This window comes from Camellia sinensis, chromosome 7, assembly GCF_055761805.1.
Source record: "Camellia sinensis isolate YWXY chromosome 7, ASM5576180v1, whole genome shotgun sequence".
NCBI lineage: Eukaryota > Viridiplantae > Streptophyta > Magnoliopsida > Ericales > Theaceae > Camellia > Camellia sinensis.
The window spans coordinates 103,608,161-103,752,339 of record NC_138967.1 but is presented as its reverse complement, the minus strand read 5'-3'; the positions used below and the strand labels follow the sequence as shown (position 1 = coordinate 103,752,339).

At 36.9% G+C, this 144,179-nt stretch overlaps 3 protein-coding genes across 5 annotated transcripts; 1 reads left to right on the top strand and 2 right to left on the bottom strand.

Moving 5' to 3' along the window:
- Positions 1-14,262: 14,262 nt before the first annotated feature.
- On the top strand, positions 14,263-24,583 carry LOC114308389 (putative serine/threonine-protein kinase At1g54610). 2 transcript variants are annotated; one of them, XM_082878936.1, is made up of 8 exons: positions 14,263-15,410; positions 16,109-16,393; positions 16,525-16,842; positions 18,316-18,543; positions 20,343-20,440; positions 20,981-21,047; positions 23,494-23,964; positions 24,219-24,583. In XM_082878936.1, exons 1-8 carry the CDS (start codon positions 14,997-14,999, stop codon positions 24,372-24,374), a joined length of 2,037 nt encoding a protein of 678 aa, XP_082735062.1. In that variant the 5' UTR covers positions 14,263-14,996; the 3' UTR covers positions 24,375-24,583. The 2 variants fall into 2 exon arrangements, with proteins under 2 accessions (XP_082735062.1, XP_082735061.1); XM_082878935.1 differs by having other exon boundaries at positions 20,981-21,095.
- Positions 24,584-34,919: 10,336 nt separating this feature from the next.
- LOC114316506 (uncharacterized) lies at positions 34,920-35,582 on the bottom strand. Its single transcript, XM_028263158.2, has one exon. The coding sequence runs from the start codon at positions 35,580-35,582 to the stop codon at positions 34,920-34,922; it is 663 nt and encodes a 220-aa protein (XP_028118959.2).
- Positions 35,583-52,876: 17,294 nt separating this feature from the next.
- Positions 52,877-110,611, bottom strand: LOC114316525 (uncharacterized). 2 transcript variants are annotated; one of them, XM_082878933.1, is made up of 6 exons: positions 110,040-110,609; positions 101,374-101,562; positions 88,761-88,883; positions 84,411-84,431; positions 62,179-62,636; positions 52,877-53,675 (listed from the first exon to the last, which is right to left on the bottom strand). In XM_082878933.1, exons 1-6 carry the CDS (start codon positions 110,527-110,529, stop codon positions 53,055-53,057), a joined length of 1,902 nt encoding a protein of 633 aa, XP_082735059.1. In that variant the 5' UTR covers positions 110,530-110,609; the 3' UTR covers positions 52,877-53,054. The 2 variants fall into 2 exon arrangements, with proteins under 2 accessions (XP_082735059.1, XP_082735060.1); XM_082878934.1 differs by lacking the exon at positions 101,374-101,562 and having other exon boundaries at positions 110,040-110,611.
- Positions 110,612-144,179: the final 33,568 nt, after the last annotated feature.

Genomic DNA, 144,179 nt, shown 5'->3' with positions numbered 1-144,179 from the left:
CTAATCCAAAACATGTCGGCAATGCACCCAAAACACATCGGCAATCACGTCTAGGCCTCAATGCCTTCTTGTTCATCACCTACATATATATAGAGAGGGTGAGCTTGGATACTCAGTGAATGATATTAGAAATAAAGGTTTTGCATGATTGATATCCAAGATTTCTTTCAAAACAATACATAGCATACTTTACAGTCAAGGGGAAAATCAAGTTCATTGCCGGCCTTTCAAGTTCTTTGGATGTTATTACATCTACTTAATACAAGAGGGTGATGACAATACCAAGACAAGAGTGCAGTTGCATTATAGTCCCCTGCAGCTAAGGACTTTCAAAACAAGAGTGCAGTTGCATTATAGTCCCCTGCAGCTAAGGACTTTCAAAACAAGAGTGCAGTTGCATTATAGTCCCCTGCAACTAAGGACTTTCAAAACAAGAGTGCAGTTGCATTATAGTCCCCTGCAACTAAGGACTTTCAAGACAAGAGTGCAGTTGCATTATAGTCCCCTGCAACTAAGGACTTTCAAGACATGTCATCAAAACAAGATAGCGTTTAATATACAAGTAGGGATAGTCATTCATGCTAGATCAAATACTTTTCAAAACAAGGCAAGACGAGGTTTATGAAAGCAAGTGTAACATAGCTTTATTAGAAATACCACTCACATAGTTTCTTCACACATCGGGGTCGAGACAAGCCCAAGTCCTACAAACACATGGCAAAGCCTATTGAATGCACTTTCAACAAGTTTCGTATGTTCACAAATGGTTTTGGAAAACATGCTGGGCACCAACCAGGTCTAGGCCGAGGTTCCACACCTCCTCGCCGAGGTGTGTTCCCGAGGGCCACATGCAAGGAAAAGAGGTCGGGAACCCTGGGTTTCCCTCTGCTCTTGAGAAACATGAGTGTGAAAACATGAAAAATGTGAATGCTCAATCATAATCTGCCATCACAAATCTGGGATCTTCGTGCTATGAGTTCGAAAACATGGACCTGGGTACCCATAGTTGAAAATCATGCAAGGACAAACACAAAACATGAGTCTAGGCAAAAAGCTTTCGGATCAAAACATGACTTTTCTTAAAGAACACATGAATGTCATTTTCTCTTTCTAAAATCGAGCTTCAAAACGATGCATGGCTTACAAATCATATCCGATCATGCAATGCAATAACATGAATATAGAGAACATCATGAGCAGATCAAGAATCTAACCTTAGAACACGGATCCAACGGTTCGATCTCTAGGAATCAAGCTTGAAGATCTACTTCCTCACTCTAAAACTCCTTCTTCCTCCTAGAGCTTCTCTCTCTACAAGGCAAGTTTATGATACCAAAATAATAGTTTTCTATACCCGGTTCTGGGGTTAACCCTCTGCTGAGACACGTGGCGGCGACTGGCTGGGTTCTACCTGAAAAGGTGGCTGACAGGCCAGACAAAGCATGGTGGAAGGGTGTTCAACAAGCAAAGCGGTATGGGCTCTCTGACGGGCTATGACATCGGCTAACAGCAAGGCGTATCTAACAAGCTACACGGAATGGCACTCCGGCAAGGGATGACATCGGCTAGCAAAGGACTTCGGCAACTAAGGTGACAATGACCTCGGCTAGGAAGGACAACACTTGACTAAGCTGTGCCACATCTTGGCCTAGATGCGCCACACCTCGGCCTAGGTCATGCCACTTCCAGGACGAGATCACTTGGGTGCAAGGTAACATCTCGGCTAATGTGTCAAGACGAGAACGGAAGTCAACAAGGGGTTCCAAGATACTACTACTAGACTAAGGATGACCTCGGCTCGGAATAACGTCGGCTAGTATAACTCAGGCAAGGCGTGACCTAAGTTTCACATCAAGGGAGGAACAAGACAAGCATACTACACTTAGACAAATCACAAGGCTTCAAATCAAGACATGGATCACATAAGCTCAAACGAAACAAATCACAACATACACATGCAAGCTAAACAAGTCATAATCATACCGATGCTCGTGAACATGATGAGGACATAAAATGTGGGTTCCTACAGTTTTAATATGAGTTGTTATCTCATGAGAATTGTGAAGTATGGAAGTGTTTTATTATGAGTTATAATCTCATTTAAATTGTTGATATTGGAAAGGATCATGGACATACTTGTCATGGATTTGGATTGTGCTGTATGTTGGTTTATATGAGTTAAACATTTATCAAAATGCCAATATTTTAGTTATTGCTCATATTATGTTTAGCATATCTCTACGGGCGTTGGCTCACCCTATATGGGATTCAAGCATATAAGCAGAAGAAGAAGCTTTCTCATTAATCTTAGGGATAAGTGTCGTTACATTCAATTTAAACATACCACCTGACATATATCCCTTCCCCACATAGACCCCGCCCTTGGTCAACACGACCTTGTCTGATTCAAATACCATGCGGAAGCCATGCTTGCTTAGGAGAGACCCCGAGACAAGGTTCTTACGAATGTCCGGCACAAAAAGGACATCGTTCAAAGTCAGTTCTTTTCCTAAAGTCATCTTCAGGATCACCTTGCCTTTACCCTCAACAGCTGAGGTTGCAGAGTTTCCCATAAACAACTTCTCCTCGTTTGAAACCGGTTCGAAAGTTGTGAACATTCTCTTCTCTGCACAAATATAGCGAGTGGCCCCAGTGTCCACCCACCACTCCCTCGGGTTTGACCCCACCATGTTCACTTCTGACACGACGGCTGACAGATGCATGTCGTCCACATCATGTGACAATTCCTCCATTTTAGCCATATGTGCCCGATTTTTGTGTTGGGCAGGGTTTTTCCTGTAGGGCTTCTTCTTCAGACAATCAACTGCCCGATGCTCGTCACTTCCACAGTTGAAGCATTTGCCATCGAACCTAAAAGTAGGCTCCTTTGGCTTGTAGGCTGGCTTTTTGGAGATTCCTCTTGTAGCCCCCAACTTTGAGCTTTTGCCTGTCGGTGGTTTTTTCCTCGTCCCCGAGGACTCGCCATGCTCAACCATGTTGGCTTTGACAGTGGAGGTACTCTCTCCTTTCTTCTTGTTGTCCTCTTCAATCCGGAGCCTGACAATGAGCTCTTCGACTGTCATCTCCATTCGTTTGTGCTTCAAGTAGTTGTTAAAGTCTTTCTAGCGTTAGGCAGCTTCTCAATCAAAGCAGCTGCTTGGAATGACTCACTTAGGACTATCCCTTCTGCATGTATCTCGTGCAGAATCACTTGGAACTCTTGGACTTGACTCAGGACAGTTTTAGAGTCCACCATCTTGAAGTCCAGGAACCGGCCGATGATAAATTTCTTTACCCCAGCATCCTCGGTCTTGTACTTTTTGTCCAAGGCATCCCACAACTCCTTAGCCAATTTCTTGGCATAGAACACGTTGAAAAGCGGATCTGCCAAGCCATTCAGAATGTAATTCTGGCATAAGAAGTCTGTTTGTTTCCAAGCGTCCAGAGCCATGAGCTTTTGTTTATCTTGCTCATTCTCCTCTACGGCTGGTACATCTTCACTCAGAAAACCTCGCAAGGCTTAAAGTAGTCAAATAAAACAGCATCTTCTGCTACCATCTCTTGAAATTCACTCCCGTGAACTTCTCCGGGCGCTCGTGATGATTGAGCGGTCCTCCTGGAACAGTCGGAGTAACAACAGGAGGATTGACCACAGAGGTCACAGCAGGGGTTGGCAAGCCAGTCGCCCCGAGGTTTGGATCCCCACCAACATTAGCAGCAACAGTAGCAGCATCAAAGACAGTTGCCATTTCTGAAAAATTACAGCAGAATTTTCACTATTCTGTATTTCCATAAATCAAACTTAACACTAGAAAATCCCACAATTGGAAATTTAATTCAAAACTAGTCTCACCACGCAACCTAGAATCGAACATGGTCAGGAAAGTTTCCAAGAAGACTGGAGGGGTCACACTGGTCCCACTTAAAACCCAGTTAACCTTAGACAAAACTTTCAAGAGCATGTTGACTCCTAGTCCATGGGAAACAACTTTAAGAATTGAATTTTCCAAGGGATGAACTAGGTTAAACACATCAAGTTCCAAACTGTACAAGCAATTACAACAAAATTGCTACAATAATTACAAGCAAATAAAACGTGCTTTACATATTGGTGAATAACCACAAATGAACACTCAAGCAAACAATTGCTTCAAATATTTAGTCCAAATTAATCCTTTTTCCCATTTCCATAGGTATTCTTGCAATAAAGAGTTAGCAGCAAAATACAACAAAACCTCCATCAGCTTTTCTTTGCTTTTGGCAAAGAAGTGATTGAAGGGGAGGGTACTAGCAAACAAACTAATAAATAACTGTAAGTAAAGATTAAAACAAACCCTTAAGTTACACATCTAGAATTTAAACTAAAAAAAACTGTAAAAAATTAATTACATAATAAACATGTAATTAACTATATAAGTTACAAACCTAAATTAAATATAATTAAACCATATTTTAAATTGGTAAAGGTTACATATGAACTTATGGTACACTAAACATGTAATTAATTGAGGCAAGTTACAAACATTTTATAACTCCTAAATACTTAAATCACATTACTAGGCAAGAATTGCAAATGACATGATTAACATGCAAATAATTCTAGAGAAATTAATATGAATTTAAATATAGGCAAGTTATAAACTTTACAACTCCACACTTAAATTAAAGATTAATAGGTACAAGTCACATGAAAATTTACTACCTAATAAACATGCTAGAAATGTAAATTACACTAAAAATTAAACCCGAATGAACATGTAATTTATATTGTAAACTAGAAGCATGTGAACTAGAAGTATGTAAATCTAGAAATACAAGGCATGAACCGGTACACCATAAATTAATAAATTAATTAGAAAATACAGTGAATTAACGTTGCACCAATGAAACTCTTCTTCCCTATTGATAACAGTGGCCTATTCCATGCCATGGGAAGACCAAACAGTAGCATACACAAAATGGCAAAATCAAAAGCTTAACCCTGTGTACATGCATCTAATAAACCAATTAACTCGCTAATACTACCAGTGGCCAATTACATGCAAAATTATTACACACACCTATGAATCTATTAATCTAATTCTATGATAAACGTCGAATCTATTTTAAGCTTGTTGGGAAAAACTACTCACATTACATAATTTCACATTGCATATCGCAAAATTATGAGATGAACAAAACAAACCTTCAATCCTAGGAAAAATAACATGCTGAATAAAATATAGATAAAATATAAAATGGTTAAAGGAAGCAAACCGAAACCTGTGTGATACCACAGTCTCCTTAAAATAGATTCGCCGCCTCACCGTTGGGTGCTGGAGGCACGCCGGCGTCTACTTCCCAGGATACGACGGTTTTTACCAGCTACAACAGAAGCACCTTTTGATTAGCTTAGCAAACGGACAACGGCAGCACTATCTCTCAGAAAGAAAATTATAGGAGAAGTAGACTGACAGTGTATGGATGTCAAGGAAAAATTATATATATCTTTTCAAGGAATAGGGCCTCCTTTTATACACCATGGGGGAGAGGGGAGGAGCCTCTAGCCATCAAGGCTGGCAACTAATGCTAGCAAAACTGCACAATCAATTTTGTAAAACTGATGAGCCTTAAATGTGTGAGTTATATACACATTTATGAGGCAATTTCTTATTCAACCATTTTTCTCCAACAGAAAATATCTCTTTCATTCTATGGAGAAAATCTCTCCTTTATTCCACAAAAAAAAAAAAAAAAAAAACTCTCACATTCTTAAAACCCTAAACATCTATCATTTGAAAATCTCTAACTAAATGTTAATGTGAACTTTCATATTACAAATGCATGTTGGTAAATAATATTCTCTCATAGAACCATACACTACAAACATTTATATTGTTTGTGTCATTGTGTGACTATTTTTTAATGTGAAATTAACATTAATGTGATTTTTTGTGAGTAATGCATGGTTAATGTTGTCATGTTATTTTGGTATTATAGAGACACTGTATTTAACCATTCACTTAGTGTGCATTGTGGTATGTAATGTTGATGTGAATATTCACATCTCTATGTTATATTATTAAGATGCACATTATATTGTGACCAAAATATCACATTGTTATTTACGCTTGTATAACTATTTCTAAATGTGAATATTAACATTGATTAAAGATATGATAATCACAACACCAATGCAAACTTTCACACCATGTAATAATCATGTAAAAATCATGAAAATTCGTACTATAATTAGTGATAAAACATTCACATTATGCAACAATCATGCAATTATCAGTATACATTACACATCATCCAATCATCACATGTTTCTCATGTTGAAGTTCACATCACCAAATGGGAAACATTAAAATTTGATAATCCACAACAACAATGACTTTAGTAGATGTGCACATTCACATTCACAAAAATACCCAATCAATAAGCATACATATACACAAATATATAATATCATATCAATCCATCTCGAAACAAAAGATCGAATCCAATTTTAATAAATTATTGAACAATTCTAAACGTTCATCCCTACCAACACATACCTATATGTAGTTGCAAAACAAAAACGGTGCTAACCTTACCCTTACAATATCTGAATAGAAGAAAATAGAGTTTCGAACTGCAACAATGGAAAAATACAAATTTTGGAACCATAACAATGGAAGAACATAAAGTTTCGAACGACAACAATGGAAGAATGATAATAATGATGATGATGAGCTCATTTTTGGGTTTCTTCTATTTGATTTCTATCTGTAATGATCATCAGCCAATTCATCTTTTTGAATTTTTATTATTTTCTGATTTTCCCCAATTCTTAAACGGGCAAGTTAGAGAGAGAGAGAGAGAGAAAGAGAGAGAGGGGGAAGTTTCTTTGTGCTTCAAGATTATTTTTTAACCATATTTTCTTGTCAATATTATAATTTAATAATATATATTTAGTTTTCAAAGAAACTTATCCCACTAATTTTAATACTGTGAAAATAAAAAAAGGAAACAAAAAGATTATAATTGTCTATAATACTTACTATCAAAAATAGAACAAATGGTACATTAGTCTTAAAAATGTTATAAATAAAGAAAAAAAAGAATCTCTTCTTGGATACAAATCTAAATATATGAGATTAAATGAAATATAAGAAAATTTTATAAATTTATTAGGCTATAAATCCTCTAAATATGATTTATAAAAAAAAAATTATTTATATTTGAAATTTAAAATCAAATATATTATAATTAAAAAATCAAAAAGGGAAAATTATTGGAAACTCTCATTTTGGAGAGTTGTAGTCTACCAAGTCCCATTTTAAAATTAATAGACGTCCAACTCCTATTTTTTTGGTAATGTGATCCGAAGGATCCCATTATGTAATTATGGAATGGTTTTTCTGACTAATGTACCTTTTTTTTTGTGGTTGAAACGTGTGGGCACCCACATCATAAATGTGTTTTTCCCAAACGTTACATACACCCACATCATAAAAAAGCTAGGCGAAATTACCAGGAAGTCTTGTTTGAAAAACGTGTAGTCTATTTAGTCCCATAACTTTTTGCTTATACCCAAAAGTCCTATAACGTTATTATTCTTCTTCTCTGCCTCTTTTCTTCTTTGTCTCTTTTACTCTTTGTGTTTTCCGGCGATCGTTGACGGGTAACCATATCTTGCTTCTTCTCTTTCTCTTTCTGATATATAGTCACCGGCGACCGACGACTACCATCGATTGGGATTCACTGACAACCACCGACCGCCGACTACTTACTTCACTCTCACCGACAATAAAGAAGATGAGTAGATTTACATCAAATCTGATGTAGAACTACATCAGATCTGAATAGATCTACATTAGATCCGGCTAAATCTAAACAAAAAATAGTTGCAAAAGTATAATCCTCTCTATATTCGCCTCTTTCCTTCGATCTCTTATTTTTTTTACATTTTCTCTATTATGTACTTCTCTTTTTTCTATTCTAATGGAGACATTTTTTAAGTTTTGAACAAATTGTTTTCGAGTTTTAGTTACAGGCGATGAAAATTGTAAAATTTTGTAGTTTCAAATTTTGTTGGTGCTATGTAGATTTACATCAGATCCAGCTAGATCTAAACAAAAAATAGTTGCCGGAGTACAATCATCTCTCTATATTCACCTCTCTCCTTCGATCTCATTTTTTTTTTGTTTTACATTTTTTTTGTTATACACTTCTGTTTTTCTGTTCTAATGGAGAAATTTTTTAAGTTCTGAACAAATTATTTTCGAGTTTTAGTTACAGGCGGTGAAAACCGTAAAATTTTACAGTTTCAAATTTTTTTGGTGCTGGAATGAATCATGGTATAAAACTATAAAATTTTACAGTTTCATAACAGTCTTGAGAACTGTAAAATTTTACAGTTTCATAACATATTTTTCAGTTTGTTAATAAGAATAAATACTTAATAGATTTTTATTTTGAAACTGTAATATTTTACAGTTTCAAAACTTACTTTTCAGTGTGATCAATATTAGAGATTATTTGCTTAAACCATACAAAAATTAAAAAATAGCATATGTTTTTCCTATTGTTGCTGTTTTTTGTTGCTCTATTTTTTTTCTTTTAGTTTATCAATATTTAGCACATTTTGCTATATTTTTTCATTCTAATTTCTCCATTTATTATTATTTTTTTTCCGGTGATATTCTGGATATTCCGGTGAGTCTCCAATGACGTTCTTAACGTTCCGTGAACGTTCTGAACATTCCGGTGACTTCCATTAACGTTCTTAACACTTCGGTAAAACTTCCAGTGATACTCTGGCGACTTTCCGATGATGTTGAATATTCCGACGAGTCTCCGGTGACCATTTGATGGAAGTTTGACGGTAGTAGAATGTAACAGCATCTGTAAATTGAAAAAAAAAAAAGAATGAATTTTTGGTAACAATTAAAAATATATAGGACTAATTGGTGTAAGTGTTTTGTTTGGGGATTAGATAGATCTTGAACTTTGTATATGGGACTTATTGGTAACTTCCCCCAAAAAGCTATAGTAAGCTTTTCCCAAACATTACATACACCCACATCATAAATGTTTTTCCAAACATTAACCTTTTCCCAAACGTTACAAACACCCACATCATAAATGTGCTTTTCCTAAACGTTACATACACCCACATCATAAAAAAGTTATAGCAAGCTTTTCCCAAACGTTACATACACCCACATCATAATACCAAACGTTACATACACCCACATCATAATCCCAAACGTTACATACACCCACATCATAAAAAAGCTATAGTAAGCTTTTCTCAAACGTTACATACACCCACATCATAAAAAAGCTATAGTAAGCTTTTCCCAAACGTTACATACACCCACATCATAAATGTAGACTTTAGTAAGCTTTTCCCAAACGTTACTGTAGACACCCCATTTTTGACCGACCTTAAGACTTAGACGTCATCGATTGAGCACTCGGTGATGGTGCATGTTGTGCTCGTTCTGAGGTTTTGAAATTTTGGCTGAGAGCCTTACCCCTAGACCTTGGGACCCTTTTGTGCTTTGCCTCGGTTTGCGAACCAGGTCTTGTTTTCTCTTCCCGAAGGGAGGGAGAGGTCTCGTAGACCATCTCTCAGTGGCCCGTAGGCTAATTTTCGTGGTCACAGGCCACTGTTCCCGTTTGGAGACCAGTTTTCGATTTTCAGAGCCGTCGGCTGCGCGCCTCGATTCGGGACCGCTTAACCTTCTCCGTTTGGCATGGTTTTTGGCACACACCTTGTTTCCTCTCTCTAGAGGGACACTGTGGCCCGGGAGACCACCTTTGTGGTCGCACGCCACTTTCGATGCTTAACAGTCTGTTTTCGGGGCACCCAGCTGCGCGTTTTGACCCCCGAACCCTCGTTTTGCATCCGTCTTGGTTCATTTTTGGCATGGACCTTGTTTTCATTTTTTAGGAGGTGGTACAAGGGTGGGAGACCACCTTTTCTCCTTGGAGACCACGTTTCTCCTGCCAGCCAATTTTCTTGTCAAGAAGTTGGTCTCCTTGGTCTTTGAGCCACATTTATTGGTCTCCCACCATACCACTACCTTGCATTCAGTTGGGAGACCATCAAATGGGCTGACCGACCAAATTTTTTTGTGTTGAACCTTTTGAACTGGTCGGCCGACCAGGGGAAGTGGTCGGCCGACCACCTGAACTGGTCGGCCTACTCCTTCCTGTTTTGTCTGTGTGAGTGTGTGCCAGCTGTGCCAGCTGGAAGACCCAGTTTGTATCCTCCATACACGTGTATGGAGGATCTTGAGCCTTGGTTTTTAGCTTCTTGAGGAAGCTTTGGCCTTGTATCTCTATAAGAGAGGCCCTTCTCTTCCTTGGCACAAGTTAAGAGCTTCTTGGAAGGCAAAATATACATCTCTATCTATATCTCTATATTTTGGGTTCAAAAGGGTCTTGTTCTTGACCTATTACACCACACCTCGTAGCCACACATCTCCACCATTGTTCTAAGGTTCTTGGAGGGTCTTGAGAGGTCTCAAAGAGTTGGTTTTGGGCTCCAGAAGTTGCTGTCTTGCTAAGCTTCAAGGGTAACACACTTTTTCCCTCTTTTAAGCTTTATTTTGATCCATCTCTTAGCCTTATTTTCATGCATATTTGAGCTTTGTTGTCAACTGAAAAAAGTCTTATTTTGAGGTCCTTTTGATGTTTGTTTAAAGTCATTTTGTTGTTGGGGGTCATCTACCCCCTTGCATGCTTCATTTTGCCTTGTTTTGAGCCATGCCCTAAGGCCTTTGTGTTGACCTTTGCTTGGCCTTTTAACCACTGAAATTCAGCGGATTTTCAGTGGTTAACATGTGTTTTTGAGAGCCAAAATCAGAGAGGGATGACCCTCTCCCTCCTTATCTTGTTCACTAGCATTTTTGGCCTTACAAAGGAACCTTCATTTGCGCACCTCCAAGCCTTGTTTCAGGCCCTTTTTAGTGACTTTTAGGGCCTACCTAGGCTCTGTCCAAAGTTGTTTTTGTCACCTTGGGTGTGTCTCTTGCATGTGTAAAATAACCCCTCTTATAGCCTATCAAAGGAGCATGACATTCTTGCATGCATTGATCATGTTTCAGTAGGTTTTTGGGCTTTATTTGGCATGTCATGTCTCTGACTTTTGCTGGTTTAGTGGCCTCTTGAATGCTTCATATGCTTGTAGTGTAATCCATGTTCACTAGCTCACATTGCATTTTGTTTTGGCCCTTGATTCTAGCATATTTTGGCCATGTTCTAAACTGATTTTATTCATGATTTGGGCTGCCTTAGCTCTGTTTTGAGGTCCCATGGTCGAATGATGCTTGCCATGCATGCTTTGTAGTGTAATACCCTTGCCTAGCTTCGAGTTTTGAAGCCTCTTGCATGCTTAACTTGAGTTGTTTTCATGTTTTGGCATCATTGAACATGTTATTTCAGAGCTTATACTTGTGCCATATTCCCATGTTTTCCACTCTTTAAATGCGTTTGAGAGTTGTGCTTGTATGCCTCATTTTTGGGCTATTGCATGAGCTTCATTTTTGTGCATTGCAAGCCATCATTTTAGTTCATTTTGCCACTGTTTTGGGTCTGCATAGGGACTGTTTGGGGTTGGTTTAGTGTTTTGGACATCGCTTTGCATACCTCTAGTGTAATGCACTTCACTAGTTTCGGTAATTATGCCATCCAACATGCATCGGGTGAGTTGTTTGCATGATTCGGGACCATCTTGTATGTCATTTCAGAGCTGGAACATGTGTCATTGTATGCCATATTTCATCCTTGTCATGTTTTGGTAGAGTTGCACTTTGTTCCTTAGGCTTGGTCCCTTGCAATTGTGTATGTTTGCATGTACCTTGTTGCCTCATTCTCATCATATTAGCCACTGATTTGGGTGTGGCCAAGACCCATCCATCTTAGTTTAAGTCCATCTTGCATTGTGTATGCCCTATAGTCCATGTTATCGCATGTTTGATCATTGCATTGCGTATGCCTTGTTAATAACATTGCGTATGTTAGTGCATTGTATATGCATGAGTATGCCATTGATTAGTTCATAGCATTGTGTATGCCATTTTCATGCTTGCATGTCATTCCGTGCATCTTCGCATCACTTAGTTGCATTGCATTTACATTGTTTGTTGCATTGTGTTTGGAGTAGGGTTTAGTCTAAACACGGGAAACAAGGGGCGTTTCGTATTCAAAGTGACGAAAAATGTCTCGATTCTTGATCACCGACACTCTTGACTATCCATGATAGAGTTGTTGGCTTTAGGTGTTTACATGTGCATTCATTTCACATTGAGTCATGCTATTCGACTTCTCGGCCATCATGCATCGAGATGCGTGATTGATGGCACGAGGATCGAGGACTACACTCCCTAGAGCTTATGCAATGACAAGGGAGAGTGGTCGGGCACACATATGTTGAAAATACCTTGCCTTCTCTCTCTCTTGCCTTTGTTGCAGAAAAATCAGAAACCAGGGGCAAAAACTGGTCGGCCGACCACCCTTTTGGGTTTCTCCCACAAAAGGTGGTCGGTAAGGGGTCTCCAAGGCCATGAGCTGGTCGGCAGCCTTCCCATGGGTTCCCAGGGTGTAGTTTCAGCCTTCTGGAGCTTTGTGCAAGTTTCTGTAATCAATTGCAAATAAAGGCGAGCCGGGGCATCGCGATGGATTTCCTGACAAGGCGACTCGAGCATGCATGCATCCTTTATCATTCAAAACAGAGTTGAGGCAGCCCATTTTACATAGTTTGCATACTAGTTTAGTTAATTTGTTAATTAGCTAGTGTTGTGTAATAACTAGTTAATTCGATTCTGTATTATTTATTCGGACCCTCCGCAAGAGGGCGAACTTTGTAATAAGTGTGCGTGTGTGTGATGTATGTCTTCCAACTCTACGTATTTCTCCCTTTTATTTACCAGCTTATGATGGTTAGTTTTAGCGCACGTTTCAATTAGCATCCTTATGCTCGTATGTTTGTATCCATTCATCTGTTTTGCATGCACCGGGCTCAGCGCATCATGCTAACTGCATCGTATTTCAATTTCAAGTTGAATACATGTTACCTGTAGCATCTCATATACCATCTTAGAATAGCCGAGCCTATCTTAGTTGCATTCTCGCATGTGTTGCATTAGGTATCTCAGCATAGTAAGGATTCATGCATGTTTTCTAATTAGCTTCTTTCTTTGGTTCGGAGTACTTGGTAAGTGTTTATGCTTTAGCATCCTTGCATGCGTGTGAGTGACTGCCATAATAACATGCTTGCCATGAGGCTAACTACTTATGTGATATAACTGCCTAAATGCCTGTGAGTGAAGGTTGAGTTGCTTGAATTGGAATAATTCGTCAAAACCCGTGTTTTAGCCTACTTGCGAGTAGCAAACTTCAATCCATTTTCAAAACAAACGGATATGTGATGCTTTGTTCCAACTTAGGCAATCTAGTTTATACTTGTATGCTGTGCGCATCACATAGTAATTCTAGGTTAATAACCGGAATAAGTGCACATGTGTTTTCCAAAACAAGATATCATGCTTAGTAGTGGTCGATCTTCGATGGGGCGAGCGGGGGTGCTCATGAAATGACCTTCCCCAATCGTACCCAAGTTCCCGAGCCGAAGGAACTTTGGTGATGACGGACACGTGGCCTTAGGCACGAGTCAGGGTTTCCTAAATTCCCCCAAAATAAAATATTTAGGTGGCGACTCTGTAATTGGCAAAGCAGTCCATGTTTGACACTTCTTTCTAAAAATTTATTTTTCAAAACGATTTGCCGGATTTGGACTCTTTGGTGATTTATCAGTCTCGCATTGCACTTTGCGAGATTAGATTCAGAACCGTGACATTGAGTTCGAGCTGTAGTGAGCCCGATGAACAAAACGGGATTTCTTCCGGGACGTTCGAGCGCGTCTACAGTTACATACACCCACATAATAAAAAAGGTATAGTAAGTTTTTCCCAAACGTTACATACAAACGTTACATACACTCACATCATAAAAAAACTATAGTAAGCTTTTCCCAAACGTTACATACACTCACATCATAAAAAATTATAATAAATTTTTCTCAAACGTTACATACACCCATATCATTCAAACATAATGTCACTAAATTCAAAATAGTAAGTTAATGGGTAAAACTATCCATCCCAAATAATAAGACCTTTAAATGTATAAAATTAAATATAAAATTAATTAAATTATAATTAACCTTTTAAGATTTATGAGTCAATTCTCCGAATCAAAAACCCAACTGACGTGAGACAGACATTCGCCCTTATACTTTTGAGACCGGTCTTCCAATGAAAAGATGAAGGGCAAAAAGTGAACTATACCTGAACAACTGCTCCAGTCAGAGAGAGGAAAGCGAAAAGCAGAGAGAGAGAGAGAGAGAGAGAGAGAGAGAGTGAGAGTTGTTTTTCAATTTCTTGACTGAGCCCTGCCGGCAAAAAGCCGTTTATATATAGATATTTATACTATTATATTTATGTGAATGCATACCCATATATGAGCGCGTTGAACAGTCAAAAAATCAACAAACCAATTCTTTCTTCAAAACCAAGTTCCTCAATTCTCTCGCTTTTCCCGGAAACTGCACTGAAGATCAAAGCCCAAAGTCTTCAATCAAAGAATATTTTTTTAGTTGATCTCATTCAATTTCAATTTGATTCAGCTTCGAGGTATTTACGTATCGATTGCTCTCCGTGTTTGAAAGTTTGGAGTCTTTTTGGTCGTACAACCCGTGTATTTATCATTGAGGAAAGATTGAATTCTGGGTTATTGTTTGTATAACATTAAGCCCTAAGGTTCTGCGTGAGAGTATATAGTGGTTGGTTCATGAATAGTTTATACAGTGAGTTTGAATTCTCAACTTGGGTTTTTTTTAGTTGATTGTTTTCTTCAATGGAATTTGATATGGTGGGTTTGTTTTTGGATAAGATTAGTTAGTATTGGTTATTTGTATTTGTAAAGGAGGGTTGTTTTTGTTGGGTGTTTGTTTGAAATTCATGGGTTGCATTTGTGGTAAGGCTTCTGCTATAGAAGATAGCAGAGAGAGCCCAAGAGAGAGACAGTTGAATAAAGGGTCATCATCGGAGTTACACGTGCCTCGAATTACTTCTTCGAAGAGAGAGGAGAGTTTCCGGGTGAAAGAAAGGCTGGATGGTGGTGAAATTAGAGGTGGGTTGAGTCATAAGAAATTGAATGGCTCAAAGAAGGTGAGGGATGAGCATTTTGAGAAGAAGAGAGAGAATTGTGAAGTTGTTGTTCCTAATTATCATCCAGCTAGAGGAAGCATTCCAAAAGCTACAGAAGGGGAGCAAGTTGTGGCAGGTTGGCCCTCTTGGCTTGCTGCGGTGGCTGGTGAAGCTATCAAGGGATGGGTACCACGACGAGCAGATAGTTTCGAGAAGTTAGATAAAGTATGCTCCTTTTTCTCTGAATTATTGTTTGGATTACATTCATTTTGTAGTATAGTGTGGAGACAATGATATCACTTGGTGATTGCTTCCTATAATCTTCTGAAAATTGAATGCCTTTAATAATTAACTTAATGATTCTGAGATCAAAATGGTTTTAAGATCTTTTTGATAGTGAACTTTCTGGCAATACAATTTCCGTGTGCATATATTTTCTCTTGCATTTTTTAATAGGAGAGGTTAAGATATATATATATATATATATATTTCACATATATGTTAATAATGAGCTCTTGAATAGGCAATTTGGTCATCAAATTGGTATGTGCAACTCACATAGATTTTTGCATCCTCTGTTAGATTAGAATGTTAACATAGGGTTAAAATTGAAGCAAATTAGAAGATCAAGGGGTAAAATGTTGCAATTTTTCGTTAAGGAGGGTAAAGTGACATAGTTGAAGGAGGTAAAATGTAATTTGCTCTAATTTCTTTTTCTTATTGATAATTTGATGACTTTTCAAATTCGTTTTAGAAGAGAAATTAGTTTATTTTGTTTGAAACGCATGTTATGCTTTGTACCAATAAATGTGTACCTATTATTTGATGACTTGTTTGTCTGCTTTGATTTTTGTTCTCCATGATTGTTGATATTCTCATATGCCTGGTTTTTGTTCTTGTGTGATGGCATTTTGTTCTTGCAGATTGGCCAAGGAACTTATAGCAGTGTATACAAGGCTCGTGATCGAACTCAGAAGAAAATTGTTGCTCTGAAAAAAGTGAGGTTTGATAGTATGGATCCTGAGAGCATCAAGTTTATGGCAAGGGAAATTGTTATTTTGCGGAGACTTGATCATCCAAATATAATTAAATTGGAAGGCTTGGTCACATCACATAATTCTTGCAGCTTGTACCTTGTTTTTGAGTATATGGAACATGATCTTACGGGACTTGCATCACTACCCAGTTTCAAATTCTCTGAACCACAGGTTGGTAGTTAATTATTATTATTTTTTTAGCTTATAATGTTGTTTAATGTGGTATTCTGGTTTTGATATTCTGTCACATAGTATGATAATTGGATGCACTAATTCTATTTCCAATTTTTTTGTTATTTCAGGTTAAATGTTATATGCAGCAACTGCTAAGTGGACTTGATCATTGTCACTGTCGTGGTGTTCTGCATCGTGACATAAAGGGTTCAAACCTTCTAATAGACAATCATGGCATCTTGAAGATTGCAGATTTTGGGTTAGCAAGCTTTTATGATCATCATCAGAGTATGCCATTGACGAGCCGTGTTGTGACTCTCTGGTATCGTCCGCCAGAACTTTTACTTGGAGCAACTCATTATGGAGTTTCAGTGGATTTATGGAGTTCTGGTTGCATACTTGGAGAACTATATGCTGGCAAGCCTATCATGCCTGGAAGAACAGAGGTACAGTTCGAATCTAATTTTTGCAAAGGCATGCAAGATGATTTATGTCCACTACTGCCTGTCTATTAATATTTTCCTTTTCATTTGTGTAAAATTCTTGAAGGAGTATCAGTGTCTGCTGTAATTCATAATATAGCATGGAAAGATCAAGAAAAACAGAATTTTTTTTTTTTTGAAAAAGCGGGTCTTGTCCAAATGATTGATTTCTGTATTGACGTGGAAGGTGTGTGACAAATATGAGAGTTTGAACATCCCAGGGCACTTTCAATGTGTCTGCTTTGTTTATTATATACATAACAAAATGGGACAATTAGGGCTTGTTTGGTATTATTTTTGTAGACAGTTTCCAATGGCTGTAAACATAGAAAGTAAGGACGATGCAGAAAATGCCTTGGGCTGGCCCTTCCTGAAAACTATGTTTGAAGAAATTTCATGAAAATAGGCTGTTTTCCATAAGTTAATTTAAATAGTTTCTTTGGTTTTTAAGAAGTAACGTAATTTAAAAACAATGTTGAAAAAGCTGTTGGTTGACCCTTTTTGGAATTTTTTTTGAAGATATTTCCTAAAAATCGGCTGTTTCCAGGAAATTATTTTTGTCAATACTTTTCTTTGTTTTCAAGAAGTTGGGTAATTCGATATTGAAAACAACCCAAGTTTGGAACATTTCATTCTTTTTTGAAATTGTCAGAAAAGATAACCTAAATGAATTCAAACCTAAATGAATTTGAATTTGAATTTGAAGGTGATGTGCAACCTCCTCATTATGTTTTGGTGGAAGTTTAGATCTGCACTAAGCGAACTTCTTGTCATTATTAACTAATGGGTTCCGTTGATCTTACTCCAGTACCAGATATCAGAGTAAACCAGAGTATGTGAAGTCATGTGTTCTCTGCCAGTGCTAGAGTTGGTGGTTGGGTCCACTGATAATGTTTTTTCCTCAAAAAAAACTCTCTTGATGATAATCCTGTCTCGATATGTGCCAATAACTGGATTTCTTGTGTTAATCTTGTAAATAGTCCTGTCCTTTTTAGAGTGCTACCAACTTACCATGTATATATATATATATATAGTAGTGAACATTACAATATATAGCTGCTCTGACATTGCCAACGGGCAATCTTTTGGAAATTGACATACCACAACAGACCAAACAGATCAAGAGGAGTTCTATATAATAGTGTGGATGGCATCTTTGTAGGTCGATGTGTAGGCAACACTGACAATTTTTCATGGTCAGAGGTGCACCTCTCTCTGTGGTACAATGAGAAGTTTAAGTGAACAGTTTTATCCCTTTCTTGTCGTGATTAGCCACTGTTACACAAAGCATATTGCATTTTCCCCATTGTACTCACATACATACATATATTCCAAAACTTCTTTTAATAAATATGTACATTTTCTAAAAAGTATTTATCCATATATTGCCTCTCTCTTAACATGACCCTGAATAAATTATATGCTTGTATATTCTAGGTTGAGCAACTGCATAAGATTTTCAAGCTTTGTGGCTCACCATCTGAGGACTATTGGAGAAAATCAAAGTTACCTTGTTCTACGGTGTTCAAACCTGTACAACCTTATAAACGACGTCTTGTAGAGACATTTAAAGCTTTTCCTCCCACTGCTGTGGGGCTTATAGAGCTCTTACTATCAATAGATCCTGCACATCGAGGAACAGCAGCTAGTGCTCTAAAAAATGAGGTAATTTAATTTTTTCTATTGAGCACTGTGGAAACTTATGTTTGTGCTTTTGATGCTGAGTTTGTGGCCTTAAAACATAAAATACATTCTTTTCAAAGATTAAAATTTTTATTTGTTGAAGGGCGGGCCTGGCGTAGCGGTAAAGCTACCCCTTGGTGACCTAGTGGTCACGGGTTCGAGTTGCGGAAACAGCCTCTCCGCTTGCGGGGGTAAGGCTGCGTACATCAACTCTTCCTCAGATTCCGCTTAAGCGGGAGTTTCATGCACTGGTATGCCCTTTAGAATTTTTATTTGTTCTAATTGGTAAAGAACTCTGGTAATAGAGGTCTCTGGAAGAGACTTCCCAATAGGAGTTTCTTCATGCATTAGTGAGGTAGGTGTTTCTTGGGCTCTATTTGTTTCACTGGATAATAAAATTCTGGATTTTTTTTTCTCACCCTTCTAGGAAAGTTTTCAACACTAAAAATAATAATTTTATTTTCCCTGATTTGCCACTTGTTTGATACTGATTGCAAACAGAACTATAATTTTATGCCTAGATGTTGTTTGGATAAGCACAAAGTGTAAAGAATAAAGATCACATGTAACACGAAAGAATAGTCCTTCCATTATTTGTGGGTGGGTTTAATATTGTGCGGGAGTATTTAAAACAGAAAAGAATAGAAGGAAAAGAAAAATAAATAAATAAATAAAAAATTAAAGAAAAGTTTGATAATTATATTTATCATTATTCAATATCCGTGTTATTCATCATTGATCATTCATTCAAACAACCCGTAAGAAAAAATACAGAGGGTTCAATGTGTGTGTGTGTGTGTGAGAGAGAGAGAGAGAGAGATTCTTTTTAGGTAAAACAACTTTGGGGTCAAAATCTGGGATGTTGTTTTTTGATATTTTTCTGCTTTCCTGGAATTTTTTACCCCGTTAAATTTTTGGAACTTATGCTCTATTGCGTTGATTGGAATGAGATGGAATGATTACTCTGTAGGCTCTCTTATAGAATGATCATTCTCTTACAATGGTGAATGACAATTCTATTTATAATGTATTTTTCATTATTTTTTAGTGACCCAAACATAGGAATGGACAATTTGATGGAATGATCATGCCATTCAACTTCATTTCATTGAACCAAACATTACCTAGGAGAAAAACAATCAACCAAAATTTAGCTTTTTCTTGGAATTTATTTTCCCCAATCTACTGAATCAAACGGAAGCATAAGGAAAGCCTATTTACAACCGGCTTGATGTTCCTTTTATGTAATCCCCATTTGCAAATATGCATGTGTTCACAAAATTATACAAATGTGCAATGGAGGCAATTCAACTATCCTTAACATCCAAATATGTTCTCAAACTACCATTACATGGTCGAGGTAGCCTGAGAGTTTCTCTTTTATATTTTTTTGAACTTCTTGAACTTTTTTTTTTGTTTGGGTATGGGATAAAGGGGATGCAGAGCCTATCACACACAAAAAGGAAAATAATAATAATAATACACATAAAAATTGAAAAGTTTATAAAGGAGTGAAAAATTATACCATCTCTGGACTTACGACCCTTGTCCTACGAATTTTCCCATTTATTTTTTTTTCTGTGTTTACCTTCAGTTGTCATTTTACGTCATCCAGAATGGATTTACTGCTATGATAATGTCTTATGTTTATTGGAAGGTGATTTCTTTATTATCTTCACACTACTAAACTCTGATGTGTTTGAATACTTGTTTCATATTAATTTTTTTTCGTTGTCGTATGATTTTTCTGAGATTTTTTGATTGAATTTTTTCTGTAACAGTATTTTACCACAAAACCACTTGCTTGTGATCCTTCATGTCTGCCAAAATATCCTCCCAGCAAAGAGATTGATGCGAAATTGCGGGAAGAAGCCAGAAGGTGCGTTTTTAGTTAAATTGTCATTTTGTATGATAAGCCAACATGGATGAAAATATAGTACCTTGATTCATGATATAACACAATTCATTTATAGAAGAAAATTTGGTTTTCTTGATGAAGTTCTATAATTTGGGGCATAAAAGGAATTAAAGTCGAGCAGACTGTCAAATGGTCCAATGTATTGGTAGAATATGTACGCATATATTTGGAGTGGCTGTGATATTAATGTTGACAATATGCATGAATAATGGGGGAACATCTGTTTAACAAACAAGTTGGATGTATAAATCATGCGAACTAACATTGTGCTTAATTTGTTGATGATGTTGACTGAAGGATCTTTTGCTTGTTGGCCTTTTGATATTTTGGTTAGTTAATGTTTCTTTGGTTTCACACGAGTGATTTTTATTTTTATTTTTTTATTGAGCATTTTATAACAATATGCAATTATTCTTCCATGTTTAGATGCATGAAAAGAGTCTTACTTGCTATTTAGGGTGGTGTTTCTTAACGTTAACCTGTTTTCATTGAATTTCACAGGCGAGAAGCAGGAGGAGCCAGGAGCCAGAGGGTTAACCTGGAAACTGGAGGACAAAAACTTCCTCAGGTAATTCCAGTGCATAATGCTAACACTGAGTTAGTCACATCAGTGCAGGTACCTTAAACAAGTTTTCTTTGCATCCCCTCTTTTCTTCGGCATTGATTTTCTTCCTGGTTGAATTCAAAGCAAAACTACTTACACATCAACATTTCTTGGAAATTGTATTGCATTGATGGATTTATGTAAAACACATAAGAATTTCAACCTGGTCTTTTTGAGGATCACTGCACAGAAAACAGAAATACTACAATCACTTGGCACATATACTTGTATGGATCACGACTCATGAGGCAAACATGCTTGTGAAAGAGTCATTAAGAATTGCTTCAAAACCTTTTGATTAGAAAGAAAGAAATTTAAAAGGTAAGAAGGCCTATAACCCTAAAATAATTGAACATGGTAAAAGAAGAGGTGGTTTAGATTAAAGGCAAGGTTTTGATGTTTAGTACCACGTATGGTATGCTGAAGGAACGGCTACCTTTGACTTGATATGTTCATCAAGCAAGTTTATGCTGTGATTGAACTCATGAGTTAAGCTTCTCAACAAACCATCAAGCTTTGTTATCAGAATCTTACGATTCGCGATTCAATTTATGATTCGATTCGCAATTTTTGCAAAATCGATATGAATCTATGGGTGAATCTATTTTAGAAGTGAATCTTTAGTGAATCGCACGATTCACAATCGATTCACGATTAGATTCACTTTTTACGATTTATGCAATTCTTCAAACTATTGTGTTTGACATACTTTCAACTATTTTTTGCTTCATCTTTGTCATGAAAATGACTTAATACAACCTCTAATAGTGTTTAGTACCAAAATAACCAATACACACACACACACACACACATATATATATATGATTTGTTGTCATTTTAGTGATCATGTAGTTTTTAATAAGATCCAATCAGATTCAGTCGAATCTAACATGTTTTTAACCTTTCTTCTCATTTTTTTTTTCCCTTAAAAAATCAGAATATATTTGCTTTAAGATTAAAGTAACTTACGCCATGAATTACCTATTTACTATTTTATTAAATTGAGTATAGTTGAATATTATATGTGTGATGTTAATTATACTTTTTAAAATGTTTTAAGCTTTTAAAATAAAAGATCCTAAATAATTATGATATTTGGTCATTGTTACTTGAAAAAGTATATATGCTTATTGTTTAAATATCAACATTGTTGTTAAATATTTCTGATATTTGGTCACGATTCGAATTCCAATTTGACAACTATGCCATGAAGGCTTTGTTTTCTCTTCGGAGGATTTGTCTAGCAGGCTTATTCCCCTTAGCTTATTGCTTTTCTGTTGTCAATAATTTATTGACCAGTTGTTGAAGAGATTCAATTTCATTAGAAGAAGTTAGCATTTTGGAGCGACTTTGTTAATTAGTACATGACTGGGAAAGCCAACTTGACACCATAATATGTGTGTCATTATGAATATGAGTGTAGTTGTAGCATTCCCTTGACGTGTATGGCCATGATATTTTTTCCATTAAATTGACCTCAATTAATTTTAGAAACTTGAATGGTTGTATCCCCAATTTTTTGGATATGTCTATCGTTTATGATAGGGGGTGACCATTGGTTCAATGGTAAAACTTTAGCCTAATAGCCTTGAGGTTATAAGTTCAAGTCATGGAGCAATAACTCTGTGCACTATGCCAAAGGTTAGGTGTGTACTCAATTTTTCTCCTCCCAAATACACATTAATGTGTACTAATTGGGCATTGTTTTTTTGTTTTTTTTTTTTTAATGATTCATGTGTTTATTCACGATCATGAGTTTGATCCTCTCATTTACTTTCTTTTGATGTATGGTATGTTCTAGAGCTTATTATACCTTGTTGAAAGTTGCCCCCATTGACCAAAGCCACTTGAACTTGTAGATCTTGTTCATTCATCAAATGCAACTGATTTTAGGTATTCTGAGTGTTGTGACTTGTTCCATGATTTAAAGAAATTGAATTACTAACACCTGTTCCAAACTGGGTATTGCCCTCAACTATTACTGTTTCTGATACTATTACTTCTTGCATTGGTAATTGTTTCGGCAATGTTGATGTTCCTTTATGGATCAGCAGTTTTGAACATGTGTTATCTTTTTGAGCTGTGGGACAATGTTTGGAATTTCAAGTTGCTCAGTTGTGATGCCGCAGGAAAAATGTTGGACAATGTTGTCCTGTATTTAATTTTTTTATGTATACATATAACTTAATATTTGGCTACATAGATACTCATTATATTTGACACCACTAGTTTGTTGTTAAACTTATGAGATTATCACTCTTTAGGTATTTTAGCATTCTTATCAGTGACTCGTCTCTTCCTTTTCCTTCATGACAAGTTATTATCACTTCAACGTCTATTTCCTAGTTCTTTATTTTTTAAATTTTTTGTATTTCATGAAAATAAAATATTTTTGTATCGAAAACTATAGGGAAGACGAGGCAACTCCCATTCAAAGAGCCGTAGTGAACTTTTGAACCATTATCAGGAGGAAGCTGCTTCTGGTTTTCCTATTGATCCACCTAGACATTCACAAGCTGCAAAAGAAGTGGTGGGTAAAGATCGAATGGATCATAATACTAAGAGGGTTTCACATTCGGGGCCCTTGGCTCCAGGGGTTGGATGGACAAAAGCTGGGAAGAAATACGATGATATGAATGTTATTTCAACTAGAGCTGACTTGTCAACATTATCCGGTTTAGTAGCATCTAGGACGTCGTTGTCCGATGATAGCCGAGATAAACTTGGTCCTTCACAACCAAAAGCAACAGATCAAGTGGCTAAGTCTTCAGAATCACATGAAGTATCGGGATCCGCTAGAAGGACTTATCGGAAGCAACACACACACAGCATCACTGGTTCCCATCAGTTAGAAAAAGGAAGAGCCAAAGAGCCCGTTCTGGTGAGTTCCCTGACTAAACTTTCTATTTCAAGGTCTCTCGAATTCTAAGCTGATATTTTTTTTGTGTTCAGCATGATACTATTTGTGGTTGCATTTCATTTACCACCGACTTTATGATAAATAAGGACCACTTCAGTAGCTCTCAAATTTATATGTACAAATTGTGCATATTTGTGTGCTTTTTCCTTGTATGCTTTGCTTTGACATCTAAATGTAATATGCCTTGTGATGTTTGTTTTTTTTTTTTTTTTTAGCATGGTCACGGGTTCAATGGTAACAAGATTCATTTTTCGGGTCCGTTACTTGTTCCATCAAACAACATGGAGCAAATGCTTAAAGAGCACGATCGGCGGATTCAAGAAGCGGCTCGACGAGCACGGCTTGAGAAGGCAAGGCTTGGGCAAAGTTGAGGCTCACGGAATGCCAAAAACCAGTAATCCAATATATGTCTCTACTGGCAGAGCTGGCTAAATTAGCTGTGAACCAAAGAGTCAGTTCATCTCTCCAACGTAAAATTAGTAGTTTTGTGTACAGTGTTTGTGCAAGGGATGGATAAATCAACTTTTATTCCACTCTTTTACACGAAATCTGAGAATAAATAAATTTACCAATTTTTGAAGGAGTTGATTCTTGGGTTGAACCTTTAAACATGTGATAATTCTAGAGCATTTGGAAATGATTCGTGATCTTATGGATAAGGGGTTTTTAAATACAAATACTTGTTTGGGGTGTCCTAAATAAGTACACTTTTTGTCCTTTTGGATTAAAAAGTTGAGGAAAAAAATATGGATGTTTGGGTTAACTTGTTGACTTTTTATGAAAAAATATGTATTAAAAAATTGTATAAATAAGTGTGTAGGAGAAGATAGGGTAGGAGGTAGAGGAGCGGCTGGGTGAGTAGATGAGGAAATATTGTCTCCTTCTCGGGCTTTGATTGGATGGTGTTGTTTGGCCCATGGGGGCTCATCACGGGTCCCGTTTTTCTAATCGGAACCGTTCAATGTGTAGAACTCGTCGAGTACTATATGTTTGTAAAAAATCACATTGATTGGATATCGATAGCTATCTGATCGTGTTAGTTTTTTTTGTTAACTGTTAACTATAATGCCATTCATTTTTGATCATGTAGTTAGCGATATCCAATATACGTGATTTTTTTTAGGCATATAGCACTAGACGAGTTATACATATTAAACGGTTCAGATTATCAAAACGAGACCCATGGTGGCCCCCCATGGGCCCAACTTTACTATTAAGATTTAGTGGATATTCTACTATAATTTTTTTTCTCTGTCACTGACTGAACTCATCACGTCAGTATCATCATTTGGGCCAACTTCTTGATTTGTATTAATATTTGTATATTAATTTTTTTATATTTTTTTTTTGTGAATAGTGATAACTTTTTAATTTTTTGTATAATTTTTTAACTTTTTAACTTTTTCTAAAGTTGCCAAACCAACCCTTAATTTCTCTTTACACTTTGCTACATGCATCGTAAGTTTTATACTCTTATTTTTGGAGGAAACACTTACACATGTGGGTATAGAAAGAAATTTAATAGATGTATTTAGAATTCCTTTATGAACGCAATAATCAATTGAAATAAGTCATTAATCGCGTGAGAGATCAAGAATTCAGATGAAGAAAAAGTGTACTAAATTTTTTTTTGAAAATCGAGTTTTTTTTTTTTAATTCATTTTTGGTAATATTGGTAATTTAGAGATTTTTTTTTTTGGTTGAAATTTATCAAATAAAATTTCTAATAAATATGGAATTAAGTGAAACAAAATTGGTGAATCAATCTATGAGATGAATTTCATTATTGCCAGATATTTTTAATGATTTTAATAATTCTTTGACTTTTAAGTTAAAATTGAATGTTGTCAAATGAGATCTTAATAAATTTTTTTTGAAAGAGTTCAACTAGGGTTTGGGATGGTTGTTATGTGTTAATTATTGTTGTGTGGCTTATTGGACGCATTTTGATAATTCGAATTATTCACTTTTTACAATATATTGAGTAAAATATACTATAAAATATAAAGTTAATCAAACATCAATAATCTTTTCATTAAATCATATTTGTATATAAAAAAATGAATGCTAAGTATAATTTGAAGTATAAAATTTAATATCAAAGTAATTTGATAAAAGGACTATCGATATTTGATTAATTTGATTTTTTATAAATATATTTTACTTGATATATTCTAAAAATTGATTATTTAAATTATCAAAATAAATCTCAAAATAGACCTAACAAACCACACAACAACAACAATTGTGCGCTATGAATAGAAGCAACCCAACTCCGTCTAGCAATCACCACCAATCACTAGTATGACCACAACTAGGGTCATCAATAAGACAAGTCAAATTTATTTAAAAAATGAGAACTGCATCCCACCTATCAACCAAATAACAACTATTGTGTTTAAATCCCATATATTAATTGAGTTTTTCAGTTAATGGGTTGGTACGTGTCAAACTTATTTAAAAAACAAAAACTACATCCTACCCATAAGCCAAATCTTACGGGCCAAAATTAAATCGAACCGGATTACACAATTTTCATTCGACTTATATTGTTAAGTTCTACACATTTTTCATTCATATATTTTTACTATTTTCATTAGTTTTTTTTCTTTTTTTCTTTTTTTTCCAAGATAATTCAAGTATTTTCATTTTATTTTTACCTTTTTATATCTCATATAATCAAAAAATAATCAAGTAACATAATATAATTTTATTTCAAGAAGAATTTTAGAGAGAGAGGAGAGAGAGAGAATAGGCGTGGGTTTGTTTGATTGAATTGAATGGAATTCATGGTTCAATCGCTTCATATTCTATATATATATATATAGTTTTTTTGAATCCAGCACACATTAATCACTAAATAGGATTTTAAAAGTATTGATTGTGTAGGGGAGGGCAACACATTAAATATATACACATGTATATAATCGTTAATGTATTTTAATAGATTAAATTTGAATTGAACAGTATTTATTTTTTTTGGATACATATCCAAAAAAAAAAAAAAAAAAAAAGGTATATCTAATGGCTAGTCTTACCATTTGATCTTATTACCTATTAAGTTCGGACTTAGAATCTTATGTACACATAAGTCCTGTTCCATTTATTGTTTTCCATTACCCTTGAGTGTTTTGTGTTGCCCTCAATAATATTTTGTTCTCTCTTTTCCTTTTTGTGCGCGCGCGCGCGCGCGCACACACACACACACTCTCTCTCTCTCACTCTCACACACACACACACATACACACACAACTCCTCTCTCTCTCTCTACCATTTCTCTACAGAGTTTCATACCACCACTGCCACCATTGCCACATTACCACTGTCGCCATGGTTATTCACCTGTTATGGCCACTATCATCGACCACCGTCACCACCATTGCTCACCAACCATCTCCACTGTCCTCGTCTGTTGCCATCAATGTCACTTGCTAGAATCACCATCCTCATTCTCCTTCCTCGTCGCGGTCATCGTCTTCGCTCGCCTCACACAATCATCCACCTCTTCGACCCCGTTTTGCCTCTATACTTCTCCTTCATCACCGATCTATTATCTTCAACGCTCTTCACTAGAAACTTTAGATCTGGCCATTTTCAATGCTAATCTACTATCTTTGATGTCGATCTAATATCACATATCTCGTCGACATCGAGATGTAATACTTACATGGTTGTTGGAGCTCCTATCTGTTTATACTAGTGATAAGTTTATTAGTAAATTTGTTGAATATGTTTGTTTTTATATTAAACTTGATAAATTAACATTGCTAAATTTATCATTTGTAATAGTGATGGCTAGATTTTCCTTCTGTAATTTTTTTACAAACAATCAATGATAAATTTACCACTGAATGTCTCTTTGACTCATATTGATTTGTAATGGTAATGACTAGATTTTTCTTCTATAACTATTTTTTACAAACAGTCAGTGATAAATTTATCACTGAATGTGTTAATGATAAATCTATCATTGAATCTGACTTTTGATTCTGTCTTGATCTATGAATGTGAAAAATAATGAGAACTATTTTCTGGTAATGGCTCTTCGTCTTTCTCTTTCATTCTCTTCACCATTTTTCTTCTCATTTTTTTTTTTGTGTGTTGCCACTAGATCTGAAGACGTGGTGGTGGTAGTGACGTAATAGAGATGAAAAATGGCCAAAAAAAATATTGTCGGAGGTTGAAGGATAGTGGCAATGGTGGAGGTTGCTGGAGGTGATTACAATGGTTGGGTGATTGTGGGTCATGGTAGTGACGTGTATTGAATGTAAGAGTCAAATGTTTGGGTTATCAAGGGTAAATGGGAAGATGGGCTAAATTATTTTGGGTCAAGACCAATGGGTATTAAGTCTAGTCCAAAAGATCGGCCTGTAATTTACCCAAAAAGTTTTTTGGACGAGATAGTTTGAGTTAGGCTGATGGGATGGTTGCGCGAGGCTTACCCATGTGGACTTTTATGAGCTGGGTTTATGGGTGAGCTCGGGTTACAAACCTTTGTCCAAAATCCAAAATCATCTTTATGAGTTGGGATGGAATGGGGACTCAAGTGGGTTGGAACGAATCATGGGATGGATGGGATAGGTTGAAACAAATAAAAATAATGCACCCAACATCTAGATGTGAAAAGTAAAAATACAGATCAATTCAAACAGAGGGAAGAGTGCACAAAATAACTATTTTGAAGTAAGACTACACAATCCATTCTTCTAAAATCACTCACGTGAAGTTTTTTTTTTCCTTAAGTATTCCTCACTTGCAATTGATTTATAAATTTGGGATATGGATCTCCTTCGGTTCATAATCTAAACTGAAGGGCACTATTTGAGCATGTAGGGTTTGCAACATATTCCATTTTGATGATTCAAATTATTTATTTTGTTTGGCATTGCATGTATATCATTCCCAAAAAATATTAGGTCGATTTGATAATTATATCCTATTCAATTTACTAAGTTTTTCATAAAAAAATAGACGACAATTGCATTTCTAAAAATAAACATTCATTTTTTTGGTAATAAATTCAATAAATTGAATATGTTATGATTATCATATTGGCCTAATTTTTTGTGTGGAAAAAATGCACAAAATATCCGATACAATAAATAACTTGGATCATCAAAATAGGATACGTGGTAAACCCCACGGGCCCAAACAATATCTTCCAATCCAAATTATGGATTGAAGGTAATTTATCTTTGGGGCACTAACTTGCAGGTCCTATTTCAACAATTCAAGACCCATTTTGTCTCAAAACAAAACATTTGCACCAATTAGTTATACATATTTTCAATTATTACAAAAAAGATTTTTTTTTAAAAAAAAAAAAAATTTAAGGACGCTGCACATCTCACTACTGTCAGACCTCTGCCAGACTTTCGTCACCGGATGCTCACCGGAATATTCAACATTGTCAGGAAGTCAAAAAAGTATTGTTGGACATCGAGAACATCACTACAAACTCATTTGAATGTCCAGAACATCACCGCGGGGGAAGGGGGGGAGAGAGAAGAAAGGGAGAAATTAGAGTGAAAACATAGTAAAAAATAACATCCTCCTCTCAACCACCACAAAACACGAAAACAATACTCTTTATCATACAGAGCACAAAATTTTCAGTTCACAAAATAGTAAGAATTTAGAGTATGAATTTATTGCTCATCAAATTGTATAATTTTTAGTTTTAAAACTACAAAAACTATCAGTTTGCTCATTTGCAATTTATCAAAATACAATTTCATGTCGCAAAGATGGTGGAGATCTCATATAGGTAATTTCTAAGGGTTTGTAGTTTTTCAATTTGTCAATATTTGTTAAATTTTCTTATTGTTTTAATAAAGAGGGGGGGGGGAGGGGGGAAAAAAGGGCTAAAGTCATAGAGAAAAGCACAAATGTATCTTCCAATTATAAAATTTTACAATTTTCACTACCTGTAACTAAAACTCCAAAAATATTTGTTCAAGATTTGAAAATTTTCTCCATTAAAACAAGAAAATAGAAGAGTGTAGTATAAAAAAAAGAAGAAAAACTAAGAGATTGAATGAGAGAGACAGACATAGAGAGAGGATTGTAATCCGACAACCATTTTTAGTTTAGATTTAGCCAGATCTGGTATAGATCTACTTAGATCTACTCTAAATCTGAACATTCGGTGAGTCTTATCTTGTAATCTTGGCCAAATCTGAGCAGATCTATATCAAAAATATCACCGAAAACTCATCTCTTTCACCATTAGTGAGGACGAAGCAAAGAGTCGGTAGTTGCCAGTGAATCCCAATCGATGGTGGTTGTCGATGAGTGTATATTAGAAAGAGAAAGAAAAGAAGGAAGGAGCTTTAGGTTGTGATTGTCGGTGATGTATATCATAAAGAGAAAAAGAGGAAAGAAGGAGACTTAAAATTTTTGGGTCTACACAAAAGGTTATGAGATTAAATGGGGAGCAAGTCTTTATATCAAGATTTCTAAGTAATTCTCCCTTTATCTTTATCTTTATCTTTTTCATTTTGTAAGTACATAGAAGGGCTTTCACTTCGTAGCTGGATAGAGTCTTGTAAAAGAGAAGGTTTTTATTATTATTTTTATTTTTTGAAGCAACTCGTCTCCAACTCGTGACTAGTTTATCTTTAAAATCATACAATTGTTTATTTTTCTTAGATAAATGCGATCTAATCAAGTGATTACTGACATCCAATCAATTTATTTGTTTATTTATTTTTTGTAGGAATCTTGGTAACCAACCTCTGATATGTTGCTCTTACATTCTTCAACCCAGAGGGCATCACCCTATATAGTAAAGTCCTTTTGGGGTGATGAATGTTGTATTCTCTTCATCTGGGGCATACATTGTTATTTGGTGGTACCCTTTGTCTGCATCTAGAAAGCTCATTCTTCCATACCCTGATGTGGCATCAACAAGCTGATCAATCTTGGACAGGGGTGTAATAACCCTCACCACTGCTTACCGTTAAACATTGATTACTGTTAAACTGAACTGATTGTGACTGATAATGGAACTGATTAAAGTACTGAACTGACTGACTGAAAACTGGAACTGGATTGAATGAGTACATCTGTTTGAATTGCACTTTATCTGTTGATTGATTATTTGATCTGTTTGTGTTTTGTGTTTAAACTGCTAATTGAAGGCCTTATCGGCGGCCGAATCGGGAATTGATTGGTGTTTTATGATCCTCATAATTAATGTGATTTTATAGTGTATTTATTTGAAAGCTGATTAGGTATGATTAAATTAGATTAAAACAAGTTAATTGCAAAGTTTGCCGTAATTACCAAATTGCCACCCTTAGTGGCCCACTCAATATAACATGTGAGCCTTGTATACACTTGAAACAAACATTTCCTCAGCCCTTTCTTGAGCCTTGCCGACCTAGAGAGTAGAGAGGGAGAGAAATTGGTTTTTCACCTTGAATTGCTCGGAAACTTGAAGAATTGCTTGGTAATTGAAGTGTAGATTGCTAAATTGGACCTCTAGACTTGCATTCAAGGAACCTAGGTAAGGATTTCATCTTCTCATTCTTGTGTCTGAACTAATTCTTGCATGGTCCATGTTAAATTGTAGAGCTAAGTCATGTTTTAGTTCATACATGTTGATATAGAGCATAATTCTTGCATGCATGTTTGAATTGTAGATGTTTGAGTTGTTTTCATGGCAAAAGGTTACATGCATGTTCATAATTATGTTTAAGTCCAAGATTTCATCATGTTTTGAAATGGATTGGCTCCTTATAGCATCAAGTTGGAGCTTCAAAATGATTTGAATTCATGCATGTTTGCATGTTCATCTTGTTCTTGAAAAATGGTTTGAAATTGAGTTTGAATTAAACACCCTTGGGCTTGATTTCTCAAAATTGAGCTTTGAACTAGGATATTCTATGTGTTTATAAATGTTTTCCAGAAAATGGGCCCAAGAGGATTGGTTTTGATGCATTTGAATGTGAGTTTGAGCTTGGAGGTGCAATCTGGGATTTCCAGATTTTACACTCCCGCTCGAGCGGGGTAAGTGCCGCTCGAGCGTGGAATCCGAGCATCCAGTATCTCTGCACTGTTTTACAGTCCGCTCGAGCGGAGGATTAGGCGCTCGAGCGGAGTCATGTCTCAAGCTCGAGCGGGCGTCGAGCGGAGATTTCACTCATCCAGTACTTTTACAGTACGCTCGAGCGGGAAAGTTGACGCTCGAGCGTGTACCTTTGTTGCATGACCGCTCGAGCGGGGAAACCTGCGCTCGAGCGGGACTCTGTTTTTCTGAAAATCTTGAAACGGTCTTCTGATCACATCTCTGCATCCTCATTCCATTCTAGGCATTCTTAGGCCTAGTTTAAGACATGGGGATAGATGTAGAACACACCGAGGCATTAGGGGTTAAATTATGTTATCTCCCAACGGTGTAGCTTAGTGTGTGTTCAATCTGTTAACTGTGTAGGGTTGGCGACTGGGGAGGCGCGCTCTAGCATACTGTAGCCCAAACTCTGTGAGTAACAATTGTGTGAAGATATGTTCAAATGATTATCTTCTGAATACTAAACTGAACTGTTTACTGAACTGATATTGTTTACTAAATGAATGTATGTCCTCTATTCTGAACTGTATTGTGGCATCCTTAGCAACTACTGTTACTGACTGTTACTGTTACAGAGATCTCTGTCGGTTCCCTCGTGGAACCACTACTGTTACTGATTGATGTCCATCATTACTGTTCGGTCTTTAAGACCTACTGTTTACTGCTATGCTAATGGATGTACCACATATGACTGAATAACTGTTCTGACTGAAAGACTGAAGTATTGTTTAATGAACTGATTTCATTACTGTAAGGACATTTCATTCTTAACCTCCTTACACATTATGTTATTCACTGGGCTTTAGCTCACTGTTTATATATATATGTAGGTGCTCAGCCACCAGATCGAAGCTAGGAGCGCGGGTTAGACTCCAGTTTTGTCAAGCCAGCCTTTGTGCCTTACTGCGAGGTTCCGAGTTGCCATGTTATGGCTTTGGGGTGTCTTGTTTTTCCCCCGTCTGTCTCCGTACTGTTTGGTTTACTGTATAGACTGTCAGCTACTAACTGTACTGTTATCAAGGGATTTGGTCCCTGTACTGTGTGACTGTAAATTTTGTATAGACTGTACTGTTTGTATATGTGAATGCTTGAAAAATCTTTTTGGCATACAGACTGTCACAGCTCAATGGGCATTATTTAGTTACTGTTTTGGCTTCTGCCAGGCCCTGTACTCTGTTTTGCTATACTACTGTTCTGCAGGCCTTCGGTAATCTCGGATTACTGGCCGGTTACGGTGCTAAACCCATAGGGCCGGGTTTGGGTCGTGACAAGGGGGAAACAGTCCTTTGGGCATGCTTTGTTCAGACTAGTGAAGTCTACACTGACACTCCACTTGCCATTCTTCTTCTTTACCACCACCGTATTGGACAGCCAGATGGGGTAGTTCACTTCTCGAATTGCTTGTGCTTTTAACAGTTTCTCCACCTCTTCCTCTACTGCCTGTACATGGACTAAAGTTGGTCTTCTTACTCTCTGAATCACTAGCTTGGCCGACCTATCCATGATACGTTTGTGGTAGGTGACCTCGGGACTAATCCTCAGCATCTCATAGGTTGTCCAAGCAAACACTTCTATGTTTTGTCTAAAAAAAAAGTCTCTATTTTTTTTTCTTCCTCGGCTAAGCCAAAGCCAAGAAAGAAGAATCGCTCCTCATCACCTTCCTGTACAAGAACCTTTTTCAAGGGTTCTTCGCTCTTGTTGGAAAGTTCTTTGCTGACATCATCTAAGACCTCCCGATCTTCACTTTCAATCTCTGCTACCTTTGCATCCCTCACATTGCAGGTGTACTTCATTGCTACCATAGAGCAATTTTTCACTTTTACTTGGTCTTCCCTCACTTCTTTAATCCCCTATTCAGCTAGAAATCGCAACAGTTGGTGCAGCGTTGAAGGAACAACCCTCATTGCATGCAGCCAACATTTTCCCAGAATGATGTTGTATGAGGAGAGGGTATCTATCATGGTGAATTTTGTAATTACCTTCTTGGTCCCTACCTATACCTCTAGACTCGTGGCCCTTAGAGGCCATGTCGGTGTCCATTGAATCCGACCATCGGGTTGTCGGATTACTCTAGATCATCCTTGTAGAGGCTAAGCTCCTTGAAACGTCTAACGTACATGATGTCACAAGAGTTTTCTAGATCAACTAGGATGTGCCTCACTTAGCAATCTCTTACTTTCAATGTCACTACCAGAGCATCGTTATGTGGATGTCGTACCAAATTAAGGTCCTCTCCAGTGAAGGATATCATAGACACCTGATGTCCACTTGACTTGGGTTTCTTCTGCTGGACCTGGTAGATATGCTGCAGATGCCTTACCATCTGAGTCTTCCTTCGAACTTCATTCTCATTGACCTTCAAGTGAATCACATTGATTACCTATGGTCCCTCTGTTTATAGCGATGGTGTTGGCGGTGGTGCTATAGATGCCTGGGCCAGCTTCGCTTGTTCCTCTCTTATTTTTGCTTCGTCGATTAGGTCTCTCAGGTGTCCCTATTTGACCAAATCTTCCATATGCAACTTCAGAGCTCGACACCCCTGGGTTATGTGCCCGTCTTCCTCATGGTAGGCACAGTGCTTACTAGGGTTCTTGTCTATGAACTCCCTTGGGGCTTTTTGTGGAGCCTTGTAGTATGGCTGGTTTTTAATTCTCTCCAAGACCTTATAGACGGGGATCTTGAAAATAGTACTTACTGCCTACATGGATCTTAACCCTAACTTCGGCCTGTCAGCGCTGGTATTTCCTTGGCCTCGCTTTGGCGAGCTATATCTCTTTTTTTGTTTTGATGTACTTGTCTTCTTTGCCTTCTTGTCTTCCTTTTCCCTGGCGTACTCTTCAATTTATGCCATTAATTCTTCCATGCTCTTCGGGAGTGTCTTCGTGAGTGATTGCCGAAGTGGGCAATCATCATCCAAGCCGTTCTTAAAGGACACAACTGTGAGTTCCTGGTTACATGCTCGAATCCAATTATGAACCTTATAGTATCTCTTGGCATAGGCCCTAAGACCTTCACCATCGCTGATCTTCAATGTCAGTAGGGAGTCTACCCTTAGTGGCAGTAACTTGTTTGTAACAAAACAAGCTACAAACATCTCAGCCAAGCCTGCCCAACTCTTCACGTATCCTTTCAAGTGTTCGTGAAACCAATCTGATGTTATTTCTCCGAATGACGATGGGAATACTTTGCACAATAGCTGCTCATTCCCACTCCGCAAAGCCATTGAATTCAAATATAAACTAACATGAAAGTTTGGGTTAGACTTACTATCATAAACCTGAAACCTTGGCATGCTAAATTTCTTCGGTGCTTCGAACACATCTAACTCCACCGAGAATGGCGTCTTCGGCTGGACATTTGATGTGATCTCAACATTGTGTCTCTTCCTCTGGAGGTAATCTCTCAGGCCCTCATTCGTTCGTTCAAGAGCTTGACTATCAATCGACTTCAGCCTTTTCGGCGCCCTGCTTCCGGTGTTAGGATGCATTCTCTTGGACTTCTCCATGTCCACTGCATCATCAAAACAGAGGCATTGCCCTTGGATCTACCAAGATCCCTTGACATAGGTCCCCTTGGTTTGTGGTGTTCTCTGTGACTCTTCTCGTACAAACTCTGTCCTTCTAGCATCTTGTTATTGCCGATGTGAAGTTTTCTATCCCTTACCATGCTGCAAGATAACAGGCATTGTCTTCTGTCCTTCCTTCTAGACACCGGCCTTGGTTGCTGGTGCCGGTGTATCTTGTAAGGGAAACGCTGGTTGTATCACGTTGTTTTATATCATGAAGTTGATGACTGTCTGCAAGTCTGTCAAGTTGTTCGCCATATCCTTTAGTTCCTTATCCCTTCTTAGGCATCTATCTTTCCACACTTGGAGATTGCCTTCGTGGTAGTACTCATCTCAACTATCCTTCATGTTTCCATTTCGGCCCCGAGCGACATTAGTCACCTCAGGGTCAACCTCTTGTACTTCTTCGTTATTGTTCCCTCCTTCAGTGTTAGGACTCATATGTTCCTCCTCCTCACTGTAAATGTCATCCATAATCCTTACTTCCTGTCTATTGTTGGTCATCTATTTTATACTAGTTTCCACAGACGATGCCAAATTGTGAGTGTTGATTTTCGACCACACAACTAAATAGGGAACTTAGCTGGAGAGCACACCGCAAAATAGATTATGCCAACCATCTGCCAACAAGAAAATGAGAATACCGTGGTGGTTCGTCCATCCAGGGGCACTTTGACGATCAAGTCAGTCAAACAATTTCTCAAAGATCTCGCATAAGTACTTAACGCACAAATTAAAGCATACCTTAGACCCATGGGGGTGTGTCACTTTTATAGCCAATAGTGCCCTCGTCCCCTAGAAGTCTCATTTCATAGGATTTAAGCACTATACTTATCTTGGACTCTTAGTTAAATATGGATGAACTCCTCAAAAGTCTCATCCTTATTCGAACTAAGTGCATCGCTTATCTAGGACTCTTGTCCCCTATCCTGATATCTCATAATCCCAGTATTACCACACTGTACCTTGGCAATATCGCAATCATCTCGGCAACTATGACTCGCCCATGTGACACCTTAGCTGACATCCTAGAGCCACCTCAATCACATGGCGTCTTCCCCAAAATACTTCCCGACAACATGGGCTAGAAGAAAGATTATATCTTTAATAAATTCTCTTCGTATGATGTATAGATAATTTGTAAGCTCTCTCGCTCTCAGCATCTTTTTCAAAAATAGTTATTTTATTGTTCGATTAGCTTATTTTGTGGCTTTAGATATAGAAAAGGGCCACTTGACAAGCTCGAGTAGAGAGTCAATGAACTGCTTTTGGAATAAATTATGGTCCCTCAAGGTTTCAAACAGGAGCGGATTTATGAAGAGGCCAGTGCCCCTCCCCCCTTAATTTTGCATTTTTTTTTGTGTCTGTGTGCATATAAAGAAAATAATTAACAAATAAAAAATTTGTATAAAAATAACATTTAAAATGATTTCTTAATGGCATTTTTTAAATTACGAAGATAAGAGTGGTTGTTTTAATTGAAAATTAAGAAACCACAATAATCCATATTATTATGTATGAAAATTTTATAAAAAAAAAATTCAGTACAACAATGATAGCACATCATTATTTACATGAAAATATAGTTAATCCTACTACGAAAATTTAGAATTATTGAATTGTTAATTGCATTTGACAAGTGAGATTAACTCTCCATGCGCTATTTTTCTACTCATTAGTAATACCATATATCGATGATGATATGTTATCACTATTATTTGTATATTATTATATAATCTATTATAAGATATATAATACTCTTTTGCATTACTTATAATATACTAGTTGTATGTCATATTGGCCCTGTTTGGTAGAGCTGTGGGAAAGTGCTTATAGCTTATGCCTTAACAGCTTATAGCTTATAACTATGAACATAAACTAATTTCTGACTTATAAATTAAGCATCTCCTGCCCCACTCAAAGAATAAGCTGATTTTTGACTTACAAAAAGCTATAAACTGCATTGTTAAGCTAAACCAAACACATCAAAATAGCTTAAATTAAGCAAAAAGCTGAAATAAGCAGCTTTTAAGCTGCACCAAACAAACACATTGTATTTCCAATTATGATCTTTCACAAGGCCAATTATGATCTTTTGTATTAAATATTTAAGATTTTCTACTTAATATTAATTTAAAAAATTATTATCTATTGTTATTAATTATGAAAAAAAATTTGAAGCTAAAATTAATAAGTGTCCCCTCTGAACAATTTTTCTGGCTCCGCCACTGGTTCCAAATAAGGTTAAACTATTTGTATAAAAAGTTTGCTGTAATATTCTCCCAGTTGAAGAGAGACTCTTCTAAAATAAGGTCACGTTACATGCAATGTGTGTCTGTAATGAAACTAGTTTGATGAAACTAATTATTTAGACTTTTGGAGGTTGTGAAACTGTAGTGCCTTCAACGTTCAAGATTTGTAAAAATGCAGACTGCTAAAAGTAACAAAATTTGATGAAAACAGCTGAAGGATTTTGATTCTGAAACAATTAGAATCATATTGTATACTAGTGAGAAAAGAAAATTTTGGAAACATTGGATGTAATTGTTAAAATAGAGTTTACTAGGCAGGCATGAGGTTCAATTTGGAGGTTGTATAAATTTTCAACAAAACAAAAACATTAAAATTATCTTGATGGGATTATATGCAGAGTATAATATATCTAAATTATTAATTTTAATTTTACAATTGTTATAATTTGCAGAGTATAATTTATCTAAATTATTAATTTTATAATTGTTATAATTTAAAACGTTAATTATATTGAATATGTGCTAATGGTTAATTTTTTTTTTCTTTTTTTACAGATTGTTTTTGCGTGAGCTATTGTGGATGTGTACGAAGAGCATTTGTTTTGTATATGGAAGACATTTATTTTGGAACAATCCTCTGTATGTGTGTCAATTTCCGACCACACTGCCAAACAAGTACTCAGCTGGAGAATACCGGCAGAATAGATTAAGCCTGAACGACCTGTCACAGAAAGATAAGATTCCGGTGGTGGTTCGTCCACCCGGGGGCACTCCAACGATCAAGTCAGTTATCTCTCAAAGATAGCAAAAGTGCTTAACTCACTATTCAGAATACAAAAAGCGTACCTTAGACCCACGAGGGTGCGTCTCTTTTATAGCCAACACTGACCTAATCCCAATAGAAGCCTAGCTTCAATGGACTCTGACTCAATGCTAATCCTGGACTCTCAGTTTGATTGGGATAAACTCTCTAAGAGTTTTATCTTTATCCAAACTGAAGTCCTCTCTCATTCTAGGACTCTTGTCCCTTATCTGCTTATCCCAGATTCCGGTATCCTCGCTGATAACCTCGGCCTATCCGAGATTATCTCGGCGTCATGACCAGAACACGTGGTACCTCGGCTGGCACTTCGGTGCCACCTCGGCCACGTGTTGTAATTCAAAAATTATGTCCCCGCAACTGCCCCCTAGGTTTTATTACCTTGGCATCCTGAGATGATGGAACCTATATCGTTTCTCCCATTTAGCACATCGGCTAAGCTAGCTTTGTCCTTCATTACCGAGGTCATCATTCGTCGGCTAAATACGACCAAGACTTGGTCTGTTTTCATCAATGCTTCAAAACCAATAACCAAGTTTGTTTAAGTTTCTCAGCCGAGATTGTCCCTCTAGCCGAGGTCCTGCTCCATTAAATCAAGAACTCCAAGAGTTTCAACACGCGTATAAGCTGTCACGCACAGTATTTCAACCGTTTTTGCCACGCGTCCTTCCACTACTGAGTCATACCTGACACGCGCCACTAAGTCGCATTGCATTTGCGTGCGCCGTCTGACAAGCACGTCATCCTAGGCACACTAATTGCCATTTTGCCGCCATTCTGCGTGTTTGATCAAAATCATCCCTCTCTCTCCGTCTTTTCACTTTTGCATCTTCGCTTTCGTTCAAACTTTCTCTTTACTCCCAAATCGTCAATTGCTAATTTCGTGACGCTTTCTGGAACCACTTTCACTCTCCCCCTCCAGTGAGGCTTTTGCTGCACTTCTTTGCTCACTACCACCGTCTGACACCGACGTACTTCACACCGGCCTTTTTTTTTTTTTTCCTCAGTAAGCGACTGTTCCTTTTTACTTCAATTTCTTGTTTCGCTTTAAACAACTATGCTTGTACACTGCCATGGTGTTTTTATTCATGCTCTTAATTTGTTACTTTTGTGTTGATTTCCACCACTCATAATCTGTTTCGTGATTCTACTCTTGCACAATCTGTTGCTGGTATACATAAGTGGCACCTACATACTATTCATATACTTGACATTCTTGATAGTTTAATATTGTTCTTGACTGGTGCACCTTTATTTTTTATACGATGTTCTTGAACCCCTTCTGGTTTTCTTGAGTCTGAATCTCTATTCTTCTCTGTTTCCTTCTTGTGTTCTCCAGATTCTTGCATTCAATCCTTGTTTCCGTAGCCTTAGGTTTGGGACTAGTTCTAGAACTTACAAACTTTAGAAAAAATTAAAACAATTTCCCTTTAGATCCTCAAAAACCCTTGCCCCAGCATTCGTTTAGGTTTTGCCGAGGTCCTTTAAACCCTAACAAACCACTTCCTTTTTCAATCCAACACTTTCCGCTTAAGCCGACGTCATGGGTATGTGGAGGTGGAAGGTAGACACCCCACTTAAGCTAGAATATTTCAGGCAGGAGTTCGCCATCCCTGCCGACGTTCACCTTAAGTTGGATGGGAAGGAGGACTCCATTATGCCCAAGGACGATTCTATGCCTTTTCCAGTCGTAGCTTTCGTAGAGTGTGGACATAGGCTCCCTCTCGATATTCTTTTCTGAGAAGTCCTTCACTATTATAAACTTAACCCAATTCAATTAGCCATTAACTCTTACAGAGTCATCAACGACATTATAGCCTTAGCTAGCTGAGAAAATGCTAAGGTAACTCTAGCCAACATCTAGTACTGCTACACCATGTGTGGCCTTAAGTCAGAAAAAGGCTACATTTACTACCTTAAACCGAGGTCAACGGAATACAAACTCGTCGCAAATCTCCCTGATTCCAATAAGGGCGCCAGGGACGATTATTTCATCGTCTCGGGAAACTGGGAGTTTCTTCCAGATGACGACCTTCACCTCTACCCTTTAAGCCGTACACTATTCAGAGAGGGAGATAGTAAGATCCAAGTGTTTACTTCTACTTGCTTCTCAAGTCTTTTTTACTTTGATATTTTTATATGTTCTAACGTCTGTATGTTTTATTTTGCAGTTCTTCCTCAGCCTCCAAAGGACTTCCGAAAAAACTTCTATCCCAGCAAGGATTTTAAGAAGCTACTAAACTTGCCCATCAATCAACGCAAGGCTCCTCTGCTCCTAAATTATATCCCGACTTACAAATCCGTCTTGCTCGACGTCCCGAAGAAGAGCAAGTCTCCTCCTTCCGCCACAACTCCTCCTACAACTTCATCACCTCGGCCGGATCAGGGATCAACCTCTGATCCCATAGAATAGCCATCAACCTCGGCTCCACAACTAATCCTGCATTCTCAATGCAAGCACCGACGTCAAATTGTAGCCATCGTCGAGATGGGTCGTAAGAAGGCTATAGCAGACGACCTTCTAGCCGATATCCCCAACTCTGAATGAACAAGTCTTGGACTTGACTCAGGATGAGGAAGATGAAGTCTCAAAGGGTGCCTCCTCCCAAAAGATAACCTCCGAGGTGCCAATCGCCGAGAGAAGCATCGATCAAACTCTACAAGAGATCGACACCGAGCTCGAGGCTGAGAAGGCTACTGAGGAGATTCCCCAGTTGTCTTCTGGGATCGAGACCCAGCTTGCCGAGTAGTCTTGTTATAATCTTTTCCTTTGTTTCTTGTACCTTGTACTTTTTTTTTCACTTTTGAAACAATGTTAGCTTTAATTTGGCTGACGTGCCACTTTTGTAATCTGAACAAGTAATCCCTTTGTAAGCCGAAGTGCCCTTTCTCATCTTTGATTGCAAGACAACTTCTTTTTTCAAGTGTTTGCATGTTTGTTTTTTTTTTTTACTGTCTTGTATGATTCTATACTTAGAATGATTTGCATGTCTTCAATTGATGTCTTTCTTGTATAGTCTCCTCAGATTAACATACCTCGGGCAAAACTTCCAATCTTGCTTATCTCGGCCTTGGCTTAACACTTGAAAACATTGTAAAAAATATTTTTCACAACTACTATACAAAAACCTGCCACTTTACTTTACTTAGCAAGACTTCTATCTTCAAGTATCTTCTAAGTCTTGGGAACATGGTAATCTCGGCAAGTACGTAGAATCTTCTTTCAACATAATATCTGCATAATTTCAATTTGTAAATTTTTTCGTAAATTTTCAACAAGCGTTAAACCAGTCTTTAGCTTGTAAATTTCAACTCTCAAGCATCATTCTTCCAGCCCTCTGCCCCCTAATGTGAACTTAAGTTCCACTTGGATTCTCATTAAGCATGTGGCTTTGACCTCGTCGCTGAGGTGAGATTTAAACAAAGACTGGCCGAGGTTACCAACCTTGGTCTCTTTGTTAATCTATATACTTAGTTTCAATCTGTGTTTGTTTTTCCAATATGGCAAGTCCAAGTTAATTTCAACTTAGTTCAACTCTATTATATGCAAGTATAATTCAACTTTGCTATATAATAAGTCTAAGTTATTCGTCATGTTTGAATCAGAAACATCGCCAACTTAGTTCAACTCTATTATATGCAAGTATAATTCAACTCTACCATATAATAAGTCTAAGTTATTCATCATGTTTCAATCAGAAACATCGCCAACTTAGTTCAACTCTATTATATGCAAGTATAATTCAACTCTGCCATATAATAAGTCTAAGTTATTCGTCATGTTTCAATTGGAAACATCGCCAGCTTAGTTCAACTCTATTATATGTAAGTATAATTCAACTCTGCCATATAATAAGTCTAAGTTATTCGTCATGTTTCAATTGGAAACATCGCCAACTTAGTTCAACTCTATTATATGCAAGTATAATTCAACTCTGCCATATAATAAGTCTAAGTTATTCGTCATGTTTCAATTGGAAACATCGCCAACTTAGTTCAACTCTATTATATGCAAGTATAATTCAACTCTGCCATATAATAAGTCTAAGTTATTCGTCATGTTTCAATTAGAAACATCGCCAAGTGACTGGTCAGTCATACTGCACAAGTTTTAAAAATCAAGCTAAGACTTTATTATTACTTTGGCTAATACCAAGAAACAAAAAATCTAATGATAGAAAAACTTCAGATTGCAAGTATTCCAGGGTCTTGGCAACTCTTTACCTTCAATGTCTTCAAGCCGGTATGAACCATTGCCCAGGACCAAGATGATTCTATACGGTCCCTCCCAATTTGGGCCAAGCTTGCCCTCTCTGGAATCCTTCTTGTTGCCGACAACCTTTCTGAGGATGAGGTCCCCAACTTGGAACTCTCGTGGGTTAACCTTCTTATTATAGGCCTTGGCAAGCTGTTGCTGGTATGCTCCTAACTGAATTGCTGCTTTCTCCCTTCTTTCTTCTAGCAGATCTAGATCTCGGGCCAAGTATGCCTCATTGGTCCTGTTTTCTACTCCCTGGGTTCTGATCCCTGGGATGCCTTCCTCCAATGGAATAACTGCTTCTGTGCCATAAGCCATGGCAAATGGGGATTCCCAGTTGATCTTCTCGGCGTAGTCCGATATGCCCAGAGTACACTGAGCAACTCATCCACCCACTTTCCCTTTGCTGCTTCCAGCCTCTTCTTGATCCTATCCAAGATAACCTTATTGGATGCTTCTGCTTGACCATTACTTTGAGAAAAACTTGGAGTAGAGTAATAATTCTTGATCTTGTACTTTGCACAGAAGCTTTTAATTAGCTAACTGTCAAATTGTGTTCCATTATCTGCTATTATTGCTCTTGGCATCCTAAACCTGGTGATGATGTTTTTCTATATGAAGTTTTTTACATCAATGTCCTGAATCTTTGTAAGGGGTTCAACTTCAACCCACTTGGTGAAGTAATCTGTTGCCACTAGCAGGAACTTCCCTTGTTCACTCGCTTGAGGCAGTGGTCCAACAAGGTCCATGCCCCATTGGGCGAATGGCCAAGGGCTGGACACTGGGTTCAGATCTGCTGCTGGTTGGTGTATCAAAGGTGCAAACCTCTGTCACTTCTCACATTTTCTGACATAGGCTTCAGCATCTTTCTGTATATAGGGCCACCAGTATTCCTGAGTAATGGCCTTATGAGCAAGTGACCTACCCCCAGTGTGGCTTCCACATACTCCTTCATGTATCTCATACAAGAAGTCTTCAACTTGTGAAGGATGCACACACCTCAAAAGGGGACCAGTAAAAGATCTTCTGTAGAGATAACCCTCTGTTGTCAGACTGAATCTTGCCGACTTCAGTCTGATCTTGTGTGCTTCTTTATGATCATCTAGCAGTTTTCCCTCTTTAGGGAATACTATTACTGCATCTATCCAGCTTGGTCCCATATCCACACATATTGCTTCATACTCCGTGTTCAGTGGTTCTACACTTGGACCTGAGAAGTATTCAATCATTATTGTCCTTGCCTCACCTGGTTTCATTGCACTAACCAGGTTGGCCAAGGCATTAGCATGGTTGTTCTCATCTCGGTCGACTTGCTATAGTCGGCAATTTTGGAACAATGCCATCAGTTTGCCTACCTCCTTTTCATAGGCCACCATCCTTTCATCTCGGGCAGCGTATTTACCTGTTGCTTGGTTGACGATAAGTTGGGAGTCACAGAAGACCATCAGCTCATCGGTTTCCATTGCTGTTGCCAACTTCAACCCTACGATCAGGACTTCATACTCTGCCTCGTTGTTTGAGGCCTTAAACCCCAAATGAATGGACTATTCTAGTATCTGCCCATCTGGCGATATTAGCACTACTCCTGCTCCCACTCCTTATCGGTTTGAACTCCCATCAATAAACAGGTGGAAGGAGTCGCCGATGTAAATACTGCATGGCCTGAGTTTCTCTTTCTTCTTTTGTTTTGCTATCTCTAGCTGGGTTTTTCCTCTTTCATTCGGACATCGTATACCTCGGCTCAACGGAGCCCGATGTATGATGGCGCCTGGTGTGAACTCGGCCATGAAGTCGGCCACAACTTGGCCTTTGATTGCTATTCTGGGTCTGAATTCCAGGTCATATTGGCCTAACACCACTACCTATCTGGCTATTTTGCCTGTCAGATCTCCCTGCTGCAACAGGGACTTCAAGGGATGCTCAGTTAACAGCACAATTTTGTGGGCTTGAAAGTAATGATTTAGCTTTTTGGAAGTCATTACTAAAGCTAGTGTTAGCATCTCCAAGGATAGGTATCTGGTCTCTGCATCAGCTAGGGTTTTACTCATGTAGTGAACTGTCCTTTGCTCTCCTTTTTCTTCTCTGATTACTACTGTACTCGCTACATGCTCTGAAACTGTCAAGTATAAGAACAGCTCCTCTCCAGGTACTAGATTCGAGAGATCTGGAGCTGTGGTCAAATATTTCTTCAAGTCGGCCAAGGCGACTTCGCACTCTTCTGTCCATAAAAAGTCTGTGGCTTTCTTCACTAAGCTGAAGAAAGGTTTACATTTGTCAGAGCTTCTGCTTATGAATCTATTCAGGGTTGCAGCCCTTCTAGTCAACATCTGCACTTGTTTTGCTGATGTTGGGATTTTAATTCTAAGATGGCCTTGATCTGATCCGAGCTAGCCTCAATGCCCCTTATGGTAACCAAGTATCCTAAGAACTTACCAGACCTAACTCTAAATGCGCACTTCGATGCATTGAATTGGAGCCGATATGTTCTAAGGATGTCAAAAACTACCTTTAAGTCTTCCAGATGATCCTCAGGTTCCTTGGTCTTTACGGCCATGTTATCTATGTATACCTCCACTGTTCTGCCTATTAGATGCCTGAACATCTTGGTCACCAGTCTTCGGTAAGTTGCTCCTGTATTTTTTGACTCGAAAGGCATCACTCTATAGTAATACAACCATTTTGGGGTGATAAATGTAGTCATCTCTTTATCTGGGGGGTACATAGCTATCTGATGGTATCCCTTGTAAGCATCTAGGAAGCTCATCTTTCCATGTCCTGAGGTGGCATCCACCAATTGGTCAATTTTGGGGAGTGGAAAACTGTCTTTAGGACAAGCCTTGTTCAGGTTGATGAAGTCCACACAGACCCTCCACTTCCTATTCTTTTTCTTCACGATGACCGTGTTTGATAGCCATGTTGGGTAGTTTACCTCTCGTATGGCTCTGGCCTCCAGAAGTTTATCCACTTCCTCTTCTATTGCCTTAACATGCATCAACATCGGCCTTCTTGCTCGCTAGATGACAGATTTAGCTGACCTGTCCACATTCAACTTATGGCAAGTGACCTCGGGGTCAATGCCAGGCATCTTGTACGGCGTCTAGGCAAACACTTCAATGTTTGCTCTCAAGAACGCCTCTAGCTCTTTTTTCTCTTCCTCAGCCAAGCCCGAGCTGAGAAGGAAGAAGCGCTCTTCATCCCCTTGCTGGACAAGGATTTTCATCAGGGCTTCTTCACTCTTCTTAGCTTGCTCTTTGCTGACGTCCTCCAGGACTTTCATGTCCTCATCCTCGATCTCTGCTGTTTCTGCTTCTTATATGTTGCAGGTGGATTTCATTACTGCCATGGAGCAATTCTTTGCCTGCACTTGATCCCCTCTGATCTCCTCAATTCCATGCTTTGTTGGGAACCGCAATAACCGGTGCAATGTTGAGGGAACAACCCCTATTGCATGCAGCCATGGCCTTCCCAGGATATCATTGTAAGGGGAGGGAGTGGTAATTACTGTGAACTCAGTTTTTACTTTCTTGGTGCCAGCCTGTATCTCCAAACTTACTGTTTCCAAGGGCCACGACGGTGTTCCATTGAACCCGACCATTGGACCATTGGATTGTTCCAGATCATTTTGGTGAAGGCCAAGCTCTTTGTAACACCTAACATACATGATGTCACAAGAGCTGCCCTGGTCAATTAAGATGCACTTCACTTAGTATTCTTCAATCTGGAGGGATATTACCAAGGCATCGTTGTGTGGATGCTGCACCATCTCTTGGTCGTCTTCAGTAAAGGACACCACTGGTCCCTGGCACTCGTCTGTCCTATGTCTTTTCTGCCGGACCTGGTACATATGCTGCAAGTGTTTTACCTTCTGAGTCTCCCCGCATATTTTGTTCTCATTGACCTTCGAGTGAATCATATTGATCACTCGAGGTCCGCCTGCTTGCGGTTAAGGTGTTGGAGGAGGTGGTGCTGCCGGTGCCTGAGGCAGTCTTGCTTGCTCTTCCCTTGTCCTGGCCTCGTCTACAAGGTCCCTTAAATGACATTGTCTTACCAGGTCTTCCAGATGTGCCTTTAGGGCTCTACACTCCTGAGTTAGATGCCCATCTTCATTGTGATAAGCACAGTGCTTGCCAAGGCTTCTTCCCATAAATTCGCCTAGAACCCTTCCTAGTGCTCTGTAATAGGGCTAATTTCGGATTTTCTCCAAGACTTTGTAAATTGGGATTCAAAATACGGTTGTGACTGCCTGCGCAACCCTTAATCCTATTTCTTTGTAACAACCCCGACCTCTGATTATTGTTAATCCGTACTTAATTATGCCTAACAGTAATTTAGAAGGGATTTGGAATTAATTTGCATGTGCCTTGCATTATTTTGTATCTCTATCTGTCTGGTGTAGAAAGATCTGTTCAGGTTGTAGTTTCGATTTGTGAATTGAAAGCCTTATCGGCGTCTGAATCTAACATTGACTTGATTTATGTGCTAATTAGGATTTATAGAATTTTATGGTAGGTTTAATTAAAATTATGTTCGGAACGATTAAATTTGATTAAAATAATGCCATTTGCTTATTTTGAACAATTACCACTTCTTAGGCTAATTGAACCCCACTCACCTCTTTTATTCACTTTTTGATCACACTTGAGCTTTGAGAGGGAGAAAACGAGAGGGAGAGTGAGAGAAGGGGGAATTGGTGTAGAGCTTGAAGATTGGATTCACAAGGAGGGTAATTGCTAGGAAAACTTGGAAAATCACTCAAGACCATCTCTAGCATAAGGAGTTGAGATCCCTAGGTAAGAATGTTAACCTCTAACCTTGAAGTTTGGTTGATTAGAACATGAAATTAATGGTGTTAGGTGGATTAACATGTGAATTGAACTAAAGGATGGGAACTAAGAGTGAATTCATGCATGCATGCATGCATGCATGTTCCATGGCATTTTGGAGATTTATTTTCAAGAATTTCTTCATGCATGTGTTGAGTCCATTCTAATTTTGGAAACACAATGAGTTTCATGTGATTTAGTAGCATTTGATCATGTTTTGGAGAGCCTTAGCTCAAAAATGTACTTGCATGTGAGGTTCATAAATTGATTTTGAATTTAAGTTGAGTTTGTGCATAATTGATATTCTTTTGGGCCTTGATTTCTTGACATGATCCTTTAGACATGATGTTCTATGAGTTATTGGGTGTTTTCTAAAGTTTTGGGCCCAGAAAATTGAGTTTGATGCTTCAAAAGTCGAATTTGAGCTTGGATATCAAATATGGAATTTCCAGAAATTTGATCCACGCTCAAGTGTGGAACTCTACGCTTGAGCGTGCACTCTGAGTACGTGCACTCCACTCGAGCGATGATGTTTACGCTCGAGCGTGAAATGTATATACCAAGAAGTTCTTGTGTTTTGCAGTCCGCTCGAGCGAGGGTCTGAGTCTCACACTCGAGCGTGAAAATCATGCATCCAACATTTTTTCATGAGTTTACAGTCCGCTCGAGCAAGGAAATTCACGCTCGAGCGGAGCTTCATTGTCTGCATGTCCGCTCGAGCGAGGAAAGCCACGCTCGAGCGTAGACCTTATTTTCAACAAATTTTGAGAAATGTTTTCCAATGCATTCTTGCATCGTCATTCCATCCTAGGCATTTCTAGGCCATGTTTAAGACTCCATAATGAAGATTAAGGGTTAGAAACACACTAAGAGCAAACGACATAAGTTATGTACAATTCGAACGTGTGTTTCAAGTGTATGTTTGTATGTGTGTTCATGTAGGTCACGCGCCTCAGAACAAGTGAAGGGCCGCCTTACCATCTAGTTAGGCTATCAATCATCTGTGAGTAATGACTTTGTAAAGTTATGTTCTATGTTAAGTATTTTCTGAATATTACAATAAGAAGTGATTAATTTTCTGAAATGAGATGCTGTGTTTGAAATGATTGAATGATCATCCAAGATTCTGAAAGTTATCCGTGGCATCTTTAGCATTACAAGATATGTGTCCCTTTATGGGCCATTTGGTCCCTTTATGGGTCATTAGGTTCCTTTATAGGTCATCAAAAACGTCTCTATACACATGAGTCATCAGAATGCCTTCAAGGTTGTCCCTTTATGGGTCATCGGATTTGTTAACGCTAAAGGATGTACCACGTATGATTATATGCAAAATTTGAATATGGAAATGATTATGAAAATGATTATGAATCTGTTTCTGTTTTGGGATCTGAATATGCGTAAGACTCTGTTTCTGTTAAGAATCTGATTTCTAACTCTGTGATGGATATCATTCATTAAATCCTTTACTCTGTTATTATTCACTGGGCTTTAGCTCACAGTTTATATTATGTATGTAGGTGAGCCGGCATGTGACGAAGGCCAGAGTTGACGGCTTTCATTTATGTTTTTGTGAGCCAACCGTTGTGCCTCCCGAGGGGGTTCCGATCGAAATCTAGTTGCATGGCTGTTTTTGTACTTATGCTAGTTTCTGAATGTTTGTAAAGTCAGGTCTTGGGAACTCCACTTATGTAAATGTTTTGTAAATATTGAGGTCCTCTGACCGACACGCTTGTGCATATATATATAAGTTTCGAAATCTTTTGTCCCATGTATGTCATCACAGCTCATTGGACCCTATATATTTTGTATAATTACTTCCGCAGCCCCTTGTCTTGTGCTTATCTGTTCAGAGGCCTTTGGTAATCCATAGATTGCTGGCCGGTTATGATGCTAAACCTACAGGGGTGGGTTTGAGTCTTGACACTCTTGCTTGTTGTACCCAGTGTTACCTCGGCCTTGCTTCGGCGAGCCGTTTGTTTTCTCTTGTTTTGACGCCTTTGTCCTTGGCGTGTCCTCCTCGGCCCTGGCATACTTTTCTATTCTTGCCATAAGTTCCTCCATACTTTTTGGCAATGTCTTTGCCAGTGATTTTCGAAGTAGGCAATTATTCTTTAGGCCGTTCTTAAAAGACACGACCGCCACCTCCTGGTTGCACCCTGGTATTCGGTTGAACACCTCATAGTACCTCTTGGCATAGGCCCTAAGGCTTTCATCCTCACTAATTCTCAGACCCATCAGGGAGTCCACCCTTAATGGTTGTAGTTTGTTTGTCACAAACCTGGCCACGAACATCTCGGCCAGGCCTTTCCAAGTCTTCACAGTTCCTTTCGGCAACTTGTGAAACTAGTCCGACGCAATTTCCCCGAAGGATGAGGGGAACACCTTGCAAAGCAACGGCTCGTTCCCGGTGTATAGTGCCATTGAGTTTAGGTACAAGCCGATGTAAAAGTTGGGGTCTGACTTATCGTCGTATATCTGGAATCTCGGCATATTGAACCATTTTGGGGCTTCGAATTTATCCAATTCTACCGAAAACGGCGTTCTCGGTTTGATCGGAGAAGTTACCTCGTCATCTTGTCGTTTTCTCTGGAGGTAATCCTTTAGATCCTCCTTGGTCCGTCCAGGAGCTCGGCTATCTCCGGATTTCATCATTTTTGGTGCACTACTTCTAGTGTCCTTATGAGTTCTTTTGGACCTCCCTTCATTGGTCGTGTCAAAACAGAGTTCCTTCCCTTGAACATCCCGATGTTCTTTGGTGCAGGCTTCTTTGGTTCGACATGTCTTCTGGGATTCTCTTCTCGTTGATTCTCCATGCCCGTCCTCCCATGAAGGCCGGTGAGAATGTCCCTTGGGCCTGTCGTGCTGAGGAACTGAAAGAATTATTTTTTGCCACCCTTTTCGGGCATCTTTCTTGGCTACTGGAATCGACGTATTTTGTAATGGGAATGGTGGCTACATGATGTTGTTCTGCATCATGAAATTGACGACCGTTTGCAGGTCCGCCAATTTGTCCGCCTTTCCATTCATCCCTCCGTCCCTCTGCAAGTATCTATCTTTCCATACCTGGAGGTCGTTCTCGTTGTAATACCCGCCTCGGTCTGCCTTCTTTGGTACGTCGCCCTCCTCGCCGACGTCATTCTCTTTGGGATTCTGATCCCGAGATTCTTCATTGCAGTCATCCTCCTCCACGTTAAGGTCAATGTGCTTACCACTCCCAGTAGGTATGTCGTCCCTAACCTTTTTTTCTGTTCGTCGTTGGCCACCTATTCTTCTTTCTTTCCCACAGACGGTGCCAAATTGTATGTGTCAATTTCTGACCACACTGCCAAATAGGTATTCAGCTAGAGAACACCGGCATAATATATTAAGCCCGAGCGACCTGTCACATAAAGATAAGATTTCGACGGTGGTTCGTCCACCCGGGGACACTCCGACGATTAAATTAGTTATCTCTCAAAGATAGCAAAAGTGCTTAACTCACTATTCAGAATACAAAAAGCGTACCTTAGACCCACGAGGGTGCCTCTCTTTTATAGCCAACACTGACCTAATCCCAATAGAAGCCTAACTTCAATGGACTCTAGCTCAATGCTAATCTTGGACTCCTAGTTAGATTGGGACAAATTCTTTAAGAGTCTTATCTTTATCCAAACTGAAGTCCTCTCTCATTCTAGGACTCTTGTCCCTTATTCGCTTATCCCGGATTCCGGCATCCTCGCAGATAACCTCAGTCTATCCGAGATTATCTCGACGTCACGACTAGAACACGTGGCACCTCGGCTGGCACTTCGGTGCCACCTCGGCCACGTGTTGTCATTAAAAAATTATGTCCCCACACTCTGTTTAGGAAATCCAGTGTTTTTATATGTAATATTTAATTTAGATGGATTACACTTGGTTTGTATAGATTTATATGATATTTGGAATGTGATGTTACAAGTTAGAGTTTTTGAATAATTGATAATGGAATAGGTATTATTGATAATGGATTTAGATTATAATTGATATATGTATTATTCTGTATACGTACAGGTTACAAGTTGCATTGATAATGAAATGTATATAATTTATAAATGATTGAAAAATATTCAATTTGTGCATTTTAAAAAAATTAATAAATAGAGCTTGAGCTTTTGGCGATTAAACATTTAGTAGCCAAAAAATAAAAAAAGGAACTTATTGGCGACTAAACAGTTAGTAGTAAAAAAAAAAATGAAAATTTTTGGCAACTAAAAAATTGGTAGCTTAAAAAAAAAATGAAAGTTTTTGGCGACTAAAAAATTGGTAGCCAAAAAAGAGTCACATTTTTAGCGATTAAAAAATTGATAGCCAAAAAGGAGTCACGTTTTTAGCGACTAAAAAATTGAATATGAAAAATATTTTCTTTTTGGCGACTAAATATTTTCTTTTGAGCAACTAAATTTTTAGTCGCCAATTTGTGACTTTCGGCGACTAAAAAAAAATTAGTCGCCAATGCTTTTCCCTACAATCATCTAGCGACAAAGCTGGCGACAAAAAAATTTAGTTGGCAAAAATGTTCGGCGACTAAAAAATGACTTTTGGTGACTAAAAATTTAGTCGCCAAAAGTGTATTTTGTACTTAATATTAATTTTAAAAATTATTATCTATTGTTATTAATTATGAAAAAAAAAAATTTGAAGCTAAAATTAATAAGTGCTCCCTCTGAACAATTTTTTTGGGTCCGCCACTGGTTCCAAATAAGGTTAAAGTGTTTGTTTGAAAAGTTTGCTGTAATATTCTCCCACTTGAAGAGAGACTCTTCTAAAAGAAGGTCACGTTACATGCAATGTGTGTCTGTAATGAGTGCCCTGAGTCGATTGTTCACTATCTGAGAGTTTGTGTGTTCGCACAGATGTCTGGATATCTATGAGATTCGAAGATTAGGATAAGATCAAGAATAGAGGAGACATTCTCGATTGGCCGATGGAGGACTATGTCCGAGGTGGCCTTTCAATTATGTTAATATTACATAATAACTATCTTAATGCTACAAAAATGGCTATCATAATACTAAAAAATAACTATCTAAAAACATAATAAATACTACAAAATAGAATAAGACAAATAAGTTGTGTCCTTCAATTTATTTTGATAATAATACTTGATAACTCCTTTGTTGGATGGTACTCCTCACTCGATACATGAAACCATAGTTTAGATAATTGAATATAAGACAAATACAAACATTGAGTCACAATAATAAATATCAAACAGACAACAACATTAAGACCCTACTACATTTCATGGCCTTTATAAACGAGGGAATACCGGGCTACGAAGCACAAGTAATTGACAGACATATATACTATGTCTACGTAAACTAGGGTCGCCGGAAAACATGCGCAGAAGAAAAATATGATATACGGCGTTGTAATCTGCTCTTCCTCAAGAATATAAGCTTGGAAACATGTGGTGACGGTCATGGTACTGGAATAGAACAAGGCACTCATTGCAAGGAAATATTTGAGTGGCAACACGACGTAGAAATCATAGCTTCGAAACCGTGACAATTGAATTGAAAGTTGAGTCCCCAAGGCAAGCAAAGAAGCAATGAGACTTCCTCCTACATATATTAGGAAATAGTGCAACTCTTCAAACTTTTCAGACTTTCGGTTCTTGAAGAAAGCAGGTTTGCCAGTTTCTCCATTGAAACCACCAGGGATAGTAAAGATTGCTGCGAAATTGATGGTGCTGATGAGAATAGAGAGGACCATTAGGCCATTGTTCATGTCTTTGGCTTCTTTCTCAGCTTTTTCTATGACCTCTTTGTGATTCTCTTCAAATAGCTCTTTGGCTGTCAAGTTCTCAGAGTTTTGATGAGGTAATAACTCTGGACAAAAATCGTCTTTTACATGCTGCAAAAAATAAATATATGGAGAAAGAAGACAACCACATTTGTAAGTAATAAGTAACAATTTGTTTGATTTTTGATGTGCCCTTCAATATAAACATTTTACTTTACTTTAAAACAATTTAAACACTAATGAGCATTTCTTTCAGTTCAAAATCTACTTTACCCCACGGAGGTATGACTCGGTAAGACAAATTACATTATCACCTTTTTGTTCATGTAGTGTTAATGATGCGAACACAAATTGATGGAGCAAGATGGGATTTTAATCAAAGTTAATGTGCCACACAACATTTTTCTAATTACAAAATTTACAGTACATGGAGCAAATTGAGATTTTGATCAAAACCAAAATGGAGTTTTGATAAAATTATAGGGGTGCTAATGTGGGACTTCCATGTACACTTCAAAATTATGTCTTTACACTCACTTGTATAAAACTTTCTTCTCAAGTGTAAGTGTAACAATGCATAAGGTGGGTGTAATTTAAAGGGTGTAACTAGAAGCTCTTGTGCTAATAATAAGACAAAGAAGATTGCAATTTTGAAAATAGCAATAATTAAAAATAAAAGTGACTAATATAAAATTACAGCGTACTATATCATTATTAGCCCAAACATTTTATGTATAAGATTTTTTTGGGGTTAAAGTTTTATTCCAAAACAAAGCAACTAATAGGACTCAATGGCCAATTGTTTATTTAGGAGGAAATCCTTAAGACTCCGGCAACATCACTTTCAAAATAATTTTTAGGGAAATTTTATACATATCTTTTTGAGGTGCATACCATGTTCTCTAATCTTTGTGATATTTAATTGTAAACTATTGTGAAGTCAGTTATGACCTGTCATAATTTTTATTTTTGTTATTGCTGAAGAAGTTTTTGGTTATATTTCAAGTGGTGTTTAGATTCATTATAAAGTTAGTTATGTCTCAAGTGGTTTTTGCTTTTGACTTATTGTGTTTTTTTTAAAGTTATGACTTAAAAGTGATTTAGCTCACAAATTTCATAACTTGTATTATTGTATATGATACACACTCCCAAAAAAATGTATATTATAGAATGAACCTAATTTTTAATTATATGAGTTGTTGCATGTGAGTGTGAAATGTTTATTTATTTAAGAATTAATTGTGGGAAAATAATGGGACCCAACCCTCGGTTGAGATGGGTTTAAGTGAGCTTTGTATTCTTTTAGTTGAGGGGGTTACACTACCAAAAGAATAAGCTAAAACCATTAAGAATTAAATGGGAAATTATCTCATAAAGTGAGTATCATGAAAGAGTTTTCGGAGAAGGTAGAATATCATCTATCATACATTGATTAGAGAGGAAAGTATTAATGAGTATTTATAACCCTTGTTTTCCAAAAGGTATGAGACTTTAGGCATCCAAATTTTTCGAAGGAATGAAGTTATGGATGTGTGAAGGATGGGCTTAGGCTGAAACTGTGGACCAAGTGTGTTATATAAAAATTACCACACGCGCGCGCACGAGCCGCTATTGCTGCTCACCCGGTCTACGTCCGGGTCTGTGGATCTTGGGCTTGGATCAGGTGGGTGGCCCAAAAACCTATATCCATTCAGTAGACCTAGAAATTTTGAATTAACCTCTGTAACTCCAGCAAAGATTACCTAGTTAATGACATGTTGAGAGGCTCCCTACCTCTATAAATAAAGGCTTTCCACTATAGTCTTGAGACACAAAATTCTTTGAAAACTTCTTCAGTGTTCTTTGTGTTTGTCATTCCTTCTAGTAAGAGAAAGTATTTCCATTTGTTAAGTTCGATCATTTTTCAGTGTTCTTCGTGTTAGTCATTCCTTCTAGCAAGAGAGAATACTGCCACTTGTTCAGTTCTCTAGAGCAACTCAAGTAAGTGTTATTGATCTAACCATTATATCCTAGGAGATAGACGCTAACAGAACTCTAGCACTCTATAATGAGCCGCCAAGCCTATTAATTTTAAAGGACTCGATGTGAAACACGTGCCTTAATTTGCCTATTTTTTTTATGCCCTTTAATTTTCAAATTCAATCTCATTTATGTTTGTGAATTTTTTTTTTTTCCCTTTTATGAATTTGTTTCAGTTCTGTATTTTCTAGATTTCTAGATTCGTAATTCAATTTGGTAATTTTCTTTCCCAAAATATGTAATTTTTTAAATTAACAAAACAAGACTGTTAAATATAATTTAATAAAAAATACTAATAATAAAAAATAAAAAAAACAACAACAACAATCTTAAAACATATTTTTGTATAAATAGTTTCATAAATCAGTTTCGTCTTGGACAAGCTATTTTAGTTTTATAAATAGTTGAATTTCCTAGAAAAATAAAATTTATAGTTTCAATTCCAAACTTTTTAAACTGATTGAATTATGGAAATTTAACAATTTTGAAGTCTGGAAATTTTAATAAATACAAATTCTGGATAGTTTAAGTTTAGTTTTTTGGAGAAGAAAAAAAAAAAAAAACAGTCTTGGTTTTTTTGGAAAAAAGGAAATAAAAGATTATTGTTCCAATAAAGTGATTTTGGGTTTAATTTTATTACTCCCAAAAGTGTTTGGTTCTTTGGAATAGAAACCAAACTTGTAATCTGTCTAATTATTTCTGGTTTGATTTTCAAAAAGGCCAATTGAAACATCAACTGCTGTTGCGAATCCAACCTAACAAGTACCAATTGTGACTACACCACTCCCCGTGGTGACCCCTATCTCGATTCTGGGAGTACCGGTTAATGATCATGAGCAACTGGAGAAATTTACCGGTCTGAATTTCAAGAGGTGGCAATAGAAGATATTGTTCCACCTGACAACCTTAAACCTTGCAAGGTTTTTGAAAAAAAGATCCTTTTGCCATATATGAGAATGAGCAGGACAGGAAGATGTTTATGGCCAAGGACACTTGGAAGCAATATGACTTTTTGTGCCAGAATTATGTGCTCAACAACTTGATTGATACACTGTACAATGTGCATAGCGTCAAGAAGTCAGCAAAGGAGTTATAGACTCTTTGGACAAGAAGTAAAAGACCAAGGATGTTGGAGCTAAGAAATTTGTGTTGGGCCAGTTCTTGGGCTTTAAAATGGTGAACTCCAAGACCGTGATCAATCAAATCCAAGACCTCATAGTAATTTTGCACGAGATCCATCCAGAGGGAATGATCATAAATGAATCATTCCAGGTAGCAACCATGATTAAGAAGTTGTCCCTCGGTTGGAAGGGCTTTTAGAACTAGTTGAAGCACAAGCAAAAGAAGATGACAATTGAGGAACTCATTGTTAGGCTCCGGATCGAGGAAGACAACATGGGTGCTAACAAGGGAGTAGGGAGTACCCACGTAGTCAAGGCCAATATGGTGGAGCATGGTCAGTCATTTGAAGCAAAGAAGCAGCAAATGAGAAGAGAGTCAAAACTAAGACCCAAGAGAGGCATATCCAAGAAATCAGTGCACAAAGTTCAAGAACCAGTATACAAGTTCCTCAGTAGCTGCTGCAATTGTGGCAACATAGGTTACCAAGCTGAGCCGATGTACTAGATTGGAGGATCTCTCTCAGGATGTCTCTAGCATACACCTTTCTATGGTGGTTTCGGAGGTGAAACTGATGGGTTCTAACCCAAGGAAATGGTGGGTGGACACTATATGATGAGACAAGAAAATGTTCACTTTCTTCGAGCTGGTTATAAACTACAAGAAGTTGTTCATGAAAAACTCAACAACCTTTGACATTGAGGGTCAAGGCAAGGTGATCTTGAAGATGACTTCAGGAAAATAACTGACTCTAAACAATGTCCTATATGTGCCAAACATTGCAGGAACCTTGTGTCTGGATCTCTCTTAAGAAAACATGTATTCCACATGATTTTTTAAGTAGACAAGGTCGTGTTGACCAACAATGAGGTTTGTGTGGGTAAGGGATATTTGTCTAATGAGCTATTTAAGCTTAGTGTTATGACCATTTTCCCAAGAGCAATAAAACTGCTTCTATTTCTGTTTACTTGCTTGAGTCATCTAACATGTGGCATGGTAGATTAGGACATATTAGTTATAATACATTGCTTAGATTAATTGACTTATGTGTTCTATTTCTGTTTACTTGCTTGAGTCATCTAACATGTGGCATGGTAGATTAGGACATATTAGTTATAATACATTGCTTAGATTAATTGACTTAGATCACATACCTACTGTTAAAATTGAACGAAGTCACAAGTGTGAAACATGTGTTAAAGCAACATTAACAAGGACTTCTTATCAAGCAATTGAAAGAAGCTCTGAGCCACTAGATCTAGTTTATAGTGATGTGTGTGATTTGAAATACATACAAACATGGGGAGGAAATAAGTATTTTATTACTTTTGTTGATGATAGCACAAAATATTGTTAATGTTTATTTACTTAAGAGCAAAGATAATGCTATTAATAAGTTTAGTATTTATAAGAATGAAGTTGAAAATCAATTTAGCCAAAAGATTAAGGCATTGGAAAAGTGATCATGGTGGTGAGTATGAATTGCCATTTGTAGAGCTTTGTGCCCATAATGGAATCATTCACCAAACCATAGCGCCATACTCTCTTCAGTAAATTGGAGTTGCTAAATGAAAAAAATCATACCTTAAAGGAAATGATGAATGCGATGTTGGGAAGTTTTGGGTTGCCATAGAACTTGGGGGATGAAGCATTTCTCTCTATGAATTACATCCTAAACAATACCACGTAAGAAAGTGGATAAGATCCCTTATGAATTATAAAAAGGCCGAAAGTCTTTATTTAAATTCTTTCAAATGTGGGGGTGTCTTGCAAAAGTGACAACACTTATACCCAGGTGGGTTAGGATAGGCCCAAAATTCGTTGTTCATTGATTATGCACAAAATAGTAGTGCATATCAATTTCTTGTGCACAAATTTGAAATATCAAATATACAGAAGAGTACGATTATGAAATCTAGAAATATGTCTTTCTTTGAAAATGTATTTTCGTACCGAACCCAAAAAGGGGAGTCAAATTTCGTTAAGCAAACAGATAACACGGTCAATAACAGTGATCTAGATGAGGAACCAGATAAGCCTAGAAGAAGTAAAAAGGCTAGGACATCCAAGTCTTTTGGTCCAGACTTCTCAACATACATGATGAAAAATGATCCTCAAAGCTTCCAAGAAGTTGTGATTTCTTTAGAGAAGCCTCTACGGAAAGAGGCTAGTAAGAGTGAGATTGACTCCATCTTGCAGAATCATAACTAGGAGTTAGTAGATCTACCTCCACGTAGTAAGCCTTTGGGCTACAAGTGGATCTACAAGAGGAAGATGAAAGCCAATGGGTCAATTGATAAATACAAAGCTAGGCTTGTTATCAAATGCTATAGGCAAAGAGAAGGCATGGACTACTTTGATATGTATTCACCTGTTACCAGGATAACATCCATTTGATTGGTGATTGCAATCGCATCTTTGCGAAATCTAGAGATATATCAAATGGATGTTAAGACAGCTTTCCTAAATAGAGATTTAGATGGAAAACTGCATGGAACAACCTGAAGGGTTCTCCTTTCTAGGAGAAGGAAGGAAAATTTGTAATCTTGTAAAATCATTATATGGTTTGAAGCAAGCACCAAAACAATGAAATGAGAAATTTGACAACAATACGTTGTTAAGTGGGTATAAAACAAATGAGTGCGACAAACATGTTTATGTTAAAGACACTGACAAAGGTTCTATCATTTTGTGTTTGTACGTTGATGACATACTCATTGTTGGTAGTAATAAAGAAATTATCAAAATTACGAAGACGATGTGAAACTCTAAGTTTGATATGAAAGACACGAGTCTTGCAAATGTCATTCTAGGAATTAAAACGTCTAGAACATTTAATAGAATTATTTCATCTCGGTGTCATTATATGGATCAGATTCTTGAGAAATATAATAAATCAAATACAAATGTATCTAGGACTTCAGTGGACTCAAGTCTCTGTTTGGCCAAGAATAATGGTGAGAGTGTGTCTCAACTATAATATTCTCGGATCATAGAAAGTGTAATGTATTTGATGAGTTGTACAAGGCTGAATATATCCTACTTGATTAGAAGGCTTAGTAGATACATAAGTAATCCTAATGCCAACCACCGGAAGGCGATTATATAGGTACTAAGGTATTTACGATATACCCGAGATTATCGGTTGCATTACACTAGATATCCAGCGGTACTAGAAGGGTACATTGATGCAAACTGAATATCTAATGTAAAAGATTCAATGTCCACTAGTGAATATAATTTTACTCATAGAGGAGCAGTTGATTCCTGGATATCTTCCAAACAGACGTGTATTGCGATATCAACGATGGAATAATAGTTTATTACTTTAGATAAAGCAACTGAAGAAGCTGAATGGCTCTGCCATTTCATTAAGGATATTCTATGTTGGTCGAAACCTGTGCCAACAATTTGTATACATTTTGATAGTCACGTAGAGTAATATGTATAATGAAAAATCTAAAGATATTCGTTGAATACATATATCCATTCGACAACTACTCTCTAGTAGGATTGTCACAATAGACTATGTAAAGTCTAAAGACAATATTACGGATCCGCTAACCAAAGGATTAAACAAATGGTTGGTAGAGAAATCATCAAGGGGAATGGGGTTGACTCCTTTAGCAAGAATAGTTACTAGAATAGAAAGGTAACATTAATGACTAGAGATCCCAAGATATAGGTTCAAGGGACAACCTAATTGCGTATAACTTAGATGAATCACTAAGGAGGTAAATCCTCCTGCCCATTCCTATATTCAATAATGCTTGAGGAGTAAAAGGTTAAGCAAGGCTTTTAATGACCCGTTTTCATTGAATAGTTAAGTAGGGTATAACAGGATACCCTAAGAGATCACCTATGTGAGTGTGAAGTAGGGTCGCTTCTAAAAGAATTGACGAGGCCTAATTTTTTAAATCACTCATTGAACCTGGCAAATGTTCAGGGCCAAAATGAACATAATAGTAAGAAATGAAATGTGTAAGGAGAAGTTCATGTATGAGGTATGTTGTCTTGGTTTACACCAAAAGAAGAATAGTTCAAGACTTCATGTTCACTAGTTAACCAATAAATCCGATAGACCTTCACAATGAGGAGGTTAGAAGCCAAAAGCTGCATTTTTCCTATGCAGAAATCTGTTGCACTCTCTCTTCAAGTCTTTGTTGTCTCTCATTCTTTCTTTATTTGGCCAATTTTATTCGTGTGGTGGATTGTTCAAAAGTAATGGTTTTTCGACTACTTTAATGTGCAATTAAAGTAGGACCCAACCGCCGGTTGAGATGAGTCTAAGTGGGTTTGCATTCTCTTAATGAAGAAGATTATATTGCAAAAAGAATGAGCCAAAACCATTAAGAATGAATGAGAAATTGTCTCATAAAGTGGGCATCATGAAAGTGGTTTTGAAAAATGTGGAAAACCACATATCCCTTGTTTTCCAAAAGGGTGTGAGCCTTTTGGGCATCCAAAATTTTTGAAGGAAGGGAGCTATGAACCAACTTTTTTATGCAAAAATTGCCACATGTGCGCACCACGGCCTCAGCCCACCCACCCGTCCAGACCGAATCAGGTTGGGTCTAGGTTCGTGGTCTGAGGTCTGAGGTCTAAGAGATCTTGAATCTTGAACTTGGAGTTGTGCTTGGGCTTGTGCTTGAGCTTAGGTTTGGCTGAGTTATGATGTGCCTAGACCTGGGCCTGGACCTGTACTTGTGCTTGTACTAGGTTTGGACTTGGATCGGGTTGGTGGCCCAACAACCTGTATCCGTTTTACAGACCTAGAACTTTTGAAATCTTCAACTGCTGCATTATATAAAATGATATAAGTTGGAAATCTTTGTAACTCCAACCAATTGATTGTTGGAGTTGATGATCTAGTTAATGATTGCCTTCATGACTGGAAGGCCACCTTATCTATATAAATAAAAGTTTTCCTCTACAGTCTCAAGACACAAAATTCTTTGAGAGCTCTTTCTTCAGTGTTCTTCATTTTCATCATTCCTTCCAATAACAGAGAGTACTGCCACTTGTTCAATTCACCATAGCAGCTCCAGTAAGTGATACTATAACAACATCCAACCGTTGTATCGTGGGAGATAGATGCTGGCAAACCTCTAGCACTCTTTAGTAAGGCAGTGAATCTGTTTTAAGGACATGATGTCAAACACAGGCCTCGATTTGCCTATTTGTTTTATGTCCTTCAATTTTCAAATTCAATTTCATTTCTATCTTTGAATTTTATTTTCTTCCTTTTACTAATCTATTTCTTGTAATTTTGTATTTTCTAGATTTCCAGATTTATAATTTTCAGTTTTGTAATTTTCTTTCCCCATATGTGTAATTTTTTAAATTAACAAACCAAGACTGTTTAATTTAATTTATTTTAACCAACATTAACCAACTAATAATTGTCTGGCATTAAACTTATAGCTAGCTAAGATACAAGGTTAGATATTATTGCCTGAAGAGCTATAATTAGTACCTTAAACCAGAAGAGATCCCATGCCATGGACAAGACTTGGCCAAAAAGAAATTTAGGAACATTTTCTGAGGTGGCTGCAATATGCAAAATGGTGTTCCCATCAGAATCAACATCGTTCATCTTTTCCTTGTGATCAACATGCTTCTTCAAGTGCTCATAGATGAGTATGTGTTTGTATTCCACTGCCATGTGTATTATGTTCCTTCCATTCTTATCAAAGCTGTTTGATGCCTCTGGGAATTTTTTCAGGATTATCTTCACCAACTCCAAGATACCATGTTTTATGGCTTCTCTAAGTGGGTTAGGTTCTTTATTCACTTTCACTTCTGAAGCTAGTAAATCTTCCCAATAAAAGGGTTGATTCCATGTTTTCTGTTCTTCTAGAAGACCTTTTCCCAACTCTAATGCATACATGTGCTTTTGCTTCACATCATCAAGTGCTCTAAGCCAAGGAAACACTTCATGTAAAAAAATGACAAAGAAGAAGCATCAGGGGAATTAGAAGAAAGAAAGAAAAGTATAGTTAATAATAACAATATCAATAATCAATTGACATATATTATGTTATCTTTTAAGATAACAATGCAAAAACGTAATGTTTTTATACTTGCTCCAAAAGCACAAAATAATTACTCACAAGCAACTCCTTATGCGTAGAAGTCTTATGTCAATGATATCATGCGTTGTTTTTAACTATACTAGAAAAGGAGGCAGATCCCCTCTGGTCCAAAATTTGGACTAGAGAGCATTGCTTGGGTCCTTGGTCAAATTCAATGATCTGAACCGTCCGTTTTGTTGATCACTTCGTGTATTTCATTCACACAAAAAAAAATTAGATTGATTCGATAACCGTAACCTATTCAAATTACCGCATTTGTCACCAAAAAAATGAACAACAATTGTGTCTTTAAAAATAATAATAAAAATAAAAAAATACATTTTTTGGTGACAAACATTATAACTTGAATAAGTTACGATTATCGGATCGATCTAATTTTTTGTGTGAATAAAATACATGACGTGTCTGACAAAATAAACAGTTTGGATCATCAAAGATGGTCCCATGGTAGGCCCACGAGCCAAACAGAGCTCTCAAATCTAGATTTTGGACTGGAAGGGTTCCTCCCCTCTAAAAGAAAACCTATACTATTCGTCGTGTTGAGTAAATACTTAAAATAAATTATAGGATTTATTAGTGATGAGTCTATTTCAATTGGATATAGTATTAGGTCTAAAGATTGATCATTTTTGGTGATAAGGACTATTAATAAAATTATTTGGTAAGGACAAATTATTGTTCTGAATGAATTATTTTTCTATTTTTACCCCATAGCAACCAAATCGCCGTCAACCAATCACCCAAAAAGTTGTCGACACTGAAAAAGTCACTGGAGGTGAGAAGCAGCTGCAATTGGTAGCGGTAGTGATATGGATAGATAGGCAAATTAGGTGAATCGATAGGTGACACTTAAACAATTAAAGGATGACATGTAAGTGAATAAGTGACATAGATAAATAGATAAATAAATAGGTGTAGGAAATATGATCATTCAAATTATTTTGTTCTTTTAACCCCAAAACAAAAGAGCTTAGGGTTATATTACCCCAAAAGTTTTGAACTTAGAATTATGCTTGAGCCCCTAATAAATTGTGATAAAATTTAGAAGTTTTAATAAAAAAGTACAAAGCAATCTTATTATATTGGGTAAATTACATCGACAGTTCTTATATTTTGGCGCTTATGTTATTTTGGTCCCTGAATTTCAATTTGCTCAATTTTGACCTTGAAATTGTGATTTTGTCACAATTTAGTTCAATTGATTATAATTCATAGTGTTTTATGGAAAATATGCACATAAGTGATATGTGTTATGCTTTTCTAAGCAAAACTAAGAACTTGTTCAACTTAGTAAGTTAACTTTAACCAACTTAGAAGCCATTTTTCTTCAAAAACCTTAATCGACGTTATCAATTGGGCTAAATTGACAAAAAATCTAAAATTAAGAGCCAAAACTGAGCTAATTAAAATTACATGGATAAAAAATAACACAAAAGGCAAAATACAGGGGCTACATATATAATTTATCCTATTATGTATATACAAAATTATAAAAAGACATTATCAAAAAGGGTGCTTGGGCGAAAAATCCAATTTTGAATTTTTCTCACCCAAATGTCCTGGCTCTAATTTATTATTCCCATAAGGACAAACTATCATACAATGACCAAATACCCCCTCCACTTCCGCCTCTCGCTTTTATTGCCTCATATCTTTCTAAAACTAAACCCTAAAGAACCGCCACTTCCTCTCTCTCTTTCTCACTCACATCTCGCTTTCTCTCTCCCTCTCTCTCTAAAACCCTCATATCTCTCTCTCTCTATCTATCTATCATTTTCTCTCTCGTTATCCTCTCTCTCTCACTCATACAAAACATCATCATCCTTAAGAACGATCTATCATCATCATCATCATCATCATCATCATCATCATCACCATCATCATTTTCATCTTCATCTTCTTCTTGATTAAAACAGTCAATGGAGTCTTCGTCTTCACGAAGATCACTACTACACACACATACATCTTCAATCCAACATCAACTTTCCTCATCATCCACACTCACTCCCAGTCCCACCACCTCGCTCAGCCTCACCCGCCGTTGCGGGAGCTTTAGCGGCCATCGCTTTGCCATGCTCTTCACGTGCCATCAGCACCGTTCGTCTCTTCGGCGTTAAGATCAAAACCATAAAAAAATGTTCGTTTCTCTTTTAAAAAACCCTAGTGGTGGAGAGGTGGTGGTGGTAGATTGACACCGCCGATCTGGCTCCCACAGACACCGTCACTGTTCTTGTTGTTTATCGGCATAGAGAGGTGAGTCAATCTAATAGTTGAGTCGATCCACTATTCTTGTTGATCAAACTTGTTTTTTTCTCTATATATACAGAGCAGTACGTATATATATAGGTGTGTATATAAGCTTTCTCTCTATATATATACAGAATAGTGTGTATCTATTTGGTGCTCTATTCATCTAAAAGAAATAGAGAAACAAGAAGACAAAATCATGTTTTTACTTGCTCTGTGGTCAGCGATGAGGACCTATAGTGACCCGGGTCAGAAAACCTGACCCATTTTATTTTGTGGTTCGGACACGTGGTTGTCTGAGTGTTTATAGCCTTATTTGGGTGAGTTTAGGTCCGTTATGTGCTTTAGGTTGGCTGTAGAGCAGCAGCCAAGTTTGCTGGGGTAAGATTGGTCATGTTCACAATCATGGTAGTCGCGTTCGCGTTGTGAAGAAGGGGATGTTGCACTTACGAGGGGGTCACGACCAATTGTAGCCTTCAGGTTTGTTGGTTGAGGAGGAGGTACGTGGCCCGCGATGGATTGTGTGGCCCATGATAGTGGCTCGAGACCTTCATCATTGCGGTTGTGGAGTCTTGGTTGCACCCACAGCCTAGTGGGTTGTCTCGGTCGCACCCGCGATTCTCTTGATCATGCCTAAGACTTGCTTAACTGTTTGAGCCATACTTGCAATGTTTGGTTTGTGCTCGCAATCTATCGTCTATATAAGACAGTGCTAAGGCTGAAAATAGCTATTTTTTTTCCTTTTCTTTTCTCTTTCTCTCTTCTGTGCGATTTTGGCCCTAAATTCTTGGGCTTAAATCTTGATTTTGAGGCCTTTAGGCTTGGGTTTGATCTCCAACCAAGTTGTGTACCGTTTGGTTTGCAACCCCTACTATGACCATTCGATGACTTTTACAATTGCCCTTTCGTGAGTAGGACGACCTCTTTCATACAAGGGAAGGATGTGATCGATACCAATCACCATTGTTGGAGAGCTTGGCAAGGGCTTTGGTTTAATCTCGGCCAAATCTTGTTTCGAGTGACAAATATCTTCTTATCTTCTCTTCAAGAGGTAGGCTTCTATTTCATTAACTTAATGTGAGTTCTTTAGTGTATTTGTGGTATTTTTGGTACAAAGATTCGTGTTGTGGTTGTGTTGTATTGTTATTGTAATTGGATTGGAAAAATCATGAGTTATGGGCTAAGGGTTTAACTAAATTGGGGGTTGATTTTCATTATTCTATCTATTCAATTTATTTTTGCTATATAAAGTTGCATTCGGGTGTTTCTAATTGTGAAAGCCCCAAATTTTGTGAAGAAAAGGCCATGAGTGTTATTGTTTTAGGAATTGAGTAACCGATGTGCATGTGCTGGAATTAAAAGGGAATTGAGTAATTAATGTGCATCTGTTGGAATTGATAAAACCATAATGAATATTATGTAGTGAGGATGCAATTGATGAAAGGTGAATGGGCTAGGAAAATTATGAGATTATATTGTGAATCAGTAGGGAGTAACCAGTAAAAATGAAATGGCTTGATGTTTGTTAATAACTCATGTAGTATTATGAGGTGTTTTAGATAGAATGAAAACCCGTTGCGGAACAGAAATGCAAAGCGCACCTTTTATGAGAACTAGATAGTGCTTTAATTCCTTGTATGTAATTAAGAAAACCACTCGATCTTAATTGAATGGTGAAATGAAATGGTGATGGTAGGATGTGGTGCTTAGCGATGGCCAAAGTTTGTGAAGTGTAATTCATATTGTACACTAATGTATATGGTGCTCTGCGATGATCACAGTATTAGGTGACACTTAGCGATGGTCACTAGCAGAGTGTTACTATTGGTAGTGCAATGGTTTGAGTGGTGCTCAGCTATGACCACGGTTAGATTGTGTAGATGCATGCATGTATAGGGATTCAATAAGTATTAGAGTTGATCAATGGAAACTAGTTAAATTGAACAAGAGAGGTTAATGAATAGTGAATGGAGTAGTTAAAACAAAACCTATCTTACGAAAGAAAAACATTTTGAGTATATTATATACGTATAGCATTATTATCATCTATACTTGTAGGTTTCTATTAGTTCTTGAAATGTTCCCTACTGGGCTATATGCTCACCCTACATGGCTGAAATTTTTTCAGGTATTATTGTCATGCGAGATGTGGAGATGAAGCGCTGGACTATGTGTTAGTGTGGAGTAAGGCTGCTCTATTTATTTGTAGGCCTTGGGCCATTTATTTGTTGGTCGAGTGCCTTTCATGTAAGGGTTATACCCTTGTAAATGATGTAAGCCTTTGGGTATTTCAATTGATGTATGAGATTACAGTTTGTTTTATATAAATCATGTTCATATCACTTAGATCTTAAAAGTAAGATGTATGTAATTGAACAACCCATGCAATGTTTTCCATTATTATATCTATTTGCATGAGAGACATAATGTTTATTTAACTTATTATTATCTTTTATTTGTTATTTGATTGTTTATTCACATAGATCAGATCTTGGAAATCTAGGGTGTGACAAGTTGGTAATAGAGCTAGCCAGGTTTGAAAATCTTAAGCTCGTGGGAAGTGGTAGTGTCGCCACAGTGGGTTTATCATGCTGGGTGACGACATTTGTATGTTGTGTGCTAAGTGATAACATATTTATGTGTTGCATTTTATGTGAGTATGGTGTTGAGACCCATTGATATTATTTCGTGTCTAGTTAACGAACTTGGAGGTCTTATTGGAGAGACGTTGTTTCTAGTGGGAATTCTAAGTGAGTGCTGGAATGAATAATTATCTTTGTGGACTTAGCTTGATTATATGCTAAGTGTTATGTAGTAGACGTTATGTAGATTGACATGGGTCTTTATGTGATTAACTTGTGTAAGTGATTGAGCAGGATGGAATGTGTAAGAATTTGGTGAGAGATGTGGATGTTGTGTATTTTGAATTATATGTTTATATCTGTATAGAGACATTTTGAATTGAGTAAAAGTTTTGAGAGAGTACTTTAGTGTATGATATGTGTTGAGTGTTTGCCATGCGTATGTTGTTGTTGTTGACTAGTCGTAGGTTCCTGGGGTTATTGGTGTAGCTGTGTTTGAGGGTTGAGCATCTACACTCATTTGAGTGAGGTTGTATGGGTTTTGTGTGGTTGTCGTCCTAGATGTGACCTTGTCGGTCGAAAGTGGGTAGTGTGGTGTAGACTTCAAATGTCGGTGTTGGTAACTTAGAAGTGGATGTTTGGGAATATTGTTAATTGGGATAGGGGTTGTGGATTTGGATTTCCTCAGGGTTGGTGGAGTTAGTTGTGTCGGTTAAGGCCTAGTATTATCATAGTAAACGATGTGTGGTTGGTTAAAATAGGTGACATGGTCTCCCTATAGTTAAGTAAAGCAGTAATTTAAACCCTTTGTAGGGTTTATAGTGGTTAGTGAGGATTTCAGTGAGGCATGGGATGCACTAGGACATTATGGATAAGGTGGTTGGATTTAGAATTGGGGTTTTTGAGATGAATTTGTCACAATGGGACTTTCTAGATTTAGGATTGGGGTTCTTGTGATGAATTTGTCGCAATAGGACTTTCTAGAACTAACTAAGGTGGTGGTGAGGTGTGGGTGTTAAGATGTATTTATTTATATTGACTTTTAGTTCCACCCTAGGTATAAGGGGACTTAAGGTTATTTAAAAAAAAAATTATTTAAACAAAAAATAAAAAAATGATTTATTTAAAAACACAATTAATTTAGTTTAGGCATAGGCGTGTACCCTAGTTGTAGAAGATAGATAGCAGAACGTAGTAATTTGTGTTTGGTTTTCTTTTGAGAATGCGGGGTAACATGGAGAATTTTTTACCATAGATTGTGAGATTCTATACCTTGTGTTCGGGTAGTTGCAACATAGGTGTCTTACTTTTTGTTGAGATAGAAGATGTTCCCGGAACAATTGATTAGGTATATAACCTATGGCTGGAGTTGTGACTTGTGATTATCGGCATAGTAGTTTGGTGTGTATGTTCGAAAGGGGTTATGGGATGGTATTTGGGACGTGATTGTGCCTTGAGGTGAGCCGTTGACCTTGGGTCATGGGATTCAGTGGATGGGTTAGAAAGGTAGTCAATGGTGTTGGGTTGTGGCTTGGATGGTTGTGGGAGTTTGATGTCCATTTTCTTTACTTTGTGGAGTTAAGATTGTATGACTTTTGGAACTCTCCAGGCGGTGTGAGTATTTCTTGGTGGTCAGTTTAGGGCACTTGTTTGTTGGAATGTTAGAAAATTGGTGAGTAGACCATGGAGATGGTGTCCTTGTTAGTTATGCTTTATAACGCGTACTAGTGTAGTCATGTTGAGCCAACGTTCGACCTTATCGGTCAGTTCAAAAGTGAGGTGAGGTGTTTGACTGTTACAAGGTTAGAGAGCAAGGGCTACTGTGTAGCATTTGTTTCAAGAAAAGGTAACCCTTCGTGAGTTTGCTATTGGCAATGAGGTTCAGGGGAAATAATCTGGTATGTTAGTGAGTGCATGTTTATTGATTGATGTATAGAGGGGGATTAGTCATGAGACTATCTCGGGAAATTGCCTTGGCGTTAGGCAATAGCGTGTTTGGTTTATTGATATGTGGTACTATGTCTAATCGTGTTGAGTTGTGTCTGATGTATGTGTTTATTTCTGTTTGGTTTAGTGTGGAATCCCTGGTATTGGGATGATTTCTTTTGGCAGCTTTGGTTTGGGTGTGTAACTCTAGGGCATATGGAAATATCGTGTGGAGCGAGTTGTGTTTTTGATAATGGTGGGATGTTATAATGGCTTTTTATTTCATGTCTTGTTTTATTGATTATCATTTTGCTCTTTGTTATTTCGATAATACTATTGAGGTTGGTGATGACATGGTATTGTTTGGGGTGATGGTTGATAGTCACCAGATGAATGCTTGGCAGTGCTTCTAAGGAGAGCCTTTCTTATTGTCATGGGGTCTAGCTTTATTGTTTTGATTTGACTTAAACATTGTGTGGTGACCTTGGATGGTATTATTAAATTGAAAATATTGTGGATTCTAATCAAAATGGCAATGAGGGATTTTAATAAATAGTTTTGTTAACCATTATGAGCATGTGAATGATTTTGTTTTATCTATAACACTTCTTGTTTGCGGAAAATGTTCATAGAACCTTTGAAATTGCGAGGAAAATTAAAGACATATTTTGTTTGGGAGCGGTGCAAGGTTGTGGACCTTTTGAGAAAAGGAATTTATTTTTTAGGAAAAAAAAGAATTATTTTAACCTGAGTGTGTTGTGAAATGTTTCATTTTGTATGGTTGGGTGGTGTTGTGACCTAGTTTGAGTTGCTAGTTACATGTTACGGGTTTGTTTTAAGCAAGGTTAGAAGTTGTCGGGGTTTATTATGTCAGGGCATTCTCTTCTGAGTCGCATTTTGTGTTGAATCCTCTTTCTTGTGAGAGTTGAAACGTAGTTGATGTCATTTGGAGCGAGTGATTGTTATTGTTGATTGTGTCTCATTGATCCCAACAAGTTTTGTGGGTTAAAGAGACGTATGTGATCTATTCATTAGGTTTTGTTGTTCGGGTGTCTTTGGGGCCCCGAGGTGTTGAACTGAGATTTGAGAATGTATCCCAAAATAGATCTAATCTTAAGTTGGAGGTTACATCGTCTCTTGTGGTTAGTTGGCCTTTTTGTTTCAGCATTTTCATAATTTCGGGGATGAAATTTCCTAAGTGGGGGATATTATAGTGGCCCAGGTCATAAAACTAGACCCACTTTATTTTTTGGTTGGGACACGTGGTTGTTCGAGTGTTTTGGCCTTGTTTGGATGGGTTTGGGTCCGTTGTGTGCTTGGTTGTAGAGCAACAACCAGGTTTGTTATGGTGAGCTTGGTCTCGCCCACGATCGTGGTGGTCGTGCTCGCAATGTGAAGAAGGGGATGTCGCACCCTTGAGGGGGTCGCGACCAATTATGACCATCAGATCTGTTGGCTGGGGAGGAGGTACGTGGCCCACGATGGATTGCGTGGCCCGTGATGGTGGCTTGCAACCTTCATGGTCGCAGCCGCGGTGTCTTGGTTGCGTCCGCGACCTAGTGGGTTGTCTTTTTCGCACCCATAGTTCTCTTGATCGTGCTCGCGACTTACTTAACTGTCTAAGTCACGCCGCAGTCTATCATCGATATAACACTGTGGTGAGGCCGAAAATATCTATTCTTTTTCCCTTTCTCTTCTCTCTCTCTCTCTCTCTCTCTCTCTCTCTCTCTCTTTCTCTCTCTCTCTCCTTTGTGCGATTTTGGCCCTAAATTCTTAGGCTTAAATCTTGGTTTTGAGTCCTTTAGGCTTGGGTTTGACCGCCAACTCCTTCTTAGTTGTTGGAGAGCTTGGCGAGGGCTTTGGTTTAATCTCAGTCAAATATTGTTTCGGGCGACGGATGGTGATTCTATCTTCTCTTCTTCTCTTCAAGAAGTAGGATTTTATTTCATTGACTTAATACAAGTTCTTTAGTACATTTGTGGTATTTTTGGTACAAAGATTATGTTGTGGTTGTGTTGTGTTGTTATTGTAATTGGATTTGGAAAACCACGAGTTATGGGTTGAGGGTTTAGTTCAATTGGGGGTTGATTTTCATTATTCTATCTGTTCAATTTATTTTTGTTGTATAAAGTTGCATGTGGGTGTTTCTAATTGTGAAAGCCCCAAATTTTGTGAAAAAAAGGCCATAAGGAATTGGGAAAACCATAATGAGTATTATGTAGTGAGGATCTAATTGATAAAACGTGAATGAGTTGGGAAAATTATGAGACTACATTGTGAATGAGTAATTGAGTAATTGATATGCATGTGTTGGAATTGATAAGGAACTGAGTAATTGATGTGCATGTGTTGGAATTGATAAAACCATAATGAGTATTATGCAGTGATTACGTAATTAATGAAAGGTAAATGAGTTGGGAAGATTATGAGATTATATTGTGAATGAGTAATTAAGTAATTGATATGCATGTGTTGAAATTGATAAGAAACTGAATAATTGATATACATGTGTTGGAATTGATAAAACGATAATGAGTATTATGTAGTGAGGATGTAATTGATGGAAGGTGATTGAGTTGGGAAAATTATGAGATTATGTTGTGAATGAGTAGGAGTAACCAGCAAAAATGAAATGGCTTGATGTTTGTTAATAACTCACATAATATTATGGAGGTGTTTTGGATAGAACGAAAACCCGTTGTAGAACGGAAGTGCAAAGCGCACCTCTTATGAGAACTGGATAGTACTTTGATGCCTTGTATGTAAACAAGAATACCACTCGATCTTAATTGTATAGTTGAAATGGAATGGTGATGGTAGGATGTGGTGCTTAGCGATGGCCATAGTTTGTGAAGTGTAACTCATATTGTATAGGGATTCAATAAGTATTAGAGTTGATCATTAGAAACCGGTTAAATCGAACAATGGAGGTTGATGAATAGAGAATGGAGTAGTTAAATGAAAACATGTCTTACAAAAGAAACACATTTTGAGTTTATTAGAGACATATAGCATCATGATCATCTATAGGTTTGTGTTAGTTCCTGAAATGTTCCCTACTGGTCAATATATTCACCCTACATGACTGAAATCTTTTCAGGTATTACTGTCATGTGAGATGTGGAGATGAATCGTTGGACTGTGTGTTAGTGTGGAGTAAGGCTGCTATATTTATTTATAGGCCTTGGGCCATTTATTTGTAGGCCGAGTGCCTTTTATGTAAGGGTTATATCCTTGTAAATGATGTAAGCCTTTTGGCATTTCAATTAATGTATGAGATTACTATTTGTTTTTATATAAATCATGTTCATATCACTTAGATCTTAAAAGTAAGATGTATGTAATTGAACAACCCATGTAATATTTGCCGTTATTATTAGGAATGGCAACGGGCTGGGGCTGGGGCTGGGGCTGGGGCTGGGGCTGGGGCCCGGGTGGGGGCGGGGATTATACTCCCCGTCTCCGATCCCCGTAGATATGAAATTCCCCGTCCCCGCCCTCGATCCCCGATGGGGAACCCGCCTCCGCCCCTGCCCCCTAACGGGGATCGGATTTTCCTGACCTCGAAAAATCCCCGACGACGTCCAGATCTGAGCCAGATCTGTTCAACAACAAAATAATAATAATAATAATAATAACAGATAAAAAAAATGTTAACAATAACAACATTTTTATTTTCAGATCTGAGCCTTGAACACAGACAACAACAACATTTTCATTTTCATCAACATCAACGTCATAATAATAGTTTTATTATTAATACTAATAAAATCACATTTGCATGAAGATATATATAGAAGCTGAACGAAAATAATTTAACAAGAAGCTTACTATACACAATATATAAATAAAGATCTGCTGCACTTCATAACCTTTGCTATCATGAAAATCGGTTCATAAATCTGTGTTATCAATTCTGAAAATCTCTTATAAGAAGCATTTCATATTCTAATTTAAACATAAGCTTCTCATTTCAGTGAATTTCCCCAAGGAAACTAAAGTTCAGCAATACAATACGATTATATGTATATGGTTATAGAAAGTGAAATCACACACACACACACACAGAATCAGAGGTCGAAAAGGATGGGGATGAGGACGACGTCCCTGATCTCTGATCGTCATAACCAGATCTTCCAGATTTGAGCTCAACTCTAGTCGTCAAATGACAGAGGCGGTGGTGGAGCAGTGGTGAGAGAGAGAGGGGCGAGGAGCTACGATTGACTCTCATCGTTGAATAGCGGAGGCGGTGGTGGAATGGCAAAGGCAATGGTGGACCAGCAGGTGAGAGAAACAAGAAATTACGATTCTGCGAAGAGAGAGAGAGAGAGAGAGAGAGAGAGAGAGAGAGAGAGAGCAACTGAGAGAGATGAGATGAGAGGCAGACTGGCAAGAGGTTGTATGTGTTTTAGGGATAGGTTTATATATATATATATATATATATGTGTGTGTGTGGGGTATAATAGTAATTTCATATCAGGGAAACGGGGACGGACACGGGCACGGGGCTGGGACACTTATCCCCGTCCCTGGCCCGAAATTGATTGAGGATTGATTTTTGAATACCATCCCCGCTTTGTTTTTTTTTTGATCGGAAAAAAAAATCTTTATTGGTGAAAGCATGTAAAAGAGATACAGAACATCAATAAAGAGGAACTTGGAGCTAATTGAAGCTCCAAGCTCCAGTTGGTGAGAAACCAACAAAACAAAACAAGAAGAAAAGCATAACAGAATTCAAGCCATGACTGGAAGCCCAGTCTTCACCCTGGTTAGCACACATTTCTGTACCAAAACTGAACATAACTGACCAAACCCAATCCAAACCAACACTCAATCAAAACAACTTCAGTCCAGCAGCATAGTAAACCAGCAAACTAACTCAAGCAGACAACAGAGGGGCAAGCTAACTCAAGCACCAAACATCCTTGCAGCATAGCAGCCTACAGCTAAACACCCAACAGCCAGCAAATACCAGCCAGAATTGGTCATTCAACCTACACCATAAGCATGGTGACCTGGAGCAATCTGATCAAAAAGAGAAACACCAGCTGGGCTTGAAGCTCCATGCCACTCTACCACTTTTGAGAAACTGTACCAAACCCCACACAAGCTCAAAGAACAAACCAGAATTGCAGTCCTTCACCCAGCTAGACACCACAAACTAGACTGCAGACCCAGCCAAAATACTACTAGCACTAGCATTACATCTCCTTCCGACTAACCACATAGCAGACCACAGATATGCATAACACTCCAGAGCAGACCCCAGCATGTCATATTTGCAGCAAACTCTACACTGAAGCTAGCAGAACAAAACAACAACCTGCAGATTAATTCGGACTGAGCCAGTTGCTGATGAACTGCCAACCTACAGCAACCCACCACAGAGATACAACACCTAAGCTGATGAACTACCAACCTGCAGCCTAATGTGATGAACCAGCCAAGTCCTCTGTTCTTCCTGAGCCTATCGCTGAGAAGACTTCACACAAGCAACCTGATCTGGTATAGGTTAGAAACTATGTCATGGACTGAGTAATCAACCTTGAAAGACCACTTCACCCACAGAGCAATCTGTAGTTTCATCCAGTCACATAATCCTGCAAAATCTGGAGTTTCTCCCTTAAATAAACACTCGTTTCTTGTCTTCTAAATTGACCACAACACTAATGCTAGGACTGCCTGCCATGCTCTATCTGTCCAAGACTTTGCTATACCCCCTGACCACCAATGGAGTAGGCCCTCAACTGTACTAGGGATGACCAGATTCTGATCCCACCAGCTAGCCATGGCTGCCCAGCACTTCCAAACCTGAGGACAAAATAGTAACACATGCTCCATTGACTCCTCCCCAGATTGACAGAATACACACTGGATCTGAGCATTGGGAGGTAGAACCCCTATCCTTTGGAGGAAGGAAGATGTCTTAATTCGACCTCTCCAAGCAAGCCAGCAGATAAACTGCATCTTTGGAGGAGCCAAACTTGCCCAGACCCCAGCTGGCACCTTCAAACCAGGGCCTTTATTTACCACCCACAAACTCCACAGAGATGAAACAGAGAACCTCCCAGACTTTGAGATGAGCCAAGAACAAGAGTCTTCCACTTCCTCTCTGAGCACAGGGGATGATTCCAATGCTGTATATAATCTCTGCAGCTCCTCTTCCTCCCATGCCAGCAGCCTTCTTCTAAATTGAAGCTGCTACATCCCAAGGCTCTTCTTGGCACTAATTTGCTGCAAGGATTCCTCCTTCTCAGTGGATAGACTATATAATCTGGGGAACTCCTCTTTCAGACCTCTCTCATTCATCCAAGTGTCTAACCAAAACTGGATCCTCCTCCCATTACCCACTACTAGCCTAAAATTCTGATTATAAAACCCACCCAAAGACTGATTAAGTGAGAAAAGCTGCACTATATCCTTCCATATGGTAGATGCCCCATCTATGTTGTGCAAAGAGGTAACCAACCCCCACTGACACGACCATACCTTGAGCAAACAACTGATTTCCACAAAGCTTTATCCTCTGCACCGAATCTCCACCACCATTTTAACAACATACAATCATTCACCTCACCCAAATCTTTCACACCCAAACCCCCTTGATTTTTATTCTTAGTAACCTCCCCCCAATTAACCAAGTGAACACTCCTCACATCTTTAGATCCACCCCACAAGAACTTGGCTTGGATTTTCACTAGAGCCTTATCAACCCCTTTAGGCATCTTGAACAAAGATAAAAAGTACAAAGGCAGGTTAGAAAGGACTGATTTTATTAATGTCAAACGCCCAGCGAAAGACAGGAGTTTCCTCTTCTAAGAAGACAGCCTCTTACTCACCTTGTCCAGAATTGGGTTCCAAGTACTCTTTCTCCTCGGGTTGGCCCCAAGAGGCAATCCTAAGAAGTTAAAAGGTAATTTCTTCGATAGACAATTCAATCTATGGGCTAAACCCTCAATTTTATCAACTTGGAAGCCCACCCCACAAACAACGCTCTTGTGGTAATTTATTTTTAAACCCGACATCACTGCAAAACACCTCAACACCCTTTTGATATTAATCACCTCCTCCTGACCTCCTTCACAAAACACTATGGTGTCATCTGTGAATTGGAGATGAGAGATGCGCAAATCATTACTACCAACCGAGGCTCCTCTGAACAAACCCTTCTCCACTGCCCTTGCTAATAATAGGTTAAGAGCTTCCGCTGCGATTATGAACAGAAAAGGAGAGAGGGGGTCACCCTGCCTTAGCTCCTTCTGTGGCTGGAATTCCTCTGTCGGTGAGCCGTTAACCAACACGGAAACCCTGGCTGAAGAAATGCAATTTCTCATCCAAGCTAACCACTTCTCACCAAAACCCAAGTTTTTCATCATCGACCACAGAAATTCCCAGTTAAGTGAGTCATAAGCTTTTTCAAAATCCAATTTCAGAATTATACCTCTCTTTCTAGATTTCTTCCATGCATCTACAACTTCATTTGCTATGAGCACACCATCCTCGCCTCGTTGAATATATTTTTTGGGAAAAAACCGCTCAAATCGAGTCGGAAGATCGGGTCCCCGTCGGGCCGAGTTTAAATTGTTTTCCCTAATTATTATATCCATTTGCATAAGAGACATAACATTTATTTAACTTATTATTATCTTTTATTCATTATTTTATTGTTTATTTATGTGGGACGGATCTTGGAAATCCGAGGTGTGACAAGAGTTATGGCTTTGATTCGTTTCTGGCGAAGACAGTAAAACCGGCTCCAACAGTGATGCATGGCTATCGGAGGCTTCAAAGGCGCTAGAGATGAGCTAAGATTCTTGCGATGTGTTGATTCACTCAAACATTGTTGTTTGGAAAGAAATATGATCTAAAAAAACAGATCAGATCTGAAAACAACACTCAAATAATTTTTTTTCCCTTATAGATTCCAACAGGAAAAGAGAGTTGTGGATTAGATTCCTTAGAGTTGTTCATTGTAAAGCCTTCGTAATTTATCTTCTTTTTTTTTATTATCAAACCTTATATCATTGTGGATTAGAGATATTTTAGTTTTTTTTTTTTTTTCCTCCTTGTTCTTGTTGTTGTTGAACAGATAATGATGATAATGATATAGAGATAAAGATTTGTTTGGTGTGTTGTTGTTGCTACAGTGAATAATTTCAACAGATAGAAAAGAAGAAAAACAAGTTTAAAATTTTTTGAACAGATAGATTATACTTTTGTATTTTTTAAACAGATAGAGAAAGAAATCCACTGATTTTAAACATATAGAGAGAGAGAAATCCATTTTAAACAAATAAGGAAATCTACATATTTTAAACACACACACACACACACACACATACACACACACACATATATATATATATAGAGAGAGGGAGAAAAAAAGAGAGCGAGAGAGAGAGAGAGTGAGTGAGAGAGAGAAACCCATAGATTTTGAACAGATAGAAAAAAAAAATGCAATTGATAGATATAAATTTGAGCAGATAGTCAAAAAAATTTAAATAGATAGACATAAATTTGAACAGATAGTTATTGAAAAAGGTCAACAGATAAATAAAGGGATAAAATTAAAAAAAAAATGTCCTCCAAGATTAAAAAAATAACTTCTCACCAAATTATTTCATAATGGATGGATTTCTTATCAACAAAAAATATCTATTATACCTATTGTCTTACACCCTCTTTGCCTTAAATTTTTCAACAATTTACTCTATAAAAAAAAATTATTAATGCTTGGACTATTTTATCTTTGGTAGAGTTAAAAAAAAAGAAAGAGTAAGGATAAATATAAAACTAATAACTTATTTTATTGATATCAATTTAAAAAGGTGTCATTGTATTTTTAAATTAAGGGTAATATTACATCTATTTAAAATCATACTAACAATCTTACTAAAGATAAACATGTCCAAACAACATTGCGTATTTAAATATATATATATATATATATAACTAATCACATTTGACCTTTTATATTTTTAAGTATAATTATTAGTACGTATATAATTATTCTAAAACAAAAGTATAATAATTGTATTATACATGTGATTTACTTGACGGGTACTTGACCGCTAATTTTGTTTTTATCTATTTTTAGAATTTTTTTCTTCAACATATATTTTTAATGCCATTATTACAAATTTATATTTTTTATGTAAACAAAATAAATAAATTACTAAATAATTGGGATAGACTATTCAAATTACACTAAGAGTAGAGTATAAAAATTTGTCCATTTAAGTTTGGAAATTTTAATTTGTTTTGTATCATAACTCTTTGAGTAAGAATGAGCATCGATAGGTTTGAGTGGTTAGAGTTGGATCAGATACTACAAGTGGCTTCCGATATATAATAATAAAAATTAAAAAAAAAAGAAAAAAAAACCAACAACAACAACCATAAAGATAATATTTCTGGGCCCTAGACCAAACATTAAAGAATTATCTTGGCCTATGCCTAATCTCACCCGTTGATTTATTTATTTATTTTTTTTAAATTAGAAAATAAATATTGTTATATTAAAAATAAGATATATGTACATATTTATTACAAAATTTAATCTTGGGTAAGAAATAATAAATTTTTATTTTAAACAATTACATCAATTTATGATATATTTATGTATGAGAAAACTATTAGTTGGGCTTACGAACCAAGTTCTAGCCTAGACTTTTCCCCAAAAAAATAAATAAATAAATAAAAAATAAAAAATAATAATAATTGATTGGTTTGGAAAAAATCAATTTAAACTTTACCTTTAAATTATATTATAATTTCTCAAGTTGATATGAATATAAATATATATATATATATATATATTTGAAAGATGGGAACATGATCTAACTTGAGGGTGTTAAAACAGTGTTAGATGCTAAAAAAAGTTGATATTTCTAGCTCAGCTTCAAACCATAAGCCTCTTGACCTACTTTTCTATTTAGTTTTAAAATGGTAAAGTATATTTTTTTAATATATTTTATAATAAAAAATATATATTTCATATCTATAGAAGATATAGATATAGATATGGAACGTGTTTATCTACTTTTATTTGAATTCTTCAGCTAAATATTTTCGTATGGTGTATGATTAATAAGCATTGTGCTTGTTTCTTTAGATGTGAATAAATTAAATTAGTTTTAGTATATGATTTAGATTAGTTTTATTTCAAGTCTAGGGAACTTTTGTTAGGCGTGGAGTCAGTTAGTAGGGTGGGGGATTGAAGGGTGTGGGAGATTCAAAATATTTGGTTGTATTGCAGTTAAGATTTATGGTTTGATCGGCAAAAGAAAGAAACTTTATTGATGCAGTTAAGATCTACTTAATTAGTTTTGTGTTTTGTTTTTTTGCATCTTTATAATTAAAAAATTCATGAGGTTGAGGAATTGGTTGTGTGGATGACTAGTTTTGTGTTTTGTTTTTTTTTCTCTTTATAATTAAAAAATTCAACTCCGCCGGGATTGTTAACAACTCCGCCGGTCCCAAGCCCGGGTTAAGGAGGAGGGTTGTGTGTTAGGTAGTCGACAGCCAACACGTAAAAAAGCCGCTCGGATCCCTTATGAAAATGAATCCTACTTTGAATCGTTTAAATGCTAGGTCGTTCCCCTCAAGTGACGCGTTGCGCCTGCCTCTGGATGTTTCGAAAAGTGAGCAAGGGGCGCCGCATTGATGCCTGGATGCGGTGAAAAATGGGCAAAGGTTTCCACGTTTTTTCTGGACAAGCGCGGGTAAAGAAGCTAGTTCAAGACTATAGGCTTAGGATAGCCACTTGGAACATAGGAACCTTAACTGGTAAGACGATGGAATTGGTAGATGTTATGATTAGGAGGAGAGTTAGTATAGCTTGCATACAAGAAACTAAGTGGATGGGAGAGAAAGCTAAGGAAATTGAGGATACTAGTTTTAAACTTTATTATAGTGGTAAGGATAGACGCAGGAATGGGGTTAGAATCATAATTGCCAAGGGTCTTGTGGAAAGTGTGGTGGCGGTCACTAGGAAAGGAGATATGATTATGCTAATTAAACTAGTTATTGGAGGGAATATAGTGAATATTATTAGCGCTTACGCCCCTCAAGTAGGGTTAGATGATCAGACTAAGAGGGATTTTTGGGAGCAAATGGATGAGATCTTACAGGAGATACCCGTAGGAGAGAACCTGGTTATAGGTGGAGATTTTAATGGCCATGTGGGCATAGATAAAGTAGGTTATGAAAGGGTGCATGGTGGATACGGTTTTGGTGACAGAAATGAGGCTGGAGAGAGAATCTTAGATTTTGCGTTGGCTTCTGACCTGGTAGTGGCTAATACTATGTATAAGAAAAGGGATGAGCATTTGATAACCTTTAAGAGTGGATTAGTTAAGAGCCAAATAGACTATTTCTTAGTAAGAAAAGTGGACTGCCTAAAATGCAATGATTGTAAGGTGATTCCTGGTGAGAGTCTGGTCTCTCAACATAGGATTTCGGTACTAGATTTATGTTTTAGAGGGCAATACCAAGTTAGGAAGGATGGTGGGCGTCGTAGGACAAGATGGTGGGACTTAAAAGGGGATAAACTAGAAATATTTAAGAATCGAATGGATAAGGAAGGTACTTGGGACTTAGAAGGTGATGCTAACACTATGTGGAATTCGATGGCCAATTGTATAAGGAGAATCTCAAGGGAAGTGCTTGGAGAGTCGAAAGGAACGGGACCTAGCTCTAGGGAAACTTGGTGGTGGAGGGAAGAGGTCCAAGCGGTAGTTAAGGCAAAAAAAGAGTGCTTTAAAAAGTGGCAGAAGGATAGAACTGAGGAAAACCTTAAGAGCTATAGATTGGCTAATAAGGAGGTTAAGAAAGTAGTGAGAGAGACTAAGTTGAAAGTTTATGATGACCTATACACTAGACTAAATAGTAAGGAGGGAGAGAAGAGGGTATACAAACTTGTTAAGATACGGGAGAGGAAAACAAGAGATTTTAATCAAGTAAAGTGCATCAAGAGTGAGGATTCTAAGGTATTGGTGAAGGATGATGAGATTAAGGAAAGATGGAAGAATTATTTTGAGAAATTGTTAAATGAGGAACATGGAAGTACGACAATAGGGGAAGAAATAATCAGTAATACGATAAACCAAGACTATAGGTTCTATCGCAGGATTAGGAACTTTGAAGTAGAGATTGCACTTAAGAAGATGAAATCAAATAAGACTTTAGGACCTGATGATATCCCTATTGAAGCTTGGAAGTGTTTGGGTAAAAAGGGAGTTGCTTGGTTAACTAGGTTGTTTAGCAAAATTTTGTTGACTAGGAACATGCCAGATGAGTGGAGGAAGAGTATGTTAGTGCCAATCTATAAGAATAAAGGTGATGTCCAGAATTGTAACAACTATAGAGGAATTAAGCTAATGTGTCATATAATGAAAGTGTGGGAGAGAGTGATGGAACGTCGATCGCGAGACATAACAGAGGTGTCAGAGAATCAATTTGGGTTTATGCCTGGTAGGTCAACAATGGAAGCGATCTATCTTTTGAGGAGAGTTATAGAAAAGTATAAAGAAAAGAAAACAGACATTCATATGGTGTTTATCGACCTTGAGAAAGCATATGACAGAGTGCCCCGAGATATAATATGGTGAGCGTTAGAGAAGAAAGGGGTGACAAAAGGCTACATTGACGTGATTAGGGACATGTATGAAGGGGTGGTGACCACTATTAGATCGCCAGCTGGAGAAACAAATGAATTTCCTATCACTGTAGGGTTACACCAAGGATCTACCTTAAGTCCTTATCTTTTTGCTTTAGTTATGGACGAGTTGACGATAAATATTCAGGATGATGTGCCATGGTGTATGCTTTTTGTAGACGATATTGTGTTAGTGGATGAGACTAGAGAAGGAGTTAACACAAAGTTGGAGATTTGGAGAAAAGCTCTTGAATCTAAAGGATTTCGGATAAGCAGAACTAAGACAGAGTACATGGAGTGTAAATTTAGTAACAGTAACAATGAAAGCAGAGGAGAAGTGAAGATTGAGAACCAAGAACTGCCTAAGAGTGAACATTTTCGTTATTTAGGGTCGATTATCACAACAATGGGAGAGATTGATGCAGATGTGGCCCATAGGATTAAGGCAGGATGGTGTAAGTGGAGAAGTGCGTCTGGGGTATTGTGCGATAAACGAATACCCACTAGACTAAAAGGTAAGTTCTATAGAACGGCTATTAGACCAGCTATGTTGTATGGGATGGAGTGTTGGGCAACCAAGAAACAATATGTAGATAAGATGAGTGTGGCTGAGATGAGGATGCTAAGGTGGATGTGTGGTAAGACTAGACAAGACAGGATTAGGAATGAGTGTATTCGGGAATGGGTAGGAGTAGCACCGATAGAAGATAAGTTGAGAGAGAATCGTTTGAGATGGTTTGGTCATATTCAACGGAGACCAACAGAGGCAGTAGTGAAGAGATGCGATGCTGTAACGATAGATGGAAGTGTTAGGGGACGGGTAGGCCTAGATTAACGTTGACTAGCGTTATAAATAGAGATATGAATCTACTTAATTTGACTAATGAAATGGCCTTTGATAGGGCCGTGTGGAGAAGAAAGATTCATGTAGCCGATCCCATTTGATGGGACTTAAGGCTTGGTTTGGTTTGGTTTGGTTTATAATTAAAAAATTCATGAGGTTGAGGAATTGGTTGTGTGGATGACTAGTTTTGTGTTTTGTTTTTTCTCTTTATAATTAAAAAATTCACGAGGTTGAGGAATTGGTTGTGTGGATGATTAGTATTGTGTTTTGTTTTTTTCACTTTATAGTTAAAAAATTTGTGAGGCAGGGGAATTGGTTGTGTGGATGTGAACAATAGTAGTATGTGTATTTGTATTTTTCGAATCTCTCTATGTGCATTTCATTTCCTTATACCCTTAATTTTATATTTTTAATAAAATTTTCACTTTGCCAATAAAATATATATATATATATTAATTATATATAATATCAAATTAGTTTAAAAGATTTTGAGGATTCTCACATCTATAATACGCGTGCATAATACATTTCAAAGTATGATTAATCATATTTAAATTAGTTTTATATATCATTAGAATTATATTTGGACTTTCATTTAAAAATAAATAAATTTCAAATTAAATGTATTTTAGATATAATAATGGGGTTTTTAGTTTAAGGTTCTTGATATTAAGATTTTATATAAAAAGAAAATGACATGTCACATTTTCATAATAATTGAGATCCTTTAACATTTTCACAGAGAGATTTTTGACAGAGAAATTTCGATGCAAAAAAAAAAAAAAAATTTAGCACAAAAAATTTTTATAGAGAAATTTTAGCTCTTCACAGAGAAAATTCAAAGTAAGTGAGAAATTTCTCTAATATGATCGCAAAGAAATTCAAAGAAATTATCATACAAAAATTTCAAAAATGAAGAATAAAAGAATAATAATGATAATGATAATGATAATAGCAAACTGACAGAGAAATTTCTTTTTGACACAGACTCCCAACGTTGGCAGTCTCGCTACTTCCGCTGACTGAAGAGGCAATTCTCTCTCTCTTTGGATGTATTGATGTATATGTATAATGTGTGGGTGTGTATGTAATCAATTTGAGGGACCTTAACTAATAAAAGAAAAATATATTGAACATTTCCTACTATCAAAAGTTTGAAAGGGATGTTTCATTAATTTTTTCATAATTAAATGGTGTATCTAAAATTTATTTTTTGACTTTGTTATCTAGAGATTTTTAAAATTTAAAATTAATGATATGGTTAGATAAAATAATAATTTTATACTATTTGAATTTCTTATTTTTTCTTAAAATTAAAAAATTATAGCTCATAGTTGAAAAATAAGGGTAACTAACCTCTGACGAACCTTCTGTATCCTGTAAGAAAAATCATTGCAGAATAATTAGTCATAATAACGAGAACAAAAATGTTAAAATAGATAAACATAGTGGTGTGGGAAAGTTACTCGAAGAAAAATGTTAGAGATTCATAATTTATATAGATAGTTGAACTTTACATGATTAAGTTTGTGTTAAAATTAAAAATTGACATGTAATATGCCATGTTATTGTTGGTAAATTAAAAAAAAAATAATTTAAAAGGAATTTTGTGTTGATCGTGTACCTAACCAACAACAGGTAGAGATCTAAGAAAAACTGATGGAACATGAGCCGACCAGTCAAAACTGATTAAAATTTCAATTTTTGGTTTGTTTTTCATAACATATGGTCTTGTCTCGGTTTTAAAATTTTATACCAATGCAAATTGAACTAGCCGAATATTACATCTAAATACTGTAATAATAGAATTTCTTCAACATTATATGATAAGTAACAAATATAATACACTTTTATAATAAAAACTATGGAGAAACATTTATACAGGAACTTTCATGCATTTTCTTCATTTATTTTTAATGTAAAATTTTATAATCTTCTATCAAATCCTTTAAAACTTTATGCAAATTTCTCTTTTACATCAAACTGACAAAATCGATAAAACTGAACTATAGCATACAGTATGTGTTGGCTTCTCAACCATGAAAGCCATAAGGATCGTTTCGATGCTAAATATGCCCTCAACACCGATCAAACCGAACTGTTTACACCCCTAATAACAGAGACTAAATAAATTCATGACCCTAATAATAAAGAGCTGATAGACAAATTACAATATATCATGGGTTAGACACATAGACACATGGTCTTCTTGACTTACTAGATAATTTATGCTTTTTTTAAGGGTTCAATCTTTTTTCAATACATATATATAATTTATTTATTTTATTGTCTTTTAAATATGGTGAATCTCATACATAAATATAACATTTATTTCATCAATACACATAAAAGTTGAAATCAAACCATAAAATATATAATTTGTTTAGTTTGGAGTTTTCTAAAACATTGTTTTTAATATGTATTTTTTTAATAATTTTTTTAAATGTTTTAATCAATACTTTTTACTTTTTTGATAAAATACTTTGGGCATTCCATACATAAATCTAAATTTAGATTACAAAATGATTAAAATACCCATTCCTATGCATATCAACGTGTGGAATTTATGAGTATATTTGGTTTGTGCATTGAGATAAATTTTCAAAACAAAAAAAAATTGGAAAGAAAGTTTAGAATTTTTTTTAGTTTGTTTGGTTGTATATGTTGAAAATAGTTTTAGAGCTTGGAAATTTGATATTATTTAATATTTTGTTATAGTTGAGTAGATGTGTGCGAGATAAAAAATAATTAAGAATGAAAGAGGAAAGAAAAAAAGATGATTGATTGATATATAGGAGAAAGAGTGATTTTAGAAAAAAAAATTCAAAAAATTTAAACCAAACAAAATTTGAATTTTTTTTCTTAAAAATCATATCTTAACATATAAACCAAACAAGCCCTATATCTCTAAACCATTTCTTCAAACTCTCTCTCTCTCTCTCTCTCTCTCCTCTATCAAATCTGAGATCAAATTTACGTCCACCGCCTCATTTTCCCACTCACCGGCGATGTCGCCGCCACCTTCTGCCTACGGATCTGAGATCAAATCTGTGATTCTCTCTCTCTCTCTTTCTCTCTCTCTCGCTCTCTCTCTTCTCCTCATTTTCTCTCCTGCGAAGTCTCCGCCACAGACAGACTCCAAGGCCAAATCCCCGCCGTCGCGTTAGCCCAAGAAAACCTCCCTAGCCACTACCGCGACGGCGACACCACCATCACCAGGTCGGCCTGCAAAAAACACTTAGCCACCACTGAAAGGAAGCAAATTTAAGCCATCTTTAAAGTGTGGCTACAAGACCTTAGGCTAAACTTAAGGTCTGAGTAGGATTGGTAACAAGTGTTATAGATTCAAGGGTTAATTAGTCGTGCATCTTGATATAAGGAGTTGTATTTAAGGGTGTTTTGAGATGTTTTAAATAAGTGTACTTTTTGACTTTTTATGAAATATGGGTTGGGTTTGAAGTGATGTGGTAGAGAGGTGATGTGACTTAAATAGGATAGTGACTTTTTGACTTTTTGGCTTTTTTAGTATATGCCAAACAAACTCTTAGTCCCGAAATTTTTGTGTAGACCCAAAAGTCACATTCCATCTCATCTTTCTCTTTCTAATATACACTCACCGGCAACTAGTGACCACCGTTAATTGGGGTTCGGCAACCAGCGATCACTAACTCCTTGCTTTGCCTTCATTAACGGCGATGGAGATGAGTTTCCAGCGATGTTCTTGACATAGATCTATTCAGATCTGGCCAAGATCACATGACAAGACTCACCAAAATATTCAGATTTAGAGCAGATCTGAGTAGATCTATATTAGATCGGATCAGATCTCAACCAAAAATGGTTGCCAAAATAGAATCATCTTTCTATGCCTGTCTCTCTCATTCGATCACTCAATTTTTTTTCTTCTTTTTTTTTTGCTATACACTTTTCTTTTCCTGTTTTAATAGAGAAAATTTTTAAGTTCTGAACAAATATTTTTCGAGTTTTAATTACAGGTAGTGAAAATTGTAAAATTTTACAGTTTTAAAGACATGTTTATACTTTTCTCTATGACTCTAGCCCTCTTTTTTTTTTTTTGACAAATTGAAAATGTACAAACCCCTAGAAACTACTGATCTGAAATATCTCGACCATTGTCGCGACGTGAAATTGTGTTTTGATAAATTGCAAACAAACAAACTGATAATCTTTTTATTTTGAAACTGCAAACTGATAATTTTTTCAATTTTGAAATTAGAAATTTATGTAGTTTGATGAGTAATAAATTCAAACTATAAATTTTTACAATTTTGTGAATGAAAATTATGTTCTATGTATGATAAATAGTTATATATATATATATATTATTTTCTTTTGTGTTTTGTGGTGTTAGAAAGGATTTGGTTAAATTTTGTGCTCTAATTTCTTTTTTTCTTTTCTTTTTCTTTTTTTTTTTGGGGGGGGGGGCAATATTTTGAACATTCTAGTGAATTACCGACGATGTTCTTTATGTCTAGCGATGTTCTAAACATTTTAGTGACTTCCGGGGATGTTCAGAACATTCCGACAAATTTTTGGCGATACCCCGGCAACTTTCCGCCAATATTGAACATTCTGGTGAGTTTCTACTGACTATCAGATGGAAGTCTGGCAATGGTCACCTAGTGGTGGAATATGGTAGCCTATGAAGTATGGGTACTTCAACAAACATGTTGTACCCCTACATGGTGTATGATACTTTGTATGAGACTAAAGGAGTTAATACTAAGTTGGAGATTTGGAGAAAAATACTTAAATCTAAAGGTTTAGGATAAGCAAAATTAAGACAAAGTATATAGAGTGTAATTTTAGTAACAGTCACTATGAAAACTGAGGAAAAGTGAAGATTGAGAATCAAAAACTGTTTAATAGTCAACATTTTTGTTATTTATGATCAATTATCACAACGACAAGGGAGATTGGAGTAGATGTGGTCTATAGAATTAAGGTAAGGTGGCTTAAGTGGAAGAGTGCGTCTAGAGTACTGTGTGAAAAACGAGTATCCATTGGATTAAAATGGAAGTTCTATAGAACGACAATTAGACTAACGATATTATATGGAACAGAATGTTGGGTAACTAAGAAACAACATGTAGATAAGATGAGTATTGTTGAGATGAGGATGCTAAGGAGGATGTGTGGTAGGACTAAAAAAGACATAGTTAGGAATGAGTATATTCAAGAATGGATAGGAGTAGTATCGAAAAAATAGGTTGACAGAGAATAGATTGAGATGGTTTGATCATATACAACGGAGACCATCAGAGGCAGTAGTGAAGATATGTGAGACAGTGACGGTAGATGGTCCTGTTAGGGGAAGGGATAGACCCAAATTGATATGGACTAGTACAGTAAATAGAAATATGAATCTTCTTAATTTGACTAACGAAATAATCTTGGATAGAGTTGAGTGGAGAAGAAGGATTTATGCAACTGACCCCATTTGATGAGATTTAAGGCTTGTTTGGTTTGGTTGGTTTCGTTTGGTTTGGTTTAATTTAAAATATGTAAGACTAATTGATGCAAATATTTTATTTTAGAACTAGATAAATTTTGAACTGTTCAAATAAGACCTCCGGATCAGTACTCCTAGATTCTAACAATACCCTTCAATCTGAAACACATGACTTTGGATTTAATTGAACCTTTCCTCAAAACAAAATAAAATGAAAAAGAGTGTACACACACCTGCGACTAAGTTGGATACCCAACACCAGCGTGCTGATATTGATTTGGAGATACAAGGCCCCATATCACTTGGATTCTCCACATCGCGGTCAGCTCTCGTCATCAAAGTCTTGCCTGGCATTACTGCCCAATATCACAACAAACAAGTTATCCATATTTGTTATTTTCTAGTAATGTAAAATCAAAAGTTGTTACTATTTAGAAACTAGACATCATATTAATTTGAAACTCAGTGAAACTAATCCTCTCATGTATAATTTCCTTTTTGTTAGCAAAAGCTGAAGACAAAAGTGTTTGTTGCTCCTGTAAGGCTGTGTATTTAGGTAAGAATTTATAAATGAAAACAAAAATGTGAGTCAAATATAATTACATTATATATATATATATATATATATTTAAATTCTTTCAAATTTATGATTTAAACATAGTCTAAAAGTTCACAATCTACTAAACATAGATATGGCTTTTTCTTTGCTTTTTTTATTTGGAAAATTGTATTAATAGTCTCTACGTTTTATCTCTTATGTCATTTTTGTTTTTATATTTTCAATTAACTCCAATTTGACCCTTAATTTTAGATTTAGTATCAATTTAGTCTAATTGATAATATCATTACGATTTTTGAATGAAAATTATGATTAAGTTGGTTGAGATTAACTCCCTGAATTGATGAAGTTTATAATTTTGTCTCTAAAAGGATGATACATGTATACACATTTTTCATTAAAAAAAAAATGTTAACTATTAAATCAATTAGATCAAATTGAGATAGTGAAAAAATTAAAGGGAACAAAATAACGTAAGTGTCAAAATATAAGAACTAATGATATAATTTGATTTTTTTTTTTAACACACGATAAAATATTTATAGATTACTTACCCAAAAAAAAATATTTATAGATTAATAATAATTTTAACGTGACATTTGTCATAGTGAAAGTATTTATACTATATCTATCTATATTATTATTAAGTGAATGCCTAAATTGGTTTACGAAACCTTTTTCTCCTCATGTTATGTGGCAACTTTATAAAATAAAAATTTATTATACACAGTGTAAGCAAGTTTTGAACCTAAGAAATTAGGTTACATTACGAACATACTTATCATTTAAGTAACATACATATTATGATATTAAATTCATTATTATTTATTTTTATTGTTAGTTATCTGAATTGCACACACATCGTGTCCCGCTAGTTTGAATAAAGTATAAACTTAAACAGATTCAAGTATCTCACACGATTCTAGGGTTTGCGATTTTCGGGAGGCGATTTCTGATTCTAGGGTATGCGATTTCCAGTGCCATATCTGGCGAGACTCTGACAAGCCTTATAATCTGCTATTTTCATCATCCCTTTTCGATTATTATCTTCCAAAAGGAGGGGGAGTTGCGTAATTTGGTTATCACGCTCTATCGATGTACCTCTCCCTCCATTTTTTCTCTCACCCCTATTTTTGATCTCTCTTAAACTTGTTTGAGCATGTATTTTTTCTCTCATTTCCTCCTCTAGTTTGATCCAAATCTTTTGAAACTCCTTTAGCAACGCATTAGCAATATTTTTATATTTTGATAATGTTGATCAACGATCGAAACAGATTTGTTGCAAGGGAGGTCGAGTTCTGATCTGTCCTTTATTTTAATTTTTTTGATCAGCAAAAAAGAAATTTATTGATGACAATGAAAGGTACAAATTGTACACACAAATACATCAATAAAGAGATGAGGGTGCACAAAGCATCACAATGAGCTAAATCATCCCAACTAAGTTGGCACCAAGAAGCCCATCCTATCATTTGCTAGCACCTTCAATAGGAAAACAAACAGAATACAGCAAAACAGCAAAGCAACATAGTAGCATATCAACATAGCAGTCCAAACAACACAACAGTTCAGCTAACAAATCAGACCAAACATGTTAGTTCATCCACCTCTCCCCTTTTGTCAACCACCAAGACCTCATTTGTGGAATAAAGCATTCCCATTCATGACATTTCAGTTAGTCCAAGGCCAAAAGGCATCTCTGCAGCTATCAACCTACTACAAATCCCCAGCTATCAACCTTATCAACCTACTACAGATCCTCCCAAGAACTTCCTAATTTGCCTCAAATTGAGAGTGAAATCCTATACTGAGAAATGGAAGTCCTTGAAGAATGGTTTTAACCAAAAAGCAATCTTAGACTTAATTAAATCACAAACCTCAATCTGGCTTGGAATAGATGCTCTAAACACACATTCATTTCTATACTTCCATATTGACCACATCACAACCAATGGAATGGCACTCCAAATCATCATTTCTCTCTTCTTCAACTTCTCCCCTGCCCACCATAAAAAAAAAAAAAGACGATTAGAGCCTGGTAAAGCAGCTTGAACATCCCACCACTTTAGTATTTCAACCCAAATCTTCCACACAAAGGGACATCAAATTAATACATGGTTCACTAATTCACTGCCAATGTCGCAAAACACACATAATGTGGAGGCATTCTGATTAATAACTCCCACTTTTTGTAAAAACTCATTCATCTTAACTCTCATTTTCCAGGCAAACCACCCAAATACCTACACCTTGGGAGGGATGTAATTGAGCCAAATCAACTTGGTAATTCTCATGGTTGAACCTGAATTGTCCACAACAATCTTATACAATGCAGCTACAATTAGATCCCCTGAAGGTGAGGCTGACCATATAGACCTATCAATATACTTTGGTCTCACAGCAAGATCTACCAACAGGTGATTAAGAAGCCTATCAAGATCCTACTCCTCTCATTCATACAACTCTCTTCTAAATGCAAGGGTCCATTCTCCTAATATAGCTTTCTTGTCAATCAATACTCTTAAGGACTCATTTTTTTCCAAAGACAACCTATAAAGATTACGGAATTCATCCTTCAAACATGATCCTTCTAACACTATGTATCAGACCAAAACACTATGTATCAGACCATTCTTCTAACACTATGTATCAGACCAAAACCTAATCCTCCTTCCATTCCCAACCTTCAAATGGAAGTTGTTCAAGTAAAAAGCCTTTAAATTGTTACACTGCTCAGCAATAGAAATGATCCCATTCCATACTGCAAATTGGCTGCTAGTTGGAATAAAAGATGGAATCTAGCATCCCACATCAATCTTATATTTGCTGCAAATTACTCTTTTCCACAAAGCTTCATTTTCACTACCAAACCTCCACCACCAAGCTTCACTTTCACTACCAAACCTCCACCACCATTTAATTAGCAAGCAGTTGTTAACATCATTTATTTTCTTGATGCGTAATCCTCCTTGATCCACCCTTTTAGACAAGTCCTCCCATTTGACTATATGAATTTTTCTCTCTAGTTCAGAACCACCCCACAAGAATGTAGCTTGAAGCTTCTCCAAACCTTTAGCAACCTCTTAAGTCATCTTGAACAACGACAAGTAATACACTAGTAATGATGATGTTACTACTTTTACAAGTGTTAGTCTCCCTTCAAAGGACAACATCTTTCTTTTCCAACCAGCTAATTTGCTTCTGACTTTATCCAAAACTGGTTTCAAAGTTGCTTTTTTCCTTGGGTTAGCCCCTAATGGCATCCTTCGATATCTATTCTTTCTTTATATTGTTTTGTGAGTGGGCTTTCATTTAGATTGTTGTAGTGGTAGGGGCTGTGAGTGTTGTGTGTTTCTATAATTTTATTCAGTTGTTGTTGTGGTTGTTGTTTGTGGACTTCTTGTTTTTTGGACTATAAATATGTTTAAAAGAGGCTTTTTCCTCAACTCTACACCAAATGAAAGGCAAGCTTCAAAGAATATAAAAGGCAAGGGACTTACAATGGACTCAGATTTTTGTCAGGATAACATGAAAAGTAGATTTCCATATGACATGTTTTTAGGTTTGGATCCTCTAGAAATTGCTTTAATCCAAGATACATTGTGTAATGACTTCAATTTTGATTGGGATATTGCCTTGAGGAATATCAAAGCTATAGATACATATATCATGATGGAAGATATGGGTAGGGACAATATCTTAATTGGGCAAAGCAAGGCCAGGCCTTTCCATGTAGCTCATAGTATGAATGATACGGTTGTTATTGATCCAGCTCTTACTTTCTCATCAACTTTGTTAGATGTATAGGAAATGATTCCAAAAAGGTGGCCCATCACATAGTAAGAGTCTTCTTGCAATTGGTAACAATGGTGCTTCCATATTTCCAACAACTTCGCTTGAGAAATATAGTTTATGGATTGATTATGGAATGGGTGATCCTAAACAAGGAAATGGTCTATCTCCAAATTGCAATGGTGGGATTGGAAAGGAAAAAAGGGGTGCTACTTTAATGAACCAAGAAAAGAAAAAGGTTATTATGCCCAGAAACTTCCTTCTCATTGATCTCAACCTAGGCCAATCTCTACAAAATGAAGGTAAGTTTAGATTCCTACATAGGTCTAGTTTGTCAGTTGTCGAGGTCAAGAAAAAAGAGTCATCTCAATCAGCCAAATGTCCAAGATGATCAATTGGATGGCTACAAACTAGTAGTCGTGGGTTCGGTCATCCAATCTTCCTTGATTAACCCAACACCACAATACTTAGAGAGTAGTTCATTATCAGAGTATTCCTAAGTTTCGAGTGATTGCTACAAACTAGCAATTGAGGATCTTGTCACCCACACTTCCATGATTTACCTAACACCACAACACTTGGAGAGTGATTCATTATCACGACATCTTCCCTAAGTTTCGAGTGATTGCAAGGAGCAAAAACAGATATTGGATTCAACGACAATGGTAATATCTCGTAGGGGAGGCTCTAACAGCATCCTAGCATCATGGTTCTAAATCGCGATATCGAGTAACGTAGTCCAAACCAATGAGGGTTAAGACAACTAATGATGTCTTTTATGTCTTTTATGTTTGGTTGTCTTAAACCCTCTTTTTCTTTTTTAGAGTCCGCTAACTATTAGTATGATGGAAACTTCGTTTCATGTTGCCTTATTAATGCAGTTTATCATTCCTTCAAAAAAATTAAAATCAAAATAAATAAATAAATAAAGTATAAACTTGAGGGTAATCACACTTTCAAATTATGACATTTGTGATGTTATTTACCATAAATGTCATAACTAAATCCTCCTTAATCATAACTAAAAAAAGAAGTTGTAACCAAACCACACATGAGGTATAACTAATGACATTTTGGATTATAAATAAAATAATGCCATAACTAACATGATAATGAGTCATAACTAATACCACAAGAGTCATAATCAAATTATAACCAAGTCATAATAGGGCTAACGTAGTTGGGATCATTTAGTTGTATTTTGATACTCTTTGCACTTACTCTCTTTATTGATGTTTGTCTGTTGTTTGTGTACTCTAATATTTATCAATAATTTTTTTTCTCAATAAAAAAAAAAAAACTAATACCATAATAGGGCATAGCCTAAATCCCAAAAATTGTAACTGGGGGCATATGGTACATACCTTCTTTAGGGGTGGGTACCATAGAATTCTCTTATAGTTTACAATGAGAGGAATCAAATTATATTTTACAAATTTGTGTCCAAAGTATTTTTACTACATTTTTAGTCCATCTAGTGGAGAAGAATTTAAAATGTTAAAAAAAAAAAAAAAACCAAAAACTCCAAAAAAAGATTCACACAAAAATAAAAAATAAAATAAACCTGTTTTGTCGTTTCTTTGTCTTTATTAGTGGGATTTTTTCTTAAAAAAAAATTAATGATAATTTTGATCTGTCTAATTGAGTAGAACCTAAAGAGAAAACAAGAATATATCAACTTAATTGATTTTTACAAATAAATCTACATGACACTGAGGAGATAGTATAGATACAAGACTGATACACTTAACCTAACCATAACCATCTAAGTAAACTATAGTTAATCTCTAATAAACTAACTACCTAGCCTTGGTAATGCACACGTGACTACTGGAGCTGTTGCTAGCTCTTTGAATCTACTAAAGCTGTAAATCTGCTGAATCTGCTAAATCTACTAGAGCTACTGCTATAGCTGTGTTATGCTATAGCTGCGGCTCTATCTTATCATTCCCTGCAAACTCATAGGACTGGGAAGAACTAAGAGTTTGCTTTGAAGGTACTGAAACCTAGCCACAGACAAAGGTTTGGTGAAAATGTTTGCTATTTGATCAATGGTAGGAATGTGACAAATGTGAAGCTTCTTCTCTTTCTCGAACAAAATGATAATCCACTTCAATATGCTTAGTTCGAGCATGAAACCCAGGATTGTGAGACATAGCAATAGCAGATAAGTTGTCACACCAAAGAGTGGGAACAGACACAAGAATGTGCAGCTCTGCTAACAACATGCCAAGCCAACTCAGTTCAGCTGAGGTTTGACCTAAGGCTTTATACTCGGCCCCTGAGGAAGAACTAGACACAGTTGGTTGCTTATTGGCAGACCAAGAAATTAAATTGGGACCAAGGTAAACACAATACCCAGTAGTGGACCTTCTATCAAGCACATTTCCTACCTAGTCTGAGTCAGAGTAGGCATTAAGAATAAGAGGACCACTAGAGAAATGAAGACCATGGCCTAATGTGCCTTTAAGATATCTAAGCAACCTTTTGATAGAGGCAAAATGACTATTCAAGGGTGCTTGCATGAATTGGCAGACATGATTAACAACACAGGCAAGATTTGGTTTAGTGATAGTTAAGTATTGAAGAGCACCTTCTAAACTTCTATAAAGTGATGGTTGACTAAAGGGTAAGTCAACATCAGAAGAAAGAGTAGAAGGTTTAGTAGCCATGGGAGAGGAGTAAGACTTGCAATCACTCATGCCTGTTTTAGCTAGAATCTCTGAAGTATACTTCTGTTAAGAAAGAACATATCCAACAGAGGACTTGGTGACAGAAACACCAAGAAAGTAGTTAATAAAGCCTAGTTCTTTCATAAAAAAAGGTAGCATGCATTTGTTGAATCAAAGAAACAATATAAAGAGGGTCACTGCCAGTGAGAAGGATATCATCCACATATATGAGTAAAAATGGTAATAGAAGTAGAAGTCTTTTGGACAAACAAAGATGAGTCACATTGAGTAGGAACACAATTCTAAGAGAGGAGAAAAGTTGAGAAAGTAGAAAACCAACCTCTATGGACTTGTTTTAAGCCATAAAGAGCTTTGTTTAATTTGCAAACAAGATGAGGCTGAGTAGCATGAACAAAACTGTGAGGTTGGACCATGTATACTTCTTCTTCAAGAACCCCATGGAGGAAAGCATTGGAAATGTCAAGCTGTTTGATTGGCCAGTCAAAACGAAAAACAAGGCACAAAAGAATTCTGAGAGTTGGTTGTTTAGCCACAAGACTAAAAGTCTCATGAAAGTCCACTCCCTTAGTATGGAGAAAACCCTTGGCAACTAGTCTACCTTTTCGTTGAGCTATTGTGCCATCTGAATTTTGTTTCAACCTATAAACCCATTTGCAGCCAATGGCCTATTTTCCAGGTGGTAAAGAGACTAAGGTCCAAGTACCTTGCTTTTCAGGAGCTGCATATTCATCCAGCATAGCAGTCTGCCAAACAAAAGAGGAGGAAGCCTCAGAATAGGTTTGAGGTTCAAAGGGAGTAGTGGAAGCAAAAAGAGAGACAAAAGTGGAAAAACAAGGAAGTCTTCTAGATTGAGACCTAGTAATCATGGAATGAGTAGTAGATAGAACACAAGGAAGATTGATAGAAATTGAGGAGATAGGAATTTGAGTAGAAGGATTAGTAGAAAGATGAGGAACATCAACTGAAGATGAGGAACATCAACTGGAGATGAAACTGGTTGTTAAGGAACAACAACTGAAGATGGAATTGGTGGTTGTGAAGAAACTGGTGATGAAGAGATGAGAGGAGTTGGAGGCTGTAGTGGCTGTTATGAGAGAGAAAATGGACAAGAAGAGTGAGACTAAGGTGCAGTAGGGGAAGCTAGCCAGAAAAAGTTAACCAACTGAGAAACTATAGATGAAATAGAAGAAGAAGAAGCCTTGAAAGGGAAACAAGACCCATCAAAGACTACATGTCTTGAGATGTAAACTTTACTTGATTGAGAACCAAGACATCTATACCCTTTAATAGAAGGTTGATTGCCAATAAAAACACATGGGATGAATCTTGGTTGGAGTTTATGAGTAGTATATGGCTTGAGCCAAGGATAACACTTATATCCAAAAGATCTTAAGAATTGGTAGTCAGGTTTTTGTTTGAACAGAACCTCATAAGGGGTAAGATTGTAGAGTTTGAGAGTACGATGTTTGTTAATCAAAAATACTACAGTGGCAAAAGCATCAAACCAGTAGATTAAAGGAAGGGAAGAGTATTGCATGATAGTAATTGTGGTTTCAATGAGATGCCTATGTTTTCTCTCAACCACACCATTTTGAGAGGGTGTATGAGGACAGGTCAACTAATGTTCAATCCCTTTTTGTTTAAGAAAAACTTGAAATTGAGTGCTTAAGTATTCACCCCCATTGTCACTCCTTAAAATTTGAAGGTTAGTAGAGAATTGTGTCTCAACAAAAGCTTTTAACTATAGAAATTTGGAAAAAAACATCACTCTTATAATGAAGAGGAAAGAGCCAAGTAAATTTTCTAAAATTATCAATGAACAACACATAGTATTTAAGGCCTGAAATAGATAGAGAAAAGGTGCCCCAAACATTAGTGTGAATGAGAGCTAAAGGCTTATTTATAGTAGAATTTGACAAACAAAACGGTAACCTATGGCTCTTAGACACATAACAATGTTCACACAAACTAGAGCCTTTATTAGACAGCAATGAAGATGTAGTTCCTAAGTGATGATGAGAAATGATGTGATGAAAATTTTTAATTGAAGGATGTCCAAGGCAAAAATGCCAATTTTGAGGAGCTGGAGTAGTGGAGTAGGAGAGACAAGCTTGAGAAGAGAAGGAAGCAGAATCAGAGAATGGACTGAATGGATATAGTCCATTTGAATAGTAGCCTCTATACAAGACTCTCTGAGTATGCTTGTCTGGATAATAAAAGAATCTTCATCAAAAGTAATAGTACAATGGTTGTCCAAGGCCAATTGATGAACTGAAAGTAAATTTGAGGAAAGAGTAGGAACATGAAGTAGTTTATTAAGTTAGAATGGAAAGGAGGGAGTTGGAAGGTAAATTTGAGGAAAGAGTAGGAACATGAAGTAGTTTATTAAGTTGGAATGGAAAGGAGGGAGTTGGAAGGAGTCCTTTACCAGTATGAGCAATAAGAAGTGTGTATTTATCACCTATTGCCACCTGATCTGAGCCATGAAAAGGTTGATATAGAGAGAGATTATTCAGATCATGTGTCATGTGAGTTATACCACCAGAATCAAGAAACCAGCTGGCTTCAGATGATGGAACTGTGTTGGATGCATCATATGCCTTAAGATGACTTGTAGAGGATGAAGGACTAGAGTAATGGTTATGAGATGGAGCCTGGAAAGTTGCATCTAGTCTGTACCAGCAATCTAGAGTAGTGTGGTTTCCTTTTCCACAAATTCCACAGGTCACATTAGGACTGTTTGTGTTGTAACTATGTGTATTGTAGCCTGATGTAGCTTTGCCTCTCTGAGATTGAGTGTTTCCTCTTCTCTGACTCTGAAACTGACTATGCTAGCCTCGAAATCTACCCCCCTCTTTGCGTCTGAAAGCACCTCTGCCCCTATAGGAGCCTTTAGAACCTTCTCTATGAGAATAGCTACTCCTTTGAGCAACGTAGGCAAAAGAACCTGGAATTTCTGAAGTATGTGTATGCTTGAGAGTAGATTCCACATGGATAGATTTTGAACAAAGTAAAGCACTTAGTTGATCCATTGAGATAGGTTCGGACGTAGCTCGTATGGTGGTTTTTAAAGCATTGTATTCTTCAGGTAGTCCATTCAAGATCAAGAGGACTAAATCTTCATCATCAACAGGTGATGAAGCCAAGGCAAGCTGATCTGATATGATTGTGGATCCTTTCTTAACAATTCGATTTAGTTTATTCGTCAATTGATAAATGTGGGATCTTGAAAGAGAAGTAAATCTCTTGGCAAGAACACTCCAGACTTATTGACTTTGTTTGACAATGAATCACAATTGTGAAGATAGATGGAGAAAGAGTTGTTGTGATGCAACTCAAGAAGAATTACTAAAATGTGTATTACTAAAAGAAGAATTACTAAATGTCCTCTATCATCAGTTGTGTTAGATTCAAAATGTAGTATTTTATCATTACTCATTATTAAAATATACCAACTAGTCATTAACTACTGAACTATAGAAGATGCTTATTATAGAACCATACGCTAGCAATCTCAGCATTACTAAAATATTTTATTGTCTTTATTCATTGCTAAAATATAGTAACAATTAGTCATTTACCTATTTAACTATAAGAGATGCTTGTAGCATAATCGGTAATTCTATTTTTACATACTAATTTGTTTTAGTCCACACATTTAATGAACACATTCTCAGTACACACATAAAAAAAACATTAATTTTTTAATATACATCTCTTTATTTCAATAATACTTTTGCCTTGAATTTCAATTATTATTATTTTTTCCATTCATCCATCCTTCCGTCGTTGCCATTGCCACTACTCTTTACCTTCCATTGTCGCCGCTACCGCCACTTCTAACTTATCCTCAACAGTCAACCTCGAAAGTTGGTGGTTTGCAGAGGGGATTTATGGGAGTGTATGGTTCATAGCGGAAGGTAGTCGCAAATGAAAGAGGGAAAGATGCGACAAGAGGGGATGGCGGAGGAGAGTGGTAGCGCTAGCGATGTAGGACGGCTGTGGTATTTTAGAATTAGGGAATGGGTTAAAGAAGACAAGGGTATTGTGGTGTTTTCATTTTAGGATAAAATTGTATTAAAAAATTAATAAAGTGTGTGAATGGGAGGGATTTATGTGTAAAAATACAATTACCCATACCATGCACTACCAATCTCATCCATTGTACTAAGGGTGCAATTTGGATGGGTTCAACTCAAGCAACTCGAGCCTAACTTGAATTTTTTAAAGGTTTTGGCAAAAATTTAAAGGCCAGAATCAAATTTGGACGGGTTTAGACAATGACATCAAACATCTTACGTAATACGAAACCCGAATTATATATATATATATATATATATTTAGTTGTTGGATTATATTATAGTAATTTAGATCGTTGGATCATATTAAATATATATTATATTTTTTTGAAGTAATATTTTGAATATATATTATAGTAAAGTAATTATATTAAAGTAAAATATTTTTTGAATATATATTATATACACAAGTACCACAACACAAAATATTGGTGTGGAGTATGAATTCTGATTCCAAACCATATTTGGAGCTATGTGTTTGGATAGACCTTTCAAAATACATTTCCACATCACTTTTGAAAACTCATTTTCAGGCAGGATTTGAATTTTGAAATTTGGCCTACCTGGTCGTCTGGCCGGTTGATTGGAACAGTGCAAAAAAAATTTTTTGGAGGACAATTGACACCTTTTATTTTTTTATATATGAAATAAAAAAAAAAATTCCTGAATTTTTAAATTTTTTTTGTGAGCTTTGAATAGAATTTTAAGTTATGTGTTTGGTTATGAGTTGTAAGTTTTTTGAATCAAATTTCATATGTCATATCAATTATTTCAAACTCAATTCAAAACTATTTTTAAAATTCATAACCAAACAAATTTTCAACACTCAAATCATAATTTTAAAACTTACAAACTCAAAATACAATTATATTCTCAAATCATATTTCTAAAACTCTATCAAACGCTACCTTAATTTTTTTCTCTCATAAATTTTAAAGACCACCATAGCGGCAACTCTGTTACATTATATAAATTATTTGTTTTGACTTTGTTAATGATTTTATAAAAAAAAATGTAAATAAACTAATTTTAACAAATTCATTAATTACGTTGCACTATAAAAAATAAAAAATAAAAATGGATAAACATAAATGTATGGGCAATTTAGGAAATTTGAATTTAACTCGGATCGGATTCAGGTTACAATTCAAATTTGGTCAGATCTAGGCAGCTCTTAACGTAATTGTGGCTGAGTTTGGATAATATCTCAACCTGTCAAAATTCGTCCGAATTACAACCTTAATTTTTACCAAATCAAATATGTTATTAGCGGATAGCATAAAACATGTGGGTCGATGTGAACCACAGGACACGATATTACTAACCTCAATTCTCTCCAATTCTTTCTCCAAACGATGTACCAAACAAGGATCTTGGGTGTAAAAATTTTATTTTACGTGAATCTATCACAACTAATGTGTTTGTGGTGAGATTGACAAAAAGGTTGGTTTGGTAAGTGGGTTATTTTAGTATTTTTTATTAAAATATAAAGTAGAAAAAATTAAATAAAAAAATAACTCAAATGAATTGTTTGAGAATGACCTTTTTGACCTTTCACAGAAAAATATGTAAAAATTACGGAGATTTAGAAGTACTCTTTCACTTTTTTTTGTATGACTTTTAATTTTTTTAACCTTGATGTGAATAACTTTTTGACTATTTTAAAATTTAAAATTTAAGATTTAGTAAGTTGTCAAATGGAACTTAATAACATAACACTTACATAGAAATTGGAAAATCAACCAAAGCTGCCAGGGAACGAAGGGACAGATCCCAACATTTTTGAAGCTATACGGTGTCCCGCTTATGAAGGAAGCTCGTTTTGAGGCCAAGAGACACAACGCTGTCGCACCGGTTTGGTCGCGTGTGTTTGCGAGCTCAGGGTATGCTTCCAGTATGCGCACAGCAAAACCTAATTCCGAAAACAAAAACACAAAACAAAAACAAGAATTGTTTTGTCACTGGTCCTTCACTTCACATGAGAGATCTGAAATGGTAATAATTACTTAAAACATGCCTTGTCTTAGGATTACAATTGGGAAACATCTGATAGTGTTTTAGCCACAATAATTTTTATACTATATATTTGCTAGTGTTGGAGACTCCTTAAATTAATAAAAAGTATCATTTTGATTTTGTAAATTATAAAAGCGTACAAATAAACTTTCAATTGAGAAGTATCATTCTAACTCCCTAAATTATAAAATCGTACAAATGAATTCCTAACTTATTAGCATATTTTATTTTGACCCTTTCTGTTAGGGGGTCCAATTGGTACACTTTCATAGTTTAGGGATTCAATTGGTGCACTTTTATAGAGCCTTTTTTTTTTTTTCCCCTGTGATACTTTTATAATTTAGGGAGTTCATTTGTATGCTTTTATAGTTTAGGAGACAAAGTGATACATCTCAAAAGTTTAAGAGATCTATTTGTACGTTTTCATAATTTAAAGGGTCCAAGTAATATTTCTCAATAATTTAAAGAATCTTTCTGTAAATTACCCTTTCTAATGCAAAGGTTTTTATTTATTTTTTCTTTTTCGTTTTGAGCATGCTTTCTAATACAAAGTTGAGAGCCCATGAAAAAAATTGCAAATAGGATTTTAGGCCCAAAAGATCGAGATTGGGTTACAGATAAAAGGCTCAACAAGAGATATGGCAAAGGAAGTCCAGTTGAACATCTTCCATGATCGGGAAGAGAATACCAACAGGCCTTGATGGGGAAATAAGAACAATACTCCTGATCAAGAATTATCAAAGATTTGAAAAAGTAATGCAGTGTCGGTAGTGAAAGAACATATCGCCGATCAATCTCGATTGACATATTGACGGTGAACAACATTAACATGGCTGCTAAGATATTCCCAAAGAAATATTCGTTGGGAAATGACATCTAATGAGAATATTCAACAGTATAAAAGGAATTGTGAAAAGAAGGCAAAGGTACAAAACAATCTCCTAAAAAAGGAAAAAAAATTACCATGAAGACTTCATATTCTACATTTTTCTAGAAGAGGCACAATTTACTTGATCATGAGAGCACCCTTTCAACCGAACACCCTCAGTTTATTAGCTCGAATCAGCTACACTGTTTTGCAAGAACTTAGGGGCTTGCTCAGATCGTCTTGCTCTCCACAATGCAAGAAAATTTTTCCCACACTGACTTGGCGATGCTTGTGGAATAGAGAATCTCAAAAGATGAGCAGAGAAGCCTCAATGTTGAGCAATCAAGGAGATAACCTCTCAAGAAGAAATTTAAACGGTCAATCTAAAAGCATGAAACAAAACCCTAGGAAAGTGACCTATCAACCATATATCTAATCAGCCGGTACGATTCATACCGGCAAATCAGAGCACTGATTCGGATATGGACCAGTATAGCGGTGAGAATGAAATTCGCAGTCGTAGCGTCTGAGTCCCAGTACGTAGCGGCCTGAATCTGATACATAGGGTGATACAGTTTGATACAAGTTGATTGTAGCTGACACGGATGAAAATCAACGCAGAGAACTGCTCGTGGCTCAGATGCTTTTTCTGGTTTTGGATTGCTGGTCTTCGCTAAAGTGAGAGTGCAACTATGAGGTTCACGAGGAGGTCGTGCTGTCCTTTGACGGCTTCCGGTGTGTTTCAAAATGCTTTTCTGGGTCATGCACTGTTAAGTGCAACTTACCAGGTTCATACGAGTTTCCATTGACTTGAGAATGATGCTGAGGCTTGAGTTATCACCAGGTTCCAATGTTGTTTCATACAGTGTGTTTTCAACTATACGAATAGCTTGATTAGTGAATCTTTGGGGCTACAGCAAGCTAGGTATGATGTTACAGCACATGGGGTGGCCGCAGAGTATATCTTTTATATTTATATTTTGTACAAATGTATGTTGATAGTTTTGGGCCAGGATATTTTGCTGAAGACAGTTGGTGGGTTGTTTTGAGCAATCTTGGGGCCATATGTTTCTTTAACCAACTCGTGGGTCTAAATGGTGTACTGCTATGGAATTATTTTAAATTGTAGATAATTAAAAGTTATAATTGAGACTAAAATAAATACATATCATTTAGTTGAAAATGAGTTAAAAGTGCTCCTACATATCAAAATTTTGATTAAAATGTGAAAAATTAAGGGTAAAAGAGTAAAAAAAAAAATGCATAAAATTGAGTTTCAGAGGGATTGCTAATATTTTAAAATTTCACGGCCGTGATACACGATTCCCGATATGTACCGACCAATACTACCGACACTCCGTGATCGATACCATTACATTACCCGATACTGCAATTTAGAACTATGCTATCAACAGGCACAGATGATACAGTGGATGGAAGCGCACACAGTGCAATTAACAAGTCATTCCTTAATACTAGCATGACTAGGGTAGGATGGGGACTAGCTGAGGAACTTGATGAAGAAGAGCTTCGGTTGATCGAGCAGAAGCACCCATGAAAAGTCCAAACATATTTGAGGTTTGCTAAATTCACACCGCATCACTCGTCATGCTATAGGTTAATTGCCTATCGAAAGGAAATAAAATATTATAATGTAAGGGGAATAGATTTTCAAAACAAAAAAAATCAATGAATCCCCACTAAAACTAAAGGTAAACATGCGTCGCAGAGCATTTTTAGGATGCATATGCCTTTGTCACCAACTGGGGCATCCTTGAGCTTGCAATATTTGGTCACCAAGATGACATCTACATTAGTTCTAGATGAAACCTTAAGAAGAACATGAACCAGCTGACAGTTTTGATATTTTGAACTTAGATAATAACTACCCTCTTTTATGCGTAATAGGCAATAGTGGTATTACAATTCTCAAGCCTAATGTTTACATCGAATAAAAGATTGAACTTAATGAATCCTATAATGATTAAAAAAAAAATTGCAACCGAAAAGCAGATTAGGGAACAGATGAAAAGGGAACCGAACCCTACCTTTTGTAATGGTCTTAAGGGGCTAAGGCATCATGTCCCCACTGATCGACAAAAAGGTCATCAATAGGTAGAGGCAGGCTAATACTAATGTCAAAAGGAATCCAAAAAATGAGTTGCAGCCATAAAAGAACCCCCCCAACAAAAAAACAAGTTAATGAAATGGGAATAGTGACCGATGAGTAAACAAGAGATGTACCTATAAAGTAAAATGAAACCAAAAAACAAAGAAGGGAATGAAACGCTTACAATCAAAGTTTAGTAGACAACGAAAAATGAACTTGCATGCACGAAATCACTTGAAGAATTTAAGCTACAATTGCGAAGTACAGATGAAGCAAAGGTAAAATTGGAACTAATACACAAATGCATTAATAGGAATGAAGCCCAAAGGTGGTTATCAAAATTTAAAAAGATAGATAAATATTGAGCATTTAAGGCGATTACACATATTTTAAAGGAATAATGGACTCAAGGCATTAAATGAGAGAAAGAAAGAACGAGCGTAAGGCAACACATATCACGCTATTATGATGAAGAAATCGAGACATGACTACAAGATATGAGGTTGGGTACAAAATAAAATCCAATGGAGAAATGATCCCTTGAAGATCGGAGAAAAGAACTTTTAGCTCAAGCATTGATTGGCTAAGAAAAACCACTCTTGAAAAGAGATTGTTATGGTCATTGGATCAACTAAGAAATGATGATCTTAAAAATAGATTGGCAATGGCAATTAATCGGTTGAGAAAAGCCATTATTGAAAAGAGATTGCTAAAGACTAAGAAAAGTTGCTCTTAAAAAGATATTGACAATGGCAATTGATTGATTAAAAAAAAATCTCTATCTAAAAGAAATATCCAAGGGTGATTGATCGGCTAACAAGAGTTGCTATTAAAAAAATTGAAAAGAGATTGCTAAAGACGATTGATCGACTAAGAAAAGTTGCTCTTAAAAAGAGATTGACAATGGCAATTGATTGATTAAAAAAATCTCTATCTAAAAGAAATATCCAAGGGTGATTGATCGGCTAACAAGAGCTACTGTTAAAACAAAAAGAAGAAGAAGAAGAAGAAGAAGAAGAAGAAGATTGATAAAGGCAATTGATTGGCTAAGAAGAGCCTATCACTAAGAGATTGCTAAGGGTAATCAATTGACTAAGAAGAGTCATTCTTAAATGGATGAAGCCCATGAGATTGCCAAGGCCAATTGACTAAGGAAAGTTGTTTTCTTAATAATAGCTGCTTTCCAGCACCGTGTTTCTAGGTAGCAGGAACCAAGTGGCGGCCGAGCAGTAGATGGTCCGGGTTGCAATCGTTGAGACAGAGGTGGTCCGTGCGATTACGGTGTGTAGCTGAGATGCTGAACAGCATGCCCATTTTCAATCGATTCTTACAAACCGGTTTGGCATTAAGGTGGCCAACGCAGTATTTGTGGTTCTCAAGTAATAGCCCACTCCATGTGGACCAATGACGAGAAGAGATGAATTCACTCCTGGTATGCGTTAATACCGTTTGGCTGTGCGACAAACACTGTTTGGTGGTTTTGGTCTCTACATGTGTAAGAAATGTAGAGGGGAGCACAATCGCCTGCTCAGGGAAGGGAGGTACTGCATGGGCCAGCCTTGAAAAGGAGGAGCATGCAGACGTTGGAGGTAAGCAATTTCAAACTCTCTCTCTAGAGTGCTTTGCCTTTTCTTTTCTCAGAAAGCTAACTTAATCGTCGGAGGGGTTTTTCGGCCAACCCCCCCGCCGAGTAGCTCATCATTGTCTGTTTGCAATGTGACGGAGTGTTGTCGCAGTGATCCGAGCTTGTAGCAAGGAGGTACGGAACGAGGCGATTATTTCTCTCTCGTACAAATCTATATTGTATGCATCACATAAAAAGGTAAGTTAGCTTGAAGGAAATAGGTGAAATAAAATGAGTAAGTGAAATTAAATATGAATTTAAATCTCATTACAAGGAATTAGTAGAGGTCAATCACTTGATTGACCAAAAAGAGTGCTCACATTAATGACCTTCATCTTTCATACCTAAACTCTTGAACCAAGATTTTTGGATTGTAATGAATAAATGGCCTAAATTAACATGGAGTTAGGGTTTCTTAGTTTTCCTTAAAAATTAGGTGTCTACTCCCATTTTTTTGTGAACCGGTCTCTATTTGGCAATTTATGGGCTAGATTAGTTTGTAGAAATATTACGATATATTGCCAATTTAGACCTCGATGATTCATAAACTTAAAAGGGTCAAATCCAATGTATGCGTGCACCGGAAGGTAGTAGTATCCACAATGGGACAATGTCGATTAAAGCAAAGATGACACCACCTTCAACAATGTTGATTAAAGGTGAGGGTATACTATCCTTAGTTCTCTCAACAACATTGTCTTCATCGTGGGGTAAACGAACAACGAGATTGTTAGGAATATGGAACTAAGTCCTAAAATTATCAATGATTTTTCTTTGGAGCTTAGCATCTCCACAAGATGATTCATGATTGAGTGAAGTAAATGAATGAAGAGTATAAAGAATTTAAAGGGTAGAAGAGCAACTTAAGAAGGAGCGAAGGAGAAATAAGCTAGCAACAAGAAAGCAAGAGATGACAATAAAAGACAATGACGAGAGAGCTCTTCCTCAAATGATAAAGAGTGTTCTTCATAGATCGAAAAATGGAAGCTCAGAAATGGGTTTAAAGAATAAGTGTAAGGGAGCCAAACAAATGCGTATTTTGAAGTTGCGAGTATTTGAAAGGAAACAAATGGGATGACAACACACGCAATCAGTGCAAAAGCGGTGGCCTTTTGCTCAATGCATGGTCTTGAAAAGGAAAAAAATGATGGCGATGGAAGCGGCAGCTGGAACAAATTGGAAATTAGAATGCCTTGGCATTAGAAAACATGACCCATGGCTAGTCAGAATCCTTAAGGTAAAGAGAGAAAAAAAAAAAAAAAAATGAACTCCTGATTTGCTTGGGAAATGCATAAAAGATTGGAAAGGAGAGGGGGAGAGGGGGGGGGGGAAGAGGCGTTCATTCACAAATTAGATTAGGCCAAGGAGAGCATGATTGGGTTAAAGATAAAAGGCCCAAGAAGAGAAATAACAAAGGAAGCCTAGTTGAACGACTTAAATGATCAAAATGAGAATACCAACAGGGCTTGAGGATTTGAGTATAGCAACTGAGTAATGTAGTAGAGGTTGTGAAACAACATATTGCCAATCAGTCTCGATTGACATCTTAACAGTGAACGGCGCCAGTGACCGGCCGATACGCTACGATACCCTACATATCGGACAAAATAAGGCACCGTGACGGATACTAGCCGGTATACCGTTGAGATTGAAAATCGCAAGAGAATCGGCCGAGTCCCGGTATTTATCGGTCTGTAACCGTTACACAAGCCGTTACATAAGCCACGACAGGTAGATACTCACCGGTTCAGATTGGTACGGAAAAGAAAAAGCTGAAAAACCCGTGAAATGATTTTTAAAATTTCATTGTCACGACACCCGATTCTTGATATATACTGATCAATACTACTGATACCGATACGTTATCCGATATTACGATTTAAAACCATGGACGCCACATAGAGAATTGTAAGCACCAACATGGCGGTTAAGATGTCCCTAAAAAATATTCCATTGGAAATAACACATATCTAGTGATGATATTCAACAGTATAAAAGGTATAAAAAGAATCTTGGAAAGAAGGCAAAATAATGAAATAATTTCCACAAAAAATATATAAAGAGTTCCATTCCACGTTTTTATTCAAAAGGCACAATTTATTGGCTTTATTGTCGAAGCACCTTGCAACTGAACGCCCTTGGTCTGGTATGTCTCATCGGTCGTACTCTTTTACAGGAATTTAAAGGATTGCTCAGGTTATCTTGCTTTTTATAGTGCGAGGAAATTTCTCCCTCGCACAATGATTTCATGTAAAAGGCACATCAACACATCATATACAAATCAGTAAAGATCTATTCCGAAAATTCATGCACAAAATTTTACTTAGAAAAATAATGTGGTTAAGATTTAATTCTTATATAGTGAGACCCACATCTTAAATTAACGTGGATTATATAGTAAATATTTTGATTATTGTTTTTGTGTATGAATTATGTGCATGCAACATTGCTCTACATAAATATAATACTATTTAATATTTCCATTATAACATGAAAAATGTTTATTACCACTAAAACATCATGTTATTTATTAATTTGTTTAGAAATCAATCAAAATCATGTCATTATAAGTAAATTTAAGAATGATAGATATGAGGAGTCTCTATAATTACTCCCAAACCACGTTTTAGTTTTTATTATTTATTAGAACTGTTTACACTTTTGTGTGAGAGATTTTTTTATTTTATTGTATATATATATATTTTTTTTGTGTTTAACATTTTTTTATTTTTGATTTTTAGGTCAAAGAGTGAACGTTATCACCAGGGCCGGCCCTGGAATAAGACAACCAAGCTTGTGCCTTGAGCCGTCAAAATTTGGCCCAAAATAGGACCCCAAATTCATTAATCCATTATACTGCATTAAATATTCAAATATCAATTCACATTGAGGCCCAGTCTTCTTTTGTAATTGATTGAGGCGGATCTAAAGGATACCAAAAAGAGTCATGTTCAGTCCAATTGAACATACATAATTATTGTTGGGCTAAATTGAAATATATATATATATATATATTAGTAAATTTTACTTTATGATTTTAATGATCGAAAATGCTTGACACTTCTAAACTTGAGACCTCATAACCTTTAAAATAATGTGGATTAATTATGTGTTTTTTGTTTTTTTATTCTTTTTCTTTTCTTCCTAAAACCAATCACACGTAAGTAAGAGTTGTGGGAGTTATATTTTTTAAGAGTACGTGGCATTGTTGTTTAATAATTATGTACAAGTAAACTTTTTGTTGCTAATAAATAAATAAATAATTTATTGCTTATTTTATTGATTAACTTTTTATAAAATATATATATATGTAAAATGAGTAATGCTAAGTATTATGAAAAAATATCATGAGATAAAAGATTTTTCACCATTAGATTAGACATATAAGAAAACACTACCTACTAATCAAGGGATGAAAAATCTTTATAAAACATTGCATGATATTTTTTTCATGATCTCTAATATTATTCATGTAAAATTTGTCATTTTCGGAGTTTAAGGAGGGTCCCATAAAACTCAAAATCAACATTACTTACCACTTCGAAGTGGCGTTAATTCAATGAAAATATACAACATATAGATAGAGAAATAGAAATCCTATTGCACTTTTACTTTTTTTCATTTTTTTATATAAAATTTCTAATAATGTATTGAATTAGTGTAGTATAAGGTACATGTATGAAATGAATATGAATCATAGATTAATAATTCTAAATGAAATTCGAGATAAAAATTCATGAATTTGTAATATTAGTGATAGAGAAGACATACCGTAATGTTCAGCAAAGACAGCAGCATGAAGAACAGTGTAGCCATCTTGTCCTCTCCTTGACATAACGAATTCTCTAGGGAACTTTTCGCACAGAAAATAGAAAATCTTACTATTTCCATGCGCGGCCGCAAGGTACAGAGGCGTCTCTCCTGACTTGTTTCGTTCGAATATCAGACTTGTTTCCTTCTCAATCAATGGTTGCACAACCTCCATCCGTCCGTACCTCACTGCCTCATGCAGCGTGGTCTCGCCATTGGCATTGCCTTTCTTGAGCTCATCAATGGTCAGTAGGCCTTCTCGGAGTAGCTTTTTAATGGCGACCGCGTTGCCGTAGATGGCGATGAAATGGAGGACGGTGTTGCGGCGTTCGTCGAGTGGTGCCGTGGCTAGGCCTGCTCTGCAGAAGTCGGAGAGCACTATCAATGATTGCTGTTTCTGGCTTTTCGCGGCATTGTAAACTTCAGAGAGGATGTCATGCCCCATTTTCATAAACCTTTCTTTACTCTAGATATGATGTGAGTAGGAATTCTTTTGTTGTGGATTTATTACTCGTAGGAAAGGAGGGCTAAAGGACTGCCTATTTATAAGCTTCATTAGTTGATGGTTAAAAATAAGAAGAGATTATTGATGGTTTGTTTGAAAAACAGATTATTGATTACGTGAAATTAATAGTCAGTAAAAAGTCGTAAATGGATAAGTGTAAGTGTCTTGTCTGTTATTAGCTTTAACATTGTTATGATTCCTGTCAAAAAGAAAGATTGCTTATTGGAGGGTGATATATACCCATAGTGCTAAATCGTGGTATTGGGTAACGTAATGGTATCGATCGCGGAGTATTGGTATCGGTAGTATCGTCAGGTATGTATCGGGAATCGGATGTCGCGACCGTGAAATTTTAAAAATCATTAGCAATCCCTCTAAAACTCAATTTTAAGCATTTTTTTTTTACTCTTTTAGCCTTAATTTGTCACATTTTAATCAAAATTTTGATATGTAGGAGCACTTTTGACTCATTTTCAACTAAATGATATGTATTTATTTTAGTCTCAATTATAACTTTTAATTACCTACAATAACAGTTTTCAATTGACAAATATTGTAATTCTAATTTACTTAATAACAATAATATATTTAAAATAAAAATAAAAATCTAATTAGAATAAACCTCTTTAAAAAAAAAATTCTAAATCTTAAACATCTACACCAAAGCAAGACACAAATAAAAAAAATAAAAAAATATAGTACAAAAACATGGCACCAAAATAAATAAATAATAAAAACTAATAACAAACCTTTCCACTAATCCAACTTTTGACAGATTGGATTGAACATTATTTTTCTTATTTTTTTTCCCTTGTTCTGCTCAGTAGAAATATATATATATATATATATTAATATAAACAGTGGTGTAGTGTAGCCTGTAGGTGTATAAAAAAAGAAAAATGAGGGAAAAAAACCTCTAAACATTCAGCACTAAAACAGAGCATAGCAGCAGCAACGGTTCCAAAAAACAGAGCATAGCACAACAACTCACCAAAAACAGAGCATAAACGCAACTCAGGTACACAAACCGTCTTTGAAGAAGCTTGAAGATCAAAGTGAACTCCATAGCCCAAAGAAGCTTAGATCTTGTAGGTTTTCTGCGTTGATTTTCATCCGTACCGGCGTGTATCGGACTGTATCGTCGTATGTTTCGGATTCGGGCCGATACGTGCCATGAATCGGCCGATACGGACGTGAAATCCAATCTCACCGGTATACCGGTGAGTATCCGACGCGGCCCTCCCATTTTCCGGCACGAATCGGCCGGTACGGAACGTACCAGCCGATATTTAGAACCTTGTATATACCACAACATATATCTAATATTTACTTTACAAGATAAATTTTACTTTATGATTTGATCCAAATATGGATTATCTTCTTATTACTTAAAAGCAATAACATAATTTTCTTATGATTTGTGAATAGAAATGGACTATTAAACATTTTATTTAAGTTAACACTAGTATAAAACATGTGTGATTACAAAAGGGAGTTATGTGCACATTTTTAAATGTCATAGGTTAAATTGTATATGGAGTAAAACACAAGGGGCTATAGTCATTTTTGCCTCCAAGTAAAATGACAAAAATATTTATGGTTTATTTGTATATAGAAGGCAACTCCTCTCCAATCTAGTGTTGTTTGAGCCTGTAGGGCTCACCACATGTCTCATCTTGATAATTCGAATTGTTTATTTTTTACATTATAATATATAAAATATTCATGAAAAAAATCAGGTCAATCTGATAACCATAATATGCTAGTTTATTACATTTGTCCCACAAAATATGAATAGTCTAATTTTCAAATAATATTTGGCGTTCATTTTTTTTGTAACTAAATACAATAACCTAACATAGTTACGGTTATTGAATCGACCTTACTTTTTTTCATGGAAAATATGTTTGTTATGATCCAAAAAATATGGTTTGCATGATTAAGGTTGGACCTCTAATGAGTCCCACAGACACAAATAATATCGCCCAAATCCACATGCCTCCTTATATATGAAGGTATTTTATATATCCTTTTCATAAGTTGATGGCTAAAATACATTAATTATGTTTTCCTTTGGTTTTTAATTCATATTGCACTTACCTCCTTTTTTATTAGTTTTATACTCAAAATATATACTTATTTTATTTACTTTTATATCGTCACACCATTTATATTAGTTCTGGTCTAGTCTTACTAAATGAGAGATTAGTTGAATTATGTAAAAACTGTGAGACTTATATTTTTTTTTTTGCAAATCTTATGGAGATCAGTGCAATTTATTCTAATAATTTGAACAATTCATTTAAAATTAGACCAAATTAATTTCAATTGAAAATTTTAAAATTAAAATTTAAAACGTCAAATTAACATAATATGCAAAATTTTAAGAACCACAAGAATATACACTAGAATACACACATGTAAACTGACGAGTACCATATATAGAAGTCATAACATTTATGGTAATATCACAAATGTCATAATTAAATTATTTTTAATTATAATTAAAAATAAATAAATAATAATGAATCATAATAAAATATTGCATGAGGTATAACAAAAGATATTTTCAATTATAATTAAAATAAAAATCACAAGAAGTCAAGATGAATATCATAATAAATCATAAATAATACCATAATAATTAAGTCATAATCCACTCATAAATAATACCACAATAAATTATAATAAAAATCACAAATATCACGCCATGTGATACACAAAAACGTTTTCCTTTATGTTAAGTTGATTACTTTTTATTTACGACCAAATGAAGTAGTGTGCTTTGCCAAAAGCGATGTGTTTATTTCTTTTCCATGTTTCAAGAAAAGAATTATTAAGCAAAGAGACTAAAAGTTGACAGAACACAGCCAAGAATATTGGGATTCTGACGGCCTCTTTACGACACTCATATGAATCTCCAATATTTTGTTAGGAATTCAATCATTTATTTTCCCATTTTAAAATTCAATTTTTGGAGTCCCTAAAAATATATGAAGAAAAACAAAAGTGGTCAAAGTTAAAGTGAAAAAATATATATACAATGAGAATTTCTCTTTTAGTATGTATTTGGTTAAGATAATTTTTTTTAAGGAAATTATTCACTTTTATAATAAAAAGAAATTTTCTTGTATTTTTTTTTAATATAAAAAATTGAAAGTCAAATTAAGTTACACAGAATTTCTATAATTTTCACTACTTTTATGCTAAAAAAAAATAAAAAAAAAAACTCGCAAAGTTTGATCCTTATAACAAAACAATCCTTTAATTTATTAATTTAAACCATAAACTTTTGATTTGTTTTCAATTTAAACCATTTGCCTATTTATGTTTTGTAAAATCGATGAAAAAAAATGTGTGTTTTACTCATTAAACTCAATAAAAATAAAAATAAAAATTATAACAATTTATGTATATTGAGTTTAATGGTTAAAATATTATTTTTTCGTCGATTTTACTTAAAGAAAATAATTGAATAATTTAGATTGAAAATAAATCAAAAGATTAATTTAACCATTCGACTCATTTTGTCACCCTGGCCGATGTCCAAGACATGCTTGAACATGAGCGTGGTAAGAAGCAGCCGCCATCACTCCCAGATTCAGATGTTAAGCCCCCATACCCCCATGAGATACTAGCCATGCCTTATCGAGTGGGGTATACAGTGCCTAAGTTTGTGAAGTTCAATGGGAAGCAAGGCAACGCAAGAGAGCATGTGGTGCAGTTTATGGAAACCCTTGGCATCCATGGTACTGACCACTCTTTGCGCCTTTGGGAGTTTTCCAAAGCACTCACTCAAAGGACCTATAACTAGTACGTTAACTTGGCGCCTAACTCAATCAAGAGTTAGGAAGAAATGGTGAAAAAGTTTCACACAAAGTTCTTCCAAGTCCAAGAGAAGGGCACAATCCTCACACTTGGGCGAGACACCCAGAAAGAAGGCGAGGATATATTGGACTATGTCAAACGGTTCCAGGACAAAGCCATTGACTGCCACGAATCAGTGGATGAGGCTCATTTAGTCAGCATATGTGTGGAGGGTGCAATACACGAGTACAAACTCTTTTTGGTAAACCATAATTTGCCTATCTTTCAGCCTTGATTGAAGCAGTTCAAAACCTCAGCATCATGAGCCCCTTGTCTAGGTCTCGTGAAAGTTATCGGTACTCGCGCAGTAGTTAAGTTACTGTAGTGATCTCCCAAAAAGGGAGTCGTTCGCAAGGAGAGACGTCATCCTCTCGGAAAAGAAAGAGTTATGAGGACAAAAAATCCTTATCCTTATAGTCTGAAGAATGTCAAAGCCTTGGCTAAAGAGTGGGTAGTCGATGGTGAACTCACCCTACCACCGGTTGATATTTCCCCAACTAAAAAGGACAAAGAGAGCCTAGATTATTGCATCTATGACTGAGCCACCAAATACCCTACTAGGGACTGTTGGACCTTGAAAAGTATCTTCAAAAAGAAAATTGCTACGAACGAGTTGAAGTTAAAAGATGCGGGCAACCGTGACGTAAAGAAGGTTCCTTATCCTAACCACAAGAAGAGAAGAAAGAACGTATATATGATTGGGTATCTTGGGCTTGTACACGATCAAGTGCACATAGCATCCTACTATGATGAGTTGGATGAAATAGCAGCGGGCCAACTTCCTGAAGCAATACTTGCGGAGAGAATACTCGTAGAGGATACACGTGCCCATGGTTTGCAAAACTCTATCAAGTTTCGTACCTTCTTTGACCAATTGGGACTAACCCAAGTCGCCATGATAGAGGCAACAAAGGCCCTCATTAGTATCTTTGAAGTGTATTACACTAAAGTTGCTGAGGCCAAGGAGTAAGTGTCTCAATAGATTTAGGAAGACTATGGGTCCATTACATTTTCAGTGGTAGACCGTACGTACCCATTCCATCATAACCGTTCTTTCTTTGTCACAGCTTATATAAATGATATGGAGTTCAAGCATGACTTCCTTGATAGAGGGGCATCGATAAATATCACAACTACTAACACCTTTGCAAAGGCAGGTATGCTAGAGTCCTGGATGGTTTGCCAAGCCATTACTGTGATAGGCTTTGGTTGTGAGAAAAAAGTTACTAAGAGTCACGTTGTAATGGACTTAACATTTAGCAAAATTTGTTCTACAACCAAGTTCTATGTGTTTGAGGCTGATACAAATTACCATATGATATTTGGCAGAGCTTGGATGCACCAATATGGGGCTATCCCGTCCAGTTACCATAAATGTGTGAAGACACAACTTAACAAAAGAACAGTAACTATAAACGCTTTTGAAAAGCCGTTTGGGACAGAGGAGGCACATTACTCTAATGTAGTTTTTTTCACCGAGCTGTCAGCTGAGGAAACCCCAATGGCTGGTAAAGTTGCTGGAGTAAAGTTGCCAAGGTGGGAAGACATTTGAGATGAAAAGGCAGTTTCAACAAGCAATGGGCATAAGAGAAGTAGCAAATCTACAAGTCCCTCGCCAAAGATTGTTAAAGTGCGCGAGGTGGCAAGACTGTCTACTACCTTTGATGGTCTTGGAGGCCAGACTTCATACCTTAGAAGGATGGCCCCGAGACAAATAAATGTGATGGTGACAAGTCACAAGAAAGTTTTGTTAAGGTACTTGAAACAGCTCTAGAGTATATACAAGATGAGCCTAAGTCGCAGCAAGAGGTATTTGATGAGGTCAACCTCAACGACTTGCCAGGGTAGAACAAGCTTGTGTTTATCAGTAGTACCATGGTTCTAACAGCTAGGGCGGAGTTAGTATCACTACTAAAGCGGTATAGTGAAGTCTTTACTTACACATATGATGAGATGCATGGCCTTGATTCATCTCTCGTCACCTATCACCTTGACACATTTCCTAATGCTAAACCAGAAAAGCAGCATGCCATAAAATACTATCTTGATTTTGAAGCAAAAGTGAAGGAAGAGATAGAGAAGTTGCAGAGGGTTAAGTTCATTGAACCCATATAGTACCCAACTTGGTTAGCTAATATTGTACCTGTGAAAAGAAGAATGGCCACATCAGGCTATGTGTGGATTTTCGTGACTTGAATAAGGCTTATCCGAAAGATGAGTTCCCACTGCCCCATGTCGATACCCACGTTGACTCCACCGCAGGACGTCAAATGTTCTCCTTTATGGATGGATTCAGTCGCTATAATCAGATAAAGATGGTGGTGGAAGACGTAGAAAAGACAATACTTAGAATGCCCTTGGGAAAGGTTTTTTATACGGTGATGCCTTTTAGTTTGAAAAATGCGAGGGCAACCTACCAACGTGGCTATGACTGCAGTGTTCCATGGTATGCTACATCAGGAGGTAGAAGTGTATATGGATGATATAGTGGTAAAGTCTATCGAGGCGGATTGACACCTCTACAACTTGGAAAGTTTTTTTCAACATTGTCAAAAATTCTACTTAAAGATGAATCCTCTCAAGGGTGCCTTCGGAGTTATTGTAGGAAAGTTCCTCAGCTTCTTAGTCCACCAACATGGAATTGAAGCAGATGGAGATAAAATTAAATCGATCACGAAAATGCCGCCACCCCATTCCCAAAAGGCCTTGAAGAAATTCCTAGGTAAAGTGTCATACCTTATGAGGTTTATTCCAACCCTTGCTGAAATAAACTTTTCCTTTGGGACATTGTTGAAAGGGAATCACAAGTTTGAATGGTTGTAAGACCATCAACAAGCCTTTGATACGGTAAAGAAAGCACTTACCTTATCACTTATAATGATTGCTCCACAACCAGGAAAGCCTTTGCTACTTTACCTTACCTCCACACCTTAGTCCATTGGAGCTTTACTTGTCCAAGGCATAGATTATAACAACCCCGTTCTGTGTTATGTTGTTAATCTTTAATTATACTTGTGATTATGTGTTTAATGTGAATTTGAATGCTAATCATGTGATTATATGTGCTTTTGAATTCATATATGTCCATTGTAGAAATATCTATACTATATTTTGTTATAATCTGCAATTGAGGGCCATAGAGGCGACAGCAATCGAAATTAATTGTATCATTATGATTAGCATAATTTTTGGAGCCTACAGTGCAATTTAATTAAAAATTGATTTGGATCAAAGTAATTAGCTTAAATTGATTAGAATTAAGTAGAATTGATTAGCCTAAATCAAACTTAATTAACCTAAGCTAATCACCTACTATATATAGGACTACCTAGTGTCTAGGATCATATAATTGTGCTCTTCCCTTCAAACTTGCTAAGATTATACAGAAAATAGAGAGAGAAGTGAGAATTCAAGAGAGAGAAGAGAAGAACTTAAAGACTTGCTCAAGAGATTGAAGAATAGTGAAATTAGGCTCAAGAACTTAGTAGAGTTGGAAGAATTAAAGGCTCCAAGTGAGTAATTTACCCTTAATTCATCAGTTTAAGTCAAGTAATTGTAACTGTAAGAAGACTATATAGTTAAATGCATGAATTGAACAAAAATTACAAGAAATGGGATCATTTTGTACATGCATGTATGATTTTGGTATGAAATATCATTTTTAGGCATGGTTTATGTTGTCTAAGATGAAAAAAGGATCATTGAGTTCATACATGCATAAATCATGAGGCTTTGGACTTTAATTTCATGTGTATAGAGTTTTAGAAAGGAAATTGGACCAAAATGGGACATGCATGATGAATTCATGATGTTTGAGCTTCAATTTTGCCAGTTGGCTATTGAATTCATGCTTATGGTTGTATTGTTAAAGTTTAGAGCATAACATACAAGTTTACACTCTTTAAACATGTGTTTTGAAGCTCAAGAATTATTCTACAAATTCCAAAAATTCGACAAACCGCTCGAGCAACCAAATGGTGGCTCGAACGCACATTGAGAGCATCTAGTATTTTTGCAGTTTGTAAACATTAGCTTGAGTGACCAAAAGAAGGCTCGAGTGAAAGACCGCTCGAGCGATGGAGTGTTGGCTCGAGCATAAAATCGAACCATCCAGTACTTTTGCAAACCAAGGGGTTCGCTTGATCGACCAATGTTGCGCTCGAGCGAACTGCCATATTTCAAAAAAATTTGAAAAGTTGTATATTGTTCTGATTTCTGTTCTTTTTCATTTCTGAGCATTCTTAAGCATACATTGAGCATTCAAAATGAACTAAAGAGTTAATAAGAGGCCTAATAAAGATAAATGAATTAAAGAACAGATTGAATAATATTGTGACCCAGTTTTCGTATGTGTTATGAATTGTGTAAGGCTAACCATGAGGATAAATCAATCGATTGAATACTGTGAGTAATATCTTAATAAAAATATTTTACTTGTATCTTATTTTTTGATTGTCTTTATATGGTAAGTTTTTCTGAATCAACGATTTGATATATGTGAATGAGTTACCAACCGACTAAACAAGATACTGTCTGTACCACTGAATCATGGAGTGAGATTGCTCGATATATCTGAATTAGGCCTAAGGCCATTTAGTGTATCTGATAAAGTGGACCCAAGGTCGTTCTGGACCTCTGATAAGACTGATTAACTAATATGATATGATTGAATCTCTGACAAGTCTGAATGACTGATATGCAATTGCAATAATTGAATGGCCATTATACTATTGTAAATGATTGGACCCAAGGTCGTTCTAATAAGAGATGACTAAATCCGATCGGTAAGTTTGTTAACTGTTAGACTTGAGGTCATACTCTACACTGTTGGGCCCAAAGTCGTTCTGTTAAGTAAAGATTGAACTTGTATTGTATATTCTGCTATCTCTTAGACCTAAGGTCGTTTCATTGCATGTTGGACCCGAGGTCATTCTGATGTAAAATGCTTACTGATTATCTATGCTTCTCTGTTAAAAGGGGCTCATTTACTCAACCCCTTTACTTTGATATTATTCACTGGGCATTAGCTCACTCTTTAGCTTTAGCCCTAGTGAACCCATTAAGGATGTCAGATACTGTGGAATCTGCTATGAACGCCTCTCGTACGAGGCTTTGTTTATGATTTTCCTGTTGTCTGCTTTTATGGTCCCGTAGGACCAAGTCTGTATCTAAGTATATAACTTAGTTTCTGTTAAGATTGTTTTTGAATGAATTTTTGGATATATGTATATCTATATAGACTGTATGGTATGAGCTATTAATATAATGTCAAAAGTTTTTGGTTGTAATGCCATATATGCACAGCTCATTAGACAAAATATTTAATTTGCTTATGCATCTGGCCCCTTATTAATATTAAATATGACTAATTTCTGTCTGAGGCCGTCGGTAATCTCATGATAATTGGCTGGTTAGGATCCTAACCTCTATGGGTTGAGTTCGGGTCATGACATAGATGGTGTTGAAAAGCCAACCTATTACATTAGTTGGAAAGTTAATGGTGTTGAATCACGGTATACGTCAATTAAGAGGCATTGTTTGGCTCTAATCTTCACATTGTAGAAGTTGTGCCATTATTTTTTGGCACATCCAATCCATGTTGTGATTAGGAGCGACCCAATTTGATACATACCAAGCAAGCCTGCTCTAACCAGAAGAATGCCAAAGTGGATGTTGGCTTTGGCAGAATATGACATCACGTGCATTAGGCCAAGGGCTATCAAGAGCAAAGCACTTGCAGATCTGCTAGCTCAGTTTCCATCTAGCGAGCATGAACCTGCTGAGGTATCTCTACCTAGTGAGGTTTACGTCTTAGCAGCAGAAGTTGAGGCTTACTGGGACTTGAAACTTGATGGAGCCTCTGGGGTTGGAAAAGGTGGTGTTGGCATCAAGATGGAAACAAGTTTCACCTATCATACAAACTCAACTTTGAATGTTCAAATAATGAGACTAAGTACAAGGCACTAATACTAGGCCTAATTGCTGCTCAAAAGAAAAGCCTCCTTAGATTGAAAATTTGGAGTGAATCCAAACTGGTTGTAAAGCAAACACTTGATGATTTTGGTTTGAAGGAACCTTTTCTAGCACTATACCGCAGCATCGTTCAGAGATTGTTCACATAATTTGATGATGTCCAGATTCAACATACCTCCAAGCATAAAACCATTTTCCCCATGCCCTAGCTACACTGGGGGAAATGTGGATATCCCTGAAGATAGTATGGCCATTGTCATCGAAAAAAGAACAACACCAATGGTGATAACTGAGGGGCAAGTAAAGCGAGATGTTGAAGGGTGGAAATAAAGCATAGTGGGCTATCAGACCAGCAGAACTTGCATCATTCCTGCTTCTTAGAAAGGAGTTATACTTTCGTGGTCCCAACAATCTGTTACCAAGATACGTTGGTAGACATGAGGCAACTTACAGACTTAAGCAGATCCATGCTAAGGCCTGTGGAGACGGAGATACCAGTTTATACCAACGGATATAGAGACAAGGCTATTAATGGCCAGAGATGGAAAAAGAAAATGCTAAGTTACAGAGGCAATGGGAAAAGCGTCAATCCTACCCAAAAGAAGAAGAAGCCCATTTTGAAAGCAATGAGAAATGGAGATAGCCATACATTTTCCTTGAAAAAGGCACATTGCCTGAGAACAAAGTCGACGCAATCTGGGTCAAGAGGCGGGCCCTCTGCCTCTTCCTTGACCAAGGAAAATTGTATTGAAGAAGCTTCGAAAGGGCATTCCTAGCATGTCTGTCCAAAGTTGAGGCAAATGAAGTGTTGAAAGAAGCCCACAAAGTGGAACATCAAAGAGGACAACGACTGTATGAGCACTTCATTCATCTCGATTACTACTGATCGATGATGGAAGAGGACGCCAAGAACTATGTAAGGAGCTACCAGTCTTGCCAAAAGTTTGGAGATCTAATACATGCCCCGACAGTTGAGTTACACAATGTCAAGACGCCCTACCCATTTCATAGTTGGGCATCTAACTTGATAGGCCCTAGCACAATATTCCAGGGGCTACCGATTAATACTTGTGGCTACCGAAGTCAACACCAAATGGGTAGGGGCCATACTAATGAGAAAGACCAACGTAATCAAAGACAACATTATTTGTAACTTTGGCATACCTAAAGTGATGTCATTCGACAATGGAACTCCTTTTGCAAACTGCCATGTGGGAAGGCTGCTGGACACTTATCGAATTAAGCACCACAAGTCCACTTCATATAACCCCAAAGGGAATGGACAAGCTGAGGCAACTAACAAGACCCTTATCGAAATATTGAGTAAGATGATGAACGAAAGTGGCGGCACTTAGTCTGAACAGAACTCCATAGCACTTTAGGCATACAGGACAACAAAAAGGAAGCTGACCCAGGCAACCCCATTTTCCTTAGTGTATGGGTCTGAAGCCGTGCTACCAGTTGAGTTGGCCCCTTAGCAAGAATAACTATGTTGGCACACTTGATTCCAGATACTAGAATGAGCGAAGAGATTAGTATCATTAGTCCATAGCTCGCATCTACAATCAGTTCGTCCAAAATAAAGAGTTCAAGAAAGGAGATCTTCTATGGAAAACAACAGAAGCGATCATACGGGGGTAGCTAATTCCTAAATTTGCACCCAAATGGAAAAGTCCTTATGAAGTTGCTGAGGCAAGTTGCAGCGGTTACTACAAGTTGGTGAGGGTAGATGATGGGTTCAGAATTGGCCTTCTAAATGCCAAGTATGTAAAGGAATACTTCCCTTACTTTATGCTAGCAAATAGTTTCAAGTCTTTGTTAATATTCCCCAACACTTAGTGTGAGGAAAATTTTTCCATACTGTAAAATTTTATCTATGTAAAGACCTAGTCATGTGAAAGTTTTATCTATGGCAAGAGTTTTGCTTATCTTTTCTTTAAAAGTTATGCAAAAAAAGCAATGTAAAGAAAGTAGCTAAATGAAGCTCAGAGGTACTACCAAAACATTCATACTTTTTATATAAGTCAAATTTCTAGAACATGATTACAATGTTTGGAAAGAAATTTCAAAAAAAGAAAAAAGAAAAAAGAAGAAAAAGTCAAAACTACATCATATTAGACCCTTCATCAAGGAGTCTGTCAAGTCAACATCCTAAGGCAGCTGAGCAATGAGAGTAGTGTCTTTCTCCCTGAACCGAGTCAGGTTTTGGCAGTGTTGCTCTAAGGCACACTCGACATCTCTGATGGTCTCCTCCAAAGAAGCAATCATGGCTATGTTGTCAGCATGCTCAAGAAACCCACCGTTCTCCTGGACCTTGACCTTCATCCATGAAAATTTCAATCCAGTCATCTCATACCCGCCGAGGTTTGCCTCTATACCTTCCACAAATTTGTTCAAAGTTGTCAAAATCTTCCTGGTGGCAAGATCATGGATAAAGCTAGCTAGAGACTCTAGCATTACTGTCTGCATGATGGAACCATGAACATTGAAAGTAATAAAAGTCTTCGAGTGTAGTGCTTGAATGCGAACAAGTATGGGGGCAGCTTCGATCGATACCCAATAGTTCAAAAAAGAAACCGTTGCAGAAGGTCTAGCAGACTCCGCCATGGCACCACCAATCTAGGTTACGGGAGGCGTACTTGCAGAATGCCCAAATGTCTAAGGGCAACGAACTACTCTAGAAGAAGATTGCCCAGCGTTTATCGCAACGTTTGAATGAACAAATATTGGAAGATGACCTGGGGAACTGATATCATGAGACAAGCCCAAGTTATCATCACTCCATTGTGGGGCCAAGAGGAGATCGTCAAAATGACAGTCCATGTTCAAGTTTGGAATGAAAGTGCTGTCCATCCTAGAAAAGAAGTCTTGGGACCTCCAAATGTTAGCTAGTATTGGAGGAAAATAGATGGCATAAGGTTAGCCAACTACACTAAAGATGTTGCGGCCATAGGATTAGAAGTCCCCATAGCAGCAGCTCACAAGTTAACAACCACTTCCGCAAGGTGGGCTAAACATGGAGGCACCATGCTTGTGGAACCCGTTGCTTCTTCAGTCCCTTCAGTAACTAGGACTTCAACTGTTATAGTCTGATGGGCTAATGGAGATTCAGCAGAATGAGATGAGTCTCCATAAGCAACCTCTATTTGGGGTGGTTCAATACCAAGGGGTTGATTCATTACTCATTCTTTTTTAGGAGTTTTTAGGGATGAAGTCCTCACTTCCAACGGAAGAATGGTTAGAATGGACGGAGGGGTCTGAAAAAATGATATGATCAACGGGGTTTAGAACTTCTGGGTCCTCAGCACCCACAGCAACTGCCTCACCCACTACAACTTGCATAGCACTTGGGATTTTGTGATCAGTATCGCGATTCGCAACAGACAGGTCAACACCATTCTCTTCCATGGCTTAAGCCTTAATAATTGGCTCTTCTTTAGTATTCGAGTGTATCAACCAGCGAGCTTTGGGTCCACAGAGTCGCGAGGCAATAGGGAACCCGTCATCATCAGAGTCAGAAGAAGAAAGCCCAATGGTTATTGATGGGCCCTGTGGACCCAAAGGTGGGATGTTAGAAATATTGCCACTACTTGAAACAAATAAGCCCTGAGAAAAAGAGGGATATAACTGTCAGGATGGTAATTAAGATGAAGAAGAAGTACAAAGTAAAGAAAATTACTCTAAGTAAAGATACCTTACGAAGCCTCTTCTTAGTTGGTGAGGCACAGGCCTCAACAACTACAGCTCTCATTTCTTGGGCTGCCCTTAGCCTTACGTGAGTAACATGGATTGTTGTTTCTGCGACAGAAAGAGAAGACTGGAGGGGTTGAGCAGCAATTGCCCCTAATGGATGGGGCTCATCTGAAATCGGTGAAATAAAGAGTTTGAAACAACAATAGAGGCTGGTCTGTTTTCTATGCCTAGAAGGTTGGTGTAAGGATATGTCTCTTTGAGAGATAGGCTCCATAGTGGGGACAATGGGATCACTATTGCAGAAATGGTACAAAGAAGCAAGATTGCGATGCCAGAAGAGTCTATGGCTGGGGGTGAATGCACCCTCTCTCTGTAGTAAGGGGAGCTCCAAGAGGGTCAGACCCTTCACAAGTAGGTCGGTATGGTTGCGACTGAATCGCAGAAAACTCTGGTGGAATCTGTCTAAAGTGGGGAAGCACTTGGAATACCCTGGTCAATGCCAAATTGTCTAAGGACCCTATCAGGTTGGTAGACTACACTTGACATACCCTCCTTATGCCACGCTAGTAAGTACCTAGGGAAGATCATAGCGGCCATAAGGAGAGAGTTAGCCTAGATGTTGTCAAGGAAGAAGTCCACATCGCAAGCCTATGAGAAATAGAAAGGGACAACTGAAACACCTGTGAAGGTTTGATTAAAAGGGCATAAGACATACTCATCTATGTAGTCTACAAACGATTTGATGGAATCGACGCCAGACTAATGAGCAATTCTAGGGAAAAAGTAGCGTACTTGCCTTTTAACCACTTGACCCTCTGCATCTAGGACCAAGTTACCCTCCGCATCTAAACTTTATCAGTGAAAGAAGGCAGTCAGAAACTGAGTATGCATGAAACTCCATACGTCGTAGTGGCCCATGGACCTCTCCATGTCTGAGTGAATAAGATTGAGATGAAAATACAAATTCCCCAATAAGAGAGGAGCCAATGAAATGTGGGAACCACTACAAAGCTTGACTGCCAAAGGGAAGACTAAAGGGTTCAAGCTCTCTGCAGGATTATTGGGAAGGACGAATAAGGAAAGAAAATAACTCACAAAGATGGCCACAAGAGCTTGGGCCAACTATAGAACTGCGGTTCTCTTCAGTATCATCGCCAACCACTGGCTGGACATCCTTGAAGAAGTCTTTCAGCCAAGAGATGTGTGTGGTATTGTCTCTCTTCGGTCTTTCTGCAAGCAACTCGCTAATCTTGGGGTTGTACCAAGAACTATGCTTCCTAGCCTTGCGAAAGCTGCTTTGAAGAGTAATCATAGTGGTTTGTTTCTCAGTCGTTAGAGACGCAGGGTCAAAAGCATAGTCTTCGCGGGTACTAAGCCGTGGCAAAATTAAGACATCTTTAAGGGTAGGGGTGACTTTGCCCCAAGTAAGAGAGAAGGTGTGAGTATCTTGGCTCCAACGGGAAACAATGACATCCGTTTTGGTTTGCACATTGTGCATGGAAAGTTCCCTCAGAATTAGGATGGCGTTGAGAATACGAACGACCCTTAGACGATGCTCGAAAGAATCATCCTCAATGACATCATCCACCCACAGAGGACAGTTGACTAAGGGACTGAAGCGGGTATTGCAATAGATATAGGAGTGGGGGAAGTCGTCATGTTCAACGTGGAACCGCAACACTAAGGCGAGATTAACCATGTTAGTGTCTTCCAAAGAGGCCTCACCAAAGGAGAGAAGAGGCTCCTCCAAGGCAAGAGTATCAGGGGCAAATGCATCAATGATTGCTCAGATAGGGTCAGCGAGCCACCCAAAGTATAGGGACCTCCTCCACTTGGCACATGATGGGACAGGCTTATCGGCCAAGAACCTAGTACTCGCCATGTGAAAAGTATAAAGAAAGAAAAAAGACTTTGGAAAGCACAAAGAAATCTTAGGGAAAAGGAAAACTTGTAAGGCAAGAAGTCTAGAGAGAGAAGGAGATGAATGAGAAGTGGGGAACAAGTGGACCCAAAGGTTCCTATTTATAAAGAAACCAAGAAGCTGGAACCAATGCGTCTCCCCAGATCATCATGACCCATCACTGTCGGCACACCTCCTCATAACATCATGACCCTGCAAAACGCCAACGCAACCTTTGACTGAACAGACACAACCCCAAGTCTACCGATTGATGTCATGCACACGCGGGAAACTGGCACGTGTCCCCCACGTGTACAGGGGGCAAATGTAGAGAGACAGAAATTAAGAAAGAAACTAAGTATGGACCTAAGTGCTGAGGTCGCCTCTGCTAGGCGAGGAAAAATAATTAAAGGAGCATGGGCTAAAGCCCAAGGGAAGTGGGTCAACAGTGGGTCGGAACATGTCCGACCCGCCAAAGGTCTGAACAAGCTCCAAGAAGAAAAATAGCTAAGTCAAGTTACAGAGGCAACACTTGCTGCGAACAAGTTGCTGATGCATTTTGTCTCAGTGTCGCCATTCCTAGTATTGTCGGCGTCGCCATTTGAACTTGCCGAGGGAAAGAGAAAACTGCAACAACTAACTTGCTGAGGTTGCACTTGTAACGGCCAAGCGCTGCCATCTCTAGTATTTTCGGTGCTGCCACTTAAGCGTGTTGCAGGAAACAGCTGCCACAGCAACTATAACTACCGTAACTAACTTATAGAAAGAAGACTCCACTAGGGTGATAGCAACCTTTGAGAAAGGCTCACCCTCCATAAGTAATGGCTAAGGCTTGGTGCTGATAGTAGGCCCCAAAGCATTACCAGCCTAGGGCTGATACCAGGCCCCAAGGACATTATTAGCTTGGTGTTGATAGCATGCCCTGAAGCTCACTAACTTAGCGGTGATAGTGGGCCTCCAAGCTTACTGGTTAGAGTGGATTGTAGGTCTAGAGATACCAATATACCGTGGCGACACCACGAAGATAGGAATAGGGCAGCCTGAAAGCAAGGTATTCCCTTCATATTTACCTAGGTCATGGACCTACCTTGGTGGCCTAGGCAGGACCAAGAAAGCCCCCCTGGGCTTGGTACAAGGCACAACCCTAGCTATGGCCTTCGTTCTAGGAAGTTGGAGAGTTTGTAGTAAGGTGGCTAAGGGTGGAAGAGTTACTGAGGTATACACAAACATGGCTGATAGCAGGCTATGAAGTCTTAAGAATGCATATCTTGGCCAAACTGAACTGAGAAGGCAAATGCAGCAGTAGGTATTACCGTTGCAAGTGTACTTGTTGAGGTTCAAAAAATAAGTTGCTGAGGTATGTGCCAAACAGATAGTACAGTGCACATGCTGAGGCACCTGCGCCAAATAGATAGTACATAGTACATGTAGAGGGATACGTGGCAACCTCAGCCTAGTGGTCCAAGACCGAATATTCATGTGATCCTTAGGGACACATGTCCTCATCTTATTTGGCCACTTGGCACTATTTGGTATTAGTGAAAAGCCTATAAATAAGACCATTTCCCAAGGCCAAAGAGGAAGAACTTCTTGGGATTTGGGGATATGTTGCTTATTTGTGCACTGCCATTTTCTTCTTCTTAAGCCACTTACTCCACCCTTACCCAACTACTCATCCTCCAACTTCCTAGGGCGAAGGCCATAGCCAGGGCTGTGCCTTGTACCAAACCCAAGGGGGCTTCCTTGGTCCTGCCTATGCAACCAAGGTAGATCCATGGCTTAGGTAAATGGGAAGGGAGTCCCTTGCTTTTAGGTTGCCTTACTCCCATCTTGACGGTGTCGTCGTAGTATACTAGTATCTCTGGGCCTACTATTAACTCCAACCAATAAGCTTTTGGGCCTGCTATCAGTACAAAGTTAGTGAGCTTCGGGGCCTGCTATTAGTGCCGAGCTAATAATGACCTTGGGGCTTGCTATTAGTGCCAAACATTAGCCTTTACTTGTGGAGAGGGAGTCTTTCTCAAAGGCTGCTATCACCTTGGTGGAGTCTTCCCTCTGCCAGTTAGTTGTGGTGGTTGTAGTTGCTACGATGGCTGTTTCTCGCGATAAGTTCAAGTGATGGCACCAACAATGCTAGAGATGGCGGTGCCGACAAAGTATCTCAGCAACTTGGCCGCTGCAAGTGCTGCCTCAACAAGTTAGTTGTTGTAGTTTTCTCTTTCCCCCAGCAAGTTTAAATAGTGGCGTGGGCAATTCTTGGGATGGTGGCGTTGACAATGCTAGGAAGAGCGGTGGTAAGACAAAGTGCTTGAGCAACTTCACCACTACAAGTGTTGCCTCTACAACTTAGCTATTTTTCTTTATGGAGTTTGTTCTGACCTTTGGAGGGTCGGACCTATTCCGGTCCACTACTGACCCATTTTTCTTGGGCTTTAGCCCATACTCCTTTAGTAATTCTTGCTCGTTTAGCAGAGGTGACTTCAGCACTTAGGTCCATACTTAGGCTGTGTTTGGAGACGCTCTCCAAATACATTTCCACCCTCTGATTTGAGTGTGGTATTTGTTTTGAGTTTTCAAATTATAATTTCACATCCACTTTTGAAAACTTCTTTTCAGGCGGGAAAATTTGGCTAGCCCGATTGCCCTCCCGGACATTCGGCCGGTTGATCGGAACATTTTTTTTTTGTGCACCTGTTATTTTTATATTTTAAATAAAAAATATTTCCAATTTTTTTTTAAAATTTTTTTATAAGCTTTGAATAGGATTTTGGATTATGTGTTTAGTTATGAGTTGTAAATTTTTGAATTAAATATCATATGTCACATCATTCATTTCAAACGCAATTCAAAATTCTTTTCAAAACTCATAACCAAACAAATTTTCCACACTCAAATCATAATTCCAAAACTCATAAATTCAAAATATAACTCTATTCTCAAATCATATTTAGAAAACTCTACGACGCTACCTTAATTTCTCTCTTAAATTATGTCCCTTTGTAGTATGCTATATAGAAATTATAACATTTGTGGTAACACCATAAATATCGTAACTAAATCATCTTCAGTTATAACTAAAAATAAAAAAATAATAATGAGTCATAACAAAGTGTTGCATGAGATATACCAAAAGATATTTTTTATTATAATTAAAATAATCATCACCATTAATTATGATTAATATCATAACGAATCATAAATAATATCACAACACAATAAATGATATTAAAAAAATTACAAATACCACGCCATGTGATACACACCTCAAAACGTTTTCCTTTATGTTAAGTTGATTACGTATTATTTACGACCAAATGAAGTAGTGTGCGTTACCAAAACGGGAAAGAGCAAGATGTGTATATTTCTTTTCCATGTTTCAAGAAAAGAATTAATAAACAAAGAGACTAAAAGTTAAGGAGTGACAGAACACAGCCAAGAATATTGGGATTCTGACGCCTCTTTACGACACTCATGTGAATGTCCAATTTTTTGTTAGAAATTCAAAATTTTATTTTCCCATTTTAAAATTTAATTTTTGGAGAGTCCCTAAAAATATATGAAGAAAAACGAAAGTGATAAAAGTTAAAGTGAAAAAAAAAAAAATACAATGAGAATTTCTCTTTTAGTATGTATTTGTTTAAGATAATTTTTTTTTAACTCGCTTTTATGATAACAATAAATTTTCTCCTATTTTCTTTATATGAAATTGAAAGTGAAATTAAGTTATGCGGAGTTTTTATAATTTTCACTCCTTTTATGCTAATTTTTTTTAAAAAAAAAAAAACTTCTCAAAATTTGACTCTTATAACAAAACAATCGTGAGGTTTTTTTTTAATTTATTAATTTAAACCATAAACTTTTGATATGTTGGCAATCTAAACCATTTGCTTATTTCTATTGAGTAAAATTGATGAAAAAATGTATATTTTACTCATTAAACTCAATAAAAAAATGATATTTATATGTACACCTATATTAAGTTTAATGGTTAAAATATTATTTTTTCATCGATTTTACTTGAAGAAAATAAATGAATAATTTAGATTGAAAATAAATCAGTAAATTAATTATATTGAAAAAATTAAAAATTAAAAATTTATTTTGTGATAAAGCTCGAACTCTGAGACTTTTTATTTATTTATTTTTATTTTTATTTTTTATAATTGTTCCTTCTTTTTTTTTTTTCCAACCACTTTCATTAAACTCAGCTTGGAGGGTTTGTTTCCAAACCCAATATTAATTTATGTCATAAAATACTGATAATGGTAACTGTTATATATACTCCGATGTGCACCCTTAACATTAGGAATGGCTATTTTAGGTCGATTCACAAGGGTCCGGCCATCACGGTTGAGCAAAGAATCTGAAAAATCCATAAACCGAATTGGTCAAATCCAATCCAATAGGTTTGGTTTGGTTTGTTTTTTCTAATCTGTGTGTCATGCCCTCAAATAAATGACATAACAACAATTTTGATTATTCCACTCAATCAAAACAAACTCAATTCAATTGGTCAAATATCTATTTTTGTATTTCATATCATGTGAGAGATCTATAAAATGAATCCACATGCAATACATATTCAATCTCCTTAAAGTTTGAATTCATAGCATGTGTGAGAATTAGTACAATAGCTAACACAAAAAAATGCCCCATGGGTTACAAGTTCCAAGGCTTAGGCCCGGTAATACAAAAGATGGTTATCAAACCCATATAAAAACAGAGTTAATATCTTATACATCCAGGAACTTCAAGACATGCAGTCAGCCAAACAAAACAAACTTACATGCAAGGACGATCCAACATATTCACCGATAAAGAAAAAGTGTAAACACAAGAACAAAAATAAAGTCTCATGCGTGAAACGTGCGGGTTGACTCCACAAAACTTGACTTCCTCTCATATCTTTCATTGAGGTTAGGTTTGGACATCTCTTTGCTCACCTACACACATATAAACGAGAGTGAGCGATAGTCCAGTGAATAATATCAAAATAAAGAAGTTACATAAATGAAATTCATAACAGACATATCTAACGGCCTTAGGCCCATTCACGTTTTTATCTAATACATCAAACGGCCTCGGGCCCAAACATATCAAATGCCTCAGGCCCAATTCGCTCTTATCAAACGGCCTCGGGCCCAATTTGTTTGTGTCAAACGGCTTTCGGTTCAATCATTCATGTCAGACGGCCTTCGGCCCAATCATTCATGTCAGGCGGCCTTTGGCCCAATCATTCATGTCAAACGGCCTTTGGCCCAATTATTCGTGTCAGACGGCCTTTGGCCTAATCATTCATGTCATATGGCTTTTGGCCCAATCATTCACGTCAGACGGCCTTTGGCCCAATTATTTATGTTAGACGGCCTTTGGCCCAATCATTCATGTCAGATGGCCCTTGGCCTAATCATTCATGTCAGACGGCCGTTGGCCCAATCATTCATGTCAGACGGCCCTTGGCTCAATTATTCATGTCAAACGGCCTTTGGCCCAATCATTCATGTTAGACGGCCTTTAGCCCAATCATTCATGTCAGACGGCCTTTGGCCCAATCATTCATGTCAGACGGCCCTTGGCCCAATCATTCATGTCAGATGTATTTATGTGTGTTTTATATTCATGATCATGATCGTATTTGTATTCACTTAGTCTTAAGCAAAAGACTGACATTTAGAATCTGTATTCTTAATTCAAACATACAATCCATAAGGCATGTACAGAAGTAACGTTTGGAAAAACAACATACTTGAACATATCTTTACTAAGATATTACTCACAGTGTTCTGCCGGTGGATTCGTCCTTATGCTCGACCCTACACAATTCATAACACATATTGGGTCACAAACAATTAAATTCATTCTTTAATCTATTTATTTCTCTTAGGCTTCTTTCTTTACCCTTTAGGTCATTTACAAAGCTCAATGTATTCCTAAGAGTTCTTAGAAATGAAAGAGAACGGAAAACAAAACACAAAACCATTTTTCATAATTTCAGGAATAGGGCTCTCCGCTCGAGCGCGGTTTTGGCCGCTCGAGCAGACCCCTTTAGCCTGCAAAAGTACTGGTTACTACATTTCTATGCTCGAGCGTGACTCTTTCCGCACAAGCAGACATCAATGTCTGCAAAAGTCCTGGAAGCCAACATTTCACGCTCGAGCTGTGCTTTCCCCGCTCGAGCGGACATGCCGAATTATGGAATTTCCAGAATTGCATTTGAAGCTCAAACTTAGCATTCAAAGGGTCTAAAGCTCATGTTCTTGATAAAAAATCATGGAAATCTTTATACAATATGAGGACATAAGAAAATTGAGTCCAATTTGTCCAAAATCACAATTCAATTCCCAAATTATTTCACATTTTTCTTGACAACTCATACCAACTTCATATCTTTAAAACTCATGCAAATTAGTTTCCATATCACTTTGAATTTCACATGCATGTGAAATATAGGCTTCATTTTCAACTTAAATAACACAATTGATGCTCATCTTCATCAATACATGATCAATTTTAAATCCATTACATCAAAACTCCTTTAATTTACAAATTAAGTTCATTGTTCATAAACCCATAATTTTCCAAAGCTTAATTCTTATTACATCAAAACATGAAATCAATTATTATAAATCCATGGTGCATGAACAATTAAAGTATTAAATCTTGTAGAATTTGTCCATACATGTAGGAATTAGACTCAACTCATGCAAGTTATTCCAAAATCAAACCCAAAATAATTAATTTCTAAGTTAATTTTCATAATCATGAATCTAATTTAATTTCATCATCTTCTTGCTAATTTCCTTTTAATTACATGAAACTGAACCCATTTACCTCTTAATTTCAGCTTGTAGGTAAATTATCTACAAAATTTAAGTCTCAATTTCTTACCTTAAGCCTTCGAATTGATGAATTTCTTGGTCAATTATTGAACTCCTCTTCAACATTTCACTCTCCTTGTTTTTCTCCTTCGTCTTCCAGCAAACTCTCTCTTTCTCTACACTCTTTAATTCATTCCCTTCCCTTTTGAAATGCTCTCCGCAGAGCACCAAGCAACCAAAAACCTCTTACACACACACACATGCACACCTATTCACACATGCACTCCTCTTCTTGTTGCCAACACATAGCACACCTGCACACTTAATCAAGCCTCCAACACAACACTCACATGTACATACATACACAGATTTCTCAGTACACCCAGAATTTCTCTGCACACACACCCATAAACACCCTCAAATTTCTTTAGATCATCCAATTTATGATTAAAATTAACTTAATTAACACTCAGTCTAAATAAATCTTGATTAGTACATAATTAAATTAATCATAACTAATCAAAAATCTCACATAATTAAATTAGTCTAATTTGACTTCCTTTAGAACCCAATTAATTATATTTAAAATTATCAATCCGAATCAGATTTTTAATCAAACTTCCAAAAGGCTCCAAATATTAAATTAAACTTATTCTGATCATCAATTTTGATTCCTCAAATCATTTAGGCCTTTAATTTCTGATCATACTCCATATTTCCGTCAATAAATTACATATTTAAATTGGACATCCCATAAATAAATTTAATCCGTAATAATCACAATTCTCAATCCTCATAATTTAACTAACTTAATTAACTCCAATTCGGACTTAATTAATCGAATATCAATTTTACTTAACTGAATCGAATATTTAATTAAACCCTCATGTGGTTCGATACTTGAAATTAAACTGAATCAACTCACCAATTTTACCTCCTTAAGTCTTTTGGACATTCAATTTCTAATTCCACATTAAATTCTTATTAAAATCAAATACGAATCAGACCCCAAAAATTTTCATAAATCCCAAATTAAATTAGGATAACAACTAATTAAAATCCCAAATCTCCTTTATTAACCAAATATAAAATATTATATATGGCGGGGTTGTCACATTAGTCGCCTAAAGTCTAATTTTTTTGTTTAGCTACTAAAGTTTTAGGCACCTATCATATAATTTTTATGTTTTGGCCGCCAAATATTTAGTCACCAAAAGTGTTTTTTCCTTTTTTTTTTTTTGGCTACTAAATCATTAGTCACCTAAACTATTTTTTAAATGGCAACTAAATATTTAGTTGCCAAAAGATTAGTTTCCATTTAATTCTTTTTTAGCTACTAACTACTTAGTCGCTAAAAATATTTAACTCCATTTTTTAGCTACCAATTGTTTAGTCTCCAAAAACATCATTTTATGTTTTTTTTTTTAAAAAAAAAATTAATTTGTCCATAACCTATATCTATCCCACGCAACTTGTAACAGGTATAAAAACAAAACAATACATATATATTATCACACATTCCACAATACGTATTTCACTTACAACCATCTAACAAAAAAGAATAACTTTTAATGTCGAATTCTATATAAACCAAGTATATATTCCAATTTGAAATAATAATTTCATACAAAACAAATAAGCATACAAAAACAACGTCCTCCGTACACAAAAATATATTTACTACTATGCGACATGGTCATTTGGCATGGTACAAATTGTTGGAACAATCTTCTGTGTAAATAAAATAAATGGAACAATTCAAACAAAATAAAATAAAACTTACATTATTTATTTTGTAGAACCGAATAAAAAGAAAATTCAAAGACCAAGTCGAGTGTGTGACACTCTGTCCTTAAGACAGATTCGCCCCGCTACGGTGCTTACAGTTGAGTGACGTCTATTTCCCAAGATACAATGATCTTCACAAAATTGTTGTAGCACACCAAACAAAATTGTACGGCGAACCAAACCTTGTGTTCTATATTCTCTTTGATTTTTTTCCTAAAACTAGAATGAAGAAAATGCACAAGTAAATCTGGACAGCAAAAGGAATTAATCAGACTAATTTTCGGATTTTCTAGACTGCTGGAAATGATGGTATTTATAGGCACACAAGTGCTGTCCCGAACAGCTGCAAAACATGTAGTGAACAGGTGCAAAACTGTGTCAACAGATACTGTTTTGAAAATCAAGCAGATCTGGACAGTTTGTTGAAAAACTGCCTGGATAGTTTTATAACCGAATCTGTTCGATGGTTCAACAGATTAAGACCTGTTTGGAGTCTAACAAATCTGAAACAGATTAAATTAGTTCGGCAGTACAGTAGGAAATTAGGATTACATTTGGACAAGAATTTGAATTCAAATTCAAATTCGAATTACAAAATTTAAATTAATTTTTCCCACAAGAAATTTTGGAAAAGATTAATATTAGAACCGACCCAACCCGCGCCTGGCACGGCACGGCTCGGCTCAGCTCGGCCGGACGGACGGCGGTGCGCACGTGTGGTGGTTTGGGCTAAGATTCACTTTGTCCATAACTCCTCCCTTCTACAAACTTGGGGTGCCCTTTGGGGCCCAACCCAAGTATTATAGGCTAGAGCTTATATACACAAATAATCTCTCTTAAAGTTTCAATGTGGGACAACCCTTTCCAAATAAACCCACATTTACTTCCTTAAATTTCCTATTCCACGAACTCGAAAACAACGTCATGTTCCCATTCACTCATAAATGGTTTTGACGAATCGTCTTCACCGTGTGACTTGCCATGCGGCAAGGAACACTTCACCTCTTCGAACCCGCCCCAAAAGACGTTCGAGGCCCACTCAATTTTAGGCTCAAAGTCGGCCCAAAATATGCCTTTATAAAACTATTTTTCCAAACACAAATTACCATGATAATCTGTACCGCGACAAAATGTAATCTATATACCACGATAATAAATATTTGTTCAACGTCAAAAGTATTCTGTACCCCGCCAAAAGTTATATGTACGATTCATCCAAAAGTGACACAAAAGGCAGAGCATGACAAAAATACGGGATTATTCAAAAGTGTAAATTATCCTCCGTACACAAAAATGGAAGCTCCACATGTCTATACCAAAAGCCATCTACAAAACAAAAATTATACCGATTAGTTTCATATAGCATTTGAAGATAATTTCTATGCCCAAAAAAAGTTATTAGATCTATAAAGAGATTTTGTTTTGTTTTTTTATTTCTTTTGTTGGGCTGAGGTGTAGTTTCATCCCTGCAATCATAATATGGGTTAAGGTGTTCTGTAGTGAACGTGTTTGAGTGTTAAACCATCCACAAACACATTTCAAAATCATAGAACAATCTTTCTTATTACTAGCACAAGCTAATACTCTGTTGCAACTCAATCAACTAGTATCCTGTTGAATGAAGTTGTTTGAGTATTAAACCATCCACAAGAAAATTTCAAAATCATAGAACAATCTTTCTTATTACTAGCACAAGCTAATGCTCTTTGTTGCAACTCAATCAACTAGTATCCCATTCAATTTCAAAATTACATAAATTTTGTCAAAAAGCGCAACAAACATGAGAAACACAAATTAAAGACTGAGCCAAACTTACATATACAGACAGATGCATTGATTTCAAAACATGTGATTTACCTAGGTGAGATTGGTGATGAGGCTTGAGAGAAAGAAAAGAACCAAACAAACAATAATAGGTTCCGTGACATCCATAGAGTGGTTCGGGGGACTATTTTATATTTTTGCCCCCGAACGCCCTTTTTTGACTAAGTTTAAGTCATTTTTTAGTCCAACTCCCAACCTACATGTGCTAATTACATCCCATCTGTCCCTACAGATCCTATTTGTCACGAGGAAGCTATCAGTGGCATCCATAGAGTGGTTCAGGGACTGTTTTATATTTTTTTCCCCCGAACGCCCCTTTTCGACTAAGTTTAAGGCGTTTTTGAGTCAGTCATGGTACAACAACATATAACATTTATTCAGTCAGTCATGCTATAATAACATTTGTCCCCGAAATTTTGTCCCTAAATTCAAAATTTCTTGTAATGAAGCAAACCAAGAGAGGGAAGGGAAATACATAATTTTGTAATAGTAGGGGCTGTTTTGGGATGACTTTTAACCGTTGTTTTGATCCTCAAACATCCAAAAAAAAAAAAAAAAAAAAAAAGAAAGAAATCAATGGTCTATATTCACTGTAGGAGAGTTCCCTATTTTATGCCATGTGTTGCATGAGATGCAGATATGCACAGAGAAAGAAAGCAAAAAGGTAGTGCAGGTTTTAGAAGTATTGAGACAATGAATAAAACTCATCAGTCTAGTTATTTTTATCTACCACAGTCCCTACTTCACCTTAGCAACTTGCCTATGAGAGCATGGTTGCTAAAGCAAATGCCAAAGCAACTGGCAAAGTGGAACTGATATGTAAGGTTTAAAAAATTAGAGGGCATGGGCAAAATTAGGAAGCAAAAAGCAACTAGGAAAAGCAACCCTATACTAAGGTGATAAAAGACTGGTATATGTAACCGATGATGGGTAAAAGAGCTGTAAGACATGGATAACGCAGCGGGTAAAAAGATTCAAAGCATACCTTAAGTGAAAGAATCCGAAACGAAGAACTTTGTGGGTAAATCACGTGCTTGGCAACCATGAACTATGAACACCCAGCAATGGAGTGACACTACAGTATGAGTATCACCCACACTAGTCATAGTTCAAAGACTTGATTGTTTTACAGATGGGAGAGAGTTAGAAAGAGTGTATGGAAAAAAATCATTTGTTACTTGATTATCATCCCATATACTGTATCAGATATATAGGTTGATTCTATCAATCTATCCATATCTCTTGAGAAGATTTGATAGATATAGATAATAGATAGTGGTCTATCCAAAATAGGATAGATTATAATTCAAATTCAAATTAAATGTCCACTTTGAATGGGTCATGGGTCATGCCACATGGGCACCCAAATCTGGGTCCAATACCCGATCCAATTTCCAACATCTCCCACTCGCACATGAGTTGGCATGACATTGCCACATCTCAATCTCAATCTCTCCAAATATTGAACAATCTCATACTAGCCAATGAATTGTGTGACTGGGTGGACTCACCTTTTTCTCCACCCCCGCCTTTCGGAAAGGGGTTTGAAAAGAAGGCCTCACAGTTCGGACTCCTGCAGTTCTGAATCTAGTCTCACAAGTGCAATGTGAAACTGATAATCACCAAAGAGTCTAAATCTGGCAAATCGTTTTGAAAAATCGATTTTCAATCAAATAATGCCAAAATTGGATTGCTTTGCCAGATTACAGAGTCGCCACCTAAATATTTTATTTTGGAAAAATTTTAGAAACCCTAACTTGTGTCAAAGGCCATGTGTCTGTCATCACCAAAGTTGCCTCGGCTTGAGAACTTGGGTACGAGAGGGGAAGGTCCTGAAATGAGCACCCTCGCTCGCCCGATCAAAGATCGGACTCTACTAATTATGATATGTTCTTTAATAAACCTCATGTGTTCTTATTCCGATTATTAATCTAACTTTACTATGTGGCGCACATAAGTAAGTATAGACTAAGATTGCAAGAATTGGAACAACTCAACTCATGTTTGTTTTCGAAAATGGTTTGAATTTGCCACCCTCAAGTGGGCTTAAAAACGCGAATTTTCCACCTCAAGTGGGCTTAAAAATCACATTTGTTGAATCATTCCAATTCAGACAACAAAGCCTTCATCCACAGGCATTCATGCAGTTTAGCAAGTAAGCACATAGCCTCATGGTAAGCATGCGAAACATGGTAATATGGCAATCACACTTGTGCAAGTATGCTAAAGCATAAAACTTATCGAGTACTCCAAGTCAAAACGAAAGCTAGTTAAAAATATGCATGATCCTAACTATATAAGATGCCTAATGTAACACATGCAATAATGCAACTAAGCAAGCTCGGCTACTAATCATGGCATTTCCAACACTTTGATAGCATGCTTTGAAACACGTATTCAAAGAAGTATTGAAATTACGATGCAGTTTGAATGATGTGTCGAGCCTCAGTGCATGCAAGACAAATGAATAGATACAAACATGCAAGCAAAAGGTATGCTAATTGAAAATGTCCCTAATCTAACCATCGAAAGCGATTAAATAAAAGGGAGAAAGATGTGGGGTTGAAAGACATACACACACGCACAAACACTTATTACAACATTACGCCCTCATGAAATAGGGTCCGAATGAACAAGCTAACTAGCTACGCTAATTAAGCTAACTATTACAAACCAAAAACTAATTAACTATTCTAAGCTAATTAATTATTACAACATGATATTTAGCTAACTATTCTAAGCTAATTAAATATTACAAAATCGAAAGCGAATAACTAGTTACACTAACTAATTAATTACAACACTTGAAGCCATTCTAAGCTAATTAAAATGATTGGCCTCAAGGACGAGGGACACATGCATGCTCGGTTGCTTCACCTGAAAATGCCACCACTTTGCCATCGGATGCCTCTATTTACACTCGCTTAAACACCAACAGTGCTGCCAACTTCCAGAATGCCTCTGCTTCAAGTCAGGAGCACACTGGTGCAAAATTTCATTTCTGGCCAGTCGGTTACCAATGGTGGCTGTCGGCTACCATTGGTGGCCGGTCGGCTGCTTCTGGTGGTCGGTCGGCTACCCCTTCCCTGAACTTCCCTTTTTTGCTGCAACAGAGAGCAAATAGAGGCAAAACAATGTATTCTCAAGGTTTGTGTGCACTGCTACTCTCCTTATCATTACACAAGTTCAAAGGAGTGTAGCTCTTGGCCCTCAAACCATCAACCAAGCATTTTCAATGCATGATGGCTAAGGAGCCAAGCTTGCACAAGTTAGTGAATGCAAAACAAGACTCGACAGAACCACAACCCTATCATGCATGATCAAGGGTGATGGTGACCAAGAAAAATGACACGTTTCATCACTTTGAATATGAAACGTCCCATTTTTCTCGTGTTCGAATTAACGTCCGATCCGAACACATGCAATGCAACACAAAGATGCTTAATCTTGCCTCTTTTACTTTATTCATGTTGTTTACACATTTTAACTTACCAATCTATCCTTTAATTGATTAGTCCAAAAGGTGAGTGTCCTCTAATGGAAAGAGGGCTTAAACCACAAGTACCTTGAGCATGAAAGAGACTTCATGCTATTGGTAATGAACTCCCGAAGGAATTAAACCATTAGGCGTGAGGGTCTTAATTTCATACTCAAGCCAACAAAGGGTTCAAAGCCACGTTCAAAATAAATGAAAGAGTGAAGAATAAAGGGAGATTGCAGAGATTTCAGTGCTAAAATGGAGTGCAAAATGACATTAAAATATGCAAGCAACTCATGCAATTCATGTTTAAAAGCCTAAAACATTAAGCTAATGAAGGAAATTGCACTACAACCACACAATACAAGCCTCAAAGGACCAAACCAGCTTGAAACAGAGCTTAAACCAATCAAAACAATAGCAAAAACATGCTGAGATTGAGGTACAAAATGCTAGAAAAATATGCTCACATGTTAAGCTATCTAGGCTTGCAAACAAGATACAAGGAGGGGAGGCTAACCCCTCCAATTTTGGACTTCAAAACAAGCTTTTTGGCACTAAAATAACTCTAAATTTCAGTGGTTTAAAGGCTCAAAAAGTTTGATTTGAATATGCTAAAAGATGGTGCAAAAGCTTACACAATTAGGCAACAAGAAGAATGGACTACCCCTTAGCACAAAATGACCTCAAACCATCATGTTAAGCCTCAAAAAATAGAGTTTTTTGTAGTTGAAAACCAAGCCAAAAATAGTACAAAAAGATGGCAAAATAAGTAGTCAAAACAAGCTTACAAGGTGAGTCTTATACCTCTTAAAACACAGCACAAAATAGGCACAAATTCCAGCTCAAATGTCCTTCAAGAGCTCAAACTAGACTCCAAAGAACCTCAGCTCAAAGGTAAGGGTGTTTGGTTACGGCTTGATGTACAAAGGTGTAGAGAAACAAGGCTTTAAAGCACAAAACAAGAAGAGAGAGAGAGAGAAATTTGATCCAAATTTTCTAACCCCTCAAAATGGGGGAGAGCACCCCTTATATATAGAAAAACAAGATTTAGGCTTGAAATCATCCTACCATACACGTGTATGGAGATGCACTTCAGTGAACAACAGCTGGCACAATTGGCAAACAAATATCTAAACAAAGGAGAAAAATGGCCATCGGCCACCAGTGGTGGCCGACCGGCCATCAGTGTAGTCGACCGGCCAATAACATAACCGACCGGCCACCACTACTGGCTGACAGGCACAAGTCATGGCCGATAAGATATGGAGATGGCCAACTGGCCACCCTCTCCTCCAGATTTGAAACAACGAGCTCTTGGTCCACAACTAAGCACAAAACAGATAAGGTTCGAAGGCTCAAAGACGAGGCGCTCGGCCAAGATCTTCGAGCACTCAACACGAACTCGAGCATACAAAATCATCGAGTGTTGAAATGACGACGTCCAAGTCTCGAGGACGGTAAAAAATGGGGTGTCTGCTGACCGCTGAGAACACCTACATATGGGAACTCTATACTAGAAACTCAAAATGAGCCAGCATAAAGACATCAACCCAAAAAGAATAGAAATAGTGTCTCATGTAACCAGGCCCATCTAGTTACATCAGTCTAAAAACATCTCTAATCCCTCAAAGAGCATGTTTGACCCTCTTAGGTCCCGCATTATATTCACACCCAATCAGCATCCCATACAGAGCGATATGAGTTGTCGACAGTGAATGTAGAACAAAGATGTAAATCTAGATGATCTTCTCTTCACCCTCATATCATTTAACTTAGAATTGACCGTTTTCCCAGTAATATCCCTATAGCTCGACTTTTCGTGATCCTTTCAGATACGACTAGCCCTACAGTTCAGACTCTCGTGGTTCTGAATCTGATTCCACAAGTGCAATGCGAAATAAATAAACACAAAGAGTCCAAATCTGACAAATCTTTTGGAAAATCGATTTTGAATCAAAATGTCAAAAATAGACTGCTTTGCCAGATACAGAGTCGTAACCTAAATATTTTTTTTGAGAAATTTAGGAAACCCGAGACTCGTGCCAAAGGCTACTTATCCGTCATCACCAAAGTGTCTCGGCTCAAGAACTTAGGCACGAGAGGGAAAGGTCATGAATTGTGCACTCCCGCTCGCCCGATCAAAGATCGGCCTTTACTAATTATGATGTGATTCTTATTTATATTATATGCTTTTGTTCCAGTTATTAGACTAATTTTACTATGTGACGCACACAAGTATAGACTAATTTGCACAAATTGATACATTTGATCTCATGTTTGTTTTGAAAAGGGTTTGAATATGTGCCACTTAAAAAAGTGGGCTCAAATGTACATCAACAAAACTATCCCAATTCAAGCAAAAAGCCGTCATACACAGGTATTCAAACTGTTTATCACTTAAGCACTTAGCCTCATGGTAATTATGTTTTTGACATGGCAACAATCACACACATGCGATATGCTAAAGCACAAAAATGCTTACCCCAATTCCCGAGGTGAGCTAAAAGAAAGAAACAGTTAGAAAAATGCATGGTCCTAACTAATGAGATATGCTTAATGGAACACATGCAATATGCAATTAAAAGTCTGGCTACTTAACATGGCATGTAAATCAACTCAATAGCATGCAGTTTCAACATGTTTTCAACAAAGTATTTAAACAACAATGCTTGTAAGAATGATGCGTCGAACTTCATGCATGCAAGACTAATGGATGCAAACATGGGAAATGCTAAGATAAACATGATGCAACATGCTAACCATCATAAGCAAGTAAATAAAAGGGAGAAAGACGTGAGGTTGGAAGACATACACATTATTACAATTTGGCCCTCACACAAGAGGGTCCGAATAAATGTCCTTGCTAATTGCTACGAATTAACTAACTATTACAATAACAAATGGAATAAACTAATTACGCTAACTAGTTATTACAACATCACAACAAATTAACTATTCTATGGAACTAAGTAATTAATTATACTAAATAATTAATTACAATTTAGAATTAACTATTTAATTACAACATGAATACAACCCAAAAGAAATAGGAGCTAAGCTAACTACTCTAACTACGCAGCCCTGGAAAGCGAGAATTGCTCATGCATGCACGCGGATTTTCACCTGAAAAGCTAACTGTTCTGTTACTAGAATGCCTTTGTTGCACAGTTAGAACATTCCACTATTTTTTTTTTACCTCAGCCTTAGCTCTGTTCTGCTAGAAAAAGACATTGCCTGGTTTAACAAAAGTGGTTGGTAGGCCAAAAGTAATGGCCGGCTGGCCACAAATAGTAGCCTGTCGTCCAAAACAAATGGCCTGCCGGCCACTAAGGCTTGATTCCTCCTACTACAACAGAGAACAAGCAGAGCACAAACAGAGTATTCTTAGGGGTTGTTTGTCCACCCTACCTCTCCTTACCATCAAACAAGTCAAAGGAAAGGTAGGCTTGATTCGCAAGCTATTAATCAGCGCAATTTCATTGTGTGATGAATTATGAACCAAGGGACACAAGTTCAATAAATGCACAATTAATGATTCTCAAACCTCTTCCCTATCGTAGTTTGATCAAGGGAACTGGTTGACCTTGGAAACTTGAACCATTTCATCACTAGCAAGTATGAAATGCCTCAAGTTTTCATGTGTTCAATTAACGTCTGATTAAATACCACATTTATTATTATGTTACATCATTTTTAGTCCCACTTTTAATTATTCCATTTTAATTACCATCCATTCTTTAGTTCATTGAGTCCAAAAGTGAGCTTTAAGTCCTCTAATGGAGAGAAGTGTCAAGCCGAATGTTGTCTAAGGCATGAGAGAGGTGTCATGTCCTTGGTAATGAACTCCAAAGGGATTAAACCATTAAGTATAACAATCCCACCTCAAGCTTCAACAACACAACCAATTTAAAACAACTCTCAATTCCACCAAAGGAGCCAAGAAATGAGAGAAATACAGAGGTGGTTAGAGATGATCACAAGTATGGAAAGCAAAAAATAAATGCTTTCAACTCAAATAGGTTGGTGTCTAAGGCCTAAAACACCAAACCTATGAGGACAACTACACTACAAGCATGCAAAACAAAGCATAAATGCAATGAACAACTAAGATAGTCCTAGAATAGTCCTAAAACATTCAAAAGAAGTGTTGGAATTAAGATAAAAATAGCTAAAAGAGTAAGCTACAACATGGAGCAAGGTAAGCTAGTAAACATGCAAAAGGAGGGAAGGCTAACCCCTCTATTTTTGGGAC

What these genes read in the sequence shown, in the direction of transcription:
- LOC114308389 (XM_082878935.1), top strand. Translation starts at nt 14,997, where the DNA reads ATGGGTTGCATTTGTGGTAAGGCTTCTGCTATAGAAGATAGCAGAGAG. An exon ending in GTTTCGAGAAGTTAGATAAA is followed by an intron (nt 15,411 to 16,108) that starts GTATGCTCCTTT and finishes TTGTTCTTGCAG; the next exon opens with ATTGGCCAAGGAACTTATAG. An exon ending in AGTTAGTCACATCAGTGCAG is followed by an intron (nt 21,096 to 23,493) that starts GTACCTTAAACA and finishes CGAAAACTATAG; the next exon opens with GGAAGACGAGGCAACTCCCA.
- LOC114316506 (XM_028263158.2), bottom strand. Translation starts at nt 35,582, where the DNA reads ATGGAGAAGTCCAAGAGAATGCATCCTAACACCGGAAGCAGGGCGCCG.
- LOC114316525 (XM_082878933.1), bottom strand. Translation starts at nt 110,529, where the DNA reads ATGAAAATGGGGCATGACATCCTCTCTGAAGTTTACAATGCCGCGAAA. An exon ending in ATACAGAAGGTTCGTCAGAG is followed by an intron (nt 62,637 to 84,410) that starts GTTAGTTACCCT and finishes TTTTACATGAAG; the next exon opens with TGTTTCCTTGGCTTAGAGCA. An exon ending in GGGATCTCTTCTGGTTTAAG is followed by an intron (nt 53,676 to 62,178) that starts GTACTAATTATA and finishes TATTTTTTGCAG; the next exon opens with CATGTAAAAGACGATTTTTG.